The sequence below is a fragment of the Epinephelus fuscoguttatus genome, linkage group LG15 (assembly GCF_011397635.1).
Source record: "Epinephelus fuscoguttatus linkage group LG15, E.fuscoguttatus.final_Chr_v1".
In the NCBI taxonomy this organism is placed as follows: Eukaryota; Metazoa; Chordata; class Actinopteri; order Perciformes; family Serranidae; genus Epinephelus; species Epinephelus fuscoguttatus.
In genome coordinates this window covers 28,859,399-29,003,577 of record NC_064766.1, presented here as the reverse complement: position 1 = coordinate 29,003,577, position 144,179 = coordinate 28,859,399, and the positions used below count along the sequence as shown (strand labels likewise).

Below are 144,179 nucleotides of genomic sequence, written 5' to 3'. Positions count from 1 at the left end.
TCACCATAACATGGGGATGAGTAACTGATAAACAAATGGGCACTGTGGGGGTGAAGTATTCCTTAAGAAGATATTTCAATGACAACAGTTATAATTAGTTTGGCTTAACAGAGACGTTCTTCTCACATTACAAGGTCCCACACCAGTGTATTCTGCCAGAAATGAATGATGATCATTTTCATCAAAACACTGCTGAACTCCATGACAACAGAATAAAATATGATTGCATTTTGTGCCATGGCCTGCTGACCTACTCAAAGCAGGCATTCAGTGGTTAGCACAAATATAAAAGGAGCAAAAAAAAAAAAAAGACAAGCTTTGCACCACCTCAGGAAAATGTTTCTTTGCCGGCACAAAGCTGAGTCCTGCACTGCATGCCTGTACAAAAATAGAGCCCACATATAGAGACAGAGAAAGAAGGAGACAGACCTCGTGTGGTCCAGTGCATCCACTGTGAGCAGAAGGCAAATGAGTGCATCCTCATTGTGATTCAGGGCTGTTGTTGTGTTTTGGTGGTTTTTTTGGGTCCTCTGCCGTGACTGAAGCATATGGACCAGCTTAATCAAGCTAACGACTCCCTCCGCCCTTCTCGTTAAACATAACCAAATGGAGTCTTACTTCGCATAAACATACTAACAGATACAACCATATTAATATTCAGCCGATCATTCCGAGCACAAACCAGTAGGTCGGTGGCATTTACTTAACTAACTTGGCTGGTATTTACTCCTGTCACATAGGGGACCAGTGGAATACGAGGCAGATGGTGCATCTAATTGTCTGAGCTGGATTCCATTTCTTAGCCGTCTCTGACTTAATTTTTATTTAAGAACCGCACGTGTAACCGCCATAAGTGGCTTTTCCAGAGGAATAGGCATGTGACAGAAATGAAAAGCTATTCCAAAGAGGCCCTGCAAACATGTAAATTATAGAAGCTGGAGCTACTGTGTAGCCGCCATCCATGTCTTTGTCTACTGCTTTTTAATGGAAATGATGTGCAAATAGGTTTCTGCGAAGCCAATACAACCAAATGGTTCCCCAACAATCACCCACTCCCTTCCAATCTTTCTCTGGCTTTTTTTTTTTTTTTTTTAACTCTGTTCATCTCTGTGGATGAATAGCGTGTCCAGCAGCTACTGTTAGGCTCTGGATACAGACACATCTCAGTAAAGCATAGCAACCTCTTAGAAGGTAGAAAAAAATGGAGTGGAAAACTGGCTTTTCCTTGAATTGTCAGACACAGAGGAAAAGGAGGAACAAAAAAGTACAAATACCAAAGAAATGCGTTGGTCAGGGTGGTGCTGACAGGAGGGAGAGATTTGAGGGAGGGAGGGGGGACACTTGGAACGAGGGGGAAATTAATTTAGCCGGGAGTGGGCTGTCAGAAGTGGTGATAATAGCAGGAGGTGAGATGATGATAGCCTTGACATGAGAGTGCTTACTGTGAGGCTGCTAAGGCATGCTCCCGTGCACACATGCACGCGCACATGCAAACCTAGACAAGTTGGCCTGGCACATATGAATATTATAAAGCACTCACAAACTCACACACTCGCAGAGCACATGTACACGCACATTTAAATGCTTTTGCTGTATCAGTCCTCACAGATAAGTGAGCCCTTGCTGTGATGTCTTTTTGAAAATGGGATTTTCTACCATTTCCCCTATTTCACAGATGTTGCATCTAGTGGCAGGGAGGGGCAACATTAAAGACAGATCCAACAGATAGCCGGCTAACTCTTTCTATTGCTGTGGAGCTCACAAAGCCTCCATGGGAGGCTACCTGTGTGTGGTGTATTATGATTGAGGAGGATGGAGGAAAAGATAGTGAAATATGTGCTTCGAGCAAACATACAGTGAGATGAAATCACTGAAGACTGAACGCATCTCTGGATTACTTTAATACCAAAGCACGTGTTGGTTTTCTGCTTTTCGTTCTCTCCTCCTATGCTTTTCAAGCACTTGTGCACACACACAAATGCACAAACATCTGTAGAAAACACTTCTGTGTTCTCTTCTTCCACCAGGTTTTCACTTCTTTTTTTCCACAGGATTCAGTGAATGAAGGATGGCAAGTGAAAAGATGGTATCTAGTTTTCCAGAACATTAGCACCCGGCATGGTGTGGCGTAATGTTGCGTCTCTAATGTCCACAGCCAGTCATGTTCACTAATGATGTTGAATCACCACCACAGGGTGCCTGCTAGTCACTCTGGTGAGGTGGTGTCAGTGGTGATGATGTTTGTCATGGCCACATTTAAGGAGAAACACTTAGATAGTAATTATTGCACCGGCACAGCGACACCATTGAGGGGTTACAGCAGCCGAGGAGACCACACTGTCACCCAGCACTCTGTAAACGCCGTGTCTCGTCTGTCAGATCCAACTGTCAGGTTTTAGCAAGTGTTTTTCTGCTGTGGATGTTTTGATCTGAGCCTTTAACCATCTCACCTTATCCTCGTCTATCCTTACTCACTGAAGCTTAACAAGTTCACTATTACCTTGTCTGCTCCTCTCGATGTATCTTTTCGCCTGTCTCCATTTTCTTTTATGCTTTGAGGTTGTCCTCTAGTTTCGCCTTTTTCCTCAAAGACTCTGTGGTGTTCAGCAGTTCAGGTGCCCTCAAGCCCTATTACTTATATCATTAATTTATCCATCTACCCCGTCCCCCTCTATCCCTTTTGCCTTTCTCCTCTTGTCTTCTGGTTTCAGGCCATTATCATCCCTGGTTCCAGTCTCATATCATTCCATTTTTATTCCTCTTTTACGAGGAACCATTTCTAAAGCTGGAGAGCCAAAGAGGAACTCGGGCGGCTTTGAAGCGACAATGGTCTGGGTGCTGAAAGCAATCTATATTCGAAAAAGGCTGCTGTTCAAAGTCGGGACTTTCATGCTAGCTGAATAGAGGGCACATTTTAACTCAGAGCCAGTAAAACTGTCATAAAGTTTTTTACTTAAATCTCCCATTCCCATTTTAGCAGACAGAAAAATTGGATATTAGGCTTTGAAGGAGAAGTCTTTTTAACATGGCAGAAGACATTAGAAGGGTTAACTTTTACAAAACGCAGCAGCCTCTGCTATTGGAACAGTGCACATTACAACATACAGGGGGCCGACTTTATATGATTGAAATATTTAAGAGCAAAAGGTAAGGGAACACAGAGAGGAATAAAAAATCTACAGTTTTCACTTTGATTCCTTTTAAGAGCCATTTCCCAATAACTTGCTCCATGTTTTTTTATGGAGAAACATACCTTTATTGTTTGGGGTTATTGTTTCCAGTAAAATGGGTTTGGCTTCCTTTCAGACTCTCAGAGTCTTTATTAGTTTTTAAAAGTGGCAATTACCCTTTAAAGGTCAAACAGCCAATCAGGCTACTTCCCTACACTGGCACTTTTTAATGACCTTGCTGTGGCACACATTAATGACCTGGGTATCTGTGGAATCCCTGTGAGAGATACTTAATGCTGCATTTACATCCAACCTTTGTACCTCCATTTGTTGTACGCCCTGTACATATCTTTGTGTCCATTTCTTTACTAATAATTCATATCGACACTGATACAGTTGTTTCCCTATAAGGAGTAAAAGATAACTTCAACATGTCTACTCTATGCTGCAATGCATATCTGCCTAAGTGTTAGAGGAATACACCAGCAATTTTTACCCAGCTTTGTATCATGACAGTGTGGGTAGTATGTGTAAATGAACTGTGTTAAACTTCCCTTCGTTTTGCCAGCGCCAAGATCGGATGGCTCATTTGCCAGTGAAGATCTGCTGAATGACGTGTTTCGCACCATTCGACAGACTTTTGCTGGCTCTAGGGCTGTTGCCCAAACTACAGACTGTACTTTCTCATTTTTGTATGCCTGCCACCACAGACACAGAGAGTATAGAGGGGAATCAAGAGAGAGAGTTGCCTCAGCCTTGCTTTTTATCTCTTTTTTCACTCAGACCAAATGATAACACTAGGCAGTGCTGATCAAATACAAATCAAGATTCTGTTACTGCATATCCTATTTGGACCTTTTCCCAATACCATTACCAGTATAAGATATGCATTACATACTGCCTAAAATGCTCAATCGGGTATCAGCGAGTGAGAGTCTATGCACCCATCTGATACCACATCATTTATTAATAAACTTCAAAGTAGTTTCACACCCACAAAAACAGTCCGTTTTCCAACACATCAATTATTCTGCACAACAAGTTGCACAGTGCAGCAACTGGCAACGACTGTTTTCGCGCTGCGAAGAAGAACCGATTTCTGGAATGCTAAGCTGCTGCTGCACTTCTGTTTTATATTGTTACTGTGCTATCTGTGTCTTTTATTTTACCTAACTGTTGCTTCATTTTAGCTTTTTAAAGAAAATTTTAAGATTTTATTTTTATGACTGACAGTCAAGTTTTCTGTACGTATTTGTTCACATTTTATAAATGATTTAACCTGAGCCATGCCATACCACAATAACACAATAACAGCGATTATTTCACATCCATACAGGGTTAGATGTGTACGTTTTTGTTGTTGTTTTTTTAACACTGGTATCAGAATGGCGTTCAGTATTGGCCGATGTGCAAGTTCAGGTAACGGAATCAGTAGCTGAAAGGTAAAAATGGTATCGGAACATCTGCACACAAGTCCGTCCGAAATTGTTGTACGTTAAAGAATAAATACGACTTCATGTTGTGTCAATCATGTTTGCACACACAGTCTGAAACTTTGGTCTATCGTTAAAATTATTGAAACATGTTCGATTTTCTGCATTTTTCGCATCCGTCAGAAGTCTCAAACAGCTTACTTTCAACAGGTCAGACAGTATTCAGGTGGATGACGATGAAGAGGAAGAGGATGTGGACCGCACACAGAATGTGGAGGACAAAGACGGAGGACAGCTCCACCCCTTCATGCAGCTGCGGTGCCAAATCAAAGGTAACAGAAAGATGGGTAACTCCAGTGGAGCAATGCAAAGGAGGAAATTCTCGTATTGTGAATTTAAGGAATAGAACAATAAAACGCATCAGAATCAGTATGCAAGGTTTCTATGCATAACAATTTTTTTCGGATGAAGGATTTTTTTAAAAATCACACCCAATAAAAGAACGGACTCAATGCAAAGGCCTTAAAATGTTTTCAAAAACATATTTTAGCACCCTGTTTAACTGTAGTACGAGATTCTTTATTGCCAGCCTATCACCATTGTTTCTGGATGGCCAACTCGTATTCACTGGTCCAGTGTGGAGCCGTGCATTGTAGTACAGCTGTAGGTTTTCTACCTCTTGAAGAAAGGGCAAACGCTACAATCCTTTTTCTCTGTTTTCTCTGGTCTTAACGCATCAATTTTTAAAGTATTTGCGTCTGTCTACTGCAAAGACAGCCCAGTTTTATGAAAAGACCATCTTCTCAGCAGAAAAATACTTACTTTAAGTAAGACAGTTAATTAGCTGGTGGTAATGTGTCAAAATCAGCATGCTACATGCTGCATGAACACATGTACAGTATTTAAACAGCAAAGCAGTCCATCTATAATTCACGATGTGACACTGATGTGAAAGACTTGTATAAATACGGAAAACTAGACATCAAAGTGCAACTGTTCAAACGCACTGCTATTCCTGGTGGTCGGTCTCCTATGAACAAAAGCCTCACTTTCTATTTCTTTCCTGTCCTCTAGCCAAGCACCAGCACTCACTCCCACTGCAATCATAATCAGAGTAAGGGATAGGTGCACACGCGCACACACACACACACACACACACAGGTGTCCACGCAGATGGGTAAACACACATGCATTAGACTCAAGACAGCAGGCATGAGCAAACACAAGAGCAGCACACACTCACCCATACTCTTGCCAATCAGTGAGCTTGTCAGATGCAAGGGATGACAGCTCTGTAATCAGCAGGTAATGGTGGGACCCCCATAGAGGAGGAGAGGAGAAAGGAGAGGAGGGCAGAGAAGAGGAAAGGAGAGGAGGAGAGAGGAGAGGAAAGAAGAGGAGCTGACACAAGGCCCTTCAAAGCAGCATAGGGGGGCTGAATCTGAATTGGATCGCAGCGTTTCAATGAGAGCCTGTCAGCACCAGGTGCCTGCTGAATGCCGTCCCCACCCCACCTCATGCACACACACACACACACAACACACGCACACATCCTCTCAACTCATCTCACTTTGCACTCACTCACACCACCTGGCCCATGCCATCTAAGCACAGTGGGGTCTCTCCCTCTCCACTTCTCTCTCCCTTAACGATACGGCAGATTTACGGTTCATCAGGCTCTTTTTCACTTACAAGGGATGAAGATCTGTCTACACTGAAATGACTGATGAATGACTGATTAGAGCGAAGACCCATGCTGAGCGCACTCACGGACCAATATAGATATGCAAAGACAGTCTACAATTATGGGCAGGAAACATGAAATGTGGTAATCATAAAATCAGAGGCGAGATGCTGCAGCTGCCTCGCTGCATACACTCGCACTCTCACATGAACAAGCACTAGAATCAAATGCTAGAATTCGTCAATGTATGCTGGATATTAGCTGTGTTTATCTAACCCTATTTCCAGCTCCTCACATTCTGTGACTCGCAATACATGAGCACATTTAAAGTGTCAAAGTGCTAAATTAGTGCAAAGAACAAGATTAAATCTAATGTGTGAGCTCTTGTTAAAATACAATGCTTTAAGCCTTGAACGCACACTAAGCTTTGGAGTGGTCTGAAAAAAATCAAACAAACTTCTTTTGATCATTAGATGAATTTGGACTTTAAGTTTTCAATGATTTATTTAAAAATTCGACAGTAAGAGTATCATATTTTTAAGTTGACCAAATATCCTCCAATACGAGCTACTTAATCACTTGTTCTGGAGATTTTTTTTACCCTATCACAGGGTCTTTAAGTAAGTAAAATGTATTCATATCACACTTTTTGCACACATAGGTCACAAAATGCTTCACAGGGGCAATATACAACAAGAAAGAAATCATGGAGACAAAGTGATTATGTGAGCCACTTAGTGTAAAGTGCACAACTAGCAAAATGATGTGCACACACACAAAAAAAAAGAAAAATTCACACTACATTTGAAAAAATACAGCTCTGGTGCATACAAGGTACCCAAACGCCTGTCTAAACAGGCGTATCTTTAGCTGGCTTTCAAAAGAAGCCACAGAGTCAACAGATTGTAAGGGAGCAGGCAGAGTACTCCAAAATTTAGGTGCTACAGCCACAAAAGCTTGATCACTATGTGTCTTAAGGCAAGTGCAAGGGACAGACAACAAATTTAGGGTACTTGATCGAAAACAGCAAGCTGAAGAATACAGGTGAAGTAGTTCAACCATAATTCAAATAAACACAAGAAGTTTATGCTCTAAAGAAAGGATCAGCACTCAGTGAATAACCTCCTAAGCCCTATGATGAGCTATTATGGCAAGGCTTAACTATACAGACCTGTGAGCAGTGATAACTAACATGTCTTTGGGGTCATCAGGTTGAAACCTCCTTTCACCAGTGTTCGTCTAGTTGGTCCCACGACACCTCCAGGAGGCTAGACAGTGATCTCTGGTGTCCCAGAGACACTCCCCTAATGCCAGGTCTCACTGCTCCCCGCACTGACCCAACAACCTCCTTTACCTTACGTACACATGGTTTTCTTAGCCCAAACAGCACTGCCACCTTCAACAAACCCAGGCTCCGTTCATGCAAGCTTCAGGTAGAAGCAGTGCTGATACTACTTTTCCTAGCACATTCACCATACTCTATTTCACACGCTACATAGCACAACTCCAATATAAGCTAAAGTTAAAGGAGATAGAGAAGACAAACCCACATGCTTTCTCAGCCCAAACAACACTGCCACCTTCAACAAACCCAGGCTCCGTTTATGCGAGCTCCAGGTAGTGACAGTGCCAATGCTACCTTTCCTAGCACATTCACCATACTCTGTTTCACACGCTACATAGCATAACTCCAACATAAGCTAAAGTCAAAGGAGATAGAGAAGATAAACTCACAGGATCAGCAAACACACTCACCTTGCAACAGATAAAGAGTGCGTCAAGTCATGGAACAGTAGATGTCCAAACTTCCACTACTTAAGTTTTAATTTGCGTACTCTACTGATGCTTGCATCTGAATTATTTTACAACAGGGTGATCCTTTATAAAATGACCACACAGACTGACAAGACAAGAGTCCAGTCTTTCTATAAATATATTACACGTTCATATTAGTTTACCTATTCATGGTAATAGTTAGGTAATAGTCTGTGAGAGTTGTGCAATGTTAGCATCCTGCTGGTGCAACAGCAGGTGGTAAAAGATAAACCAGGTGAAGACTGCAATATTAAAGACACAATGCGTGACCCACATGTGTAAGCAATGAAGTAGCCCTACCAACATTTAACACAGGCCTGAACTCTGCTATCACTTAAACTGATGGACAGGGCTTTAGATACACAGAATCACACAAGATGAGGAAGAAATCTGAGGTACTGAGGTTTTCAGATGCTATAAAAACTATAACATTGCTGTTTTTGAGTGGTGCTGATAAACACACAAAATTCATCTATCTCATCTAGGGGCTGCAACGGTATAAGATTTTCATGGTATCAAAAAACATCCCAGTTTCACAGTATCACGGTATTACAGGATTTGCATTGTTATCAGTCAGAGTGACCTTTAAAGGAATGGAATTAATACATTTAAATGTGTGCAAATTGCTACTTGATTTGAAGTGTGTTAGCATGTATCATTAGCGGCTTATAAGTAACAATTTTCCATCTTTGTGGTCACATTGATCAAATAAGTCAGAAACCTCAGGAACATTTAGTCCCTTTTAAACAGCTTTTCTTTCTGTGTGGATAGATTTCATTAAAATGAAATCCATGTGTTTATTTTACAAACAAAACACATCTATTCCATTTTAATGATTTCAGTAAATGTTTTTCAAAACTAGATTCCTGTAAAACAACTGCCTAACTGTGTAGGTGCATCTATACCCATCTGAGTGTGTGTGCGTGTGTTGTGTGTGCAAGTGTGTGTTTGGGACTGTGAAATTGATTGTGGCTGGACAGGAGGCAGGCAGGCAGGCGTGTGGTGGTGCCCATGGGGCAGGACAGTGCTGAGTGAGCAATACTTCACCTGCACTGGAGACACACACCCACACACAAACATCTAAACTTTGTCACACACACCCTGACCATTAAGATTTACTCTCGTCATCCAGCTCATTGATCTGAGGCAGGAACAGAGAGAAAAGGAGAAGAGAGAAGAGAGAGAGAGAGAGAGAGCGTGTGCCAGAGAGAAAAACAGAAAGGCAGAGACAGACAGAGAGGTCTTGACATAAAGATTAACCTTGAAGCAACAGCGTAAATGTGAGATATAGAGGGTGAAGTCTCTGTCTGTATCTCTTGCTCAGACATTCGGACAATATTTAATCTCCAGGCTAGATGATAATTAATCACATACAAATTTATTCGTAGTTCACAAAAATCTAAATCACCAGCAAAACAATCTAAATAGGAATCTGATTAAGGTTAAGACATGGTTTAAATGCAATAAATTATCTTTCAATATAAGCAAGACAAATTTCATTATTTTGCCCCCCAGTGTAAATCAAAATAATGTTGGGGTTAATGAGAAAGCCAAGTCCACCAAACTCCTGGGGGTACATATCGATGAATATCTAAACTTTAAGCATCACATTGATGAACTGAAGAAAGAAATGTTCAGATATGTTGGCTTATATTTCAAGTTGAGGCTATTTCTTCCACTTAAAGCACTTTTAACTTTCAACAAGAGTCTATTTGAGCCACATTTAAATTACTGTGATGTTTTGTGGTGCAATATTTTTCCTAGTTATCTTGTGACAATAAAGCTTTTACAGAACAAAGTTCTACCTGCCATCATGGTCCAAGGTACCTGCTCCTACTGACCCTCTTTTCCACAGCTACAGTCCTCTCAAGCTTACTGAATGTAATGTCTTTCACAGTGCATGCTTGCATAATGTGTAATACAATGATGGACTTTGTGACCTTATTCCAATTTACTTTCTCTTGCAAAAACTAGATAAGCTTAACTGTAAGAGTGGTTTGCAGAGGTCCACTCAGGTCCAGGTACAGAATGACATTGATAACATTATAAAAATGTTATTATCTGTGATTCAAAAAGAGCTTAAGGCAGCAGTTACAACTAAAATATTTTCTTCTTCTTCTGAACCAATTACACTACATTGAAATACACTTAAATTGTACTGGAATTTCTACTTGCCATATGTCTCTATTTATTGTATCTTACATGTTCAACCACTGTTTAGACTGATGGAATAAATGTCTTGGGATCATTTAGTAGTTAAAGTTAGTTAGATCTTAGGGTCCATGGTTAGTCTTAGGTGTTGTGTAGGTGCACTTTTTAAAATCTAGACGTGCTAGTTAACATATTTCAAATACTATATTCCTGGAACAATGACAAGGTGGAATTGTTATTGAAAGTAATAACTGCCGAAATGCAAGGGGCATGGACACAATCCATCACATAGATGACCAGAGCCGGGTTTCATTACCTACACAGATTCTGTCTTTGTAGCATGCAGTTGCTGCCAGCTTCACTGTGTGCGTATTGTACTTTGCCAGGCGATGCTGTTGGTTATGCATGGTTTGGAAGCATACAGGCTTTATTAACTGGCACAAAACAATTAACTCGATCAATTTAACAACAGGAGGCATTTATGTGATTTATTTATTTTACTGTAAAATGTAAGAACATCTACAAGATTGATCTGCTGCTTCACATTGCCTCTGGTAAAATGATGTATTCATTTTAATCATTTTTGAACAGACTTTACCAATTTTTACACAGTTTAATGTTGTTTTTACTTATTGAAGGACTGTGGACCTGGGCATAGAGAAAAAAATAGACCAGTGACTTAAAAAGGCGTTGAGCAGTGCAGCGCCCGCATGGGCAAGCACAGCTGCCGTGGTCAGTTTAGTAGCTTTAGTTGACAATAACAGCTGCACTCTGCTGTGGGCATGCTGCGGCAGATGTGTTGTGCCGATGTATTTCGGCAATCAAGGCATCAGAAAACAGATTGGGGGTCACTGCAAAGCAAATACAACCACGTTATTGCGGTACTTGTAGCATTACACATCGCCGGATGAAGCCTCAGCAATGAGAAAGAAGTACCCACACATGAGGGGTAGCATCACAAAAGGTATGGAGACTTTGCTATAATGTTTTGGCCTGGTACGTCGTGACTAATAAGACTCAATGGGGAAGCAAACGTGGGTGTCATTGTTTTCAAAAGTCTCTGCTTCTGCCAGTCCAGCCAAAACTAAAACGGGTCAACAGTGCTTTCAGAAGTCCCCATTTTAAGGGTTCCAAAATACAGAGGGTGGTTGGATCATCGTTGTAAACGTAGCAACAGTGACGCGTTTTAAAACAAAAACATAATAGTGTGAATGTAGCCAGTGTCTCTGCCCCAATTCTCAATCTTCAGATTGCTTATCAAGATGTCCCATTTGAGATATCTCCAATATATCTTATGATTGTACTTATATTTTAACTGCGAATAAACCGAACTGACTCCATTCTGCTTTTAGAACTCTCAGGCCAAAGTAATGTGTATTTATAGCAATAAAAGAAGAAGTGACAATGACGTATGTCAAAGTGCCCTTAATGTGCTTAACATCACTAAATTCATTGCATGAGGTGACATAAAATAAGTGGACTGATAGAGAAATTAAAAAGGACAATTCGCAGGTACTCCTGCCGATGAGCTCCTTTGAGAACAACAGACAGAATAAAAAAGATATAAATAATGGATAACTCATATCTCATTCAACATGAAGCCTTAAGGCGAGACAAAGACTCCCCTGGAGACCTTTATATTTTAACATCATCTCTACATTAGACATGCAGAAAACGTCTCATATCTTTTACCTGTGCCCCTTTCAGACTCTGAACACCGACTGTGCGTGTGTGTTTGTGTGTGTCTGCAAAGGCTGACTCTTTTAACTAACTCAATTCTTTCATGCTGTCCAGCCGTTACAAATCAATTCAGGTTCTTTTGATTCACCTTTCCAAAAATGTCAATTTTGTAGCTACAGTAACAGCGATTTAGTCTCAGACAAAATAAGAAATGAAGAGCTGCGGCATCACAAAACAAGAGAAATACTGTACAGTCGAAGGGAATTCATTTGAAAAGGGCACACAGGCCCAGCAGCTATTAGTGTAATCTAAGTGAAGCTAGGCTTACTTTGCTCCTGCTTCCAAGTACCATAAGGCATATTGGGCATTTCTAAACTAAGATGAATCTGGACTACTCAGCTAATCTGTTTATATAATCACTGACTGAATGATTGTAGAAACTGCAAAACAACATGAGAAATGAGGTCGGTATTGTGCCCACACATTGAAGTCATCTTTAAATGACTGTGATGATAACAACAAACAAAATAGTTTAAGCTTCAATACATTTGTTGTAAACATAGACTGCATAAAATAATGGACATACCCACTGTGACATCACCCAATGTTTTGTGGACAACCGGTTTAAAGCCTCGAGCTGGGCAACCAGATATGACTATATTTGGACAACAGGGTGGAGTTTTGGAGGAGAAAGCAGTGAATCTGACTGAAAACCCAAGGATACCACAGTGGTAGTAACTTGTCAATAACGAGGCAGGGACACCCTTAAGCATACCCTGCTTTATTGTCTATTTCATTTTAAATGGGACCATCATTTACAAAATAAACATCATCCTGTATTGAAGAACACTTAAAACTTGGCTGAGACCTTTTCCAAACTCGTTTGGAAAATAAAGTTATAGATTAAATAAGAGGGGGGTCTCTTTTGTACTGTATTACAAACAAGGTTTCCCACACATGATTTTATTTGTGGCAGTCCATCTCAATTAAACTATCTACCGCTACATTTTGATTTGCTATTTTTTGAGCTGGACTGTCCATTAGGAGTCCTGCAGGAATTTATATACCACTGGGTTATTCACTGCTCCACTCTTGCACCACAGATTGTACTCTGTGCGTAGATGGAGCAGCAGAACAGGCACAGTAAAAGTAAAACTTAATCTTTGATTGTGTTTGGTCTAAAAGTTTGCCTTTTCAGCAGCTGCTATTCTCATTCATCGATCTGACCTGATCATCAATTTCCTGCTGAAGAAAAAAAGAACTCATGAAGTTGAGTTCTACTAGCGCTGCGTTCACGTACCAGGGAACCAGCCTGCAGACACACTACTTACTTACTTACACAGGTCAAGAAAACTACTTCTGGTTTAGTGCTACGCTGATTTGAATAGGGTTAAAAAGATTAAATCTTGTGGCTCTTCTAGACTTTTCAAATATTATCAGACACCATGGATCAAATCCCTACAAGTGAGTCATTTCACAGGGATGGGACGTTCCCAAAAATGTATCTACTGATTTAAAGATATCGCTTTCACAATGCAAGTCCACAGGAAAAAGTCCTTTTGGGCCACAGGGCATCATGTGACAAAAGTTATTCCACTGGCTACTACTAAAGCTGATTTCAAAGCCCAGCACAATCATTGGGGGTCTGACCTGTATACACTAGGGCTGTCAAAATTGCTCAAAAATGACGTTTGAATATTCCTTCTAAAAATAACTCATAGGTTCGAACCATTCGAAAAAAAATGTTTTGGCATTATGTCCACAAGAGGGCAAACTAATACAAGGAAACATACTTGTATATGTATTAACACAAGGAAACATAACTACTTGTAGGTATTTTTATTTCAACATAAACGTCTTTGAAAACATTGACATACCTACAGATTAAAACACATAAAACAATTATCTATAACATTACGTTATAAAAGACCGCGGACCTCTCGCTCGCCCCCTTCTCTGACCCATCATGCAGTGCGTTCAGTGCAGTGGCCCAGGCCAACGCCCACTCGCAAAGAGGACAGCTGCGGTAGTGGTTTTTTTTTCTCCACAATCGAATATCAATCTCACATTCGAAGGTCCATTTTTTTCCAAATTCTAATTTAAATTCGAATTTAGAATATTTGTTGAAAGCCCTAGTATACACTCAAACTTCTTTTTGCAACCACATGAGTCACCCCCTGCTGGCGATTAAACAGAATGCAGGTTTAAGGTACTTCTGAATTGGTTTCACTTTTCAGATCTTAAGTTAACCCCTTGGTTGTAAATTATGTTCATTAAGCCTATCTTGGGTGTGCAGCTGCAGTCACAGCCAAAGTACCCAGATTAAGAATCAAAAATACAATACGTTACAGCAACAGCTAAAACTTTCATCACCGTAAGGCACCTAAAACTATTTTTCCAAGGTTTGTGTTGCATTTGCATTGTAGTTAAATAAGGACAAAACAAAATTTAACTTCTCCCAGAATAGGAAACGTCTTGGCTCAAGTTTAAAATAAAGGCAAATTTCTTGTGACCATCCACTATTTCAAAACCCCAATCCAAACTTCCCTCAGCATTTTTTCAATGTCAAACTCTAACCTGTTTATAGATATGGCTCCTTCATGAAATACTTTCAATGAGGGCAGAGTGTATTTCTCTCAGTTTTTGTGCATGAAGCACATATTTGCATTTTAGGACATTGTGCTCGTTTCACAAAATCTCTGGAGGCCAGGCTGTAAAGTAGAGTGACAGATTGTCCTTTTCTGCCTCGTGGATTGCTTTGGCAAAGGTAGCGTGCTGACAAGAAACACTCTGCGCAATAATTATTCCAATGAACGGAAGTATTGATAGTTATTTATGAGACAGGTCTCACATTAAACAGTCTCATAGATTAGGTGTAAATGTATCCAGTCTAAATGGTGTAATATAGCGTTTCTGCAATATTGCTTTTTCACAGACTTACTTCAACCCATAAGGGATAATAATTCATAGGGAGGGAGGGAGAAAGAGGGAGAGGGAGTCTGGGTGTAGCTGCTTGTTAAGTAGTTGAGCTCTTTATAAATGTCACATGCATCCTCCTACAATGAATAACGGGTTAAATCCAAAGCACCTGCGCATGCACGCACAAACAAACACCACGTATGCACAGACACAGTCCATCAATATACTCATCACTTAGAGAAGAAATTAAGGCTCTGTAATAGAGGCAATGTGCAGAGAAAGAAAACAGCAGTGTGTAATTTTATGTAATGTCATGTTGGTGCTTTGAGCGAGAAAATACTCAACAAGTGCACTATTGTTGCTTTTGTTTGTTCCCAGGAAGGCTTAACAAGAGAGTCTAATACTCTCTTATTGTTCTCTCCAAATGCCACACAGCATGATGAACTTCAAAGCACTTAGCTCCTGACAGTTATGCACACAGTCACACTACAGCACGCACTCCCACACACGTAGAGCGACAGTGCCCAGCACAGCCACAAAGGAAACTGCCTACACGTTAGAATGCGCTATAAACAAAAGCGGCAGACTTGGTGTGTAAAGATCTGACTAATGAATCAATATGCTAAGTGAACAGTGGCGTCCAAATAAAGCCCGGGAAAGCATTTTAATGTGACACAGCTGACGCATATCCAAAATTCGAAAAAGAAAACAACATGTTCCTCTCACAAACACACATTACAGAAGAGAATTAAGCGCTGAGTTTATTAGGGAGATTAAAGCTCTCGAGGCCTTGGCTGCACATTGCGAATATTGACAGATCTGCAATAACAATCTAACAAAGGAAAGATGAGGAAGAGGGAGGAAGAGTGAGAGGAGTGAAAACATGATGAAATGAGGTAATAAAGAAGAAAAATCCAAGGACACAAGACGCCCGCGAACCTGAGAGAGGAGTCAAAAGAGACAAATGGGACATGAATGGATGCAGATGAGATGCAAAGAGGCATGACATCAGAGAAGGCAATGCAACCCAGAGATGGAGAGACGACGGCATCAAAGGATGAGTAATGTTAAATTTATTCCTGTCCGCCATCGACTCCATCTAACTTCTCTCCATTCTCCCAGAGTGCAAACAGCTCTCCATCAACGTGAGACGAGATTTTTGCCTTTCCTCATGTCACTTAAAACAGATATACTGTTATAGCTTTGTCAATAGCAAACGGTGTTTAGATCAAACACAACCACAGTGGCAGCGCAATTCATATTTCTCCATCTGACACTCGCATACACGCACACACACACTCTGACTGGTTCTTTTGTAGGGTCACACTCTCTCAGTTTCATAATGCCAGAGTCGCTGTCTTTGTTCAGCTCTGGGCTCACTGGCACTGACATGAATACTTTATTTTACAGTATTCCTGCTATGGATGTCAACAGCCAAGAATATTTTTGACCGATTGCGCATATTGGTCTGTAGTTTAATTTAGCTACTCGTCAGTTTATTGCACTGTGCACCACCCAGCTCTGGTGGGAGCTAACACTGGCTAGTGGCGCTGCTTCAGTCAGCAATTACCAGTTGTAGCGCCACCCTATGGACCCTCCACAGGTCGACCTGGTGAGTTAGCTCTTCAATTCTGAGCAGAAAAAAAATCCTTAGCATTATCAACTACTGTTAGTAGCTCTGGCTGTGGTGTTAGAAGTGTCAACACAGTTTGTAGTGCTAACAAAGTTTAACATGCTAAGAGGGTTTTGCAGCTCAAAACAAAGCAACTTGAGCATCGGGGCTACCTGGGGGAAGACCGGAGGGTGGCAGCCATGTTTTTGCAGTAACGTCCCACCGCTAGGAAGAAGTTACCAGCAATAATCGCTAAATAAGCTGCGCTGCTAGCTAGCTCCCACCCAATCCGGATGGTGTGCAGTGAAAGGGGCCAAAGGCTACCATTAGCTAACCAGCAGAATTGGGAGGGTGGGCAGTAGGCACTATGTTTCCACATGCTAACATGGCTAGCCAGCTTTCTTCCCACAGAGCTGACAGAAAATAAAAATAAATATATTTACATCACAAAACATTAAAATTTAGCACTTTGAAATGTGGTGCTAAAGCTCACTATTTCACAGTATTTTGCTTTTTGTTCGTTTGGTTTTTGTTTGTTTTTCATACCCAACTGTTTAGCGACAGCTAAGTGGATGTCGAGCTATCGAAAGCAGAATTAACCAAAACTGACATCCCTAATTCCCGCCCTTCCTTTAGACTTACCAGATGACAGCAATGAAGATGTCCATTTCCCAGCACTCCCAACCAGATGTGAGGACACAATACAGCAGCCTCACACACCTATAGAGAAGAAAGGAAGACATAACTCCCATTGTTTCTTTCTCACCCAGAAATAAAAATGTCTTAACATAGTCGTTCACTTTCAGTCCCATCTGCTGCCCACCTTTCTTCCTGCATCTCCAGACATCATGTGTGACAGAAAGCATTGTAAAGCCTTGTGCATGAATGAGCTTTGCACCACTTTGAGTTCAAGTGTTATTCTCCTCATTAGCGACACAATGACGTGTCAATTGTGTTTTTGTGTCTCAGTGGCATTCGTCAAAGCGGCTCACACTTCAAACTCAACTATTACAATGATAAAAGGGCTTGGTTTGAAATCCTGCCTCTTTCCGCCTCAGCTGTTTCTCCTCTGCTCTTCATAGTGTGCAGCACCATACCCATCAGTCTTCCTGTCGAATAAAGTGTCGATAAAAAAAGAAGACGCTGTCCCCGTCTCCTTCCAAAACTAAGATCTACATATGACTGAGAGGAGAAAAAATAAGACACAGTGAAAGGGGGAAAAGCTGAAAATACCAATATGTGTTTTGAGAAAGAGCGGTAGGAGGAGGGGGAAAAGGATGGTAATAATAATGATAATTTTGTTTGTACGTCACAGGACGAGTACAGATGGAGCCACAGTGCCTGTGTATTACTTGGCATCTGGCAAGAAAGAGTGTTGTTTCAGAGTTAAATCTGACATATCAACATCATCTTCATAACTATATCAGAATCTATAATAAAACACTACTTCCTAGTCTCTCATATAAGACGAAAGCAATAGTAGCAGGTTTGTAAGGCCTTTCTTAGTGTTAGCTAAATGCTAACGTCTGTATGCATTTAACATGACATTGCTGACATGTTGATGTTAAGCACATACAGTGTACCATGTTCACCATTTTAATTAGCGTGTAAGCATGCTAACATTTGCTAATTAGCACTAAACACAAAGCACAGCTGAGGCTGAGGCTGATGGGAATGTTTCACAGGTATTTGGACATAAACCAGTCTAAAGCGCTAAATAAGAAGTCAAGGGATCACTAGAGTTATTACAATTTATCCTGAGGTTAAAATGAATGTTTTTGCCAAATTTCATGGGAATCCATCAAATAGTTGTTGAGATATTTCAATCAAAAACAAAGTGGTGAATCAACCAACACTGCGCTTGAGTCATGCCACTTCTGTGACTACAAGCAATGAACATACTGTCTTTAAAAAGAGCACTGTAATCACGAGCTTGCCTTACAAGCGGTGTGATCTCTTGACTCCCACTTGAGCTGAAAAAAACTGTTACAGAAATATTACCAGCTTCTAAGTAGGCGTACTGTCAGAGTGACTTTTACAGAAAAATGACTCAAGGTCCTTTTCAAACTTGACACCAGCATATTAAATTGACAGAGCATTTATGAATTACATACAGTGTAAGAGGCTTAAGATAGAGAGACAGACTAATGTAAAGTGGAGGGGGGAATCACAGAGAGAAAGAGAGAGCACCGTGCTGCTACAGTAAATCAGGTCTGACGGAGTGACCTTTGATAGCCCCAGACAGAAAAGGTTACATGAACGGTGGAGAAAATGGGTCTATCTGTCACTTACCAGCTAGCTATAAATGATGTTGTGTGTGTGTGTGTGTGTGTGTGTGTGTGTATGTGTATATGTGTACTTGTGAGTGTGTGTGTGTGTGTGTCTGTTTGAGGTCAAAGGAACAAAGAAAACTAGGTGTATCTTTCTTCCATCCACAGAAAATTAACAATAAATTGTTCTCTGTAAAAATCCCTTTATACACTTTCTCCTTCATGCCTACTGAGGGACACCGAGAAGGTTTTCTGTGGTTCTGCACATTAGCACAGATGACATAGTCTGTCATCATATATAAAACCTTTTTTTAACCAGGTATTGTGAAAAAAACCAACAGTGTGTAAGTAGTTTGTATGCAAGTTGAAATGGCAAGATATGCATCACTTTCAAATAAATCAGTACCCACTATGCTTTTGTTTTCTTTTAACAATACGATACAACCTTCATCCAATTAATCAAAGCCTTTGTTGCATTTGTTGTTTTAAACATCCAGTGTCACGCAGGTCTTTCCCTTAGAGGAGTGCTAGGGTGCTAAGGAAGTGAATAATTGTACACATTTGTAACAGCAGCACCAGTGGATTGTTCAGGATAAAAGTACCACCTACAAAAGGTCTGCTCCATTAACAGAAAATGCGAGAGAAAAATGCACCTTGTGTTAGGGATCCTGTTTGATTGCAAAGTGACCTCTGGGAAGTGCATCACAACTGAAATGATCAAAGCCAAGATTCCTTTTTTAAAAAGAACATTAGCAACTGTAAAGGGATAGCTTAGATCTTTTGAAGTGGGGTTGTATGAGGTACTTATACTTAGTCAGAGTATAGCTGGTCAGAAAGCAGGCAGTAGTGCCACCATAGAGGCTAAGCAATGCACTGCTGTGGAAAATTTATTTTAGCCACCTAAAAAAATGCCCACCTAAAACCATCAATATGTGTTTAAGTATACGCGACATTCGGAATATTTACAGTGTTTACTTTGCTGTCAGACAGCCATTTCCAACAAGGAATTGGAGCCATTATATCCGTCTATGCGCTCTTCAAAGCGACCAGACTCCACTGTCAAAAAACAGTAATTGTATCCTGCAGAACATGAGAGCTGCTGGTCAACCTCTGCCTCAAAGGGTTAGTTTGTTTGTGTTATTGTGTGACTTTGGTGAATCCAAACCAACCCTTTACAACACCAAAGTCACATAATAACACAGATATACTAAATGATGGATGTAGTGGTAGTTCAGCTGTTGCCATGTTCAGCGAGGAATAACTACTCTTTTTGTTAATGGAGTCTGGTGGCTTTGAAGAGAGTGAGGGTAATGGCTTCTTAAAAATATTCTAAATGTACTCTACTCTCCCGTCTGCAATCCCTCCTCAACATCACTGACAATGTCCTCACCTGGCTACATTCTTATCTCACTGACAGAAAACAATTAATCTTCATCAACAACTGCTCCTCCTCAACTGCCCCCCTGTCCCAAGGCGTCCCACAGGGTTCGGTGCTTGGTCCTCTCCTCTTCATCCTCTAACTCCTCCCCCTTGGTCAAATCATCCATCGTCATGGTCTCTGTTTTCACTGGTACGCTGACGATGTCCAGCTATACATCTCCACTAAATCCAGCACCCATTTAGCCCACTCCACCCTGTCAAACTGTCTCTCTGAAATTAAATCCTGGATGCAAGCAAACCTTCTTAACCTCAACTGTGACAAATCGGACATGATCCTAATTGGTCCAAATTCCCTCACCCAAACAGCCAAAGACTTCCACCTCACCATCAACAGCTCCACTCTGTCCACCTCTCCCCACTGCCGCAACCTTGGTATCATCTTCGACAGCAACCTCTCCTTCAACCAACACATCAAACAAGTCACTAAAACAGCCTTCTTTCACCTTAAAAACATTTCTCGCCTCCACCCCTCACTTTCTTGCACTGCCACCGAAGCCCTGATCCACGCCTTCATTACATCCCGCCTTGACTATTGCAATAGCATCCTTTATGGCACAACCTCCAAACTCCTCAATAAACTCCAATACATCCAAAACTCTGCCGCCCGCCTCCTCACTCACACCCGCTCCCGCGACCACATCCCCCCTGTCCTTCAGAACCTCCACTGGCTCCCTGTCCCACAACGCATCCACTTCAAACTTCTCCTACTCACCCATAAAGCTCTCCACAACCAGGCCGCCTCTTACCTCACAGACCTGCTCCACCCTTACCTTCCTGCAGCCTCCGCTCTTCCAATGCCAATCTTCTCACCGTCCCCAAGACCAAGCACAGAACCTGGGGGGACAGAGCCTTGTCCGTTTGCTGCCCCCACCCTCTGGAACTCCCTCTCAAAACACATCCGTGACTGCACTGACCTCCCATCATTCAAATCACTACTCAAAACTCACTTGTTCCGTTCTGCTTTTAATGTTTAGCTACTTTTTATTCATTGATTTGTTTTACACTCCCATTGCTATTCCTCTTTGTCTTTCATGTATTTTGCTGTAAATTTTGCTGTTGTTGTTTGATGTGTTTTTAACCTATTTCTGTAAAGTAACTTTGAGAACTTTGGAAGCACTTTATAAATAAAATGTATTATTATTATTATTAAATATAACGTACACTTCAACTGATATTGAACTTTATCGGGGATACTCTTTTTAGGTGGCTATATAATACGTTTTGCTGCTGCCTCCATCCACATTGAGTCAGTACTCCTACATGGTTCTCCACACTGGCAACCTGCCTACCGCCATCTACTGTAGGTCATATTTTAACTATGGATATGTACCTCAAACAACCCCACTTAAAAAATTCCAAACTATCCCCTTGAAGCAGCTGCATAAAATTAAGCAGCATTTGTCAGGTGGTTCAAATCCCGGTTACACATAATTGTATCCAGTCATCAGCACCTCTAGGGCAGTTTAATAAGTAAAAGCATTGTTGGAGGGCATCATGGCTGTGCTGAACAGCTCACCTATTATTGCTGGCAATACTAATTTACATCCCAAGCTACGCCAGTTGTCCATGCCCTTGATACTCCCTTAAGTCCCCTATGCCCCTGTAGTGCCAAATGTGCTAAATTAAGCTTACTGTATTTTACAAACCTCAGCGACCCATGCTATCTAATAAACTACTAATGGAGGGAAACACAGGCATCTCATTAGGAGGCTGCCAAAAGACACACACACACAACTTGAAGTAACTTTCCTCTGGCTCAGAGCCGGACATTAATGATGTTCCAGCTGGTTTTAACAACTATTTATTTATTGAGGGAGTAATTTTGCAGTGTAGGGAACCCGATGAAGGTGTTTGGGGAATTCTTATGTATTAATCAACCTGCAGTGTTTGTCTTTTTCTGGAGAGGAGAGCCGCAAGGGCAGGGCTTTTACATTATTCACTCATGTACACACACACACACACACGCACATATTTCTTGAGTAAACGGAGGGAAAACGGGGCTATTTAAATGGCGACTTGGTGACAATGTGCCGTGATTGACAGCAGAAGGAGGGGGTTGATGGGAGGATTCTGTCAGCGACTGATAACAGCTGTCTGCTTCACTCACGAGAGAGACACAGACAGTAAGTGAGAGACAGAGAGAGACGCGCGCACACCTAAACAGATGCACAGTGTAATGCACCCTTGCATATATTTCCAATTAAAGTTGTTGCTTGCGTCATTCGTGAGTTACGTAATGCATATGGAAAAAGGTAGATTACAGAGTCCATCATGTAAATTTCCATCAGCACAAACTATCCATCGTAGCCTGACACTGCTCTGTATCCCAGATGATAAACAGAGATGCAAAGTCACACACACATACACACACACACACACACACACAGACTTATTAAACATTCATCGGAGTGAGTTTGGGGTAATGAACGGGAGTCAACAATGAATTATGGATCATATTCTAATGGTTGACTTACCCCTCTCATTACTGGCATGCTAATGTGATTGGGAAACAAATGATTATCAGCTTTATTAGAAAGGGGAAAAGAGCAGGAGAGCGCGGGGGCTCATGATCCCCAAGACACCCCCTGATGGTTTCACCTGGAGGAATGAATGAGGTGGAAGACAGAGGAAAATTGAGATACATGTGGGAAAGAAGAGATCATTTGCAGACTTTGGATACCATCCAAGGTCTTAAAACTATTCTCTTATTTATTAATTGTGTTATCAAAATTCCCATGCATAGCTCAGGATATAAGGTACAACATCTCATCAATTACAGTACACAGCTCATTACTAATTAACATGTTTAACTGTTTTGTATTCAGTTTGGGCTTCTTCTAAAGGAAGAGATTTCTTCCTGCAAATGTGTTGAATATGGTAACTATCACATAATGAATTCCTCTCTGCAACACAAAATGCATTTAATAACAGTAGTTCTGCACCAATCTGCACAGACCTACAGCTCCCAACTGATGTAATACATTGGAGTGCATGCATACACACCCCTCGGCATTTATCACAGCACTGGTCAAGGTGGAGACATCTCTGGCAATCCATCTCTCAGCTTATTGGCACCAAAAGACTTGCTTTTATGTTTTGCCCAGAGATTTATGAGCGACTAAAGGCGCGTGTGTGTATATGTGTGTGTGCATGAATGAATACATTAGCAGCATATGCACATCTCGCAGTCTGAAAGGGATCAGGTTGATGTGCTTATTGACACCTCACCTCCCTCTCGCTTCTTCCCCTCACCATGTCCCTTCTCCCCTCCCACCATCCATCTATCCCTCAATCCATCACCTTCCTTTAAAAGCCTGTTAGGAAACCCAATACCTTTCATTAGCACAAAAAGATTAGCTTTTTAGCAGGATGGGTGTGTGTATGTGTGTATGTATGTGTGTGTCTGTGTGAGCGGAGACACAGTGGGTGGGAGGGATAAATAACGATAATCAAAGATGTCTGTGCCAGACAGCCACTTAGCTTAACCTACAGTGAGCGGAGTGCGTTCAAACACAAGCGCACGGTTACACACACGGTTGCAAGACATTACACACCTCACCACACAGATATCGAAGGATTTGGAACAGTTTGAAGAGTTTCATTCCAAAATAAGATATCCACCATTAGTGAGAACTGACATTGACTGTTACAAAATCATTGCTGGCATGAAAGTAAAGCCGGTTATGGATTATAATTAAAGTTATGAGTCATCTTAATCCCTTTGCTTGCAAAATACTCACGGTTTTGATGATACGATCATTTCAGTGATTGAAATGTTAACTGATGAAATTTAGATAGCATTAAATTGGGATGAAATAGCATGAAAGACATCCTAAAGTCATTGATTGAGAAGGAAATCAAACTGTACTTTACATACTCACAGCAATATTTCTGTGAATTACATACACTATGGGAAAAGCTAGCTGACCTTCAATATTTCAACATGAGGATAAGCGCTTATGATTGAGGTGCATTATTGACCCTCAGCTCAGTTGTTTGTCTGTATGTCAGTAAACATGAACAAAGAGCTTTGCCATGTTTTTCAATAAAGGCAGCAGTATATTACTGCACTCACATGTTCGATTGAGGTCTGTATTTATTGCATTGTGTGTGACTGCTTGACCCTGAGGAAGACTGGCCTGTGATGTAATTGATCTTGTTGGCCACATGGGGGCAGCACAAACAGCTGTAAACAGAAAATTGACATGTAGAATAAGTAATAATAACAGAATAAATGTTAAATGAGTACATTTCTGCAAACTATGGATATGATATATTTGTACATTATTATGTAGCAGATACGCTGAATGTTGGTGTTTCTTTATGTTTCAACAACACTGTGGTTAACGTGTGGTAATATTTGGCACAAAACCACTAGATTATGGCTGGGAAAAGATCATGTTTTGGCTTAAAACTGATGGTTTTGGGGGCCTGATTTTCACTGGAAACACGGTGATGTCTGGGTAAAAATAAAAAACCCTGTTTGTGACACTATCCCCGATGGACATGCAGTTATGTCTCGGTAAAAAAAAAAAACACTTTTCATGGCATGATCTCAGCAGGAAATGGACAACATCTCTGCTTTGGTGGCACTGTCCCACAGCGATGGGTCGCTAAAAATCATCCACGTTTTATGGCGATAAAGCTGCCAGAAACACAGCAACAGGTGGCAGGAGTGCGTGAGATGTTTCGTCACCCACCATCTCCTCCACCCCTCTATGGCAAAGTCAGCTCATATATACACCACTTTAGAAGCCTTGATATGATACATACAATGTACACATACAAAGCCAACATTTTCTTCCAGCAACTGATCTCAGTATCATCAACCATGAAATTAAACATTGTAAAAGTGTTAGCAAGTAGCTGCCTAATTAATGTACAGCAGTAGCATTCATTTGAAGTCATGTTTGTGTCCATCTGGCCTATGTACAACACTGTAAGTCAAATATTCAATCTCTTTTTAGCACTGTTTTTGGTGTCTAACAATTCCTCAGAAAAATATCTGTCTCCTTAGCTCCTAAATGCTCCACTATGTTCTTTAGCTAGTTGCTAGTTCTGTCTGTCTGCCATTTGGAGCTAAGCAGGAAGTGTGCAGTGGGTTTATCAAACCCATTCACCAGAATAAATGAAGAATAAATAAAGCAAGATCATGTTTTGGCTTAAAATATCTAGTTCCGGTGCCACAATCACGGCTGGAAATGATGTGATGTTTCACCAAAAGTTTTGTTGTTTGTAAGTCTCGAACAGTGGTCTGCAGCTTGGCAGAGGTCTCGTCTAGGTGTCACGCGATCCACCATCCTCTCCACTTTCCAATGACAAAGTCAGCTCATACATGTAAATAGAACTACATCACTTTAAAAATGTTGATCTGATGCATATGCAATGTGCAAAAGTAACACATCCGTGGTTTGCAGACAGTTACTATGCCATTATTTTCTTCTGGCAATTGGGTCAGTTTATCAGAGCTTTTGTGTCGTTAATAGCAGCCTGCTGCAGCTGGAGATGTGACAAACAACAGTGGTGACACAGTATCAAAACAGCGGAGTTGTGATCCATAAAACAAAACCAAACAATGAGCTGAGAGACACTTCAACCATCTGCAAAGCTGAGTGGAATTCGGGTGATAATGCTCTTTGGGTTCATCACTATGATCGACCATTTTTGTATTACACAGTGTCATTTAACTCACTGTAAATATCAAAATACTGATTAGTGCAGCTTTAACTTTTAACAATTTAACAAAGCAGCATGCCTTGAATTTTGGAGCTTTATAAGGCAATATGTCGTGTAGTTGCGGAACCCTTCCTGCTTTTGACTATCAACACTAAAACATCATTATTTTATGTATTTCTGTTAAAACATGCACTTAATTTGTTTGACATGTAATCAAATCTGAATTTTTAAGTTATAACTATATGTCAGTTTTCAATGTCTGTCATCTGTTCAGTTCTTTAAGGGATTTCTAGAGGCCCACTGTGCAAAGCAAATTCTCCTGGGAGCAATAAAGGTTTTCATTTATTCGAGTGATAGGCAGAAGCACACCCACCCATGCACCCATACAATCACACAAACACACACACTCATTAGGCACATTTTGAGTAATCTTGAAGGACCTGCCATCAGTAAAAACAATACCAATGCATTTCCCCTAGGACAGGACAGCAGTCCTATTAATCTATCAGACAAACACACCCTACAGCGCACGTGCCCCCCCCCCCCCCCCACACACACACACACACATACATAAGCAGAAAACATAGTTATTTAACCCACTATTTCCCTGGAGAGAGGGTCTTTAACAGTAACAAAGCAGCATCCAGTCACTTACATGCTTTTTCCCTGGTGCCTCCTCCTTTCATAAAAAAACAATCTGGTGAACAGGATTACACACACACGCACACACACACACACACACACACACACACACAAATACACATGCACACACTCACTCACTCACTCACTCATACACACACACATGCCTTTACCTAATACCCATCCGCTTTTGGGACAGAGGAAAATCTATATTTCATCTGAGAAGCTGAGGTGTTTGTGCACACGCTGAGTTTGTTTGTCATTAGGCCTAACCCCTGTGGCTCACCTAATCAGGTTGCTGTGTATGTGTGTGTGTTTAATTTTGTTGGTGAAGGTTTGAGAAAAGGGAGGATATGACTGTGTGTGTGTGCATGTATGGTTGACAAGTGTTGAGGAGTGAGACGTGTGCGAGACGGAATCGTGCAAACACACACTTGAGGCCGAATTAAACTTATCGATCGGCCGTGGCATGCTCTCACACAGAGATCAAAGCTTAACCCTGATCAATGACTAATCTATTTGTTTGTTTGTTTGTGCGTGTGTGTATGTATGTGTGTGTGTGTGTGTGTGTGTGTGTGTGTGTGTGTGTGTGTTCATGCTCAATATCTCAATTTCCATCTTTCTAGACAGCTGCATTAATATTCTTAGTCTTCACATGTTTTCTAAGCAGACTTGATCTTAGCCATTAAGCTTTAATGTAACAAGACTGCAGCCATGCTAGGGGCTCTACAAATGAGTGTTTATGCACAGTCGTGCTTTAGGCTAGATGCTAACATCAGCTAAAGTGCTGATAATGACAATGTTAACATGCTGATGTTTAGCAGGTTTAATGTTTATCATATTCACCATCTTAAGTAGGCGTGATGGCATGCTAACATTGGCACAAAACACAAAGTAAAGCAGGGGTTTTGCAGGTTATTTGGTCATAACCCAGAAGAGCTGAAGATGGTAGATTAAAGGTTCAAGGATCATCAACGGTATTATAATTTATCATGAGTGGACAGGGATGTCTGTACCAAAATTCAAGACAATATAGAAGCAAAGTCTTTCGACTCCAGCCTGTGGCCCCTTGCTGCATGTCACCCCCTCTCTCTCTCTCTCTCCCCCTCTCACGCTTGTCTGTACTATCGATTAAAGGCTTAAAAAAGCCCAAAAAAAATATCTTTAAAAATAAAAAATAAAATAAATATCTGCAGTAGTCAACGGCAAGAGACAAACAAGATTTTTGATCCTGTTTGAGCTGCCATGACATACACATGATGTTTGTCAATTTAAAAGATCATCACGAATGTCAGGAAAGTCACAGTTTGGTGTGGCTTAGTCGTAGTACCATTTAAATTTGTGTAAAACAGTTCAATGAACTACGTCTCTTGTCTGGCATGATATAAATCACTGACACCATAACAAATGTGACGTTACCTTACTAGTTGTGTTTTATCCAGCGACCCCTGGGCATCTTATCAGCCAGGACGCAAAAGAATGAGCAAAACCTGTTACTTGTGTAAGTACATGCATGAACATTTATCGGCATTGTAGCTTCTGTAGGAGAGAAAGCTATGACTTCACCTACATGACGTGTAATTTTTCTAATCTTTTCACAGTCTTAAGGCACGGTCAGATGGACAAATAAACATTGGCTAATATTCGCCTCCCAGGGACTTCCATTCAATGCAAGCAAAGGGGGAAAATACAACATTCGCTTCTGGAGGTAAAGCAAATTTGCAACCTTGACCGCCAAAGTCTCACCCTCAACCAATAGAAGAAGAAGACATTTATTGTTGCTGTGTCTAACCAGCCAATATTGTATTGGCCATGGAAAATACAAACTGCCCCACATGAGAGATTCGGTCTGGCTGGCATTGAGTCAGGACACAGGCATAGAGCGTAATGGCAAATGTACCAATAACATCATATTTTGTGGTATTTATTAGCAAGCTAGCAGACACAGCCTGTATTCAGCACGAACATCACCTCAGCAGGCATTGGTCATTCACTCATTACACTTAAAACAGTTTTACGATAAACTGCAACTTTCTTAACTTGCAAAATTATTTTCATGTTTCATGTTGGACCATCAGGAGGGGAGGGACTTCGCCTGTCTATGGTCAGGGGATCACCAAAGTAATCAGGAATCATCCTCTGGGCACCATTTATATCTGTACCAAATTCCATGGCAATCCATCCAATAGTTGTCAAGGAATTTCTTTCAAAAACAAAAACGTAAACCTCACAGTGGCACTAGGGGAAAAGTCAGGGGGTCGCCAAAGTCAGTAGGATACATCCTCTAGACACCATAAATGTCTGTACAAAATGTCATGGCAATCCATCCAACATTGATTAGCAGGTTGGTGCTGCAAGCAGGGAGAGTATCCTTCAGCCAGAGGAATTCAAGCCTGTGTTGGAATAAGCATCCATTCTTGTGGAAGTGTCCTTGAGCAAGACATTGAATCCTTACCAAAGATGTTGCTCTGTGGCAGATAAATTTCCTCTTTGGCAGTCAAGCATTGCAAAAATCTAACAACATCCAAAAGGACCCTGCAGGGGATGACACACACCACATGATAACTGTGTGGAGGGCAGCTTGAAACCTTCTTCTCCTGACCAGCCAACCCTACATGTCGCCTAAACTCTGCACTCCACTAACAATTACTCAGAGTTTCCCAAACAATTTTCTGAGCAAAGCTGTCCACTTTCCATACGATAACAACGCAAGAACAAGTGTCTTTTTGCTAGTAAGGGCATCGGACGGTGCTGCAGTTAACCTATATGCAACATTAAACTAATTGCTGGACGCTGCAATAATTGCAAATGAATGGCAGCAAAATGACACACAATCAGACTCTGTGCCCTACGATTTTATTCATCAGAGTGAAACCTCAGTTTATCATTTCCCCTCGGTCTACCTTCATTAGCACATCTTCACATGTAATGGCCGAGCACTGTGGAAGCCAATCAGACAAAATAATGTAGTCGTTTCAAAGGAGGGTGGTGGCACAGTTAGTGTGTCTAATTCCCCGCTTTGTTCTTGGACAGTTTTTTAATGGAACCATGGAAACGTCTGGCTCCTTTCACCTCATTTGGCAAAATCACTAAGCGTGAAAAAGATATAGGGTACAGGATGGTATTACTCTTTATCTAATCACATCATGGGGGAAGGTAAATGTCTTTGATTTCAGACAGCTCTGCTCATGAGCTTTACTTATCTCACTTCTCTTTAAAGTTAAAGAAACAAAGTGAGATATGGAGATTTTCATTCCCTTTTTTCCCCCACCACCTCTCAGTGCTCTTAAAATGCGTTCCACTACTAGAGACAACCACGTATGTGTAATTTGTATTTGTTGAAAGGGTTACCTAGGTGTATTTCACTTCACCTTTATTGTTTTATGGTCTTAATATCTCTGAGGTGAGCAGATGATGATAAATCAATAGAGACAATACTTTCTTTCCATGTCAAAGACCAAGGGAACACTTTGAATCTGCACAAACATGCTTCTGCTGGTTTGTGTGTTCTAGTATCTGTGTGAATACCTAGGATAGCAATATGTTTGCTTTATGCCCACAGTAGTGGAGTTATGCCAAATCCAATTCGGCTATTGATAAGGAGCACACACAATACATGTCTCCCCAGAGCTTATATGGGTATTCATAAGCAACAAGAGGATGAGGCATGGGAGAAATTTTGAATTAAATCATCGAAGGGACATTCTCTGGGGCTGGGTGGAGAAACAGCCCCATCTACAGGATTTAGGTGTGACTGGAAACCAACACAAAACCTGCCCCCTCACACAGGGAAGGATTTGTACCTAACTTTAAATTCCAGCACATCTCTTTGTCTCAGCAAAGCTTAATGAGCCTCCTGAGAGCACGCCCAGGTGAACTTGCTGTAAGAGGAAACTACCTGTGTCTACCACAGCACAGAACAATGCTGTCCTTTTTTTTTTTTTTTTACAGAAAATACTGTATCTGCAGATTTTGGAGGGGACGCTGCAGTACTTTGCCAGTGAAATAAGGGTGTTCTCTTACACAGAGTGTTGACTTAGTGAACAATATCCTGGAAGTGGTCAGCATGGACTCAGCGTTTCCGAACACAAGTTGCTGGGGTACCCTCGACTAGAAAGCACAAATGGGCACACACTTGATATACTCCGAGGAGAGCAAGCTCAGGACTTAAATTCACAAACACACACATCCTGGGAGATTGGCCATGCTCTCTAACCCCTTCCTGTGTACACGGACCTGCCTCTCAAATATCACTGAGTCCAGACAGAGGGGTAAGACCTTTGCAGAACAAAGGAGAGGTTTGATAAGGAAGAGCTTGCTGGTGGCCTTTTTCTCCCAACTACAAAGAGACTGCCTGCCCCTGGTGGCTCATCCGAATTGTCCCCATCTCTCGACTTATTTCTGGTTCAAGAAAAACACCACTAACATGGAAACAGAGAACAAAATGGATAGACAGGAGAGGGGGCAATTTTGAAGTGGGTCAGATTAGAGTGATGAGAGGGAGAAGAGGGAAGTTGCACAGTGGAGTGGGGATGAAGAGACAGAGAGAGGAATAGTAACAGAGCAAGAAACTGAGAGGGATTAAAGGTCCCGTGTGTAGGATTTAGGGGGATATATTGGCAGAAATGGAACACAATAAAAATGTTTTCTCTAGTGTATAATCACCTGCCAATAAAAATAATATTTTCTTTACCTTAGAATAAGCCATTTCTTTCCACACAAGGAGCGGGTCTTCATCTCTCTACAGTAGCTCAGACCCGACAAACCAAACACTGACTCTAAAAGGGCTATTCGCTTAGTTAGCTATTAGTTAGCAGCCCCTCTGCAACAAGAATATCAGAAAAACACTGACTTATTTGAACATGAAACTGCTGTGTTCAGTGTTTTTACCACTTAATCACCTGGTCCATTTGTTTCAGAGAGGCAAATAATTCCGCTCCCGGTAAAAATCTCCTGAGCAATGAACACTGAAGGAAATCTAAGCCACAAAAGTTTCAGCCAGTTCCAATCTGCAACCATCACCACTAGATACTACTATCCCCTTAAATTTTAGACACTGTTCCTTTAAGCAAAGTCACCTTGACAAGAGGGGTCACATTTCATCCAAACAATCTCTCTGTAAGCTGCCTGAGGTGTCAACTAGCTGCTTACATTTTCTCATTGTTACTCCCCACAGTAAAATAGCAAACTGCAAAATTGTAAAATACATTAGCATCAGATAAAATGCGCATTGTAATGGGGTTTGCTTGCTCTAACCAACTCCACGGATCTCAGCCAATAGCACTTTTGTTTGTGTGTGAGTGTGTGTGTGTGTGTGTGTACGTGTGTCCAAAAGAGCTGGCAGCCATGCAGAGGTATGAGACAGATGTGTGTGTCGGTCATTACTGTAATCGCTCCATTTAGTTCATCTACCCTGGGAGGGACGGCTGGTCAGCACCATCTGGACACACACGCACACAAGCACATACATGGCAATCTCCAGCAATGGTAGGGTTTCATGGGTAGTCAGCCAGCAACAGGAGGCAAGCTTTGAAATGATCATTACATGTCTGTGTGTGTGTGTGTGTGTGTGTGTGTGTGTGTGTGTGTCTGTGTCTGTGGCAGCATGCATGCATGCATTTGCCATCTTTGTCACTGTCTCAATTTTTTCTCCTTTCCTGGTGACATTTTTCTCTCTGCTTTTCTCTCTGCTTTTCCCCCCTTGTCTCTATCCTCCTTTTTCATCCATTTCTCTGCCTCCCTTGAGTCCAGCTGCTTCAGTAATACATGAATCTGTCGTGTTCCCCGGAGACTACAAGGCAAAATGAAAAAGGCCGTGGTGAGTAGTACCAAAGTGCAGACTTGTTCGAGACTCCCTGTGCCGGAGGAGACGACGGTCACCGTGGTGCATGTGTGTGAGTGTGTAGGTGCAGCTGTAAGATACAGAGACCTCGAGCTCATCTACATGTAATTTCCTCCCCTGACTGAGAACAGGGAAAGGGTGATGAGGAGATGAGGAGAGGAGCAGAGGAGCTGTTGAGGGGGAGAGACGGAGAGTGAGCCAGGCTGAAGCTCCGGACTCAAGAGCGGCAGCCTGATCGTCAAGCAACATGTAGTCATGGCAACGGCAAATGGAGGGAGCGAAGAGGAGAGATGGAGGAACAAGAGGAAGGAAAAAGAAATGAGGGAGACGCTTCAGGTTAGAACTACACTACTGAGAGATTAAAAAGGAGTTTAGCTGGTGCTTTGCTATGCTACATTGGAGCAGAATATTACATCCACTTACAGGTGATATTTCAGTTCCAGTCAAGAGCTGGGAGTTTAAATATCGCCTGAGGATACATTTTATCCATTTGCCCTCTTACTCCTCCTGTTTACATTACTCAGCAATGACTCTGCTCACAACTACTCTTGAATATTTATCACCAATAGCTGGCCAAGTGCATATCTCTATTCTGCTGTTGCTCCTCTGCTCCTTCATCACTCTATTCTCTGTCTCATTTGTATTCTGTAAGCTTGCAGCCCCTCCTCATTCTCCAACCCAGCGTATACCCTCTCTTTTTTTCCCCTTTTGTCTCTCCATTGGCTCCCTCTCCTGCTCCTCTTGTCCCCCCGTTGTCCTAAGATCTCTTTTTCTGGCCTCCATCCTTCCATCCCTACAGAGCAGAGCTGACATTGGGCATGAGGTCAGAGAGATGGGCAGTCATGCTCCTGCTGTCAGCAGGCTCAAATGGGATTAGATACAGTGTATGTGTGGAGACACCCAAGGGACACCCTCGCTAGCCTTAGGCTCTGGACAGGCATGCACACACAAGCCCCACACATTCAATCACACACATCTGTGGGCATGTAATTGTAGAAACACATACATGCATTAATACCATATAAAAACTGCAACCTGACATACCTTGTAGACGACATTCATTCATGCTGCATGACACACACACAAAATGAAGTGTGTACAGAGCATACACACATGCATTCATTTATGCAAACAGAGTGAGGCATGGAATTACAGATTTCAGAAAGGACAAATTCCCTTGGAGGACTGCCATGGATTACTGGCTGGTATGGCCAGTGTTGTGAACAATGGAAATATTCACTGCTGATGAATGTTGAACACTTATGTTAAGAATAAAGACATGAACCTCCAAAGGTCATACACATCCATTAAGCACATATGCGTCTCGTGAGTTGAAAAATGGCTTCCATGAATTTTATCTAATGTTTAAAGCAGACATTAAAGCCAAAGGGGGGTGATTACAGAAAATGAAGTGGCTGTATGAACAAGGAAATCTTGTATAATCTAACGGCGAATAGTTAAACTGCATTTAGACACCATGTAGAAGGAATACATGAGATATGGACATTTAACAGCTGTTATATCATTAGGTTTTGACAAGCTTTCCATTCTGAGGATGCTTTTACCATCCATTTGTAGGCATTGCATAACCGTAGATATGGATCAAACATATGACCATGAGGGTAGCGATACACTCAAATGTCAGACATCCCAGAAAAGCTCTGCCTTCTACATTCAGCTCATTTTAAATTGGGATGTGATTACATCCTTGTATTAAGGTTAAACTCAGAAAGTGAGGGATCTTTAAAAGGGTAATCATTGCTGTGGTATTTTAAGTAACACAGTTAGAGAAATGTCCCATTTTTCCATGTTTTTATATAAATGGCATAACATGTGTAATAGGATGTCATGGCTAGGGTCACTTTGGATTACAGCTGAAAAATGCAGTCAGAAACACTGTACCACATTGCCCCCGAGTGGTGATGATACAAACTGCATTGTAAGGAGAAACAGGAGTAGGGACACAGTGAACCTTTTCTACCATGTTTTGGATGATTTTGACAAGGATTTTTTTTTCTCTCTTTTCAGTAGAAGTCGGCACATGTTGTTTCACATGTTGAAATAAAAAAAAACTCAAACACTGCATACATTCGCACATAAATAGAAAAAACAAAAAATTCACAAATTGTAGTATTACCATTTGTCAGAACTTAGAGGGTGTCTGCAGGTACCAAACACTTAAATTCAATGTTTTTTTAAGTCCTTTTCAATTTAATTTTTACCCAATTTAAGATTGATTTTTCACTTAAGTATCACTGTAGGAATATGGTTATTAGAGTGAGTTAGGTTAATCTACATTTTGCCAACAGGTAAGAGCAAGTGTAAAGTAAAAAAGACAGTATTAGGTTCAGTGATAAGTTTAAAGTTTTGTAACATCAGAAATGTGGACTTTCGCACAGAAAAGCTTGACTCATTTTCGCAAAAAGAAATTAAAAGACGGATAAATGGAATTAGATAGAATGCGTGGCAATTAAGACCTCACAAATTCATATTTAAAACTATTTAATGATTTTTAAAATTATAATTTAAATTGAATTTAAGGCATTTTCAGACTTTTTAAGGACCTACAGACACCCTGATTTATACACTGCTATGTCACTGAAAGCTGAAGTGCATAAATAGTGTCATATCATTACCTGTCCTGGAGGTGTCACTGTAGTCAGGTCTCCTCTGAAGGCTCAGGTTACAGGATAGAGTTGCAGGCCACACAGGCTACAAAAACAGCCTCCACCATGCAGGATAATGAAGCCAGCCCATACTGTGTTGTCACAGTGACAAGTTGACCTGTCCATCAAGGTGAGTATCACTTTTCCAGCTGATAGAGCTCAGAGCTAGAGAAGAGAGAGGAAACATGAAGTTAGGGCAGTAGAAAAGAGTGTATTATTGTTATGATTGGGGGAAGCATCCATTTCTGATCTTGACAAGAAGGACTGAGGTGAGTTTGTACCTTTTATCTTACTCTCCGTGATTCTCCTCTATGGTTTCTCACCCCTTACACACCAAATCAAGTATTGGTGGCCTTGGGCTTACTTCTTCTTCTCGCCAGCTGAGTCTCCATGGCTGAGGCCACAGGCACGAGCAGTAACAGCGGAGGTTTAGGCAGTGGAGGGGCTGGAGGAGTGCGTGTCCCCCAGGAGCCCTCTCTCAAAGCTGGGGTGGTGTTGTCAGATGAGAGGGTGGACTTCCTACGGGAGCAGGCCTTCTGTGTACTGCGAGTGAAGACGGATAAATGGAACCGCTTCATCGGAGCCGAGGAGAACCAGAAGATTATACTAGATTTCCTGGACCACATCTGGACCAACAGACTGCTGCTCTTCACTGGACCTGGAGGAACATTGCATGCAGGGGATGCCCAGGTAAGAAACACCCACGAGCCAAGTGTCAAGAAACACAGGCATAAACTCAGTTGGTAAAAAGTTCAGGCACCTGCTTTCATAACGTGTCATTTTCTTTTTCATCTCCCCATCTTGGCTAAAGTCAATTGTGTGTAGGCAAATTCAATTACTGTTGTAGCCTTGAGTAAATATTTAATGGTGTAGCTCATCTATTGTCTTCTGTATGTATGTTAGAAATTCTGTACACTAACATCCCTGAGGTAAAGCTACTGTGTATACATAGAGTTGCTGATGATGAGGCACATTTCAATATCTGTATGACGACGGCACAATTCATCAAAAAAGACAGCAGGAAAAACGCTGGTCCTACTTGTAGTATACCAAAGCACACAAAATAAAAAACATACCCTGAGAATTTTTATATAAACACTACCATACACACTGAATTACATACTGAAAAGTGCATTTAGCTCTTAAACAAGACAATAAGCTGACATACAAGTAATCTCCTGGACTTGACATCAACACACCATCTAACGTACACATTCTTTGAAATAAGTCACTACTTATTTCTAGTGCTTTCAATGCTGTTGAAAGCATTCCTACTGTTTTTGCATCTGTGAAGACATCCCCACCATGGAAGACCAAGTTACTGTGTGTCCTGAAGAGGGGCGTAAAGAGAATCGCCCGCCAAGGATTCAGACACCAACTCCGGCTGGGGGAAGTGCCTGGATACCCCATGGAACACCTACCTGTTGTCATCTCTGAGGTGGGATAGGGTGTGTGTGTGTGTGTGTGTGTGTGTGTGTGTGTGTGTGTCTGACTGTAAAGTGTCCAACACATCATACACAAATGAAGGTGTGTGAAGATGTGGGTTTTCCAACAGAGAATAATGCTGTCAGGACAAGAGAGGAAAAAATGCTTTTTGTATGTGTCCACTTACAGCTTGTGTGCACTGCATAGGTGCTGGTGTGTGTGCTCTCCAACGGACTGAACCATGAGGACTGGCCGCGGGTGGTGTCTGATGACATCCACAGGCACCTGGAAACGCTGAGGAGCAGGGTGGTGACTCTGAGAGGCCGCGCTGAGGGACGGACACTGCTGCCCCTGCCACTGTGTGTGGAGAGAGCACGGCCTCAGGACATTGTACTCAGGTCAGTGTGTGTGCGCGTGGCTAATAGCCTAGCTAGCTTAACTGCGTATTTCTGATGCTAGAGTAGAATATTCATTTTTTTTTTCAAGGTGATGAAACGTTACTATATCGCAAAGACTAAAAATGAAAGACCATATCCTCTTATTTTATTCCTAGTGAAAAAGTTTTGAATGTCAAAGACCATTTGACAACACTCACCGCTAAATTCTCCGTTGCTTTACTCGCGTCAACTCTCCTGTCCAATAACAGCCGGAAGTGACATACTCCCTGCTTGTCTTGCATGACACAGCAACAAAAAATATACAAAATATAAATAATAAATAAAAACAAAATTAAGCGTTTTGCCGAGTTTCACTGATGATTATTAAGTTAATTGTATTTTTATGATACTTTATAGGATTTTAAAAGTTGTATTATAAAAAAGAACTAGCAAGAAATTTGTAAAAGAGCTAGCTACTTCCGGTTGCCATCTTTGTTTACTTTACTTTAACTAATTGACAGCATCACAACTTGCCTGTTTTATGAATTTATCTTGAAAGAATGAAAGAATGTAAGTCTTGAGGAACGATCTTGAAGAAAAAATACCTTCAAAACAGGAGTCAGTGTGGTCACTTGACCCACAGAGTTTCAAGTAACATGGCTAAGTAGGTGCATTAGCAATAGCTCAGGTAATTGGGCCTACATCAGTGCAGAAGTCTCAACATAACTTTTATAAAAGTAATGTACCTTGTGGATAGGTACACACTTGGCTATTGCCACTGGCTATTGCATAACATGGGCTAAGATGTAAAGTATGCTACGATTTTCAGATCATGATGGTTGTGACGCTAACATGAAAACAAGGCATCTTATTTTAGTATTGGTTGTGTCAGACTAATTGAAAAAAGTTCACTGTGATCACACTTGCAGTAGAGTAATATTTTACTCCTATTTGTAGTTTGCCAACTTTACTTTCATCTTTCAAAGCCCATATTGCCATTTTTACCCTCCCTCTTTGTCTCCATCAGCCCCACTGGTTGGCCACTAGACCGTGGCTTGTTATACTCTATAGAAACTTTGATAGTTCAGTGGTCTGGACAGATATGGAACGTCCTGAAGAAAGACTCTGGCATGGTGCTGCTCCAGGGAGACCACCCAGGCCCCATCGTGGAGCTCCAGTTTTGGACCACTCAGAGGGAAAACCTGCTGGGCATCCAGTCACAAGTATGACACTGGCTCTGAGGAAGTTGGCAGGGGTGCAGTCAATTCAAAGTGTAAAGTGAAACTACAGTTTTCAAAGTTTCACTATTAGATGTGTGTTTAATCCGTATAGACTGGATATGAGACTCCTGTTATTCCCAAAGATCAGATTTAGAGTCCACAGCTTGAAAGGCCCAAATTATTAAATGTCAACAGACCAGAAATGCATTGGCATGACATAACGTTCACTCCACTAATGACCTCAGAGATAAACATATAATTTAATTTATACCATTCAAGAATGTCAACAAAATTGATTAGAAACCTCGTAAAGGTAGAATTTATGACCTAGATGTTGTTTTGAATTGCAAGAGATTGTAAAGGTGTACCTAAAGTGGCCAATGAGTGTCCGATTCCCTTGTTTTCAGATCCACAGCCCCAAAGTGGAGCACATCATGGAGATCCTGAGAAGAGTCAAGAGCAGTTACTACTCCTCCTTCAAGGACATCTGCCTCCAAGTTGATGAGGGTAGATTAGCATTATAATTTATCAGTGCTAATGAACTGATTGATTCACTCATTCCTTCATCTAGTCTCTCACAGCCCAACCTCTCATTTAATTTTACTTATTTAAAAAACTAATTAAGCAGTCATTGTCTTAATATGTACTGCTCTGATGACCACGAGTGTACACCTATTATCATCTCTTCCTTCTTCACACAACACACAAATAACTCCTGTTTTTTTTCCTATGGCACAAAGCACAAAAAATATTTCTATTAAGCCTGATTATTTCTTGTGCATTTCTTATGTCTACTTGGATGTAGCCTTGACTTGCCTTTTTAGTATATCGTCATTCTCATTTAGCAGTGGTGATAACCTGATAATCACTTTGTCACTAGAAAACTGTCTAAAAACTGGCAGTCTAAGGACACAGTTGTATGATTTTAATTGTTAAATTAAACCCCTGCTGGAATCATGTTATCCATTATTACTTCTGTATGTGATTATCATAGCGGTGCTGGAAGCAGAGGACATAGATCTGTATCTACGACCTCTGAGGAGACTGATCAGCAGCTTAGAAGAGAGGAGTTTCCCACAGGTAGATGCCCTGCTGCCTCCTCTTTTCCACACACTCTGTCTCATCTGGAGCCGTTCCAAATACTACTGCACTCCAAAACGAATGGTGGTCCTCCTGCAGGAGTTCTGCAACCTGATCATTGAAAAGGTACAGTGATGCAACTATGTATGTTTGAAAGAGAGGGAGACAGAGTATCTATCTGTGATCTCCCTAATGTGTTTGTGTGTCTGTATTCAGGCCTCTGCCTACCTCATCCCTGAAGAGCTGTTTAAGATGGAGCTCGAGGAGGGGGTGGAGAGAGTCCAGATAACCATCTCAGTTCTGCGCACCCTCAAGCAATTGTTTCACTCTCATCGCCAGCGGATCCCCAAGTACTACAGACACAGCCAGGATGTTAAGCTGTGGGACTTTCCGGCTACGCTTGTGTTCCAGCGTTCAGACCGCATCATGGAGAGGCTGCTTATGATCGAGGTGCATGAGATGACAAGCATAGCTCCATTTTTGTTAGTTTATAGGAAGATTAGAAATGTGCTCATTTGGCGGTTATACTTAAAAGAAGATGCCAGATCAATTTGCCTAAAGAGGATATCATTCCCATTACATTTACATCAAGGGTACTGCTGAAAATTCATTTTTAATGTAGATCTCTGTGTTATTGTTGTGAATATTTAAACTGCCACTCCGGAAAAAGTGTTTTGTTGATTATGATTACCTCCATCCCATCACCCTGACCAATCAGTGGCTTTTCTCCTCTCATCTGTAGGAACTTTTTGCAACAGCGCTGGACTTTCTGAAACTGGAGAAGGTTGAACTGGGTGGATCCAGAGGGAAAGTCCTCAGTGAGATGGTCTTCGGCATGAGCGAGGAGTTTCACGACCGCTGGCGGGCCCTCAGAGAGAGCAAATATGACCCCCTGGACTATACTAACAACGTGAGACCTGGTGTGATTGTTTGTTACAGTCGTCTTTGATATCACACTGCTGTGTAATTAATCAGCTCCAACGGGCTGTGATTCACAGCAGTTTATAAATGACATTGACAGGCACAGCCAAATAATAAAAAATAACAATTAGATGTTATTTTTCTGCCCAGCGGTACAGTAATTGAAAAGTAGCAAAGCAAAGTAGTTGCTAAGCAACACGCAAGAATCAGTAACAGCAGCCATTATTAGTCAGTGCGTCAAATTTTATTTAATTTACTAAATATTTTACAGCTATTTTACAATAGCTTCCAGTGTGACTCAGCCAATTAAAACTGGAACTGAATCATAAATTGATCTGTGTTATAATATTTTTTCACCAGTTTTTGTTATTCCAGCCAATACTGATGAACTCAGCTGAGGAGAACTTGAAGTGCTGCACTGAAAATGTAGTGGAATAAAACATGCCTAATAATATAAGTGGACTCAGAGCTTTCTAATCAGGAAAGGGATTGAAAGTGTCCATCATTTTCTGTCTAATGCCATCTCGTTTGCAGGACTTTGTGCTTCACTACAGGTGTTTTATGGAGCAGAACAGAGACTTTGACCAGAGGCTGGGAACTGTCCTCAATCTGGCCTTCCAGCACTCCAAAAACTTAAAGTCTACTTTTAAGGTATGGCTGCTATCTTGACCATTTAAAGAATCTCATTACCGTATTCGGGGACAAGGTGTTGCACTTTGTTAGTATCTGTGTAAAAAGAGCAAGCGGAGAATGTTTAACATGTTATAATGATATTTGTCTTAGTATAGTAAACAGTACATGTCATTGTTGAGAATTTCAACCTGTTGGTGGCTTCAATTAAAAGCCAGGAAATCTCCAAAGTGAATTAGGAATGTGTTTTTTGACATCATACTACATCAATGCCTAAAATGTGCTCTGCCCTGAAACTGTGTTGTCTTTATGTCCCCTGTAGTTGTTGAAGATTTTCAGCACTCTGCTTGAGAGACCCAGGATCCACCAGTTGTTCTCACCTAACTACAACGTGCTGTTGGACATGTTCAACCAGGAAGTAGACCACTGTCAGTTTACACTTGATCAGCACAGAGATGGGGTAAGAGAGGTTGAGCAGAAATAAATATTCTTAATGGCTGTTGAAAATTGACATACTTACTCTAGAATATCAACGTACAGCCAGAGTTACCACGCTAAATTATGCCATAAAGATGTTTCAGTTTAATCTGACACATACGGTATTGTAATTTACAAATGTAGCTTAACATGTTCTAGAGCATCTTTGGGAAAGTATTAACTCAAAATAATGAATATGTCTCAGCCATCAGCCAATTGAATTCAGCCTTTGTGTTTCAGCTGCGGTCAGGCTCTACTGTCCTGGGGAAGAATATGCCGTCAGTGGCCGGCAACCTCAAATGGTCTCAGGAGCTTCGGAATCGTATTCTCGCCAACAGGAGTAACCTCTGCCAGCTGGCCCATATGTACGGACCTACTTATCACATGCAGATACAACTGTTATCCAGCAGATATTTGGCTGAATTTACTGTGATACACTCTGATAGAAGGACAATTAAGACTGATCAAGATAGCAGCAGAACCAGAGATATATACTGTGCCTCAATTTGAATACTTATGTTAGTACACTTCCATGTAGTACACTATATGTACTTACTGAAGTAGTGTGTTAATTTTCTACAGTGATGTGTTGTCTCAAATCAAATAAGGCAGTTGTGCATTTACTGGAAATGATGATCACAATCTTCTCCTTCTTTTAATTGGCAAATTGCAACAGAGCATTACCACCAACATTTGACTGTGATTGTCACCCACGAAAATATCTGCAGGCTTGTTTCCTTGTTCGCCCGAGCAACCACAGCCACTTCCACAGCTGCTGCCAATTTCAGTTTGGCGGTACCTCCCCTTCAACTTTTTGATCGTTATGAGTGCATCATCCAGATACTTAAAGCACCCTGCATTTTGCCATACTTGTCAGTGTGAACACACTCATGCATTCAAAATAGTGAGTGTAACTACGGAAGAATGGGAGCTGAGACACTGCAAGTCTTTGTAATTTCCTGCATTCTTCTTCCTTATCAACACCTGGTGTCTGCCTTGCCCACAATGCAACACGAACGCCAACAGTTCAGGTAGAGATTTTGGTGTTTTTGCTACTAACACCTAAAGTAGCCTCAAGCCCCCAGCCTCAAGCAGAGATGAGGAGCGAGCTAGAGATGTCTGGTTAACTCACTTCTTTTTGACTCCACACCTCCAGATTTGTTTTTCCATTTTCAAACTTACAGTCTTCAGCACGAACTGACACTGACTCAAGTGACATCATTTGAGGCAGTATATGAGGTGTCACACAGCTACCTCTAGAGCCACAAAAGCCTGTTTTCACACATGCAGCTATAGTCCCGAAGACCCTTAAACACACTTTGACATGAGTTGGAAATGCTGTACATCTGATTTTGGAATGAAACTCTACCATAAACTCTGCAAGATACAGATGACATTTGTTTTACTCCTTGATTTTTACTTTGACTTTTCCCTCCCTCCCTTCCAGGCCTCTGGGGTGCGCTGAAGCAGACGATGTTCTCGCAAAGTGCGAGCGTGTCCTGGAGGTTCTGGACCAGCATGATGAGGAGCTGTTCTCAGAGTGGACTGAGGGCCTGGAGGAAATCTGTCAAACCCATCTGAAGGAACCACTGCTCACACTGGACACTGACACAGGCCTGTTCCAGGTCAACTTCAGTCCTGCAGTAAGCACAACGAAGAAGCTATTACCAAGAGACATATTAAACAAACTAAGTTCAATTAAGTATTTTGAATAATCTAACTGTGTTTAGTGTACAGGGTTTTATCTGGGATGGAACTGATGCAAAAGCAGTTGTAGCTGCTAACACATAATATGGATGTTACATAGTAAACTATAGTGGAATATTTCGGATAAACATTTGACTATACACAATTGAGCATGTTAAGGTTGTGTTTGCACCTCAAATGAGAGTTTAAATCATTTAAATATATGCAGTAAACATAATCTGGCCACTACAATTTGCTATTGATTTAGCTCGTACTAAACACATACATTTTCATTTCTCAGCATCCAGTAGCTGGTGTGTCCCAAATAACCAGAAGTGGCAACAGTGTTTTGTTTACAATAAACAGAGGAACTGTTTTGCATTAGCAGCAATAACCACAGTGTGTGACCAGATAAAGAAAATCCCAAAATGCACTCAGCATCAAATCAAAGAAACAAGATGAAGTGAAAAGTACAGCAGCAATGAATATGTATAACCAGCAACAACAAAAACAGGCACTTTAATCCAGGGATAAACAACTTATCTGATGCACATTTCTTCTAATGTACTGTGTATGTGTGTGTGCACTTTGTCCCAATGTTAATGAGATCTACACTTTAGGATGCTGATCCTATCTGTTCAGATTTTCGCTGTCACGGTAAAAGGAAACAAAACAATGAACCAAAACTTTCGATTCATCAGATTGTTTGCATTTACATTTAAATTTCTTCCCCTCTCTCTCTGTCGCTGTCCTCAGTTGACATCAGTGCTAAGGGAGGTGAAGTATCTGGGCATGCTGAAGAACCAAAACATTCCGAAAGCAGCTCTCCATCTCTACTCCAAACGAGAGACACTCTACATGGTGCGTGACTAAGCCTCTGGAGTTGCATTGGATTTAGTGTCAGGCAACTTATTTGTGAGCTATGTGGCTGTAAATGTTTTTTTGACCTGTGAAATATGTTGAAAATGATCAGAGTTTAAGTGTTAACCATAGACTGTATAAATTTAATGGACACAGACATCGTGACAGTTTAATCTGACACATACGGTATGAGTTTGGGACATGTATGACTGCAGCCACATTCTGTTTGAAGCCTACCACTACCACCCTACAAACTGCAACCACCAGCAGTTGCCCTTACCTTTACCCCAACCTTAACCGCCTCACTTTTAACATAGCTAAATGCTAAGTCAGCATTTTCTTCAGGGTTTCATCTTGCAGAGTTATGTAGCTGGTGGACAGCTATAACTGCTTGAAGCGTTTGGCATTTTGGCTGTCACCATCTCAGATTTTTGGAGCCAGAAGTGACCCAAGGTGACTGTATTTGGATGAGAGAGTGGATCGGACTTTAATCAGCTATAGGCACCAAAACTGTTTTTTGTACCAGGCTGTAAACATGTTTATTTTTCCCGTTAAGTTTGGCATTTGGAGGAGCTGCAGTTTTTGGCATTTCCACGTTCCAGTTTTTCAGCTGCAAAGGTTGCCGCTTTGTGCTAACGTCTTATTGTATCTTGCAGTACACACAGACACTGACTTTGGTGACCCAATGGTACAACCAGCTCCACAGTACCATTCTGGCTGTCGAGCTGGGATTGGTGAAAAATGAGATGGATGGGACGAGACGCCAGCTGGATCCGGCCCTACGGGAGCTGACCTGGGCTCAGGACGACCTATGGGACTACATCCAGAGCACACGAGACCTGGTCAAGGTACCGAACAGTTCTTGTGTATCTTTTGACTCCACTGTCAACAAACAACAGGTGCACGTTATAATGCTGGTGGGTGAATTTTTCGGATGCACATGCTGTGAAACTATTTTGCAGCATATTCAATCTGCTCTGCTATAAAGAAACAAAACTGTATCAGCTGCAGTTTGTGCCGAAATATAAAAAGTTATGGCTTATTTTAGAGTTTGCTGAATATCAGTATCAAAAGCTACTGTGAAACTTTTGCCTGCCAATGCAGCATGAATCCTGGCATCCTTGTTATGTAGTCCAAGCCAGCTTTCCTCAATTACAACAAGCATTCCTAAAACAAAAAGCAACATGCAGCTGTCAACCAAAGAGAATATAATTACTGGTTGTAACTGTGTCTCTCTTTTGCTGTCGCCAGAGCATTTCTGGCCGTGTCCAAAAGAGTAAAGCTAATGTTGAGGCCATCCAGGCCCTTATGGGGAAATTCAGCCATCGTGCCTTCATCACCAGAAAGAGCCGTGGTTCTACGCTCCTCATCTTCTCTGACATTGATGAGAGTGTTTACAAACAGCACGCTCTCATCACCAGTACAGGGGAGGAAATACACAAACTGCTGCAGGTATATTCTTATCTTAATCTTGGTGCATCTCTCTCTCTCATATTCACATCTATAATTATCATATATATGTTTTTGCCTCTAACACGTCACTCTTCCACTGTGCACCAGGAGAACCAGTCTCTGCTCGGTGTTACAGACCTGGACAGCAGCGAGTGGCAGGCCTACACAGACTATGTGGACCGCATGATCCTGACAGGCTTCTCCAGTGCAGTACGCTGCTCCCTGCAGTACTTCATGGACAACACCGATGCCGCCCAGCGCATAACACCACTGTTTGAGGTCCAGCTGGTGCTCAATAGCAATGAGATGACCTTTGACCCCTCACTGGATTTTACTAACAGCGGTAACTTCTATGATATTGTGGATAAGATGGTGGCCAACATCACCAACATGGCGTCCTTCATTCCCAGAGTGGCAAAGCATAAACAGCTGGAGGACTATCAGGTGCTGTGCAGATTAGACTAAAGGTTTATACACACTGTGCAAACATACTGTACACCTGTACAGAAATATATCTGTATGCACACTCACCCTTGTCACATGCTATCTTGTGTCTTCTTCTTCCTGTAGGACGACATAAATCAAATGGGGGATTTGTCAGAGATGTGCCATGTCATCCGCTCACGGGCACGTGCAGCCATTGCTAAGGTAAATGTTTGTTTTCTTGCCACATGTAAAAGCTTATTTATGATGATTGCAGGGTCACAGTAAAGATTGTGTTGATTTTCAGGCCAGAGAATATCAGGGATCATTTGCAAGCTATCGCTACCTTTGGACGGATGACAGGTCAGAAGCGTATGGCTTTCTGTCATTTTTTTTACTTAAGCCAGTGTCTTTATTACTGAATCACACAAATGCAGATTATTGTACATAATTTCCTTCTTGTCACTTGAAAAATTATAGATATTCTTAAAAGGGAGATTTGCCTTTTTTCCCTCAACTTTCCCAGGTCTGAATTTATGAGGCAGTTCCTGCTTTACGGCCATGTGTTGAGTACAGAGGAAGCTGAGCTGTATGCAGACTACGAGCTGAAAAAGAACCCACCCACCCTGGACAACTTCAAAGAACAGGTGTGCTTCATGTTTGTGGTTTAGAAAACCTTTAACCTAAATTGACTTCATGGAGCTGATCAGTGCAAACATAGTATCTGGTATTTTCCTCTTCGATAGATGTCTTTGAGTCGCTGTGTCATTCTTCATTCCAGATCAACCTGTTTGAGTCTCTTTATGTACGAGTGAGCAAGCTGGAGGACAGGAGGGTGTTTTGTGGCTGGCTACAGCTCGACATCAGACCCTTCAAGCACACACTGATGAATGTCATCAAGAGGTGGAGCTGGATGTTCAAGGAGCACCTGCTCAACCACGTGAACCAGAGGTTAGACACACATGCACAAGCACAGACACACTCATATGTTGAAAACTCCTATGCACTCTCCACTCTGAACCGTTACACCGTCCTCCTTCCTCTCTACCCCGCAGCGTGAGGGAATTATCCTCTTTTGTCCAGGACACGGCCCGTGGCCTTTCTAACAAGGTGTCAGATGGCGACTATGCAGGCCTTGTGGACATCATGGGACACCTCATGGCCATACGAGACAGGCAGATCAGCAATGAACAACACTTCAAGCCTCTCAAGTCCACTGCTGAGCTCCTGAAGACCTACGGACAGCAGCTGCCAGAAAGCGTCTACACACAGCTAGAAGTGTGTGCCAATGCACAAATACACACATTTCCATGAGTGGATGTTTATCACATTACATTCTTCACTTTATCACCCCGAAACACAGGAGCTGCCGGAGAAGTGGAAGAGTCTGAGGAAAATTGCATTCACAGTTAAACATGAAGTGGCACCGCTGCAATCAAATGAGGTTTCTGTTATACGCAGGAAGTGTGTCCGTTTTGAGGTGAGGCTGTGTGTGTGCGGGGTAGGATGTCAGTGTGGCAACCCCTTACAAAGAGCTCAATATCTGACATATAAACCTTCTCACTTTTCTTTCCTGCATTATGTATGACTGACACCACAACCCCAGGAGTGCACAGTGATAGACAGAGAGATGGAGACAGATATGCCAAGGAACTGCAGCTTCACAGAATTCTGATTTGCCGTTTTTTCAAATTTCAGGTCAAACAGCATGAGTTCAGAGAACAGTTTCGCACTGAGACAATCTTTAAGATCATTGTGGAGGAGCCATATAAACTGATTGATAAGGTGAGCACTGGGACATGTTTTACTGCCTATTCAACAAGAGAAGTTTTCTAGTTTCTTGCAGTGTGTAATTAAATGGAATTTAACAAACCATACAATTTTAAGCCACAGCATATCAGAATGTGTCTGTCCCCAGTCTAATCGAGGAGTCGCAGTGATGGAGGCAGAAATGAAGAAGCTGCAGGACACGGCCGATCTGTTTGAAGTCAGTTTCCCAGACTACAAGCAACTGCGCCAGTGTCGCTCTGACATCATACTGGTCAAAGCCGTCTGGGACATGGTCATCTTTGTGAAGGTAAATCGACACAACACAGATAGGTTGGCATTTTGATTTCTTTGTTGTTTTTGAGCTCTATAGATAAACCTTTAAAACACAGCCTGCATAGTACAGCTCAGCTTTTCACTTCAAGCTTCCACATTATGCGTATGAATTTCATACTATATCTATAGAGGACTTTTAAGACTACAGAGGTGAATAGATTTTCCTCATTAGAGAATCACAGATTAATGTTTCTTCTCTCCTCTCTGCGCCAGACCAGCATAGAAGACTGGACCAAGACTCCATGGAAAGAGATCAATGTTGAGCAGATGGACATGGAGCTCAGACGATTCGCCAAAGTATGAACAGCTTCCATGGACAAATATTAAAGGGGATCTATTCTACTTTTTCTTATTTTCTGTCATATATATAATGTTACAATGTCGGATGTTCATATAAATGTGACTAGAGTTTCAAGTAGTGAGGTAAATGTATGTAAAAGTAATTCCTGTGAGCAAAAATCTCAGGTTCAAGACCCTTCTGAATTCTCATGACAGATTTCTTTACATGGTCATCTGCTCTAGGCATTCTACTGCAAGTGTTTCCGTAGCCTACACTGCTACATGTAGCTACATGCTAACATAATCTTGGTTGCTGATTTCTCCCTGATTTCGGATCATATTCCCACTTGGACATGTCCAATTGTGAAGATTTTGGTTAGCAAGCTTTATTGTTGATTTTTTTACGGTAGAAAGTGACGCTGTACTCTCTAACAATCATTCCCTAGTTGCACTGATGGTTCAGGGACACTGAAGGGGCAGATGCATAAGACACGGAAACGCTGACCAATCAGATTTTGAGAGGGGAGGGTTTAAAGAGACAGGCGCGAAAATGTGTTTCAGTCAGAGCATGAATACAGGTGTTTTATGAGAGAAATAAAGTGTTTCTTGAGCATTAAAGCATGTTAACATGTTTTAGGAGAAACCCAAAATACCCTAAAGAATAGGTCCCTTTTAAAATCTTTCATTTTTTGCTTGGGTTGAAAAAAATATCTAATTTCTCTTGTAATTTTTGACCATCACTGCTGCATGTTAAAGGAGATGAAGATGCTGGATAAGGAGGTGCGGGTGTGGGACGTCTACATGGGTCTGGAGTCGACTGTGAAGAACCTGTTGACCTCTCTGAGAGCCGTCAACGAGCTCCAAAACTCAGCTGTCAGAGAAAGACACTGGCAGCAGCTCATGAACACCACCGGGGTACGAGACTATCTCAGCTGCTGCTTCACTGTGTCTCATACCATCTGATTAAATAATATTTCATCAATGATCATGTTCTGCACTGTATATGATCCTGCTCCCTCTGCTGGGTTGAGTTCTGTTTTTAATCTAGTCTTCACAAACTCTGCCTTCATTCAGCTATCTTGCCAACACATGTCCAGGCCTGTAATGACCAGCACAGTTCAGTGAACCCAATTATCCCGAAGTGAAATCTGATCACACTCATGGTTGCTGTGTGTTCCTCTTGGTCCTCAGGTCAGGTTTGTGATGGGGGAAGGCACCACCCTGGGGGACCTTTTGGAATTACAGCTTCACCGTGTGGAGGATGAGGTCAAAAACATAGTGGACAAGGCTGTGAAAGAAATGGCTATTGAAAAAGTAAGTGTCCTCGAGACCAACCAGTTACAGAATATTGTCCTGTATATCAATGTTGTGGTTATAAGACAGCGCTTTTTTGAGTCTGTTACGATACCTGCATTTGCAGAGACAGTTCATAGATCAGTTCACTTGGATGCATGTTTGAAAAATGAATTTCTTTATCTCAAACAATATAGATAAATGAAGTGTAACTTTTACCATATTCTTAAAAAGATTAACACAAATAATCATGTAGTAGCAGACTCAATGGACAGGAAAGACGAACTCACAGATCATTATGCAGAAATAAGATGCTTATTATTTACTATTATTATTACTATACTGATGCCTTACCAGTTTTATTCTCATCCTACTGCACAATTTGTACATTATTCCCCGTCTTCAAATGGCAGATGTCACACCTTGTAAAGAACATTTCCTACATCTACCTAGGTTTTGGCAGAGATAACCCAGACATGGAGTGTAATGTCATTGTCATATGAGACTCACACCAGCACAGGAACCCCTCTGCTCAAAGCCGATGAGAATCTGATAGAAACTCTGGAGGACAACCAGGTGAGCATGATAACTGTGCTGATTCTCTGTAGCATGTGATAACCAGTTTATTTCAGTAGTTTGATGCTGTTTAATGCTGAACCCTATTTGGTGTAGGACATCAGGCTCAGGATTAATACTTTAGCTAATAGTGTTGCTTTATGCTTCTCTATCTGTGTTCCCATGGATGTATTATTATGCACATTTTGAAGTATGGCATTGGAAAAGCTGTATAGAAACAGCAATGGTCAATAAGCTGCCTCGATTGCGCAAAGAAGTTTCAGTGCTCACTTGAGGTCTTTTTTGCCTTTGTCAAAAAAAGACTTCATGTGGTACATGGGATATGTGGAAAGGGTTTTGCTGAATAAGTTCTGATGTAGCAATGGGGCTAGGCAATATATCACTATTATATCAATATTAAATTGATATCGAGCTATGAGACTATATATCTTCTTAGATTTTGGCTATGTTAATATCATACCTGATTTCTCTTCTTGGTTTGAAAAGCTTAATTTCAGTTAAGTGACATAATTTTCTGAACTTACCAGACTGTTCTAGCTGTTGTGTTATTTCATTTAGAACTAAGTCAATGTATCCACATTAGTGATGATTATTTATCAGCAATCATCATTGTGTAAATAATCTGTGAAAGCACCAAGAGTCAACCCTACAATATTGTTCCAGTATTGATACTGAGGTATTTGGTCAAATATATTGTGATATTTTCTTCATATCACCCAGCCCTGTGTCGCGAATATTTAACTCACATGACTGATCAGCTGTTTCCGCTGTCAGTGCCTCCCTTTGCGTTAGATTCATGTCATTAATTTGTCTTTGTCAGCAGACAGCATGAAATATGGCCAGTAACAGCTGACATGAAAGAACTAAAGTTAAAGTTAAAGCTTGCCCAAAGAAACAAATTCCTGATGACCTCTCCGTTTTTCTGTCGTAGATGGGTTCGATGGCCAGTGTGACTTGTTTTGTTTCCGGTTCACAACCTCGACTTCTTGTACTTTGTTCACTGGCTGATTACAGCCATGCGTAAAGCTTACAGTAGCCTATGCCGCCATCCTCTGAAGAAACTACCCTTTGCATAGCCTAGTTTATTCATTCCAAACCATTTGATGGAAACGTGCCCAATTTGTATTTCTTTTGTGCGGCATTTCAGAAATTTGCTTAAAATTCTCTTGACAGTTGAACGGAAACATGACTTGACTACCTGTGTAGGGCTTTCTGTCTGACTCCCCAATAACATGGTCATTGATAGCGTTATCAAAAAATAAATTAAAGTTATGACTCTTACAGATCGCCAGGTGAAGCTCCTCCTGTCATTTCTATTCAGGTGCAGCTGCAGAACATCCTGATGAGCAAGTACGTAGAGTATTTCCAGGCAGAGGTGAGTGGATGGCAGAGGAAGCTGATGGTGGCCGACCTGGTCATCTCCTCCTGGATGTCTGTCCAGAGGACCTGGGCCCACCTCAACAGCATCTTCACCAACAGCCACGACATCCGCTGCCAGCTGGCCAATGATGCCGAGCGCTTTCAGGGAATTCACATTGACTTCCAGGTAACACGCAATACATGAGAGCACTAGCCCACATGCATCCATCTCACCCTTTTACTGATTTTACTCCCTCTGTCACCCAGAGCTTGATGACTGAGGTGGTGCAGAACAGTAATGTGGTAGAGGTGACCAACAAGACTGGCTTCCTGGAGAACCTGGAGACCTTGCAGCAGAGGCTGTCTGTGTGTGAGAAGGCCCTGGCCGAGTACCTGGAGACCAAGAGACTCACATTCCCCAGATTTTACTTTGTGTCTGCCTCAGACCTGCTGGAGATTGTCTCCAAGGGAACACAGCCCAAACAGGTGACAGATTACAATTTGATTATTTTTTCCAGGAGAGAACATACAGAGAGATAGTCAGCACATTGTAGTTATCAGTTCAATATGTTCCTCACATCGTGTCTTAGTGTTGTGGAGCGGAGAATGTTTATAAAAGATAAGAATGAAAGACAATTTTCTTTTTTCATTTTCTTAAATTCCAGTCAAGAGATTACGGTCTGTAAACAGCATAACCTTTAAAACAGAACTGGAACTAATAGTTCATTTGTGTGTGTTTATTTCCAGGTGACCAGACACATGCTGAAGCTGTTTGATAACATTGCAGATCTTCGCTTCAAGGACTCAGACAGAGGTGGAGGAGGAGAGGAGGATGGGGAGGCAGTTGCTATAGGGATGTACAGCCGAGAGGGTGAATATGTTCCATTCTCTGAGCCGTGTGTCTGTATAGGACAGGTAATGACAAACAAAATCTGATTCATATGTGTGCAAATACAAGTCAGGTTACGCTCAGTTACTGCTGTATTCATTACTCACATTATGAATAACTTTGTCTATGTCTTGATAATTGTATGCACCTTATATTTATAATTGTATGTATATATTTGTTCTGTGTAACAATTTTCATACTTTTCCAAATATTATCGAGCATGTAATTCTATTTTTATTTTTAATTGTGTTTTTACACCGTGTGTGTTTCTTCAGGCAGAGTGTTGGTTGGGGGCCTTAGAGAGCACTATGCGCTGCACGGTCCGAAAGGAGATTCAAGAGGCCGTAGCAGCCTATGAGGACAAACCACGGGACCAGTGGCTGTTTGACTATCCTGCACAGGTCTGATAATGTACAGTCTGTAGATTTATCACCGGTCCATTTAAAGGTCTAGCAGTTTAACGGTTAGCAGTGATTGAAACCAGTTGAAACTTCTTTCTATGTGTCAAGTTAAAATCAAATCAAGTTTATTTATATAGCAGATTTAAAAACAACCACAGCTGACCAAAGCGCCGTACAAATTTATAAAATGACACACAAATAAATAGCAATATAACATGTACACAAAGGTAAAACAGATGAACTCTGGTCAAAACAACGATTAGAAAATGATAAAATATTAAAAACCAGTAAGAGGCCATTGAAACGTGTAACTTAAAGGAGCTGTATGTAAGAATGTGGCCAAAATGGTTACTGCACTCAAATTCAAAATACTGCCTCGAGTCATGTCCGCCCCCCCTCCCCTACAGATTCGAGGTTGCTGGACAGCGGCACACTGGAGACTGATTTGTTTGCCCACAGGCGGCTGCCGTGGCAGGGCTGCGTCGCTGCATCCTTGATCTTCGGTTTTCCAGCGGACTATTCGAGCAAGTCCGGCTTCTCTGCTGCTAATGCTGCTGCCGGGATACAGCTGAGGAGAAGCCGGCTGCTCATGCTCTTATACAGTCTATGCTCATGCTATGTACCGGGACACTGCTAATGCTAATGCTGCTTGCCGTGCTGCTCTAGCTCAGTCGTAACTGTAACTGATGCTGAGACTCTGCTGACATAAACATGATTTGCGGACTGTAAAAATGTTAAATACGAATATTCTGGACTATTGTACTGTACTGTACTATTCCGTCCGTGAGATCAGTATGTTATATGAACATTATTCCTTAGTCTCTGTGACATATTAGGAGGATTTTACGACTATTTGCTTTCGATTTCTTACGTATAGCTCCTTTAAGGTTTGTCTTAAAAGCATCAGGAGCAGCTACCACAGAGGCACAATCTCCCTCACCCACAAGCTTCAGTCATGGGATAGTTAAAAGACAATGTTCTGAAGATCTAAAAGGTCGGGAGATGGAGTAGGGGCAGAGAAGTTCAGCAATGTATGGCTTTAAAAACAAATAAAAGTACCTTAAAATCAATCCTGTATTGTAGCAGAACTATGGTGGCTGACAGAAATGGCCCCGTCTAGTGCCAGTGTTAAATTGTCCATTCTGGGTTACTGTAGAACAACATGGCAAATTATGTGGAAGAGACCTACATGGTTCATTCTAAGGTAGTGATAAACACAGCAATTCTTATTTTCAGGTGATTATACACTCATGGAAACATAGTTGTGAATATTATACCATTACCAAATAGATGCCCCTAATCCTACACACTGGACCTCTAAATAAACAGTAATTTTATCATCGTAAAACACACTTCATTTGGCACAGTCACTACCTAGAGCTCGCATCAACAGAGCCTGGTTGTTAAAGGTGGCAGTGCTGTTTGGGCTGCGAAAGCCATGTGTAAGTAAGGTAAAGGAGGTTGTTGGGTCAGTGCGGGGAGCAGTGAGACCTGGCATTAGGGGAGTGTCTCTGGGACGCCAGAGATCACTGTCTAGCCTCCTGGAGGTGTCGTGGGACCAACTAGACGAACACTGGTGAAAGGAGGTTCCCACCTGATGACCCCAAAGACATGTTAGTTATCACTGCTCACTGGTCTGTATAGTTAAGCCTTGCCATAATAGCTTATCATAGGGCTTAGGAGGTTATTCACTGAGCGCTGGTCCTTTCTCTAGAGCACAGACATCTTGTGTTTATTTGAACAAAGTTGACAGAAACAAAATAAAACTCAGGAAAACCATCTTGGTTTGTCTCTCCACTGTTCCAACAATTGCCAACTCTGGCTTAGTTGAAATAAACCCTTAATTCATCCAGTTAAATGTGAAAATATGCTGGCTCTGTACACGCTAAAATTACTGTTAAATGAAGTCTGGTGAGTTTGCAGATAGCAGTTTCAGGGCTGTTTCTGGGAAACAAAACGGATCTTACTCTATAACAAGAAGGTCTGTCTCTGTAGGGATCCTTTCCATACTGTTGTCAGATGTTAAAATAACAATCTGAGCCTGTCAGTGGTAAAAACAAACACTTTTAGTGACGTACATTAACAGTGCGAACATGCTTTGAGTGGTTACGCTGCAGCCTGTTTTGCGACTGCCAGCAGCCCTCACTCTCAATACTGGACCAGTTTCAAAAATTATTGTTCCCATTAGTCGTGGGCAAAATAGGGCCCAGGTTAAAAAAAAACAAAAAAACAACTTGCCTTTTAACTTTCCTAACAAACAAATTATCTGTTGTCTGCTGGCTGTTTTCCTTCCATTCACAGGTTGGGTTGACTGGTAGTCAGGTGTGGTGGGCCACAGATGTGGGCATTGCCTTTGAGAGGGTGGAGGAGGGATTTGAGACAGCTCTCAAAGACTACAACAGGAAACAGGTAAGCTGTAAATCCAGGGTAAGATATTGTTCGGGTGGTGGGTGAAAACACTTTTCGTTGGTTTCAGTGATTTATTCTGTTGTTGTTTACTTTTTAGATCACACAGCTCAACTCACTGATCCACATGCTGCTTGGAGATTTAACTCCTGGAGACAGACAGAAAATCATGACTGTCTGCACCATTGATGTCCATGCTCGCGATGTGGTCGCCAGTCTCATAACTCAGAAGGTAACTCTGAAGTAAGACATGCATGTGTTGAATGAGGCATCATGCAAGCAAGAAGACCTCCCAGCTGGTGTTACTATACGTGTCTCCTAGGTGACGACAGGCCAGGCCTTTGCGTGGCTGTCCCAGTTACGCCACCGCTGGGATGACGAAACCAGACACTGTTACGTCAACATCTGTGACGCCCAGTTCCAGTTCAGCTACGAATACCTGGGGAACACTAACAGACTGGTCATCACTCCTCTCACTGACAGGTACACGGACATGTAGTGCTGTATATGACACCACATGCACACAGATTTGTACTCTAAAGAGAGAGGTGACCTTTTGTGATTCATATTTCAACCCTGTTAGGTGCTACATAACCCTGACACAGTCCCTCCATCTGACTATGAGTGGTGCCCCCTCAGGCCCAGCTGGCACTGGTAAGACAGAGACAACCAAAGACCTTGGACGCTCTCTGGGCATCATGGTTTATGTGTTCAACTGCTCAGAACAGATGGACTACAAGGTAACACAGACTGTAGATGTTCATTTGTGCCCTATTTACTTAATTCATATTGTCCTTTGTGCTCATTCGACCCTTCCACTCACTTCCTCTGTCTCCATCACATGTCCTCAGTCCATAGGTAACATTTATAAGGGTCTGGCTCAGACAGGGGTGTGGGGATGCTTTGATGAGTTCAACAGGATCTCAGTGGAGGTGCTGTCTGTGGTAGCTGTGCAGGTCAAGACAATACAGGATGCTGTACGCAACAAGAAGCAAAGGTAGATACGGAAATAATGATGTGTATAATAAACAAACCCTATATTTATTAATGTATTTGTCTGCTGTGTGCGTAGATTCCATTTTCTGGGAGAGGAGATTGAGCTGAAGCCAACAGTGGGGATCTTCATCACTCTGAACCCAGGTTATGCTGGCAGGGCTGAGCTCCCAGAGAACCTCAAAGCTCTGTTCAGGTCTGATAGAAACAAAAATATTAAGAGGAGATTATAAGTGAAAGAGTTAAGAAATGTCAAAGATGACTAATTAAGAGCGGGTTTGCTAACTGTGCAGACCCTGTGCCATGGTGATCCCAGACTTTGAGCTGATCTGTGAGATCATGTTGGTGGCAGAAGGCTTCATAGATGCTCGCCTGCTGGCACGCAAGTTCATCAGCCTCTACACTCTTTGTAAGGAACTGCTGTCAAAACAGGTACATTAGACTGCTTTCTACTTAAAGGTGGAGTCAGAGTGAGCAATTCGGGGGGAAGATTTGTGCAACGCAGCACACCAGCACCAGTTCCAAAACCTGAAGCAAGTCTTGGATCTATTTTAAGACAAAAACACTTTCATCGCTTGATTGGTTTATTCTTTTTAACTCCTAGGATCATTATGATTGGGGATTGAGGGCTATCAAATCAGTCCTGGTTGTGGCTGGATCTCTGAAGAGAGAGGAGCGGAGCAGACCTGAGGAACAGGTACGAATCAATCTGTCATTAATGCTGCCTTTCACACTGGAGAATCTCACATGAAGTGGTTAATGGGGAACAGTTGCATGCAATCTGAGTTTATAAGTGCATTTGACTCATGATATCCAAACTGTCATTTCCTGCCCAGGTGCTGATGCGAGCACTGAGGGACTTCAACCTGCCTAAGATAGTGACCAGTGACGTGCCGATATTCCTCGGGCTCATCAGTGACCTGTTTCCTCAGCTGGACGTGCCCAGGAAGAGAGACCCTGCCCTGGAGAACGCGGTTCGCCAGTCAGTCAGTGAACTGCGCCTGCAGCCTGAGGAGAACTTCATACTTAAGGTGTCTCATAAGTGCTCTTCTGTTGGAAAAATTAAAATGCCTCTGTTTCAGTCGCAGTACCAAGAGGCTTTGGTGTGTTTGTATTGCTAAATTAGAAAAAGAACTCTCTTAGGGTTGCAGGTCAGTGTTCATATGTAAATATATCAGTCTAATGAATAAAACACATATTTATAGTATAATTATAATTTTGAATTACAAGTTTTGACTCAAGAGGACGCACAGTACTGAATTCCTTTGGGAGCATGAATGAAGACATACATGCAGTAGATCTGTTCTTTGTGAGAAAATAAATCAAATTTGTAATTAATTCAGTTCATTTTAATGTTTGTGTGTCTCCAGGTGACCCAGCTGGAGGAGCTGCTGGCTGTCAGACACTCTGTGTTTGTAGTAGGCGGACCAGGAACTGGAAAGAGCCAGGTGAACTTCTGTTAAAACCACTATATCCGTTAGTATTTATTTTCAGTGCCGTTTTGTAGGAGGTGGCTTATAACCATTGTCTTCATACCCGCATACATTTTAGGGTCACAAGTATACTGTGAAGTCTGGGGACTTTTCTAGATCTTTAATTTATTAAAACATGGAGGAGCATAGTGCAGAATACAACCAGCAGCTTCAATACAAATGAATCTGTATTAGACTTCTATCTTAAAACAACATGACAGGGGGTGACTTCCCCTGCTGCTTTAGTAGCTTCCATTTTAGTGGATGAAAAAATAAACATGTAAGGAGGGTGAGTAGTAGACTGACAGAATGTGGAAAAACAGAGACATACTGTTGAATTTGCACATATTTTTCGTAGGATGTCGCAGGCTGTTCATCATCTGTTTTATAAATGGATGAATGTTTTCAGATTGAACGTCTTTATACTAAAGAAAGGGAAAAATCTGAAGGGGTTATTATCTATAGGTTATTATATAATGGTTTTACTACTACAGCCCTAGCCCAGAGATCATTTTTTTAACTTTAGTCAAATCATGACATTTTGCTTTGCAGTAACCAGTCTGGGTCCAGCTGGCTACATAAGGTTTGTGCACTTAAATCATGACAGGAAAAACACAGTAATTTTTTTTCAGTGAAAACTGTAGTCTCCTTGAAGCTTACTACAAACGGCCAAAAACGAGCCACAAGATGCAGCAGCGAAACTTTGTGTTTCAAGTCTACTTTGTGTAGTCTACAAACAGCGATAAACAGTCATGGCTGCCAGTGATGGAGACAGAAAATAAATATGCATGGGGAAAACACCTGTGGATAATGAGTCCTAGAGCTGGCAGGGAAAAGGTAGAATAATTGGCAGCTGTACTGTATTTTAAAACAGTTAATGAATTTTAGTAAATAGCAAAGCCGTCTGTTTAATTACTTTATATTCACGTCTATACAAATGTCAACAGACAGACATGATCACTGTAATAGGTTTCTACTGTATAATGTTTATTCATCAGATCTTGAAGACTCTCCATAGGACCTATGCAAACATGAAGATGAAGCCTGTGTGGAATGATATCAACCCTAAAGCTGTGACTACAGACGAGCTGTTTGGATACCTGCACCCTGCTACCAGAGAGTGGAAAGATGGTGAAGGGCTCCAGGATTTTACATGGAATTTAATAAGCTGTAAATGATGATCAGGGGAACCAGTGTTTTCTCCAGATTTTGGGTCGCTGTCAAGTTATTTTGGTTCCAAGACCATAATTTATTCCCAAGCCTCTTCACAGAATTAATTAGAATTTGTTAAAGCATGTTTTCTGGTTCAGAGTTAGTGATTGTTTCAGGAGTTTGACACGGAATAATTTGACTGTGATTCCATTACATGAGTTTTCTTTAGGTCAGCAAGAAAGAGCAGTATGTGAGCATTTTTGTACCAGTGATGGTCAGGCGCTGGTGTTGATATACTGTATTTTTCGCTCTTTATATTAGGTCTGTTCTCCTCCACCATGAGAGAGCTGACCTCAGTGGGCCATGATGGACCCAAGTGGATAGTTCTGGATGGAGATATTGACCCGATGTGGATTGAATCACTCAACACAGTTATGGATGACAATAAGGTTCGAATACATTTGTGTTTTTTCATTCTTCTAATGCTGTTTTTCGTCCTTTTTCCTTTTTTTTTAATATAGTATGGCTTCATTTCAACCAAAAAGACCCAAACATAATTTTCCCTCTCCTCTCTCCAGGTTCTGACTCTTGCCAGTAACGAGAGGATCAGTTTGTCCACCTCCATGCGTCTACTCTTTGAGATCTCTCATCTAAAGGCTGCCACTCCAGCTACAGTGTCCAGGGCAGGAATCCTCTACGTCAACCCACAGGACCTCGGCTGGAGCTCGTAAGACACACACGATAGCACAGACACATATATAAAATCACGGACATCTGTTTCCTCACTTTACTGAAATTGAAGTTTGGTTAGCAGTGCCGTCTTTTCTGTTTTCCCAGGTACGTGACAAGCTGGATTGATACCAGACAGGCACAATCAGAGCGAGCCAACCTCACCATTCTGTTTGATAAGTATGTGCCATACTGCCTGGAACAAGTCCGCTGCAACCTGAAAACCATCACTCCCATACCAGAAAACAGCATGGTGCAGGTGTGAGCACACAACATGCTAATTATGTTTCTTATCTACAGGCTAAAGAGTCTTAATCATAGACCGTAGTAGAATAATGAACATAGCTAAAGTGATGTCACCCACTGGTTTGTGAACTCAAAATTAGCATTTTGACCTTCTCCATCTTGCATATTTGGATGAGAGGGTGGAGCTAACCCTAACACTAGCTGCTTTTTGGTGAGCACGGTGCATTTACAGTTTATGGTTAACTGTTGCTGCATTCAAGTGCTCCTCGGATGGTCCCATTTCCCGAGTTTGGAAGACGTTCTTCCCACTTAAGCGTGCTTATAAGCTTGTGAGTCGTAATGTGGAAACAACATGGATGCTACAAAGAAGATATGTTGTATTTTATTGCTCAAAGCATTTAAAGTCCCCGTGAAGATCCACGTTGCATTCTAAGTATGGTGAAACAGTTTAAAGCTTTATATTACAAGTGATTTATAATGTACTTACTGGAAAAACTGAACATCCAACTCCTTAGTGGGTCTTTTAGTTCAATCAAACACTGAACAAGACTTTTGAAGGTGATCAAAATGTTACAATTAACTTCCATGAACTGAATTCACGCAGAAATAGCGATAGCTGCGGCTATGTCTTTACTCTAGGAATCTGTGGGCACGCCATGGTTACGTTACTTTACCACCATTGTTGTGGTAGCGACTTGTAAACGGAGGGCACCCATTTGCCATTCAAAGCGACCACAGCCTTAATTTTTTGTAATTCTAAGCCTTAATAAAATTTAAACAGGAAAGTTATATAAAAATTCACCCCGCACAGTTGTCATAAACAGGGAAATAAGCTATAGAAATTAAAAATATTTTTTGTACCAGGCTGTAAACATGTTTATTTATGCTGTAAAGTTGATTCACCTTTTGAAGCCAGCCTCAAGTGGCCATTAGAGGAACTGCAGTTTTTTGCAAATCGACATTGGCTTCATTTTTCTTGCAACTTGGTCATAATCGTTGTGTCACATAATATGCTTTTACATCCTGTCCTTGCAACGTTATTCAGCCAGATGTTTTGTTCTTATCTACTGACAAAAGAACAATTTATTACTTTGTATTGTTCATTGTGTTTTGGCCAATCAGACGCTGTGTTCCTTGTTGGACTGCCTGCTGACAGAGGACAACACTCCTGCTGATTCTCCTCGAGAACTTTATGAAATCTACTTTGTCTTTGCCTGTGTCTGGGCCTTTGGAGGGGCGCTCTTCCAGGATCATGTGTGTGGTGACCAAATATTTGCTTAAAGAGCTAACTCCTTTTTATTGCAGTATTTTACACTGTATGTCACATTATAATGGTGCCATTTCCCAACACCCAGCTGAATGACTACCGTGCCGAATTCAGCCGCTGGTGGTCTAAAGAGATGAGAGCGGTGAAGTTCCCCTCTCAGGGCACAGTCTTTGACTATTTCATTGACTCTGAGACGAAAAAGTTTACTCCCTGGAGTGAGAAGATGGTGCCATTTGAGCTGGAGCCTGATGTGCCGCTACAGGTAATGATGTGTGTGGTGGTGTACAGAGAACAGAATTACTTTATATTATGTTTGCACTCATCATTGACCACATTTTGTTCCATCCCTTTAAGTCAGGTCATGCCATGTTTGTTTCAGACCGTGTTGGTTCACACTCCAGAAACCATCTGTCTCACCTTCTTCATGGACCTGCTGCTCCAGAGAGGGAAGCCTATCATGCTGGTGGGCAACGCCGGAGTGGGCAAGACCATCCTGGTGTCTGATAAAGTTGTCAAGCTGAAGGAGGACTACATGGTGGCGAAAGTTCCCTTCAACTACTACACCACGTCAGCCATGCTGCAGCGTAAGAATCACAGGAATGGGAACAAATATTTTGGGGAGGGGTGATGCTTACTGAAGAGAAGAAGAACTTTCCTTTATGAATGGTTAGTATTTTGCTTGGTAAATAAGAGACAGGTTTTGTAGAGAAGTGCTGTTAACGGTCACAAAAAAGTACTTTTGGGGATTTTGGGGTGAACTATCCCTTTAATATTGCTTGAATTGCTTGATATTCATTACAATAGAAGCTGTCAGTCTGACTTGTTGAATTTTAAAATTGATTTATTCTTATTTTTTCATTTTCTTTTCCAAGTGTGGACTTCATTTTTAAATCCATAACTCACAAGTCATTTGTTGCGAGTGCTGCTCACAGTTTTTTCTTGTCATTTTCATCTATTGATTCATGTCGTTATATGGGCCTCAGGTGTCCTGGAGAAACCCCTGGAGAAGAAAGCTGGTCGTAAATTTGCTCCTCCCACCGCTAAGAGACTCATCTACTTCATAGATGACCTCAATATGCCCGAGGTGGACGTGTACGGCACCGTCCAGCCGCACACACTCATACGCCAGCACCTTGACTACAACCACTGGTAAGACAGACGGTACTGTTGCAAAACCACATCTTTGCAGTGGTACAGGCTCTACTTAATGTAATCTAAATAGACAAAATCTTTGTAGGTATGACAGACAGCGACTGGTGCTGAAGGAAATACACAACTGCCAGTATATCACCTGCATGAACCCAACAGCTGGAAGCTTCTCTATCAACCCCAGACTACAGGTAGAGACGTTTATGCATACACACTTGCATATGTACAAAAACACTATTGGCTTCCTTGCTCTTTCTACTGCAATTATTTTAGTTAATTAGCTTTTTTTTACATTTTTACAGAGTAATTTATCAAGATGCAAATGAACACAGAATGGATTTAATCAACTACAAAAGCAAGAAGCAATTAAGTTACAAAGAAATGATAAACAAGCCCAAAGAAGAGTGATATTGAAGTTAGAATGTCCTAGACAGCTAATGACTGAAGATAACGTGATATTATCGAATTAATAGTTACATTCAGAAAGCAGTCTGACAGGTACTTTCTGTTTTTTGAGTCGCTTTGCAGAGCCTTAAAGGCAAGTCATTTTCACACCTCTCATCACTCCTTTCAGAGGCATTTCTCAGTGTTTGCAGTACATTTCCCCGGTGCCGACGCATTAGCCACCATCTTCTCCAGCATCCTGTCAGCTCACTTCCTTCAGGGGGGATTCAGCTATGGCGTCTCCCGCTCAGTGGGGACTCTCATACAGGTACACCTGCAGTGTCAATGCAGCATTTGTCTACAATAAAATCTTTTGTGTTTCAATCCATGCAAATAATAACCTGTCAGTTTATCACTTGTCCATAATGCCCATCTGCTCTGTCTGTTCCAATATCTGTACAACCATCTCTACATCTTTTGGTTCTGCTCATCCAGGCAGCTATCTGTCTGCACCAAAAAATCAGTCAGAACTTCCTCCCTACAGCGATACGTTTCCACTACATCTTCAACCTGCGAGACCTCTCTAACATTTTCCAGGTAACACACACACATAGTCACTTAAATAGAAATGTCAAATGTGAATTATTGATTCTATGTATGTTGGTGTGTAGGGTATCCTTTTTGCCCTGCCAGAGAGTGTCCGTTACCCAATGGACCTGGTTCATCTGTGGCTGCATGAGAGCTCCAGGGTTTACTCTGACAAACTGATGGAAGAAAAAGATGTGGAACTCTTCAACAAAATCCTGCTGGACACTGGCAAGAGATATTTCGAGGTAAAAAAAAAAAAAAAGGCACATACAGTAACGTCTTTTTCTTTAAAAACTACAGTAGTATAACTAAAGCCAACACAGCAGCACCACTTGTGGCAGATCCAAGAATGTAAAAACACAGATTATACCTGTAGAGCAGTATGTGACACAGTACAGTGTTTCCACAGGTCTAAAATATACTTATGGCAGCCAGTGGAAATGGCTAGCATTACCTGCAGGAAAAAAAACTAGTCTACAACATGTGACAAATAAAAAATAAACACAATACTTTTATTGATTTAATAGTTCTGTTACTATTTCTGAGAGCTTCCCAGACCTGTAACACACTTCCAGGTTATATAAGATGCAGTAGCGCATACCGTCCCTTTCCACTAAATCTTAAAATCTGGCTCATAAGCAGCCAGATGCATCACCATGTGTAGCATCTGCATGCCTTTACTGTCTGTCCTCATCTGTCTGGCTGTCTAACTCTTGGTGTGTGTCAGGTTTACGTAGTCTTTCCTCTAATACTTGTCTGTAAAATTGCACTGCATTTATTCACACTGTTTTATTGCTGACTGTGTGTTGTCTGCTAATGCCTCTGTCCTGTCTGATAATGCTTCTGTCCCGTCTATTACTGCCTTGTTTGCTAATGCTTATGTCATGTGCATAACTGTTTCTTGTCTGCTTATTGTTACGTCTTGTTGTATATGACTGAGTCTGTCTCTGTGTTCTGTTGTGTAGAATTTTCTGCTTAATGTGCCCTTTAACATGCTAACTATCTGGCTTATCTGACATTCATGTTTTCATCCATGCTTTTAAGTGTTTGCATGCTTTTATGTCTTTCTGTTTTAGTGGCTACTTAACTTCCTAATCTTTATGATGTTTCTGTCTGTCAATCTGCTTGTCTGCTTATGTGTGTGTGTGTGTACCTGCTCATCTCTCTTGCTCTGTAGACACAACGGACAAATATGTGGAGTAGGTTTGCAATTTAAAAATGACTCACAAACAGCAGTGATACTGGACGATTTAAAATGAATATAGTGGATGGGCATATTTTGATTTTCAACATTCAGAAGGTAAAAATCATTAGTATCAAAACTCCAGGAGAGCAGCAGAAGAGTGGCAGGGAAAGTGGAAGAGTTTGCGAGGATGAGATGCATAGTTTATCATTTATCATATATAATATATCTGCTCTGTGATAGTCTGGTGACCTGTCCAGGGTGTACCCTGCCTCTTGCCCAATGTCAGCTGGGAGCTCCAGCCCCCCTGCAACCCCCAACAGGATAAGCGGTTACGGAAAATGAATGAATATAATATGTCCTTTATGTCATTTAGTGCAGTGGTCCAAAAGTGGGTCACAGGTCCATCCTGAATGGAAAAGCACAGAGCTTTTATTTGTGCCATGTCCTGCTGTAGAATGAATGGATAACAGACAGCTTCTTAACAGAGACAGCAAACTAGCTCGACAACATGTATGACACTGAATAAAGTAAACTGTGTGGACCTTGAACTAATGACTAAGGAGAAATCTGGACACCGTGGCTGGACCAGTTGGGAACCACTGATTTAGTTCATCAGTGTGTTTTATTGCCGGATTTGCTTGCCTTTCACGGAGGAAATAGATTAGATGCCAAAACTATCACAAGCCAAGAAGCACTTTCGCCTCAGCTGCAGTAGCAAAACATACAGCTACAGGAGGGGAAGAGTGAGGGGAGATTGTCCAGTAGTTAATTGATTATGGATCGCGTTCTCTTGGGCAGGTCAAAATATGAATAAAAATAATAAATTAGCTTGCCAAATATACTTTTTCTTTTTTTAATAATTTTTACTTGTGGAGGCAGGACAGGTACAGCATTTGCATATCAGTATGTATCACCATAATTTTCTTTAACTCTAACTATAACATCACAAGTCAAGAAGTTGTGAAAGAGAAAGAAAAACACAAAGGTAAAAAACAAACAAACTAAACAACAACATAAAGGACAGAGAAGAAGAATACGTAGACAAAATAAATACATAGATACAGAGACAGAGGAGTTGGGGTGGAGGGACTCATCAGGCAGTTAATCACTGTTATTTGATGGAGAAAATGGGATAAACTGACTGGTTACAGAGGCGCCAGCATACTTAATATATCAAGTTAGCAAGGACAGATTATACATGTATTAAACAGGACAGAGATTTAATTCTCAGTTCGTCATTCTCAGCCAAATATACTGAGGCAGCCGTTAATATACCTGGACGGCCCGCCCAAGTAAAGTCTGTCTTGAAACACTGATGTAAAACTGAAATAATTGGTTGGTTTCTCGCTGTCAAACTGTGGCATATTCAGCATTCTCTTTTCATATCTCTGTTTCTGCCAATTTTCTCCAGGGAATAGATGAGTCCATTTTTATCCACCAGCCTTTGGTGTATTGTCACTTTGCCCAGGGAGTGGGAGAGCCTCGCTATCACCAGGTTCAACACATTCACACACACACACACACACACACACACACACACACACACACACACACACACACAAGCTAGCTCCGATTTGGACGCCATGTTGCTGCTTTCAAGCATCCATTTATTCTTTATTAACTGTGGTAATAAAATAGGTGAGTTTAATTGTTTTTGACTCTAAACAATTTAGCATGCGGATTATCTGTAGCTCACATATTCAGAAAACCTTATGGCACAAATTCTGCTGTCATGTCTAATCTGTCAGAAAATAAATGAGGATGAATGCACTGTCATTAGCAAACTAATTACCTCTCTTTTCGGTATGGGGTTTGAACTGAAAGTTAATCGACTTAAGTCTCGATAAGAACTTCATTTAATTATGTCTGCGGAAGTTACCAGTTACTTGGACGCTGCCGCCTGTACTCAAGAGAGCCAGTTTGTTTGTTTGCTCGTCTTGTCAGGCTTCAGACTGGGAGAAACTCCAGAAGACGCTGGCTGATGCTTTGGAGCATTATAATGAGCTGCACGCTGTCATGGACCTGGTGCTGTTTGAAGAAGCTATCCAGCATGTGTAAGACACACAGGCTGAGACACATGCATGCAAACTGCAGTCACACACATACCGTCTGCTCCCATGCACAAGGGAGGACTTACACAGATTAGCACATATGTAAACGTCAGAACATACACACACTTTAAATTCTGATGTTTGTGCTCAGGTGTCGTATCAGTCGCATCTTGGAGGCTCCCTATGGTAACGCCCTGCTGGTGGGGGTTGGAGGCAGCGGGAAGCAGAGTCTGTGTCGGCTGGCTGCCTTCCTCAGCCTGCTGGAAGTTTTCCAGATCACTCTGCGTAAAGGCTACGGCATCAATGACCTTAAGGTAAACATGCATCTATACCCATACACACAGTAGATACAGATGTCACCCGTAGCACACCCTGTTTATGAATCATCTGACCCTTTTTTTTCTCCAGAGTGATATAGCAGCGCTGTATATAAAGGTGGGGGTGAAGAACATTGGGACAGTGTTCCTTCACACAGACGCACAGATACCAGATGAACGCTTCCTGGTGCTCATCAACGATATGCTAGCTTCAGGTTTGGCTACACTGACCTTGGGGTGTCTTTTCTTTCAATGGGCAGAGAATTCCAGCTTTAGTGTGTTTAACTTTAAAAAAAAAATGAGCATACTTTCTTCTTGGGAATATCAAAGATGTTCATAAATACAACAATATATATATTTGACCACCCTAATTTAATTTTTCAGCAGTGTTTTTTTTTAATCAAGAGCAGAAAAACACACTGTACACAGGTTGGATACACGACAAGATTGGGTTCCTGCTGGTCCTTAAAATCCTTGAAAGGTTGTGAATTTGAGAGAGAAAATCAAGGCTATGAAAGTTTTTGAAAATAGACTTAATGTTCAGTGTGTAAGATTTAGGTGGATTTAGTGGCATCTTCTGGTGGGGATCGAAGATTGCAACCAGCTGAAACTTCTCTCACTTAGGATTCCTGTAGGGTTTATCTCACAAGAAATTTTTACCGGGACCTGAATCATCTGCAGAGGTCTCTTCCTCTCCAAAATAAACAAACATGGTGATTTAAACTGGTGAAAACATTGAAGAAAGCAGTTTCACGTTTAAAAAAAAATCAGTGTTTCCCCTGTTTGGCGCTTTGTAGACAGGTCACTAGCCCAGCACCTGCTAATATGCATTCACCTTTATTCTTTGATAACTTGATCCAGACGTACAGGAGGTTTTTACCAAGACCCAGATTAACGGCAGAGGTCTCCTACTCTTCAAACGAACAGTCTGGTAAAAAAAAAAATAAAATTAAAAAAAAAAAAAAAAAAAGAATAAAGATGTTTCACGTTTAAAGAAAATCAGTGTTTCTCCGATGCCATGTAAGGTAACGAAAACACAATTGTTACTTTCAAGTGATTACACACTAAAGAAAACATACTTATTTTTGTCTATTCCATTTCTGCTGATATATCCCACCAAAGCTACACACTAGACCTTTAAAAAGACTTAGGTCATCAAAAGTCTATGAATTTATTTATTTTGTGTAATAATAGAAATTGGCAAAAGATCTTTTTTGAAGATTTTCTTTTTCTTAGTGTTACTTATTTTTCTATTGCTGTTTTTGAGCTTCTTTAGAACCTACCAGTTCTCATGCTCAAAAAAATCAGTGTTACACCAGTGGTCCTTGAATATTTTTTTTTATTTTGTTTAATAAGCAAAGCCTCTTGAGATTAAAAATCTCTTTTTCAAGAGTGTCCTGGTCAAGACAGGCAGCAACAATAAGTTACAGACAAACAATATAAAACAAAAATACAGAATAAAAATGTACAGCTCTAAAACAAGCAATATGAAATATAAAAATATGAAATACAAAGTAAGATTACTACAAGGAAAAGCCAAAAAGTATGATAATATATACTAGAAGTGAACCATAAAAGCACAAAAAAGGCAACTACACATGATGACAAAGACCAGCTAAGATACACTGTGACATTGGTATGTAATACAATATGAGGAAATTGGGCCTGGAAAGTCCTTAAAAAGATCTTGAATTTAATGCTTAACAAGGCTTGGTAACCCTGAGAGTAAGTGGTGGAACCAGAGACCTCATCAAAATATATCTGTAAATTATATTTTTCATTAACGAGGTAGTGGATGAATGATGAATAATTAAACCTGGGAAACACTGGCTGGTAGAAGTGCTCAAATCCTGCACTAAAACACTTTAAATGATTATGTTTTGTACGAAAAACAAAAAACAAAAGTGTGTTTTGTGTGACGTAGATGCAGCAATAGATGGATAGATATAAACAGACAAATACACATTTTGAGCTTGTATTGTTTGTGTTATTCAGGGGATATTCCAGACCTGTTCAGTGATGAAGAAGTGGACATGATTGTGACATCGATCCGGATGGAGCTGAGAGGATTAGGGCTCATAGACAGCAGAGACAACTGCTGGAGCTTCTTTATTGAGAGGATACGAAGACAGCTCAAGGTCTGAAACATTATCATGTGTGATACGGTGTCAACATGCAACATGATACCTGCTTTTTTTAAACCCATTTTCCCACAGCATTGATCATAAAATATGTCTGCCGCCATCGTCTTTTTCCTCCAGGTCGTCTTGTGTTTCTCTCCAGTCGGATTCACATTACGGACACGTGCACGCAAGTTTCCAGCGCTGGTGAACTGTACAGCCATAGACTGGTTCCACCCCTGGCCTCAGCTGGCCCTGCAGTCTGTCAGCTCGACTTTCATAGAGAAGATACCTGGACTAGAGGTGACAGCACATTCACCCTATCATTCAGATTCACTTTCTTTTAAATATTAACTATGTCTTCTGCTCTTCGGGAGTTTGAGAATAGAAATGCATGTCTTTAATAGTGGAAACATGATGTGGAAATATAGGTATTGTGTCAGTCATATCCATGAATATGAAACTTGACAATAATTTTATCTCACAATTAAACTATTACTATATGTGCTAATGTTATTACAGCTAAAACTACTTACCTTAACTACCACATTACATCAGTAGAATACATGAACTGGGAAATTGTTAAGACAAATAAAATCCAGACAATCCAGACAACTAATACGCTCTGAATTTCACATAGAGCCCCTTAAGATCTACGACGAAAAGTCTGGTTATTCCATCCAGTGCCCTTAATCCCTGTGCTTGTTTATCCTATGAAGCCAAATGTGCGAGCTTCTATCAGTGAGTTCATCTCCTTCGCCCACACCAGTGTCAATGAGGTGAGTTGTTGCAAAGAATCATGGGTGATAACTACCCACAGGCACACAGGAGGTCTGCATGCTGTTAACCCTTGCAAAAAACACAAAGAAAAACTCTGTATTTGGAGTCTAACAGTGTGCAGACCTCCTTTGTGCCCTGTAGTGCTGTATTTTTTTGTTCTGCACCTGAGTATTTTTCTTTCTCTCTTCTGATAACCAGCTCTGACATTTTCTCTGACATTATCTCTCGCTTTCTTGTTGAACCACACTGTAAAGGTGAGTGTCAAGTACCAGCAGAATGAGAAACACTTCAACTACACCACCCCAAAGAGTTTCCTGGAGTTCATGAAACTCTACGGCAACCTGTTGGGGAAAAAACGCACAGAGCTGACCCAGAAGATGGAGCGGTTGGAGAATGGCCTGCAGAAACTGCAGACGACTGCCTCACAGGTCAGAAGATATATTTCTGTATTCCCCCAATATGTCTTTACCTTTTTTATCTTTTGACATCCTGGTCTTTTTTCTTTCTGTCTTGCTCAGGTAGAAGATCTGAAAGCCAAGCTAGCAGTGCAGGAGGTGGAGCTGTGGCAGAGGAACACAGATATAGAGGCTCTGATAGCTAAAATAGGACAACAGACAGACAGGCTCAACCAAGAGAGAGCTGTGGCAGATGCAGAGGAGCAAAGGGTAAGACCCTGTGTGTTTGTGGGCTTCTTGTGCAACAGTAAAATAGATGTGACGTCCTGAATCAACAACATGACAGCACATTTACATGCCATCTCTTCACTTTACAGTATATACAGGCTAGAAGACAGAATTCAGCCAAGTACATAGCAGACATGTTTCTGTGTCTTTGTTTTGTGTCTTCAGGTGGCAGCAATCCAAGCTAAGGTGACCAAACAGCAGCAGGAGACTGAGGACGACCTTGCCAAGGCTGAACCTGCCCTGCAGGCAGCCAATGCAGCTCTCAATACACTAAACAGGGTAAATCACTTGTGTACACATAAATACAGAGACCTGAATCCTCTCACCACAATTGGTTTATGTTATTGGCTTGATTTCATTTCATTCCATTTATTTTATATGAACACATCCCTAGAGGTGCAAATATACAAAGAAAAAAAAACACGTTGCAAGGTTGGCTCCATCCCAGCTCTCCAAATAAAAAAATTTAATTGTGTGTGTTGTTTGTGTGTGTGTGTGTGTGTGTGCCTGTTCAGTTGAACCTGACAGAGCTGAGAACGTTCCCCAACCCTCCAGCTATTGTCACCAATGTCTCAGCAGCTGTTCTGGTGCTACTGTCTCCCCAAGGCAAAATCCCCAAAGATCGCAGCTGGAAGGCTTCCAAGATGGTCATGAGCAAGGTGATATTTTACAGTGACGCCTGGTAGTGTTTCCTGGATTAATGGCTGGCTAACACAAAGCCAAAAAGTCCATCACAAATAAATTCCCCGAAATGATGTTGCGTCACACTTAAAATGACTTACTGCTGTTTTATACCTCGTCCTTTATGTGTATCTGTTGACTGCTGTGTTGATCTTCGATTATTCTTTTCCTCTTAAACTATAAGTGTGTGTTACAGTGAATGTGCGATAACCTCTATATTTTATGTTCTGTGTGCTGCTGCTGTCTTCGCCTCTGTTAAAGGAGATTTTTAATCTTTGTGTGACACTTTGCTGGCTAAAGTGATTTACATATGAGCAAAAACAGTTGCCAATATGACGTGAAGCTTTGTTTGTTTTTATGTTATTTCACTTCTAAATTCCTGTTCATGATTTAGAATCTAAAAGCCTGAAAAAAATATATATATTGAGACCGTGAGGTGACATTGTTTTATCTAACCCACACACACACCTCTGCACATGAATGCACATGCAGGTGGATGACTTCCTGCAGGCTCTGGTGAACTTTGACAAAGAGCACATCCCGGAGGCCACAGTGAAGTGTGTCAGAGACGAGCACCTCAGTGACCCAGAGTTCAACCCGGAGTTTGTGCGACAGAAATCCTCGGCTGCCGCGGGGCTCTGTGCCTGGGTGATCAACATCATACGCTTCCATGAGGTACACGCGTGTACAGCAGCTGTCACACATATTTAGTGTCATCAGAGCTGAGACAGTGTGTGACATTTTGCAGTGTACGGTACTGTGTTCTTGTTGTTTGATGGGGTTTTTTTCTGCTTCCCAAACCACTGTGCTGCCCTGGGTAGATTTTTGTAAGTATAATTTTGCTTTGTTATGTTTTATTGCAAATACACAGTGTGTGCATGATATTTTAATGAAATCATATAGACAGACTGTTTTTATGCTGGCGAAGCCCGTAGACAGAGCATTACGTTTTCAGATTGTCCATCCATTCTTGCAAATGTGATATCTGAAGAACACCTTGAGGGAATTTCTTTAAATTTGGCACAAATGTCCCACTGGACTCAACAATAAACTGATTGGATTTTGGTGGTCAAATGTTAAGGTCAATGTGACCTCCATCCATCTCATTTTTGTGAATGCAGTATCTGAAGAGCGCCTGAAGGGAACGTCTTCAAATTTGGCACAAACATTCACTTGGACTCAGCAATGAACTAATTAGATTTTGGTGGTGAAAGGTCAAAAGTCAAGGACAATGTCTCATTCTCATGAGCGCGATATCTCCAAAACACCTCGTGGGAATTTTTTTCAAATTTGGCACAAAAGTCCATTTAGACTGAAGAATAAACTGATTACAAATTGGTAATTGAAGGTCAACGGTTAAGGTCGGAATGACCTGACAAAACACGTCTAAACTTCACACAAATGTCTAATAGGATAAAATGATAAAGTGATGATAATTTATATACAGAAGGTCAAAGGTCAACTTCACTGTGACATCATAATATTTTGTATGAAACACTTTTCTGGCAATTACTACATCCCAGGAACAGAGGGGGAGACATTCGTTCATATACTGACTTGGTGACACTAATCTTGGGTACCTGAGTTGAAACTGTGCTGATTGTTTAGATATACATGCTGCTAGGATGGAAGATGTGTGTGAAGCATCCATTATTTTACAGATATGGATGTAAACTGTAAGAGAAACTTGAGTGGTGCGCGGAGGCATACAACCACGGGGCAGTAATTCTAGTTATGATTTTGGTCTTGTGTGCATATCTGAAAGAATTACATGGTATTTTACTAATGAAACTATACATACACTTAGCTAATTGTACTGTGTTCCCTGTCAGAATAATGGGTCAAACTGCTGTGTGTGTTTGCATGTATGTGTGTGTTTGTTTCGTCCACAGGTATCATGTGAGGTAGAGATGAAGAGGATGTGTCTGGCTCAGGCCAATGCTGATCTGGCTGAAGCTGCTGAGAAACTAGAGGCCATCAGGAAGAAACTCGCTGTATGTCTGTTGAGATCATTGATCCCTTCTTTTTTGTCGTCTCTGTCTTTTTTTTAAATATATTTATATTGCACATGTTGTCACATTTACTGTTGAACGAGAAAATTCATTGTTAGTTTACTCCTTGCAAAAATGGTATCCCCCACATTTTACTGATGTGCCTGTCACTAAGGGACAGCAGTTTTTTCACACTGGCTCTACATAATTTTACTGCTGGTGGCAGTGACTTTTATAGGCCATCTGATAATCCACTGCCACAGCACTACCACTTCTCCTGCAGCAGTTTCTCTAAAAATGTGATTGCTACTGGATGTGTTTTATTAGCTTGTTGAACTAGCAGACCTTCCTGAGCACATTTTAAACAGAGGTTAATATGTGGTTTTATAACATTAATTGTCAGGTCACTTACAGCTCGCACGTAGTATTAAATTAATTTAAAAGGAAAATTAAAGAGATTTTATTCAGGAACATCTACAGCCACAAGTCATCTTATTATCTCTCTCAGGAGCTGGACAGCAGCCTGGAAACTCTGACAACAGCATTTGAGAAAGCCACGTCAGAGAAACTGCGCTTTCAGGAAGAGGTCAACCGCACCAACAAGACGATAGAGTTAGCCAATCGGCTGGTCAAAGGACTGGAGGTGGGCACAGCAGCAATCAATATGGAGATATTTTATTTTAGTGTTCCATACTAAATATTTAGGGAATAAGGGGTGCTTTATGTGTATTACCCATGTATGTTTCAGAGTGAGAATGTGCGCTGGGCCCACTCAGTGGCTCAGTACCATGAGCAGGAGGAAACTCTGAGTGGGGACGTCCTTCTAACCGCAGCCTTCATCTCCTATGCCGGCTCCTTCTCCAAGAAGTACAGGAGAGAGCTGCTAGACAACCTGTGGATGCCCTTCCTGCGCAGCCAGAAGGTCACAATCTTACGATGAAGAAATAATTTCCTATGTATGATTTGGGAATCTGTCACTCCGTCCTTCCCACAGCTGCCTGTCCTTACAACGGGAGGTCGTGTTGAGATTTCCATGATAACATCTTTTCTTGTATCTCTCCCTCAGGTGCCCGTTCCCATGACAGGAGGCTTAGATCCAGTGTTGATGCTGACTGATGATGCCATGGTGGCCCAGTGGAACAATGAAGGCTTACCAGGAGACAAAATGTCAACTCAGAATGCAACCATCCTCACAAACTGTGAGTAATGGCAGTAAATAGACATCTAACTGAATTGGAAGGAGTCCACAGCTCTTTTTGCACACAAATTCTGTTGTTGGGCTGCAGTGAAGACCCTCCATTATGCCATGCTTTTTTTATATAGAACCAAACCAGCATGATGCCACCCCGGTGTGTGATTTTAGATACCATGCCGACGTTCCAGAGGCAAAAGAGGTGACGAGCATGACATTTAAGTACAGCGTCAGTGTCTAATGTGACATATAACATATGTGACAGCACTTTCTAACAATACCAATAACATAACATGGCAATGGCAATCATTTATCGTACGTGTTATATGGCAGCTGATTTGCCCTCTGCTTGGAAGGTAGGGAGGTATTTTCAGCTGCTTTCCTTCTTCTTTGAGTTAGCTGCTAACTGCTGTTAGCTGCTTTTTAAATACCCCCGTGGTGGGTCACACACATAACCTGTCGTCAAAAAGTTACACTATTCTCACCCTTCTCACTGTCCCTTTTACACAGATATCAATTCGGCGTTATTTCTACATCCACTTTCAGCTTCAAGGTGAGACAACTCTGTCCCTTCATCTCACGATCATACCCTTTATACAAAAAGGTGAGGCGGAATAATGGCACCACATTTTCCGCGTTGAACAGGCAGTGTAAAGGGGGCGTCTGTCTGAATTTATTTGATGATAAAAAACACATATAGCACTGCACTGCAGTCATTACGTGCTACAAATCACCGAGGACATAAACACAATAAAGCCCAAAGACTTATTTCTGTGGCATTCCTTTTGTAAACCCTCGTCTGTTCTCAATTTTCTTGACCACTGCTCATCAGAGCTTCACACTTATCAGGTGTGTTGCTGAGGATCCAAGGAAGTGCAGTGTCGAATGCCAGCTCTTCAGATCTACGAGGCATTTTTATTCATAGTGCACAACTACCGCCAGAAGTGCACACTGTGTAGTGTACTGATAGAGGACCCCTATTAACTGCTGCACCACCGACGGCATGCTGGGCGCAACTCACTCTCTGTTGCTCGCAACAGCACATTCAACAGTAAAACAGAATGAACTTTATTGCCCAGCTGAGGCAGGAAAATTGTCTTTGGTCTGCCTCAGGAAAACATAAACGTGAAACACGTCCACAAGATAAAACCATCACATTAACAGGACAAAGATCTCTAACAACAGGCGTACTGTGTTATACAGCCTGCACTCTTAAGTTTACTGTAGATGAAGAGAGAGAGACAGGAGATATAACAGTGTAGAAACTAAAATATTTCAAGCAGCAGTGATGTAACATTTGTAATGAATGCTTTTGTTCCTTCTTCATTGAGACCACAAAATGTTCGAGTAAGCTTGCTGGACCCAGGAGGTGCAGTGTTGAGTGTTGTTTGTATGAGCAGTTCTTGAGAAAGCTGCAAGCAGCAGTACAGGAGGCCAAATAATAGGCACATTCTGAATAGGCGTGTTTTGATCGGGCGCTGTACTGGTATACCATAATACTAAAATTATAGTAGTGCCTTTCCGACAGGCAGTACAAACTGTGCAGTGCTACTCAATAATATGGTCAAATCTCCATGTGTGTATTCCCGCAGGTGAGCGCTGGCCTCTCCTCATTGACCCTCAGCTGCAAGGCATCAAGTGGATCAAGAGTCGCCATGGCAGCAGCCTCAAGGTTGTGAGTCTAGGGCAGAGAGGGTGAGTGTTTCCACTTTCATCCTCAAGTGGAGATAAAGGCCTTCAGTACGGCCACGCTCTGGACCGTAAATGCTGCTTTATATCTGATGCTGTAGTTTTCAGCAGCACTATTATTGTCTCGACCAGGACTGACAATATTTGTGTTAATATTCTTTTTTCATGTATTAATGTTCCAGGTATGTAGATGTAATAGAACAGGCTGTCGTAGCAGGGGATACCGTCCTCATAGAGAACCTGGAGGAGACCATTGACCCTGTTATTGACCCTCTGCTGGGACGGCACACCATCAAGAAGGGAAGGTGGGAAAAACATTCATTTGTTCTTCAGTGTTCTGCCCTCTCCACTCAGGCTTCAAGCTCCCTTCCTCTGTTCCGCTCTCTCACAGTTGTATAAAGGTTGGGGACAAGGAGTGTTTCTTCCACCCAGGCTTCAGACTGATCCTCCACACCAAGTTGGCCAATCCTCACTACAAGCCAGAGATTCAAGCCCAGACTACACTCATCAATTTTACCGTGACCAGGGATGGTTTAGAGGACCAGCTCCTGGCCCAGGTGGTGAATCAGGAAAGACCAGACCTCGAGCACCTCAAGGTGGAGTCACTTAGTTATTAGCATCCTCTTTTTCTTCCATGTTAAAATGTAATGTAATATCCAACACTGTTGTAAACAAGAGGAAATATTGCTATACAAAGTGAGCAATTTTCAAAATGATCCAAGCAGTGTGGGTAAATCTTCCTGCAGAGTGAGCTGACCAAACAGCAGAACATGTTCAAGATTGAGCTGAAGCTCCTGGAGGACGAGCTGCTGACCAGGCTGTCTGCTGCGGAGAGTAACTTCCTGGGCGACAACGTGCTGGTGGAGAAGCTTGAGACCACCAAGCACACTGCTGCTGAGATTGAGATGAAGGTAACAGGGTGAATATGTGTGCTTGGTTTTTATACCCTGAAATGAACACAAAAATAACTTGTTTTGCATATTTCATAGTACATCATTTACTTGCTTCACCTCTTCTTCTTTCTTCTCCCTCCATTCCTACATTCTCAGGTCCTGGAGGCTAAAGTTAACGAGGTGAAGATCAACGAAGCCAGAGAACACTACCGTCCTGTTGCTGTCAGAGCCTCTCTGCTCTACTTTATCATGAACGATCTCAACAAGATCAACCCCATGTACCAGTTTAGCCTCAAGGTAACCTGGAGGGAAAGTTAAACACTCAGAATCACTCAGAAATCTATTTTTCTTATGATCATGTCCCCTAAAATGTCTGAATTTGACTATACTGACTTATATCTGTGCAAAGTTTGTCACTAGAGGGGTGTTTTACATTCCTCTACTGAAGGGGGTGATGACTGCACTTCCCTGAAATTTAAGGTTCAAACGTACCCCGGGCAACGTGGATCAGGAACGTTACTAATTCAAAAGCGAATTCTGTCTAATGTGGGAAACACATATCGACAGGGGGGACAGAATTCGACACAACACCGGCAATGAAACCTGAAGCCTCCAGTGCAGAACGGACATGTCAGTACAGAGAGCAGAGTTAGCATAGTTTGACTGCAAACATGGTAGAGTGAGTCATAGACATATATACGTAGACGCCGCATCAAGTGGGATTGCCCACTGCTGCGATGCATCAGTGTCACCGCCATATTGGATGTGGCAAGGCTGCGCTGTAAACTAATACAAGTGAATGGAATTAATTTCATAAAGTGCCTTTCTACAAAGAAATTTACGTTAATGCCTCTCGTTTATTCATTCACACACACACTAATATACTTGGGAAACAGTTAGGCACCAAAAACAATGTATTTGCTCTTCTCAGATGGCTAAGATAAGAACTTTATTGATCCCACACAGGAGTAATTCACCTTACATCAGCCTTAGAGAACAAGGTAGTGCCGAAAAACAATACACAGTATACATGCAGAAGAGTAGGGACGTTAGCATTAGCACTAGTCGGCTGCCACGCTAACGTTCCTACTCTTCTCAGGCTCACAGGCTCACAGCTCTGGCTCATGGAGAAAAGTAGGGACGTTAGCGTTAGCTCCTGGAGTTAGCACTAGAGCTACTACGGCTACTTGAGTAAGTTACAGCTATGGAGCGCTTCTACCAGCTCTTCTAGTCACTGAGCCTTGCCTCCATCTCAGCAAATATATTACATTTATTACAGGGACCATCATCATAGAAGTAGGCAGGGGAATAGCTAAACACAGTCGCCAGGCTGCCCGCCGGGCTACATTTTACAATGCTAATTGTAAATGTTAGCTGGGCTGCTGGGCGACTCACCTAACACAACCGTAACGCCTGACCCATTGCTGGGACTGAGCCGCTAATAACTCAAGCTCTGGACATTAACCCATGCTACGATTGTAACATTAAATTTAATTGAATCGACATAGCGACATGTGCCTAACGTTACTGTAACACTAAATAAAACAGACATTTGACTTTATGTTGTACCTGAGGCTGACAGCCCAGGAACTGTCAAACTAAATTGGAAAGAAGCAGACACTCATATTGACTCGTTTTCTAACTTGTGTGAAACCTGTGATGAATTTCTGCAGAGGTCACACTAAACTTTCTCCCCTCTTGTTCTCAGGCCTTTAATGTGGTTTTCCACAAGGCGGTGGAGATGGCAGAGGCCTGTGAGGACGTGAAGAGCAGAGTAAACACGCTCATAGACTGTGTAACCTACTCCACCTTCAACTACATCAGCAGGGGACTATTTGAGGGAGACAAGCTCACCTTTACTGCACAGCTAGCCTTCCAGGTGTGTATGTGTGTGTGTCAGCTTTAGAGAGACAGAGAGTGCATGTGTTTCGTCCCTGACTGTGTTCTTTCTCTTTTAGTTGCTCCTGATGAGTAAGGAGATAGATGTGCGTGAGCTAGACTTCCTACTGCGATTTAACATTGACCACAACTACGTCAGTCCCCTCGACTTTCTTTCCAACTCAGCATGGAGCGCCATCAAGGTGCCCGCACACACACACACACACACACACACACACACACACACACACACACACACACACACACACACACATCCACACAGGCCCTTCTCCACTGGCTCACATCTGTAACTGATATTGTCAAACACCCCCTGCTGTCCCCTGTCTTTGCCCAGGTGATGAGTTTTACTGATGAGTTTCGTGGTCTGGATCGGGACATCGAAGGCTCTCCTAAGCGCTGGAAGAAATTGGTGGAGTCAGAGTGTCCAGAGAAAGAAAAGTTTCCTCAGGAGTGGAAGGGGAAAAGCTCCTTGCAGAAACTCATCATGATGAGAGCCCTGCGACCTGACCGCATGACCTATGCTCTCAGGTGAGCAGGGTTTCTTACCTCTTATGTTGTGTTTTTTCCTTTCTCATTATCTTATTATACTTTTCTATCCCCACTGTCACATTGTAGGAACTTTGTGGAGGAGAAGCTCGGGGTGAAGTATACTGAAGGCCGCAAGACTGACTTTGCAAAGTCCTTCAGAGAAAGTGGACCAGCCTCACCTGTGTTCTTCATCCTCTCCCCCGGAGTGGACCCACTTAAAGACGTGGAATCACTGGGTACTGTGAACAGAGTTTTCCACTTTCCTCACTGTTTATTGCCAATATCATTGTGATCTTTCCTAAGGGGAGATTTTAATCTACATCAGCACCCAGAAAGACTTCAAATCCGGTGTGTGTGTTCCCAGGAAGGAAGCTGGGTTTCACTATCGACCTTGGGAAGCTCCACAACGTATCCTTGGGCCAGGGCCAGGAGGCTGTGGCTGAGGTTGCCATGGAGGAGGCTGCTAAGGAGGGACACTGGGTTATTTTGCAGGTCTGACTGGAAGTTCTGAATATTTGGACAGATAGAACGAATGTGTTATCTGAGGATAGAAACATGTGACGTAGAGTAATTCTGCAAAAACATAATTGGTAATTATTTAAATGTAGTTAATGTAATTAGTTTTTTAATTATAGTTAGTCACTGAAACTCTAAATACTCTATTTGTCATGCCTCGAGGTTCACACTGTCTCTGTGCGATACAAGATATTGATGGCGTGTTTTCTTTCATGTCCCTGTAGAACATCCACCTGGTTGCTCGCTGGCTGGGTTCACTTGAGAAGCTCCTGGAGCTCTGCTGTGAAGGCAGCCATCCAGACTACAGAGTGTTTATGAGCGCCGAGCCGGCACCAGTACCTCAGGAACACATTATCCCACAGGTAGAGATGCAGTGTGCGTGCTGTAAGGTCATTTCAATGCATCAAGCATATATACATGAAATGAATGAAGGCTCCCAGGTGTCTTTGATGTACACTAGTTCCTCACGCTATTAAAGAGACAGTTCATCCCAGAATCAAAACAACATATTCTTCCTCTTACCTGTAGTGCTATTTATCAATGTAGACTGTTTTGGTGTGAGTTGCTTGTGGTGCTCAAAGTGCCAAAAACCACATTTGAAAAACTGTACAGCCTAGCAGAGCAGGGTTCAAATTCACCGGCTGGCTTGAGCCCTTCTTCGTGGAGCCTGAATGTTCTCTCTGTGTCAGGGTTTTCTCCAGGTACTCCGGCTTCCTCCCACAGTCCAAAGACATGAAGGTTAAGTTGATTGGTGACTCTAAATTGTCCGTAGGTGTGAATGTGAGCGTGAATAGTTGTCTGTCTCTGTGTGTCAGCCCTGTGATAGCCTGCCAGCCTGTCCAGGGAGTACGCTTCCTCTCGCCCTCAAAGTAGTGGCATTAAATACACATGTGAATCATTGTCCTCAGGGCATTCTGGAAAACGCTATCAAGATCACCAATGAACCTCCAACAGGTATGCATGCCAATGTGCATGCTGCTCTGGATAACTTTGACCAGGTGAGCATCTGTTGTCTGATTTGTGCTAGCAGAGCTTATTTGTTTATGTATTTATTTATTAACTCATTGATCTCTTTCCAGGACATCCTGGACCAGTGCAGCCGTGAGCAGGAGTTTAAGACCATCCTCTTCTCTCTGTGTTACTTCCACGCCTGTGTGGCAGAGAGGAGGAAGTTTGGACCCCAGGGTTGGAACAGAAAGTATCCGTTCAACACTGGAGACCTGACGATATCAGTTAATGTCCTCTACAACTACCTGGAGGCTAATGCACAGGTGGGGTGTGTTGTTGGTGCATGTGAGCGCAGGATGTGTGCCACGGCATGATGATAATAATAAAGATGATGATTGTGTTAGCAGTGCATTTCAAAAATAATTCTGATGATGAAGGTGCCATGGGAGGACCTGAGGTATCTGTTTGGAGAGATAATGTACGGAGGACACATCACTGATGACTGGGACAGACGGCTCTGCAGGACATACTTGGAAGAATACATGCAGCCCAACCAGGTTTGTATATCTGCTCATGAAGAGAAAGACAAAGTGGATGTAATCCTCCCCAGTCTTGTTGATTTGAGGTTGAGTGTTGGCACACTCAGCTGTGTTCTCACACAAGAGGACCAAAGTGAACTGGCTTTGGCACAGACAGAGAATGACTGCCAGATTTAGCTGTGTTTTAGAGTGCAGACTTGGACAATTTCGAGCTGAGAATCAGCTCCAATTAGCAGCAATTTGGCTAGCTGTGGGCCAGAGACTGCACATACAAGCTAAGGAGTGTCTGGCAACCAGACGTGCCAGATTTAGGCCACTGTTGGACCAAGAAATTCTGCCTTTCTGGGTTGGGACAAATAAATACTTTGTACTGTGTTAAAGATCTGAAGCTGAGTCTGCTGGAAAAACCTAACTCGCTATTTTATAACACCAAAAATAAAATCTAGGCAACTCGCTATACAACAAAACTGCTGGAGACTATGTGGGAGTGTGGAGGCAGACCATGCACACATCTTCTGGAACTGTACAAAAATGAGGATATACTGGGAAAATGTTAATTTAGTTGTAAAAAAATGTCTTGGGATATGAAATCCCAAATACTTGTCCAGTGATGTATCTTGGGAATATCGAGAAGGTTGTAATGAAAGAAGATCTGTACTTGACTAAACTATTACTCGCAGCAAGTAAGAAAGCAGTCACAAGAAACTGGCTCAATGTAAATATCCCAAGACAGGAACAGTGGTTGGAAATTGTCCAGGAAATCTTTGTTATGGAAAAATTGACATGCCTTTTGAGAGTCAAAGAGAATGTATTTGAAAGAACTGGGAAAAATGGAACATCTATATGAGACGTGACACCAACTGAACAAATGCCAAATGGAACAATGGACTCAATAGTGGCTCATCTCCAGACAGTTTGTTAGTGTTATTACTATTGTTATTTTAATTTGTATCTTGTTTACTGTATTGTTTTGTCTATATGCATGTGAAAACTTAATAAAAATTTAAGTTATAAAAAAGATCTGAAGCTGAAATTAATCTTTCTGTTTTCTTTCCCAGTTTGACCGGAAGCTTGCTTTGGCTCCTGGGTTTGTCGTCCCCTCCAACCTGGACTACCAGGTAACTAGAGATGAGGAAGCATTTCCTTGAAACAGTTTAACTTTTATTGTCAGAGCTCCCTGATGTTGAATATTTAACCAGCCTCAACAGAAGTGCAGCTGCATCCTGCTGCCTCTCTGTGGATGTACAATAAGCAATCACTGAAAAAGTTCAGTCTGCTGTCCCTGGATACATAAAGATTAAAAGTTCAATTCCCACAAGGCAGTTCATACACTAAATATATCTGACTGTAAAACACGTTAAAGGAATACTTCACCCCCCCTAATGACCATCAGTTACTCACCCCATGTTACACTGAATTTGTGAGGACTCTCTCTACATTTCCAGGGCTACCACGATTTCATAGATGAGATGCTGCCCCACGAGAGCCCGGTGCATTATGGGTTGCACCCCAACGCAGAAATTGAGTTCTTGACAGTGACGTCAGATAACCTTTTCCACACTCTGCTGGAGCTGCAGTCTCCTGATGCTGTGATGGGGGAGGGGGCCTCACAGACCGTGGAGGAGAAGGTAGCTGCACCTGTTCAATTATTATGGGATTAGATTTCTGTGACAGGAATTAAACAACATTATTTTTATTAACTGACTGAGCCTTTTATAAGACTAGTAAACACACAACGATACTGATACACAAATTTATTAATGCTAGTTTTTCTACCACTCTTCCTCAGGTGAAAACAATTTTAGATGAGGTGCTGGAAAAGCTACCGGAGGAGTACAACATGTCCGACATCACCTCTAAAACAGCTGAGCGGTCCCCATACATCCTGGTCTGCTTCCAGGAGTGTGAGCGCATGAACATGCTCATCTCTGAGATACGGCGCTCACTCAAGGAGCTCGACCTGGGGCTCAAGGTGTGCTTTAACCTTTGTGTGTGTTTGTATGTTTGTGTACAGTGCAGCTCTCAACATCTCGACATTATCAAATAAATTATTACATCTTGGTCTGCAACACAAATCCAAGCTGCACATTTTCATCATCTGATCAGGGGCAGTGTACTGCAGTGTAAAAAGTAGGCAAATTTGACATGGTAATGATTCAGTGATCATAGCACCTTTGATGTGTGTATTCATGTTAAATGTGTCTGTCAAAGGGTGAACTGGCCATCTCCTCTGAGATGGAGAAGCTGCAGTCAGCCTTGTTCTTTGACAATGTCCCTGATACCTGGACCAAGCTGGCCTACCCCTCCATCTACAGCCTGGCAATATGGTGTGTGTATTTGTATTTGTGTCTGTGTCAGTCATGTCTGAATGTGAGCAAGTAATGTGCTTTTAAAAATGTGGAGGAAACATTTTAGAATTGAGAATAATGATGTGATTAGCTGTGTGAGATACGGTCCTGTCATACATTATGTATCGATTAATCTATCTACAGTAGCTGTAAGGAGTACACATGCTGTTTTACAATGTCCAGAACACTGACATTATCCTAAGATCTTTTTCTGTGTGTGCGTGTGTGTGTGTGTCAGGTATAATGATGTGTTGCAGCGTTGTAAGGAGCTGGATAGCTGGACTCAGGACCTGTCTCTGCCTAGTGTTGTCTGGCTGTCTGGACTTTTCAACCCTCAGTCCTTCCTCACTGGTAACACATGTTAATGCACACAGATTAAATTACTGCCATGGCTTGACTGAAATATTTTCACAACTCTCCCCTCATCTTTTTTTCTGTACTGTCTGTGTTTTGTTTTTTCTTTGTCCAGCGGTGATGCAGTCTCTGGCGCGTAAGAACGAGTGGCCCCTGGATAAAGTGAACCTGACCGTGGATGTGACCAAGAAGTTTAAGGAAGAGTTCAACCAACCTGCCAGGGAGGGTGCATATGTATATGGACTTTACTTAGAAGGTAAACAAGCCTTTCATCTCCCAAGGGCCTTTTTTCTCCGACTGATCCTTAAGCAAGATAATTATCTTTGGACACTTTGAATAAAAGCTAAGTTTGCTCCCGTACTGAGCGAGAGCACTGCAGCTAGTAGCAGAGAAACAGGCTGCAGTGTAACCACCCTCAAATTACGTCAACTGTAAGTGCTTGTTTTTGCCTCTGCCAGGCTCAGATTGTTATTATGAGTGTCTGATAACATTATGTAAAGTATCACAGAGATGAACCTTTTTGGTAAAGAGTAAGATCATTTTTTGTTTACCCAGAAACTGCAAAATTGGCACCCACTAGATTTCACATCTAACTGAGTGAATTAAGAGTTTATTTTAGTCAAACCAGAGTTATTGATCGTTGTAACAGTGGAAAGATGACCAAGACGTCTTTTGTGAATTTCATTTTGTTTCTGTTGACTCTGAACAACATGTGTTGTACAACTCTAAAATTACTGTTTATTTAAATGGAGTCTGGTGGGTTTGGTGATAGCGATTTCAGGGCTGTTTCTGGTTAAACCAAAAGGACCTTACTCATTAAGAAAAAGGTCTGTCTCTGTAAGGATCCTTTTCACAGTGTTGTCAGAGACTTAGAATAATAATCCGAACTGGTTAGTGGCAAAACCAAACACTTGAAGTGGACGTAAATTGACAATGCAAACATGCTCAAGTGGTTACACTGCAGCCTGTTTCACTGCTGCCGGCTGTAGCGCTCTCGCTCAGTACTGGATAAATTTCAAACATTTTTGTTCCCACTTAGAAACTAAAACATGGAACAATAGGGTCCAGGCTGGAAGTAACCCTTTACGCTCCACACCCTATTTGTAATGTTAAAATGCCCTCATTCTTAAACATGTTAATCCCATTTTCCTTCCCCACAGGAGCAAGGTGGGACACTCAGGCCGGGGTGATCACTGAAGCCCGTCTAAAGGAACTGACCCCGGCCATGCCCGTCATCTCAGTCCGAGCTGTGCCTAATGACCGCCAGGAGACAAGGAATATCTACGAGTGTCCGCTCTACAAGACCAAGATCAGAGGACCAACATATGTTTGGACTTTCAGTCTCAAAACCAGGGAGAGACCTGCCAAGTGGGTGCTGGCAGGAGTGGCTCTGCTGCTCAGTGTTTAGGGGTCAGGGGTCACGAATCAGAATGTGAGAGGGATTTTATTTTATAGGGCAAAGTAGGTGTGTAGCATGTGAGATCCTCAACTTGTCTACTTTATATATACTGCAATATACACGTGTACTGGATACTCTAGTGGAGTGAAATCACAGGAATGAAATCAGAGTTTCTTTTCTTTTTATTGAAAAATGATAAAATATACAGAAAGAAATGCCAAAAATTCACACACTAGAATCACAGTTAGAACTGATAAAGTCAAAGCTTGTTTTGAACAAATCAAATCTATGAACTACATAAGCAGGAGAAAAAAAAAATCAGACAGTGCTGCCTCATTAGAGCGGCATTCAAGTGTGTTATTTTGTAACACTTGTACCTCTTACAGTATGTTATGCAGCAGTTTTAATAGCACATTAAATTACACAGGTGAAGTCATTCTGACAACATGACAAGACAACCTCTAATTGTCTTTTTGCTCCTTCCTACTTCACAGTACACATGGGTATAGTTTTCATCCATTCAATAAAAAAAATTAACAAAAGAAATGTGTGTATACCAGCTCTGTTTCAACTGGAGATTCTACTGCACATACTGTAGCTCAGATACTGTACGTGCTGACAAGTCGAAATCTTTCTAGTTTGGCCTCTGTGTATATTTCTATGTGTTTTCTGTGCGTGTGTGTGTGCTGGTGTGTTTCCTAGTCACTGTCGGACCAGTCGAGCTCCATCATGTCCATGGCGGCAGTAGCCATGTTGATCTTGGTTCCGTGTCGCACGCTGCAGCTCTTCACAGAGTTCTGATTGGACGAGGCCCGCATGCTCACTTGCACCCCCGAGTGACCGATGACTTCGCCTCTAATCTTTTGGCTGATGGCCTCACTGCGGTCACCTCTGACTCCCTGGACCACTACTCCCATGTCACTCCTGCGACCCCTGACCCCCATCTCGCTCCTGACCTTCATCACTCCCAGGTCGCCCATGTTCATGTTCATGTCCATGTCGCCTAGTCTCTCCATCTCCCCCATCTCATCCATGTCTAATGACAGCATGTCCCCCAACCCCCCCAGACTCCCATGGAGACCCTTGAACATGGTCTGCATCCTCCCTCCCTCTATCCCTCCCTCTATTCCTCTCTCATCTAGCCTGTCCCCCAGCTTCTCTATCTCCCATCCTCCCTCCTTCTCCCTCTCCCCTTCTGCCTCTCCAAACCCACCCGAAAACCCTCGGACTATGGTGGTCACCCTGCTCCTCTGCATCCCTCCTCTCTCCCGATCCCCCTCCTCCCACGTCCTCTCCTCCCTCTCCACCACCCCACCTGGGAAGCTCCTGAGTGTCACCTGCACCCTTCCTCCCTCCATGCTCCCACTGTCATCTCTCTCCCTCTGCCCCCACCCTTTCTCCTCCAGGGTTCCTTCCTCCTCCCCGTCTTCCTCTCCGAACCTCCCCTGCAACCCTCGGAACACAGCATGCAGCCTGCCGCCGTCGAGGGAACCGATCCCCCTCTCCAGCACCGCACTGCCCCCCCTCTCTGTGTCTCCGTTGCTGAGGGTGCGGAGGAGACAGCTGACGCCAGCACTGCTGACCCCTGCACTGTTGGAGTCCTGAGAGTGCGAGCGGAAAAAGGAGCCGGAAGAACCGATGGACATCGATGGGAAGAACTGACAAGGTCAGAGAGGAGGAAAGGAGAGGAGGGCCAAGATTATAAAAAAGGTCTTTTCAGCTGTCTTAACACATTTACATATTTCACTTCCACTTACTGGTGAGATGTTTGAGCGCTCCATGAGTAGGGAGGTCGGACTGGGAGTCATACTGGACCTCTCCATCAGCCTCTCCTCCCACAGTCTGAGCCTCCTCTCCCTCTCCTCCAGCTCCTTCTCTTTGGAGTAAAGCTCCCTCTCCAGCTTCCGAAGGCGCTCCAAGGTCGACTCGATTTCACACCTGTAGTACAGGCACACGCAAACAGAATACACGTCACCTACTGTGACTTTTTACATGCAGATGTGGTCTAATTTTAACAGCAACTTAACTGCAGTGAGAGAGAAACTGACACTGATAAATTTCAGTAGCACAGGCATGTCCTCTAGGAAAAAATATTCTGTCCAAACACCCTACTGTTTTAAAAGTTAAAGCTCCCAAGATCACTCATGACTAATGTGCTTTACTTTGGTCTAGTGTGTATTACTACTACTGCAACTGCAACACAGTTACCACAGTATCTAATTCCATACAGCACCACATGCAAGTAGTATATGGTATTAACTGTATACCAGTTTTCACAGTTTACTATCTTATTTGCTAAAACTGTCACTACGTCCACACAGTAGTACATGAGACAGATGTGGAAAATGTTAATCTTCCTCTGCATCTTCACACTGCTACTAAAGGAATTTGCTCGAATCAACTGTGGCTGTTGGAAAACAACCAATCAGAGCCGTCAATCCTAACCCGAACTGTCAAACTAGGCAGCACTGATTGAATAATAATCAAGATTCTGCTACTGCACTGAGTATTTCTCACCTCAGATGTTTTCAGAAACATAATTTAGTGTACTGTTTAGCTGTAAAATCAGAAAGTTTGCTCCGGCTGGTGGGTGCGTCTTGATTCATATTTGATCAGTGCTGCCTAGTTTGACAGGTAAAAGCAGTTCATGAGCAGTGATTGACATGATTGACAGCTGCATTAGACACTCCTCGGCTCTGATTGGTTGTTTGCAAGCGAGGAGGAGAAGGAACATGATTTTTTTTCAGAGATTATCTGTCTCATGTTCTCCTGTGTGGATGTAGTGACACTGAGCAAATATAACAAACGGGTACTTTATAAAAAGTTAACGACAGCAGCTTTAACATACAAAATCATTGTCCTGTTACATTTTGTAATGACAGGAAATAATGCACCACATGCAGTAATGCAGGTCAGTCAAACTGTCATCTTTCAATGCCACTGCAAAAAGTTGTTCTCAAATTTTAACCCTAGTTTTTAAACTCATCCTGAAGCTGCCTCACCATCACTCATACTCATATAGCATACAGTTTCCTATAGCAGACCACGTGACATATCATATGTAGTTTACTTGACGATTTCTGCAGAAGACAATACTGCTACTGAGTAAATCTTTTAGCTGCAGTACCATCTATCACCACGAGAGGTCACTGTGAGAGTTAGTGAGTGACAGTTCATAAATCTGTATTCACAAACACAATCAACTCTCACAGCAACTAAATATAGACAGATCTGACGCACAGACATAGTTACCTCCTCCTGTGTTCCTTCCATACCTCCCTATTCATTCATCCCGCCCCTTCACCTCCCTCACTCTTCCTCCTCCTCCTCCTCCTGTCCGCCTCCCCCTTCCTTGTCCAACTTTTTCCACCCGTACCCAAAACTTCACTCAGAATTGATTGCCTCGCTGTACTCATGTTAAATATGCACAGAATCTCGCACCTTCTCTGCTCTGCTCCATCCCCCACCTCTCCGTCTCTCTGTCTCTCCCTCGTCTCACCCCTGTCCTCAGCCCGCTCTTGCTTCCCACTATCCTTGCCATTTCTCTGGCGTTCAGTCTTTTAGATTTCACATGCACCCAATAAATTTCGGTTCTTCTGTGAACTTCTCCTCTTCTTCAGCTTACACTTGATTTCTCCTCCACCCCCCCCCACCCACCCCCACCCTCCCCTCAGAGCGAGGGCAGAGTGGAGGAGTGGAGGAATCTCTTCCATGGACACTTTCCAGAGAGCTTATTATAGACTGAAGTAGAGCACAGGGTCACACATTCAGCTTCTCTCCTGAGCTTTAGAGTCCACAGAGTTCTGTATGTATGCACGTGTGTGACTGTGTTTTTAATCTGTGTGCATGCATATTGAGTTTTATTTGGAGAACAGTAAATCACAGACTGCATTTGTCATTCCGACCAAGACTTTAACGTATACACTCAAAAGTATCTGCATCATGCTCAGACGCAGTGCAGACACACTCAGTGTCTTCTTTTGGATGTCTACAAGTCTGTATGTGTGTGTTTATGTGTGTACCTCCACTGGTCCTTGTTATGTAGAAAGGAGTTACACTGGTCCGGTAGCCTGCTGTCATTGGCCATAGTCTCCAGGGTTACCAGCACCTGTTTGAACTGTGGACGCTCCTGTAGGTACATGCATGCACACAAGATAAAGTGACCAGCTGACACACCTATTTTTAATGTCTTTAAACACTTAGGGAGGCATGAGAGACATTTTTAGGAGATGAAACACTGTGGCCCTCGTCCACTGAGCTTACCTTTGGGTCTGCTTGCCAACATTTCCTCATCAGCTCTGCAAAACTTGCCGGACAGCTGGTGGGGATGGTCAGCCTCTAGATACCCAGGCACACAAACACATGCAAACACAGGAAGCAAAAGCTTTTTACTTTTAACAGAGAAATCATACGGGACCACCTTGTTTTTAAAAATAATTAAACCTACAAACAATCAGGGCTCCCACTAATCCATAAAAAGTCTTCAAAAGCATTGACTTTATTAATCTGAAAATAAGGCCTTAATCAGTATTAAATTGTCTTAAATTTAACTTTCAAAGGCTGTTTCTTTTTTTTTTTTTTTTTTGTTAGCCTTTCACATCACTACCTCACCACCTCAGGATAACATAACCAACACTCATATTTTCTGTGTTTCCCGCTGCAATGCTCAGAGCAGAGGAGAGGATCCACTGTCCGCTAGCTAGCTGTCACTGTATCCTGGACAACATGGGGAAGTGTAAATTCAACATGAAGTAACCAAGAGTTTGTTGCATGGCTGAAACCAGTACAAAGCAATGCATAGAAGGCTCAGTGTATTTTATGACAAAAAGTTTTCAAACTCTGCATAATGACAGTCGAGGCAGTGGAATCCCACACGCATAGTGAGAAAGTCACAAAGAAAACTTGCCAACAGATGCCACATATTTTCCAATTTTATTCTACCCTCCTTTCAGACACACGACCAATAAATCATGTTTTATGTTACAAACATTTGGGAAAAACTGTCCCCAGTCCAAGGTAACTGATGTCAGTTCATGGTTGTTGTTTTTTTGGTCTTAAATATCATTCTAAGTGGCATTAATAAAAGTCATAAATTTAACTTGCCTTAAGCTGTAGGAATCCTAATTAACCATTTAAATCCCCTGAAAACTTGGCTTTAAATCTTAAGTATTTGTCCAAAATTTCATGACTAAATAATACATTTTGAAAAGCATTGTATTTTATGTCTGCATCTGCCAGTAGGCCATCACTATAAAAGTAGGCATAATAACATGGTAATTCCACTGCAGGAGAGAGACTTGATGTTCTCTGCAGTTAGGCAGAAAAATGAAAAATGTGCATATATCACCATCAGCAATCAGCCAGAATGAACTGGAAATCATCTGTAAAAATCATCATGTATCCCTTTTTTTATAAGAAAAAATCAAATTTAAGAGTGAGCAGCCACACTGTCGGCTCTGTGAGGCTGCACTGAAGCACAGTGGAGCTTTGAGCTAACTGCTAATGCCAGCATGCTAATATGCTCAAAGTGGCAATGCTAGCATGCTGATGTTTATCAGGTTTAATGTTTACCATATTAGTTTAGGGTGTTAGCATGCTTACATTTGCTAATTAGTAGTAAACAGGAAGTACAGTTGAGGCTGATGGGAGTGCCATTAGTTTTGCAGGTAATTTGTCATAAGCCACATTATTTGACTCAATAATTTCGACCTGTTGGCAGTGCTACAGCAAAGTCTGAGGATCATGGATGTCTGTACAAGAACTCATTGTAATCCCTGTGATAGCTGACATAAAAATTCCCTGACAGCCAAAAATATCAAAGTAATGCTGGTGCGAAAGGCCTCACTGTGAGTTTGAAAAACTTTTTTGCATACAGTACACTTGTTGAATTTAAAATACCACTGTTTGATGGTACAGTGGTTAGCATTGTAACCTCACAACAAGAGGGGTTCTGGTTTGTACTCCAGCTTCCTCCCACAGTCCAAAGACATGCAGGTTAATTGGTGACTCTAAACTGTCCGTAGGTGTGAATGTGAGTGTGAATGGTTGTCTGTCTCTATGTGTCAGCCCTGTGATAGTCTGGTGACCTGTCCAGGGTGTACCCCGCCTCTCGCCCAATGTGGGCCGATATCAGCTCCAGCCCCCCCATGACCCCCAACAGGGGGTTACAGAAAATGACTGAATGAATGGCTCCACTGTCCTGATCTGCATGACGTTACTGTGAGAGGCATTCGGTAAATTATTTCAGAAAAACAGATGTTACCAAATATTTTGAGATTTTACAATGCAATGACAGAAAATAAACGACTCATACAATCCTACACCCCGTGTGTTAGCATTTTTAAGACTTTTGAAAGACAGGTTTAAGACATTTTAATACCTAGATTCTTGAATGAATGCCTTTTAAGACGTTTTAGGATCTGAGGGAACCCTGGGTATCATTTATTAAGAGTTTAAACACTCATGAACTCATCTAATGTGCTTCATCAGGACTGTATGGGCGTGGTGTGATCAGATTTGTGGCCTGACAGTGGCCTGAAAACACAAGCAACCAGCCTCCCCACTGTCTCTCTTCGTTGTGAATCAAATATTGCTAAATCCTGATTGGTTCCTAGAAGTACAGTGTACATTACATCACTTTTTTTCCAGTCCCACCCACCTCAAAACAGTGAGCTCAGGGAAAAATAGAAATACAGAAAACTTAAATGCTCTTTGGTAATAAATAATGGGGCTTTAAATCTAGGAACACTCCAGCAAAAAATACAGGCACACTGTGAGACACGGAGGCTGTTTTAAGGGTTATGTTTTGTGTATCGCACATTTCAGACTAATAAGTTCTTAATATAGTCATTTGTTTAATGTACACTCAATCTGTTAATGAGGGAAAATGGATATATCCGAGAGTGTCTGGGTCCTTGTTTATCTTCTGTAACGTATAAACTGCATTAACACCATTAAACCACATCGCGCCACTGGGATAATGCCCCTGCATAAAAGATCCTCTGGCATCACCAAAGCTCTGAATGAGCCCAGACAGCTCCATAGTACAGTGCAGTAAATGGAAACAGTTTTCTCTGGGGATTAATCCTAAAATATCACAGACTCTGAGTGGAGAGAGGGCAAGTAAGAGGGTCAGGAGGAGAGGTATAGCAACGGAGGGGAAAATCAGAGGGAGACTGGGAAAGGGAAAGACACAGAGAGGGAGGGAGTTATTTAGGGAGAGTATTTGGAGATTAGCCAACAGCTACGCAGGAATCATGTTCTCAGAGTTGTTTGTTGGCCCCCGGTGTGTGTGCGTGTGTCTGTTGTGGAGGATTCAGACACGTCAATAACTGAAACACATTCACTGTATAACCATCACCCCCCCACCTCTCATAAACCTCTTGAATCAAACCTCCTATCGCTGCTATCTTTCCTCTTTTCCCCCACTTTCTCTCGCTGTCTCTCCCTCTCTCTCGTAAAGGCTTTAGCCGGGGGTGGGGTGGGGGGGGTGGGGGGGTCTGGCCGAGCTCCACTGCTGTGTATCCAGGCCTTACAAGACCAGAGAACTGACATCAGGCCTAAAAATACCCAGCCTCAGCCTCACCAGCTCGCAGTGGAAACCATGAGAGCATCGCATTGTTCCTCCAGCCTTCTCAAACTCTGATGGGTCTACATGCTGACAGTGTGTTCAGGAAGGTGTGCTCACGTGTGTTTGTGTGGTGGGTGGGGGTTTACCTCTTGTTTCTCCACCACCAGCCACGCAACCTGCAGCCCTTCAAAACCTTTGAAAGGAACCTCCCGAGTCAGCATCTCCCACAGCACCTGGCCACAGGACAGACTGTGTTGGTTCATTCAGACAGACATCATTTCTTTCATGTGTGGGTCTGCTGTATTTCATGTAACTCTCCTGAATAGTTGTGAGGATGTGTAAATAAAAAGGCACGATGAAATCAAACCAAAATACCCAACACAGTAGGGCAGGGAATAATATGACATTAATTCACACTTGTGCTGATAGTAAACAATGCTCAAATTCAAAAAGTAGAGTGCTAAAAATCTAATTTGTGATGTCATCAAGTATAAAGTCTGTATATGGGTACATTTTCTGTATCAGAACTGAGAGCACTACAAAGGATAAACGACATTTGGGTCTAAAAAAAGTAAAACAAACATTCTTTGGGTCCACAAAATCAGACTCCAATCATTGCCTGGGTCCAAAATCACATACTATGCATTACATACCAAATATGTGCGCTAACGTTCAGCATATTTTTGTGTGAATAGACATTAATATGTATCTTTTCGGATGCACTGAACTGTAATTACCATGCCACCTTCTGGGAGCCTCCTTGGTTGGAGACACATAACCATGTGTTACCTCTCTCAGTGACAGCTAAGTGGCTCCAAACCGTAGTTGGGAACACGCTGCCTTATTAGCATCATATTAGCTTGGCTTGTTATTAGCTGGTGACTAGCTTCTAGTGGTGCGTACCACTCTGCTATAGGAAAGATAGCGAGGTGTTCAGATGCCGTTCACAATGGCTTTATTGCAGCCTTCACCACAAAACAGTAAGCATGGCTTTCTTATGAGGTCTAACAGTAGCCCTGAACTTATATAGACACTTAATTCTACTAATTATCATCACTCTTTGCTGCCTGAAGTCTTCACTATAACACCGAGAGAACTGTTTCCCTCCATACACACACTGAAGTACACGTCACACCCTCACAGGTTACTCACAAGGCCACCGCCATTAAAAGGGTAAAAGGGTGAGCCGGTAACACATGGTAACATGCCAACCTCAGCTTTACCAGCAAATTAGAATTTTAAAAGTATATTACGCCTAGCCAAATGAAATCTAAATACTTAGACTTGAATTGAAGCATTACTGAAGTTACAGAGCTGTTGGTCACAGTCCATTACTTTGTTGTTTGCTTGTATTTGTATTCATTATAATCCCCGCAGGTTGATGCAGATACATCACCTACTCCTCCTGGGGTCTACCAAGGAAAATATAAAAGAGGGAATGGTCATGACGACAATGACAGTGTTCGAGGGGCCAGACTTTGGTGTCAGTTCTACTGGAGTCAATCAGGCAGGCATGGTAAATCACACTGGTGGAAGGGTTTTTCAGTCAAAGATAAAACAACAAAGATTTAATGGGTTAAAGTGTGGCTGACTCCAATAGAACTGACACCAAGTATGGCTCCTAGAATGCTGTCATTGTTGTGGGGTCCACACATGTATCTACAGCATTGCACTGTGGGATACTTAAGCCGGCAGAGTGTCCAGTGTTTGCATATTGTGACATGTCATCGGTAATATTATGCAATTGACATAGTATGTGTTTCATACATAAGGTTTCAGACATACCAAAAATATCTTACATAATGTTTTAGCATACTAAATTGCCTGTTAGTATGGAATTTTGGACGCTGCTGTTGTCTGTGGAGCAGCTCCAGACTTTATACTTGATGACATCACACGTCTGACACTTCTGGCTTTAAGAGAGAGTCGGTCATGCTCGTAGATATTGAATGAACATTCCTAGGCCATGAAAATAACATATTGGGATTTCTATTTTAGGTGGTGCTCACCTTTAAATGATGTCTGAATACAAGCAGCCATACAAGAATTATGCCTGAATTACAGTCTTTAAAATGAGCAAAAATGATTTTGTAAAATGAGCAAGCATTTAATTCCAGCTGTCATGGCTCGACATGTTTGTCTGGTCGCAAAAAAAAGTATTGAGGTTTGATTTCTGGCCTGATTTTGCTGATATTTGTGCAGTACTGCCAACTCACCACGCCATAGGAGTAAGTGTCACATGTCTCCGAGACAGGCAGGCTCTGAATGACCTCAGGAGCCATCCAAGGAAAAGTGCCCACCACCGTCATGTGGGTGGTGTGGGACAGGAACTTCGATGCTCCAAAGTCACAAATCTGAAATCCCAACAAAGAGAAGAGCAGTGAAGAAACAGATTTACCTGTGTGCCTGATGTGACTGAAAACTGCTCATGCTAATGTGGTTGTCTGTACATCACAAGACACACACACCTTCAGCACTCTGTCTGCTGTCATCACCACTGTAAAAAGAGAGCAAAGAAACCAGTCAAAGCTGTGTGACATGAAACGGTAATATGCTACAGCTGACAGACAAATGGCAAAGAGAACTTGTGTTTACATGTGCATAAGAAAAGGGGTTTGAGGCATAAATAAAAATGTGGTAATGTGTTACCGTTCCGTGACTTGAGGTCTCTGTGAATGACTTTGACTGGAGCTTCTGCATGGAGGTAATGCATCCCTGGAAGGAAATCAAGCAGTAAGAACCAGGGGAAAAATGCAGTGTCACTGTTGAATATTTTGGTTTGGGCTTCAGGTTAACCCAGAAATCCACTGGATGAACTGAGGTTAAAACATGTAGGCCAAAGACAACATTTACACAAAGGAGCAATTATAATAAGAGGAAAAGACAACCAACCTCAACTAACTGAATCAGTGTGTAATATGATCAGTGTCGTCAGAGTTTGGGTGCAAAGATGACAGTCTTAACTACTGAATATCATTTATAATTAGTGTGCAGTGTGTCTCTTTTTACTGTTAAATTAACTTATAGGGATAGTTTGTATTTTTTTTTAAGTGAGGTTGATGTGGTTTATGTACCATAGGTGTATTACACATAGTAGATGGCAGTTGGCATGCAACCAATTTAGAGAAGCAGGCAGGAGTACAGACACAATGTACAGCTGTGGATGGGGGTAGCTAAACTTATTTCAGCCACCTAATAAATTTTTTTTTATCAGTTTAATTGTATGCTATATTTAGAATATTTTCACCACTTTACCTTGCCATAGGCAGCCCTTTCTGACAGGGAACCCAAGCTGTTTTATCCATCTATGCTCTCTTTATAATCACCAGACTCCATTGCAAAAACAGTAATTATACCTCGCTACGTACAGGAGCTGCTGGTCTACAGCTGCCACAATTATTTAGTTTGTTTGTGTTATTGTGTGACTTTGGTAAACCTGATCTAACCCGTTAAAACACCCAACATCACACAATGACACAAATAAATTAACCGGTCAAGGTGGTGGTAAATCAGAAGCTCCTGTGTTCAGCAAGGTAAAATTACTGTTTTTGTCAATGGAGTCTGGCTGTGAAATGAGCAAAAATAAGCCTTACTTCAGTTACCCGTGAAAAAGTAAAGTGAAAATATTCAAAATAAAGCATTCAATTGAACTGATTTGACCGTTTTTTTAGGTGGGTAAAATACACTTTGTTGCAAACCCCGTCCACAGCAGTACATCGCTCAGCTTCCGTGGTAATATTCCTGCCTGCTTCTCCAAACTGGAGGCATGACAACTGACATGTACTGAAGGCAATGCACTGACTAGGGATAAGCACCTCATATAACCCCACTTCAGAAAATCCAAACTATCCCTTTAAAATCTACCACAGAACATTTAAGAATCTAAATGTTCCCCTTTTATCTACTGTACCACCGTCATTCACTGCCCCAGTAACTAGCAAGGAGCTGTTTGCCAATTTTTTTGTTGAAAAATTATTATTTGTAACACATGTAATATCTGTCCAAAGTAATATGTTTTACTGCTCTGTATATTTATAGTTTTATTTGATTCTCTTATTTTGCCTTTTGTAGTTGGTACCAACTGCCACAGGCAAATGGAAAAAGCTTGTTGGTGTTAAATACACACAGGTTAAAGATGGTGATTAAGAGGCAAATAAAAAAGCTGTGTAAACCTATTATTAACTCTGCTGCATGACGACTAAAGTATCACAGTATTGCAGGATGCTGGTGATCGTATCAGTGCTCCTACCTCTGCTTTATATCAGAAGCTAAGTTATTCAACCCTGACACAGAGATATTTTAATTGTCCTCTAGATGTACCTTTGGCCATCTGAATGGCCCATGTCATGATCTGCTCCATGTCCATCTCCTCACTCTGCTCGCTGGAGAGGTACTCATACAGAGACCCTCCACTGGCATATTCTGCAACAACAGAGAGGCAGCTGTCATTATAGGAGAACAGGTAAGAAGAGAAATTATGTGCATGCATGGCATCCATACAGACATCTGTGACCTACATCAATTTGAGTTTGATCCTTAAAGTGTCCTATTGTGTTCATTTTCAGGTTCATGTTTACAGGCTTTAATGTTCAAAAAACACTGTATTCCTCATGCTGTCTGTGCTGGAACACCTGTATTCACCCTCTGTCTGAGTTGCTCTGTTTCTGCGTCTGTGTCTTTAGGCACTCTTCCCAAAAAAGCCCAGTCTGCTTTGATTGGTGAGCGTTTCCAGGTCGGTGGGGTTTCTCTGTACTGTCTTTGCAGCCGCGGGAATGATTGTAAAGGAGTAATGCTGACCAGTAAAAGCTTCTAAACCAAAATCTTGCTGCAAGGTAAACATTTTTTTACAGGGTGACCTTTGAATTAGCATCGCACTGGTTCCCTCGACAAAAAGCCAATGGGGTTTTTCCAGTGGATTTTGGATTCTTACAGAGAATAAGCTCTGAGGCAAACAAAAGTTTACGGTATTTACACGTTTAGTTCAGAAGTAATTTTCTATGATTTTTGAGGCGTAAATACAATCAGCAGAAGTAAAAAGCTAATATTAGGCTATAAATGAACTACACCACGGTCCCATGACTTTAACATTCCCAAAACAACGAGGCTGCAAAGCCGTGTGGTGACATTCTATAGTCTCATTTAGCCACTTGTTAGCAACAGTCTTTTTTAAAGATACCTAAAGCCTTCAAAATTCACTAGTAGGGTATGAACTGTCTTGTTTTATGTCATAGAACAAAACGTGAAAGTCTGTCCAGCTTGTTAACTACAGACCTTATTTCAGGCATCTCACCAAAAACTCATTCAAAAAACCTTTTTACTTCGAGACAGGAGAAACCAGAAGTGTAAAATGCTAATTAATATTTGCTTTTCAAGACTCAATCCTGCAGCACATCAGCAACAAAGATTACATGTTTCCCTGATGTAAGCATCTAGCTACATGTAAAAATGTCCTTGGAGCCAGGGAATGGCTGTCAAGGCATATAGTGGCCCCTCCTACTGTGACAAATCACCTATAAAAGCTTCTAAACCAAAGTCTTTACAACTGAACATGTTCCAGCAGGAATAGGATCTGAAATCGGGGAGAAATTTACAACTTTGGCAACCAAGATTACAGGTTTCCCTGATGTTAGCATGTCGCTACATGTAGCAGTGTAGGTTAAACACTTGATGTCACTGATGTCAACTTGTCTTGAAAGAAGAAAAAACGGTTTAAGCTCACAGGGATTACTTTTACATACATTTACCTTATTATCTGAAACTTTGGCCACATAATATGACAGAAAACATGGAAAAGCGTGATACATTCACTTTAATCTCACTCTGGCGATTGTAAGAATAAATATCCAGAGCAGATTTCACTCCACATGTTTAAAAGCTAATCAACTTTAATAGAGTTTTATTGACATTCAGAACAAGTGAAATAACCTCAGTGCTTTTGTACTTGTTTGGACGTTTTTGTTGCAGTTGTCTACATCAATATGTTATAATATTTGAGAAAGGTCACACACAGTTGAGTGCTGCACGCACCACACAGAGCAGCTATCTCTGATCAGAGGAACAGCTCACACCCTTCACACCCTGACTGTCTAATCCAGATTATCTCTGACCTCTGAACCTTTACCATTTTCCTGTTCAGTGTGACAATTCAAAGAGACACGTAGAAGACAGACAGAGGATAATGGCCCATCAAGGAAGTAGAACATGCCATTTCAAAATGGATTTTACTGGCACCAACCTCCATCCCCTGAACCGGTTCTTATTTTTGCCTACTGTACTCTTTTATTTTTAGTAAGCACTGGACTTTATTAGACTCAGCTGCAGTGAGAATTGTCGCTGGACAAGTCTGTGGTGGTGTGTCGGTGCTTTATCTTAACCATATGACCCCATCAAGGATTACTACCACATCCAGACATGCTGGTCTCAGTTACAAATGTCCTGCCAGGAAACGCGGCAAGAACCAGCACGCAGAGTATACACCAATACTTCAAAACACACACATAAACACCGGTCGGCCATCAGAGCATGTGATAACGTGTACATAAGTGGCACGTTGAAGATCACATTCACACTAATAAAGCTAATATACACACGCAGTTTTATATGAGAGGACAGTCTGCTCTGACCCTCACCCTTCCATGCCCCAACCTGACCTCAAAGAATATGTTTAGCATTAACCTGGATCCTATTTTACTTTTATTGTGTGTAAGTGACTAATGGGAAATACTTTTGAAAATGGTCCAGTATTGAGCGAGGGAGCTGCAGCCAGCAGCGGCGAAAACATGCTGCAGTGTCACAACTTGAGGTATGTTCGCATCGTCAATTTAGATTTACTAAATGTGTTTGTTTTTACCATCGACAGGCTCAAATTGTTGATTATACAGTGTTATATATTATAAGTGTCATTTTATTAAAGGATCCCTACAGACATATACCTTCTCCTCAAAGAGAGAGATCCTTTTTTTCAGCAGGAAACACCCCAAAAATTGCTATCATCACACCCACCAGAGTAATTTTATCATCGTAAAAAACACTTCGTTAAAAGCCTGCAGAAACAGAATAAACTCAAAAGCCGTCTTGGTTGGTCTTTCCACTGTTCCAACAATTATCAGCTCTGGTTTGGTGGAAATAAATCCTTAATTCACCTATTTAAATGTGAAAATATGATGTGTCTATACACACTAGAATTACTGTTTATTTAAATAGTCTGGTGGATTTGGCAGTTGTGATTTCAGGGCTGTTTCTTGTTAAACAAAAAGGATCTTAACTCTTTGACAACTTATGGAAAGCATCCCTTAGACACTTAAAATGATAATCTCAGTCTATTAGTGGCAAAAACAAGCACCTGGACATAAATTGACAGTGTAAATATGCCCCAAGCGGTTATACTGCAGACTTTATCCTCATTAGTCATTTCAACAAAAACATAGGAAAATAGGGTCCAGGTTGAAAAATACCAAACTTATCCTTAACTAACCCTTACCTTAGCACCTAATGTTACTTATATTCATTGGGCTGTAACTCTTGAGACAACAACAATGCAAATCAACCTTTACAGAGCATTTTTCCAGATGCTAACTTTTATCTGAATGAAGTTGGGCATTAAAACACTCCCACAGTCATATTTTCAGGTTTTATGTTCTGAAAGTATGCATGAATTACATAAACATATAGAAGCACTCACACACTCACACACACATGCGGGGTCTGACCTGTGACAATGCCATAGTTGGGAGATTCCAGCACGGCTCCATAAAACTGAATGATGTTCTTATGACTCAGGACACTAAGAATCTCAGCCTGCAAGATGAGACAAGAAAAAGAAAAACAAGAGGGATAAGAACAACGTCATTAGCATCCTCCTTCAGTTTTCCAATATCTGACACTGGCAAGGAAACTTTATCTTTAATCCTTTTCTGATGGACCGTAAACCCAAACGTTAGAGCTTTTGACTTGTTATCCAATTTCAAAGTTATTTCTAACAGTGTCTTGGGGATGCCTGAACTGAGCTCTGAACCTCTTTCATACCTCAGGTTTGAGTCTGCAAAGACCTTCCACACCACAGTGACAAACATGCCATTAATCTGAACTGACATACGGGTCATACCCTCTGCATTTGTGGAATATGTAACTGTTGCCAAGCAACATAATAACGAACCATAAATTACGTGAAATCACACAAAAAACTGCACCAAAATATTGTTGAGGCTTCCCTCCAAAGAGCCCTTTATCTTATCAATTTTATTCCCTCGTGTGAGGCTATCAGTGTGCACAAACATCAGTTTGAGCGCACGCATTTGCACATGTAGTTTTTCATGTGTGATTGCAGTGATGGAAAGTAACTAAGTACATTTTGGAGGGAAATATTGTACTGTAATTGCACTACTTTTATCTGACAGCTGCATATATATAATAACACTAACATAGGCCATTCTGCATGAATACTTTTTAATTTTGTTGCTTATATGTCTGTACTTTTACTTAAGTATATTTTTAAATACACTTGTAATAGATTATTAATTTATGGTGCGGTGTTGGTATTTTGACTTAAGTTAATAATCAGAGTACTTCTTCCACCATTGCGTGAACAAAGTGTTTGTGCAAAGATGACTTGAAATGTGATTTTAACACCACATTGTTCACAAGCAGCTCCGTTTCACATGGCGTGCTGCAAAAAAAGAATCCTCCGGGCCTGCAGTTCTCCCATGATCCATCAATTTGTATTTACATATGAACTGTACACACACACTTTTATGGATATCTGCCCACCCTGTGTGTGTTTGTGTGCGGGCGTGAGGAAGTGAGTGTGAGAGAAATAAGTCAGACAACAAATCAAATTCTGTTCCATCTGTTTTATGCAGTTAGCTCATGTGTGAAAGTGTGTTTTATATCCTTAACTTCACTGCCTTATATTTGTCTTTAATGTCAGCGCATGCTTTAGATTGTATTTTTTAAATCAACAATGCCACCATGCCCAATTCACCCACAGGTCACTCTAACTTCTATCGGTTTCCTGACACTCAGGGCTGTGAGCCTCCGCCAGCCTGGTATTAATAACATGGAAGGAAATGATGTTTGAATCACCATCGGGGTCATTCTCATGGAGAACCACCCGGCCTGAACTGCAATGCGTAAAGCCCCAGATGACCACACACCTCGCCCAAAAATACAATGGGAGGAACAGGGGAGTGCTGGCATAAATAATACAGCTCCATCCACATAGAGTGGGCGGAGGAGGGGGGACGAGGAGAGGTATGTTTAAGATAAACACATGTTCAACGGCAGACAACAGGGGAGGGGAGGGAGGGAAAGAGGGGGCTTTGGGTGTCTGAGGACATTCTAGGAAATCAGTGGAAAGTAGAGCAGCAATGTGCCATCGATGAATCCGTAACTTCTTAATACTCTGATTTCTAAATTAATGTGTCTCTGCTGCAGAAATGTATGATGGCTGTGTGTGTATTTATGTGTGTGTCCCCTCCTTACCTCTTTGTCAATCTTCAGAAGCTTCTTCACAGCCACTTCCTTGTCCTGGGATATCCAGAGGGCTCTGTAGACGCTCCCAAAGCTCCCTCCTCCACAGTTCTCATAGAAGAGCAGGTCCTCATGCTTTATCTGCACAAACGACGAGCCAGGGGACGACATGGCATACTGACTCACGCGCGCACAAACACACACATATACACACACACACAGAGCTCAAAAGCGTGCACGCTCAAGCACCAGCGCTGCCCCAAAAGTATATACAAGTATCGGATCAGCAAGGAGAGGAGAGAGCGAAGACTAAGAAATAAAGAGAGAAGGCAGGGGTAGTTTCCTCCACAGGGTCCGAGTGGATGTTGTCAGTCAGCAGAACAGATTGTCAGAGAGAAGAAACCAGAAAGGGCTGGAAAGAGAGAGAGAAGTTTGCTCCCTGTGAGTCAGGAAAAGTCGAAGCTCCTCAGTCACTACTAGACAAGGCATTACATTGCCTGATAGTGGTGATCCAGTGTAACTACAACACAAAGCTTACACACACACACACACACACACACACACACACACACACACACAGCATGAAGATGAAGGGGAGGTGAGTGTTTGAGTGTGTGTAAGTTACGGTTTGTAGTCAGTGTGTGCAGTCTGCCTGTAGCAGACACACTGTTCAAATATGGTCACCGGCATCCAGGGCATTCCTTCTTCCTGGATGACTGTGGCTATATAAAGCTGTCCATACACTACACATACACACATACACATATACACACACACACACACACACACACACACACACACACACACACACACACACGAACAACTCTGGCCTATAGTGTGTCAGACATTGTAAATCAGTTAGCAACGAGGGTGACTGCCTCAGATACCTAAATCCATCCCTCACACACACTGCGTCTAAAAACACACTCACCAGAGAAGCCAGCGTGTTACTCAGCTTGACAGGAATGACCTAGTGACATCATCAAGCAAGATAGCCCTGCTGACATCACTGTGTAGGGGACAGGTGAGATCAGCACAGGGAAGTTGGGACACTTCTCAGTTAGTGACAGTAATTGAGCACAAGAGAGGAGACATAACAGTGATTCATTTCATAAGTAAAACATGACTCCTGGAAGCTGCAATGAATCATCACACCCCAGAGAACCAAAGTGTTCGATAAAATAAACAAGAACCCAAGAATTTACATGTGTGACTTGAGGAAAGCACCAAAGAACAGATGGTGGAGTTGTCAAATTCAAAGGGGTTTGTTCTGGGGGGAGCAGACGTGAGCCCAGCAATCAGCCAGTTAGAAAATAAAATGTCTCGTCTGAAAGGAAAGTTTGGTTTTAACAGTGAAGGTAGAGGAAAGGTCAGGCAGTTCATGCCCAACATTCAAATGCAAAAAGGGTTCTTCCTCTGGGAACCATCGGTATGTGTGTCAAATTTTGATATCATCTGTGAGCTAGGTTTTGACCTAAAATGGACAGAGATCATCAGGGGAACATGAAAGTTAGTGTTGCAGCTTAATTCACTCAAATCTAGTTTATTTTTTTATGATATACTTATACTAAGCCTACGTAACACTCATATTACAGTCCAGTTTTACACTTTTTAACACTAATGGAGTAAAGAGACAATGTTTGACAGTGATTGTACTTACAGCAGTTTAGCCATTTATTAAGTGTATTTGTAATATGATTACATTTATGAACAGTTATTTCAGACATCAGTGCATGGTTGCCTGTCGTAGTAGAGAATTTTTTATGTTATATTATTAAATTAGAATTACTGCCTAGAGTCAAGACCACCTGAACTGGGATCAAGTCATGACCGAGACCAAGAAAAGGCTAAGACTGAGGGGTTAAGACCGAGTCAAGACAAAGATCAGTCCAAGTCCCACTCTGCATGTAACACATACGACAAAATGTGGAACATGCAAACCATAGGCGCTCCTAAAATTGTTTTGAAAGATCCACATTTCCATAAAAACACCCACTGAAAGCAAATAAAGATTTCTCTTCATTCACCTCTTTTATTGGCGTACACATATGTGCGTATGTATAACTGAGAAATGTAAAAGCTGTTAGAAATCAGTCAAGCTCTTTGTTGCATTTGAAGCAGGAAGGTTTGAAATGCATAGGCAATTTAGTGACATCCCCGCAGTTGTGGTCTTGACTGGTCCTGAAATAAAACCCGAAGTCCCCTTTGTCCGAGATCAAGATAAGACCAAGTAAAATTACGGTCGATTACGAGATAAGACAGAGACTTTCAAAAAGTGGTCTCGAGACCAAGATCAATCTCAAGTGCTACAACACTAGATGTAGTAGACCACTGCACCAACACTTGTGCATGATATTGCCTATTTCTAATTCTTATATTGCAAGCAAGGTTCTAACTTTTAATCAGAGCAATGTCTCATATTTTATATTTACGTAGTCATGATTAGATGGCTGAAGGAAAGATGACATCAGAAAACATCCAGATATGTTAAAGTTAACATTAAATTAAATGGAGCTTGATAAATTTTAAGGATGTGACAGTGACAGATGAAAAAAAAAAAATAAAAATGAGCAGAGCAGATATCTGGACTTTTTGTCCCTGTAGGTGAAGCCCCAAACTGCTGGAAGCCCCTACATGTCACATAATGTAGCTCAATCATGTTGTTCATTAGACCCTCTCTGCCAGGTAAATGTTCACATCTTTCAAGCTTCACAGCTGCCATTTCTAAACCAGACTTTTTGCAAAAAAAAAAAAAACTTGCATCCTCCTAGTGATGTCACTTGAGTACTTGCCTCAGGCTTGACACAGCCAACTCCAGAGCCACAGAAGACATTTTACAGCTGTTCTCGCAGGCTGAGCAGTACTCCTCAGAGCTAGTAAAGTGACTCTGAAATTAGCAGAATGCTCCTTTAAACTGAAGCCAGTCTGTGTTGGAGAGGTTGTAAATGTTGATATGCATCTCCATCCTCAGCCTCTCTACCACCTGCGGGGCAAAAACACATTTTGAAGAACATCATCAAAGCATCAGCACTGTTAAATTAGCTATTTTTATTTACAAGGCAGACCACACATACGGTACAGTTACAGGCTGCTCTGGGGAAAGACAGCCTCACGGCAGTTCTTGACACACACACAGTCACATCAGAAGCTCCTGAGATCAAAGGAAAATTAATGACACTTGTCAAGAACACACTCGAAATCTACATCCACATATATAAAAATAAAATTACACAGACTCAGATGACAAGATTTCCCCTCAAAGTTTGAGTTGCCTTTAAGACTCTGCATCTAGGATCAGTGCTTCCAAATCAAAGAGTACAGATTGGTTTTACAACTGACCTCAGAACAGATCATACCAAGCAAATTCATCATCTAGAATAATCCATATCCTACAGGAATTGTATTCTGATGCAAAAATAAAACGCAATACTGTAGTGACAAATTTGAACACTGTTTGCAACACAATAAGGACTTTAATCCAACTAATACTTTGTTTAGTAGTTTTGACGTGTCTGACTAATTCAAGGAATAATTAACCCCCAAATGGACATTTGGATATCAGTTACTCACCCTGTGTTATGTTGAATTTCTGAAGAAAATTTGTTTTTCTCACATGCCTCCACAGTGAATGAGTGCTGTTTATGCCTAAGTGTTTTACCAACAATTCATGTTTCAGTGCTGAGCATACAACTGGATAAATGGACTATACTGCACAAGTTGCTTGAGAGATTGTAAACAGATGTTCTGATATAGTTTTGCTGTTGTTAAACATGGTCACCGATGACTACAAATGACCCTTCACTAAGTCCCGCCCCTAGACACAGACTGGCCAATTATAACGTAGCATCAGGCCTGCTCAGACACAGCTGTGCTCCATTGACTCTAGTACAGTCGTTTCAGATTTCCTTCATTTTCAGGCTGGTTTTGTGGATTTGAAGCTAAATGTTGTGCCTGGGGCACGTCGTGTATTAATGATACTTGTGCCTGGAGAGATTGGAAAAAGATATACGTTTCTTCCTTGTTCCAAAACCAAAATCAAACCCTGAAAAGTGTTGGGTTAGCTAGCTAGCTACTGAAGATATAGCCTACTGAATGTATACACATGCTGCTTTTGCTTTTTAATGATTATAACAGTGAAACAAAGACCGACCCTGCTGTACAGGAACCAGTGAAGGGAAGCAGGGAAACTTTGCTGATATTCAACCAGCTGTGTGACATCACATTGTGTGCAGATGAACATTGTTTGTTTGTATCAGCGAAGTTTCCCTTTATATTCATTGTCTTGTGTGGCGATCAGCAGTGATGTGGTGGTTCACTTTTACACTGTGATCTGTAGCCTATAGTTCGGCTTTAGCTTCTAACTATCTTTGTCTTTTTAACCTGTTGTTGCTGCTGAGTCAGTTTGACATCCCGGATATATCCTTCAAACACAGACTGTAGACCCCTCTGTCTGCTGCTCTCTGGAATCACACTTTCATTTTCTCAAAAATATGAGTTTGAAGTTAGTTACAGTGTGGGCTTCATGCTTACTCTGACAACTTGTCGGACCATCACAAAGGGGCAGGGCTTAGCGAAGGTTCAATTCATCAAGAATTCTCTGCTTTTGGATCCTTTGTTCACCATGAAAGCATGCAAGAAACCCTTTTTCACAAATAAACGTAACGTGGGGTGAGTAGTTGATATTCAAAAGATCATTTTGGGGGTGAAGTATTCCTTTAAGGGACACTAATATTAAACTATAGGACATAAAATCCTAAAGATTTTCAAAGACTTGGATATAATCATGTAGATTACTTAAGAGTAGAGAACTTTCAGATTTCATATTTATCTGTATATTCCACAGAGAAAATGAAGAGTCTAGGTTACAGTTTATGGGGTTTTCTGTGTTTTCTGTCTATGAGTAGGACCATCAGGAGAGTAAGGTTTGCTTTACAGGCAGGTACAGTAATATATTGTAAACTAGGGCTCATTTGGGGTAGCACAACATTACAGGACACCCCTGATAGAAATCCACTGTATAGAACACAAAGCCTATGAAATTCAGTCATGCAGGATATTGATTCAAGTTCTATACATTACAGTTCTATCTAACAGGTCCCAAACAGTAACAGCTAGTACAGTTAAAACCCTCAGTCAGGGGGCTGAGACACAGCGACGACAGAGCAGCTGAACAGTTTCTGTCTGTCCAGGGAGAAGAGGCTTTTAATGGCACAGTAAGAAGTCCTTCATCCATAATAGCCCATGATAGTGCTAAAGTCTTTGTGATTTGCTACTGAACGGCCAGTTTTGTTATTTTCTCCAGGTAATGTGTGTGGGTTTTTTTTATGCTAACATCATAGAGAAGGCGATGGCGGTGGAAGATTTCGAGCTCATGTCCGCCGAGGCTCCAGCCTGTAGGAGAGCTGCGTCAGTGCCCTCTGGTTGTCAACCACGCAGAGCTTCCTGACATAACCCCGTACGTCTGCTTGATTTTTGTTGGGTTGGCATATGTCGGGATCTAACGCAGTAAGAGAGAGAAATAATGTGATTGTAAAGATGTGGGTAAAGTCAGCATGTACGTAAATGTGCTGAAAGTAAAGTAATACACAGACTTACTGAATGGTTGGCTTCTACAGTGCCTCACTTGCCGAATTGTGTTGGCTATAATACGCTGGAGAGATAAGAGGCTCTTTAGATGTCACATCAAACTTGAGTAAAGAACAGTAAGACGCATAACCATAATCTTAAAATGAATCATATGCCCTTTTGGCGTGCTGAGAAACTCACCATTTTCTCAAAATTGACCATACTGTCAATGAAGGTCTTGTTGCCCTCATGTGTAAATGTCATATCTGTAAAGAAATGAATAAAGTTTAATGGCAGCCATTTTTCTCGCAGAGTTCATCTCTATGTGATACATTGAGCTCCTCTATTTTTTCCCTCCTTGTCTCCTCTATCCTCCGTCCTGCTGCTTGTGAGCCAGAAATCGATCTTAGTGCGTCATCTTGAAGGATGTCTCAATGCCTTCAATACATTTTGAGGAGAAATGAGACTTACTGAAGGAGCTATATGCGATGATGCTCAGGTCTATCCTTTACAGAAGTCTTTTCAGCACCCAATTAGGCGTGACACATGAACAGATGATTCAGTTGTGCTACATGTCCTGCCTCAACTCCCTCTCTCCTTGTGTCTCTTCCTTGCCTCTTACACTCACATCTCAGGTGGGAGGGAGTAATACTGTGTTCACATTTTCAGCAACAACACAACAGCTAAATTACTGCCTAGTCACCATTGAAGCGTTGCTCACACGCTCATAAGTAGTTACATCATCACAGGCTTGTGTAAACTGAATGTCATCTAAAGTTTGTGTTTGGTCAAAAAATATATTTGGCTTTTGATCAATGTCTGAGGCCTATTTTAACATCACATTTCACCGCCTTGTCACATCCTTGTGTGCACCACAATACACAATAAGCTAGTACTGTATAGTGCCAGATAACTACGTTAAATAACACAGCACCACAGCTAGAAACAAATACATATGATCGGTTAATGCTTCGTGTCATTGGAGCACTGAAAAAAGCTGAGGCCAGCTCAACTTTAATTTGTAACGTCAACGTGTCACGCCCGTCTGTAGTGACAAGTGTCAGGTGAGTTTGTAGCTTCATGTCAACAGCTTCCACTGACAACGACTTTTAACCTGTTGCTAAGGCATGAACACAGCATAAGATGCAAAGAGAGGAGACGAGGAAAGGAAATGAGACTGTGCAACCAGAGAAATGAGAAGAAGAGGGTGACTAGAGTACCACTGTTCTCTACACTGAGTCATACCTTTGAGAAGGAGGGGCATGAAGGGGATGATTGGCGGTTCCAGTTTGGTGACAGTGAGTCGGTAGGACCGGTGGTTTCTTGATGGGTCCTGTCACCAGACATATAAACAGTGTTCATGTCTAAAACGTGGAACTCAGTTCAACCAAATTATAAAAAACATTTTCTTTACTATCCCTCGTGGATAGCATTTTTGGTTTTAATCACCAAGGTTTTTAGATATTTAACTACATACATTTTTCATCTATCTATCTGTAGATTTCTGTGTCAACCCAAAACTATTGTGGTGAATGGAATTCCATGCCACTCACCATCATACTCTCAAACTCAGCATAGAACTTCTTAAACTTGGTGGGGAGTTTCTGCCAGGAAAAAAACAGATGATCTCAGTGACGTGAATGTACACTGAACAAAATATGAATACAATTTTGTTTGTGCTTCCTTTTTTTTGTGAGTTTAAATAAACGATCTAAGACACAAAGTTTTGCATGCATAGGAAATTTTCTCAAATTTTGAGCACAGCCCAAGGCACACCTGTGTAGTGATCATACAATTTACTAAGACATAATACAGGATTGATTATCTTGGCACAAAAGAGCGCTCATAAACATGGATTTGAAGAAATTTGTGCACAACATTTAAGAGTACTAAGTCATTTGTGTGCGTAAATTTTAACTTGTGAGACATGGAAGCAGAAATAAAAGTGTTTTTGTTCAGTGTAATACTTCAGCTGGAGTGTAACAGCCATGGTTCACTGAAGAGCTAGACACACATTAGACAAAGTTTTTACCTCCCACGTCTGGCTCAGTCTGCTGACAGCAGGGTTGCTCATCCCCATAATGATGGCAAAGAAAGAGTTCAGGTTCTTAAACTCCCGACAGCTATGGACAAACACAAGTACACACAAGCAAGACAAAGGGAAACTCGTTAGCTAAGCGCATGACTGCAAACCAGCATTTAAGAGTGTGTGTGAGACACCAGCAGGTCTGACTCACTGTGCTGCGATCTTAATGAACTTTTTGAGGAGCTGGACTCTCTTGCTGAGCTGTCCACAGAGGCACACCTCAGTGACCACCCACAGCTGAACCTGGTTGAACCTCCGCAGAAACAGGTCCAGATTAGCCGTGGTTCTTCTAAAGCTCTGCCGGCCGAATGTGTGGTAGAGCAGCTCATGCTGAGGAGAGGAGAGAGGAGACATTAAGGGGAGCAGGTTGATAGTCAACCCAGTGGACAGGTCCTGCCACCTTGCATCTATCAAGTATTACTCCTGTGGGGTTTTTCTTGGGGACAATGATGCAGCACCAGTGAAGAAAGCAACCTGTAAAAAGCAATTTCACTACTGGCCTGAAGTTGTTTTTTGTGTGTGTTTGTGCATGTGTGATACCTCATGCACACAGCTGAAGAGCTCCCAGTCAAACATGGTCATTTGGTAAGCCAGGTCCTTAGAGCTCATCAGCTCAAAAGTTGACATGGAGCCTGCAGACGGACCCTCCTGGTCTGGAAGAGGAGTCTGATACACACAAGACAAAAACACACACAAGGGTACAGGTTCACACATTAAGGAATGAATGTATTACAACCAAGACATTTTTACACGTGTAGCTTCTTTCAAACAATGTAATGTGACTTAGGCCCAGTTCACACCTGGTATTTACATGCGTCTTAGTGATGGGATTCCAAGTGGACAGCTGTAAGTACAGGTGTGATTGGACCAAATGTGTCCTCAGTGTGTCTTGAAATCCGATCACTCAGACCACATTTAGAGGTGGTCTGAACCCCATATGGTCACATTCTGTCAGCAGTGTGTATGCTAATATGTACTGGGCCCTACTCAGATGACGTCCTTGCTTATCAACTCCCTGCCTTTAGCGACAGTGCTGAGGGAGCTGCTCTCTTCCTGAAGAATGGTTAGTTCAATGTCTGCCATCACGATCATAGTACAGTCACAACAAAGTATGTATGTGCAATGTTGGATTTTTGCTAATATCTGATTAACTGACATTTTACAACTCATTTTGACTGACTGCCGATGCCAATACATACACACATTTTTTCCACATAATTGCAGGGAACGTCAAGTCTCTCCTGTAGTGGCACTACCACATTATTATGCTTACTGTTATCAGGATGGCCCACTGGCATATGCAGACATAAAATACAGTGCTTTTCAAAAAATGTATGCATTCATTGGGTAAAATAGGAAAACTACTTTGACTTAAGTTACATGTAAAACATTTACTTATTTTTATGTAATATTTTAATACAAAACTGTAAAATTCATCCTACTTAAACAGGCTTGGATGATGCTCCCTCTGAGACAGTCCTGACAACAGCCACAACCAGGGTACAACTGACCTATTTCAACTAAATAAAGTCAAATAATTAAAGTGTCATCAGCCTGTCATACCAGCAGAAACGTTCATTGAGGGCCAATGCCAATATTTCATTTCAAATACTTTTATCTGCCAGAGGCAAGTATTAAAAAAAAAAAAATAATGGTCACAGATAAAACAAACCCATAAGAAGCAATAAAAGAAGGTAAAAACATTTAATCAGTCAGCCAAAGGCCTGTCTGAATAAAAATGTTTTAAGTTGCTTCATAAAAATAGTACAGGAATCCATGGATCTCAGAGAGAAGGGGAGAGTGTTCCAGAGTTTGGGAGCAACAGCTTGAAAAGCACGGTCACCTCGGGTTTTAAAATGGGTCCTAGGGATGGTGAGTAAAATCTGGTCAGAGGACCTAAGAGTCAGACTGGGTGAGTATGGGAGAAGGAGGTCGGCAATGTACTGTGGCATCTGACCATGTAAAGCTCTAAAAGTTAGAACCAAAATTTTAAAATTAATGCCAAATTTGATCGGTGGCCAGTGCAGAGAGGATAAAATTGGCGTGATATGTGATCTCTTGTTACTACTGGTTAAAAGCCGAGCAGCTGCATTTTGGACAATTTGGAGCCGGTTCAAAGTGGTTTGGTTTAAACAGGTAAAAAGAACATTACGACAATCTAAACGAGAGGAAATAAAAGCATGAATAATCATCTCCATCTCAACTCTGGTCACCACACATCTTAACTTAGCAATATTCCTCAAATGGAAAAAACAAGAGCTAATAAGCTGACTGACATGACTGTCTAGGGACAAGGACTGGTCAAGAATGACACGTAGATTTCTGACGGTACGCTCAGCATGAGCACTTAAAGGCCCCAAAGACTGCTTAATGACAGGAATAGAGTGTTCCGTGGGAATTATAAGTGATTCTGTCTTTTTAAAATTTAGCTGGAGGTAGTCGTCAGACATCCAGCTTTTAATAGCAACCAAACAATCATTTAAAATAGACAACTGGCTGGACTAATCAGTTTTAAAAAAGAGCAGTATAGCTGAATATCATCAGCATAAAAATGGTAAAAGATTCTGCTGTACTGACTAATAATCTGTCCAAGAGGCAGCATATACAGGGAAAATAACATGGGACCCAGAACAGAACCCTGCGGGACACCGCATGAAAACGGCGCTGCGTCTGACATAAATTGGCCAGCAGCGACTGAAAAACTCAGATCAGTGAGATATGACAAAAACCAATCTAGAGCAGACCCAGAAATACCCACTAACTGGTTTAACCTGTTTAAAAGAATGCCATGGTCAACCGTATCAAAAGCAGAGCTAAGATCCAGAAGCACCAGTATAGAGCATTTCCCACCATCAGCTGCCATCATGTCATTAGTAACTTTAAGCAGGGCTGTTTCTGTAGAATGCAATTTACGGAAACCTGATTGACAGGAATCATACAAGCTGTGAGTTTCTAATACAGCTGTGAGCTGCTCTGCAACAACTTTTTCAAGCAGTCTGAACACAAAAGGCAGCTTGGAAATAGGCCTGTACATTACTGTCAACCCATGTCACAAAAACTGCAGTCTAAGTTCTAAGTAAACAGGAAACATTAATCTCTTACCAGACCGCTGAGCTGGTCTCGAGGACAGGCAAACAATCGCCCGTTGATGCCCAGAGTAGAAAACACTGAAACGTCATTGGGCTTCAGGATTTGTTTTTCTGGAACAAAAATGGGGACATAAGAGATTATATCCCCAACCAGTGATGTCCCAACACTAACACCATTTTCATTAGGCAACTTTTAATCCTGCTTCTTACATACAACTAACAGCACTCATATGACGATCTGTCTGTAGGTAATATTGTTACGAACTGCTCTCATATATCTAAATCCATCTGTATTCTTACCGCTTGCAGAACTGAGGTGGACCAACACAAGTTCATCAGTTGTGCTAATTTTGTCGGTCACAGCGCTGATCACTTCTCTTCCTGTCGCTGCCACGGCAACCCGGATAGTGGTGTATGTGTGATCACTGCAGTACACCTTTAAAAGGACTTGGACACAAAAATAGCACTGAAATACCATACTATGGTATGTGACCGCTTATGATTTGTAACGAAAAAAAGGCCCAAGATGAAGATGCATTAATGGAAGGAGAATAATCTCTTCATGGGGCTTCTGACTATGTACTTTAACTCAGCAGATTTCATGGCAATCTGCACTTTACTTTTTGTTATGTCTTGTGTACAAATGTAAATGTTTGTGAAAGGTCAGGGATTACCAAAACATTAAATTCATCTCCCGAGGACATAAATATCCTCATTAAAACTTCATTGCAATCTGTGAAACAGTTGTCAAGATATCTTGCTCCTCAGGGCTCACAGGGCACACACACCCCAACTTACTGTCATCGTGATTCCTAATAGGCTGTTTCTTCTGCAGCCTCTCCTCTCCATTGCTGAACTGTCGTATTAGAGTTTTCTGTTGAATTTAAATGGGACAGTTTACATGTTATCATGGTGATGTGGACATTAAATACACAATGTGTTTTGGTTGCATATAGTAGTCTGGACGTACCTTTTTTGTGGATTTGGCTTCTTCTGAACTACAAAATGCAAAAAAAATGATACAATGAATGTGGCTGGTACATAAAATGTCACAGTAAAAAGTTAATGTGCAGGGGTTCAGAAACCTACTGTAATTTGACGATTTTCTCCAGGTCAGGAACTAAGTCTTTCAAAGCTCTCAACATCCGGGAATCATTTGATAAACTCCCATACAACTCCTACAGGGAGAGTGAGCAAGAACCACACTCAGAGTTAACATATGATCTGTGTAAGTTATGTGATTTTCTACATTTGAAAGCTTTTGATCACCTCAAGGAAAGAGATTGCAGCAGGCTCCTCCTGTAGCAGGTACGTGTGTGTGTTGGCCCAACGCAGGGCCAGAATGAGGGCCCTCCTCTTACTGTTGAGAGCATACTCCATCCTCTCCTGTTCAGACCCGGGTGGAGAGGCCGCATGGTAGGTGCACACAAGGTTAAGGATAAATATAAAGATGTAGATCTTACATTACGGATTCAGTAAGCACATAAACAGACAGTGATATCCAATTTATCAACTGCTGATTTGGTGCTCAGAAGCTGTATGACCACAGCATGGATATAAACGAATCATTAAACAGTTAAATCCACATCATTAAGCAGTATATGATGTGATCTACTTCACTAAAAATAGAAACATTTCAGCCAACGCAAGGCCACAGTTAACCCTCATCACTGTAACCTAGCTACCAAATAATGGAGCTGTTAATTATATATAATCATAAGTGCAGCAGCAAGTAGCTGCACACTTGCACTACGATGACTAAGACAATAAGGAAAGACCTCTACGGCTGTCATTACAACTTGTTGCTATAGTGTGAAGGGAGGTGAGTGGTTCATTAGTGCTGGATGGTCAACTGCTGCCTCAGCACTTCCATAAGTAGAACCGGTAAAGTTGCACAGTCCAAGATGCTGTCAGTAGCACTGTTATAATATGTAGCAAACAATAAACATGTCTGTCCATTTCAGAGTGGGCTTGTCAACAGTTCTAAATTTGTGAGTGCACCTACTGTACCTGATGAGTTGGTAACACAGTCAGCATAAACAGAGGCACAGTGGAGGGATGGCTTCTGGAGCTCCAGCCCCAAATGTTTTGTCAAAAGCACTGAACATTTGAGTTTTCTTTAAAAGAAATTCAACTCTCTGTCATTCAGATAATAACATATGTCTAATATAATTGAGTAAATGTCCATCTGTTGTCCATCTAATATTTCATTCAGTGTAGTGAAAATCACATTTATTTGGCATTGTTAGGGATCATTGATTTGCAGTTAGAGCAGCTCAGATTATTATGTCATGGATTCAAATGGAGCAGATTTGTCTGCTAAACATTCATTCTGTGAACTTTAATCCAGCATTGAGCATGGTATAACAAAAATAAGTTCAAGATTAGTGATGCTGCTTACACCAAATTCCTACACCACCTGTTTTATGTGATTCAAAAATAGTAACATCAGACAGTTTGTTTTTAGGTGGCAGGAGTGAAAATTAGTCATCCTCAACATTTGCTGTGTAATGGTTTCAGAATGATCAAGACAGTTGGAGAACATTTGCATACAAAACAATGGAGGCTTCATGTCTATCATGTCTTTCCAAAGTAATGTACAGATTTGTAGGAATTCTATTATTTCAAATGGATTAAAAAACAGTGCATTTGCTGCTGTAAATGAGGAAAAACATTACCCCAAGAAGCAAGCCCCTGGATCCCCCCAAATGTTTACAACATCTGGCTCCGGCCCCAAGTATGAATTATAAAAAGGAAAATTCTATATATACAACACAGAGAGAGTAAAGGTAGAAAGGATATTGTGCCATGAGGAGAGGGCACAGCTGGCTGTTGGGCATGAAGACACTGTGCATGAGGACAAAATCATCCACTGCTGGGTCTAACGGACGAGAAGAAACACAGACCACAAGAGGGAAGAGAGTCAGAGGGGAAAGGAAGGAAACAAAGTACAAAATTATAAAAAGATTCAAAAGGTAATGAAAATGCCATTCATCAATCAAATAATCCATTCAGCTTGCTTATCCACCTCTCCATTCTTCCCTCTTTTATTACAATGCATTTGATACAGTATCTGGACTATTTCTGATAACCATCTTTTCAAAATTCATTTAGGCCTACTAGCCTATTCATTTTGTATTTTTTATATATGTTTGAATTTGGCTACCTGGTTCACTGTGATGTATGTCCATCCTCATGGTCTCCAGGAAGTGCTCGAGAATCTTCTCTGGTGTTCCTGATATCACAGTGTATCTGCAAAACGTGAGGTGAGAAAGATCAAAGGAGAGATTCATTCAGATTCATTCTTCATTCTGTGCGTATGTATTGAAGACCCCTCACAATAACACACATACTTACTTGATGCTTCCCAGGGTGGAAGCACGAGGACTCTTTTCTAACACCAGCACAGCTTGTTCATGCTCTTTCAAACGCACTGTGTTGGCTTCCACATCCTGCAAACACAAGATGCATATACAAATTCAGCAATATCACTGTGGGTCTTTAAAATGTAATACAGCTTCTCTACCAGTGGAGGGAGACAAACATTACAGTCAGGCAGCATCACTGGGCTGACAGTGCAGTATGATGCTTCAGACAGCCCAACTGAGTGAATTCACATGGTGTTTAATGAAATCCATCAAACTTTTAACTCACATTTTTAAAGGTTCTGTATGAATTTACATTTAGAGCATGAATATAGTAGCAAAACACTATTTGCTATGTATAGATGATGACGATGGCGTCATCATTAAAAAGTAAAGCATGATTTATGCTTGACGCAACCCCAAGTGTCCGGAGTGTCCACACAGCCCATATGGCAGGTTTCTGTCTGTCTGTACACATCTGACATTTTCTAGTCTCACTCATCAGACCTTTCTCAAGAAAAGAAAGGTCTGGCTGGGCCAACTCTCACTTTGAGATTGGAGAAAAAAACGCCCCGGCTGCTTGTATTTCTTTCAACCAATCACAATCGTTCTGGGCGGCGCCACAGCAACGGTGCGCTTACAAAAATATTGCCAGGGGGAAACAGGTTTTGGTGTAACACGCCCACAAAAATATCACCTACAAGACGCGAACCATGGCAGAAAAATGGCTGCATCCCCGCAAGATCAAACACCACAATAGTTAGTAAAGGACGTGTTGAAAACAGTTGAAAACTGCTGCACAACCGGAGGTGGTAGGGCGGGACTTCAGCGGGTGGCTCGTTCCGCCCAATGAGAGGCTGATCTATGCAGCAAACTTCTGCCCACTCAGACTAGACATTTTCAAACTACGTGGATGCAGGTGAGAGGAGAAAATAGAGATCTATGCTGTAGTTTTCGATACACTGCCCCCGACAGGTTGGGAGAAAATCAGTTTGCCGTGAAGAGACACTCAAACTGAGTATAAAATATCCAAATTTTTCCTTGTCACAATTCCGCTCCAGCTCATGTCCATGCAAACATGTGTGCCAAAAGCATTCTGTAACTGAGGCCTATCTCCACCTTTTGGTTTGCCCCCAAATGAACACCATTAGCTCCGTCAGCACTGTTGCTGTTGCTAGCACTGTTAGCACTGTTAGCTGCTACCCGCCGGCTCAGCCAGCACCATGTTGAGATCCCTGTGCAGACAGTCTCGGCCAAGACTTTGATTGTTGTACACAGCTCCTTTAACTTAGATGAAAGAATGTTTGCTTCACAGTGTCCTTATGAATATACATTGCTAATAACAGTATATGTAACAGTTTTGACTGACCGTAGTAATTTAGTGCTTGTGTGGTTGCACTTGTATCCCATTAGAGGATAAATATCCATCTCATTTGCCTACCCTGAGTATCCTGTTGAAGTCTTCCTTGTCCACACGTAGGAAGTGACAGTTGTCCTCTCTCAGGACGATGGAGGCAGCACGAGGTGAATCTGTAACCAGGGCCAACTTCCCAAAGTCATCCCCCTCGTGGAGTGTACACACCACACCCTAAGACAAACACACTCACGCATGAATGCACACATAAAACACACGCTCCAACACATAAACAAGCTCAGACACAAACACAGTTTACTCGTCATCTTGAGCCCTGAAGAAAAATCAGAGAGGAGCGGGAGCACACAGGACTGAGATGAATCATCTGTGCTTGTCTGTGTGTATTTGCAGGGTGCATGTGTGTGCATGTGTGATCGATGTGTATGCACACACACGAGCAGTACATCTGCCTGTGCAGTGGTTGTAAATCAGTGTGTGGTGTGAAATTGCGTATGTGTACAATCCCTTAAGCCATTTTAATCATTGTGATGAGTCATGGTGAGCTGTGCAGAGTTTGCCAAACTCCACTGTTGGTGTTTCCCAGCCCCTCAGGGCCTGGTGCTGCTGGTCCGCTCCATACAGACATGATCAGCTACACATTTTAATCCATTACATACGGATGAAATATCATCAAATGAAGCAGAAAACTCTAGAAATGCTTGGGTATCAAATAGAGCAACTTAAGCATGTAGGTGGATGAATGCATCGGCACACATACCTTGCCGTAGATAACCACATTGACAGAACCCTTCTGGATGATGTACCATGATGTGCCCTCTTCTCCTTGGTTGAACACTGGGAGATGAAGAGGACAAACATATATCACCACCAGATACATGATTAAATCATATACCCTGTACACCAGAGGTCTATAAACTGCGAGACACACCTTCCCAGAGGGGCAGAGGAGACACATGAGCTGCAATATGTGTCATAATGTACACTGAGTTGTAAGAGTCAAATTTGAACACATACACACATTATACACATGCTCATGAGCCCTGTTCACACCTGGTATTAACATATGCCTTGAGTAACTGGATCACAAGTGGATATCTCTATGTAGACGTGTGAATGCACCAAATGCGTCCTTAATGCATCTCGAGATCTGATCACTCACCACATTAGTGTCAGACTTTGAAAACCTCTGATGTACACTGTGTATACAAACAAAAAATGGACTCACACACAGTTCCAGCTTTTGCATGCGACTCGAAGATCACGACGCTCGCCAGTTCCCTCTTCACCTACAAACCAGAGTACACTGTTCAAGTCAGGATTTAGCTGAAATATGTGAGAACAGTAAAATGCACAGAAGAGGGCCCTTACAGTCCATTATGACACAACATGGAGAGTTCTGCTTTATGTCATTTCTATAAACAGATATCTGCATATGCATGTAAAATCAAAGGTAACCCTACAGTTTTTGGGTATCGTAAGGGTTCTGGTTTCCGTTTGTAGACCAAATAGTACTGACCAGTCACATTAGAGCAGGCTTTGGTTGCAGTCCGTGTGAAGAGCATGGACCGTATAGACGACATGACAGCGCCTCAAAAGTGAAATCAAAACATCTTCATTACCCCTTGGTAGTTGGCTGCAGTATAGGTTATGAACCCCACCCCCTCCGTGCTGGACAGTGGATGGGACATGGCTTAAAGTACATGTCAAATAATTTATTTGCAAAGATGGTTTCTTCAATTTAGGTAGCTCTGATCACTCTGATGTTTGTTTAAGTGCTCATTTTTCTGATAACATTGATTGGGACTAGTTATTTGATGCTATAAAAAGGGAATCTGACATCATGATTGACAGCTGTGTTGCCAATTGGTGTGTCGCTGTCGATGACACTGCTGTCAATTGGTTGGACAGATGTATGGGCAGGAACTCGTCACAACAGAGAACAATATTGTGCAGACTCTGGCTCCAAATGACGTCAACTGTGCAAGATGGCAACACCCATATCCTGGATATTTCAGCTTAATTTTTATACAGTATAGGAAAGAGGATTGGACATTGGAGGAGAGCGAAAGAGGTAAACGTATTGGCCAAAATTAAATCTGGAACTCATTGGTCATCATCTGACAAAGATTTAGCTTTCATTAGCTTTTCTCAAATTTATCTGCATTCATATGCAAATATCTGTTTATAGAAATCCACGGAAATGTTTGTTGAACTGTAAACAATAAGCGCCACACAGAAGAGAAAGTCTTGGCCTGGATATCCACTGGCTACACCATATCTCCGAAAATATTGGCCATCGTCCCCGGAGGCTTATTCTCGTCAGATGATAGTTGATGGGTTTAGAGATTGTGTTTAATGAGATTTTTGGTTTGGTGAAATTTACTTCATCAAATTGCATAAGCACTGAAAGAGAATTTAAAAAAAAAAAAAAGTTAAACAAAAAAGCCCGTTGTTTGTGAGCCACTTTCATCTCCTAGAATTTGCTTCATGTGACTTTACATTACGATAAAAATGTGATTGCATCTAACAAACATAATTCTGACTCTAGGAAGAAATGGAGCATGGACAAAAAGCAACAACAAAAACCCAGACTTAAGGACTCCTCCACATGATGAATGTTTGCCAGCAAAGGGCAGACTGGTGAAGAACTGTGTCCCATTGCACTGTAAGGGAAATGCTAATGCTAGTGACTACAACAAAACTAAAGCAAGTAGTTCTGATTAATTAATTCCCTCTTGAAAACATGTACTGTCTCTTTAAAAGAAAAAGTGGACCGACTGACTCACAGTGTTGGAGAGGTGAGCTAAGGCCTTGATGTGAAGCAGCTCATCGTAGATGATCTCTAGGTCATCCCCTGTCCTCTGACCAGGCCTGCAGACACGCACAGAAGTTTGTCAGGATGAACTCACCACAGAGATTTAATGCATGCTTCACTTCTTATTAACTCTGCTGTAAAATCAGTAATGACACATCCCGATGCTAAAATAATGGGAAAATGAGCTTTCTTAATAAACTTAGAAATAATATATATAGTGATTTGTATTATGTTGCCACTGTAATGTAAGTTCATGCAATATTAATCATTTTTACTGACGATTTCCTGAGGATCATGCGCAGCAGTGCGTCAGGGCCAATCTGAGCGAGGAAGAGGATGGTCTCTGGCAGCTCCTCCTCACTCTCCCTCTTCTCCTCCTCACTAGGCAACGGCGTGTCCTCCTCCTCATCGTCAAGAAAACGGTAAAACAGGTACTTGTCCTGGAAACCCAGCTCCTGGTCCACTGGAGAGCAAACAAACACACACACTGTGAGTGCCTGGAGATTTTCAGCAATCACAGTTGTTTTCTTATTCAGAGGAGAATTTCAGACATCTTCTCTGAAGTGTTTGAATTTGAGACAGAGATCTATATTTTATGTTCCCGCTCCAAAACTCCTAATTAATTTCCAGCCAAGTAGTCATACTGTTACTTCCACTGCGATTGATGTTCAGATTTAGTAAAATCTCTGCTCTAACTCACAGTCAAACAGACATTTTTTGGCAGCATTGAAAAGAGGTTTGGGAACTGACTATGACAACTGTGCAGTGCATGGAGTGAAACTAAACAGCATACAGTGATGAGAAAGCAACAGAGAAGGTTTTATCTACCATGATTGAGCACCCCTTCTTCTAGTAGAGCCTGCCACATCCCAACAGCATGGGACCGTGTGAGAACACAGGCACTCTGCAGCACCAACCAGTCCACCAGCTCTGTGCCTACACAGCATTGTCTGCAATACACACAAGCCAATGAAATCTTATCTTAAGCTCCTGCGTGCATAATTCTGTGTAAACACACAGTTGGAATTACAGACATACTCAACATACCTGTATGTCTTGAGGTGGTACTTCCTGTCTCGAATCATGTGTGGGGCTCTGGACAGGATGGCGTTGCGGAGAACCTTCCCTGCTCTCTGGAGCTTCTCTGAAGGGATCTACAGAACACACAGGCACATAGGTGTGGAAAAAATATCAACACACTTGACTTTCGCAGTATTATGTTTGTAATACTTTATCAATTCCCAAGACCACTGTATCAATTCTTAAAGCGATACTTTGCCAATTTTCAACCTGCTCTGTATCATAAAAATGTGGGTAGTATGTGTACATGAACTATGGTAAACTTCCCTCCATCTCACCAGCGCCAAGATCTCATTGCTCATCTCTCAGCTCAGCATTTTCATCTTCAAATTTTTATATTCAAACTTCAAACTGTACTTCCACATTTTTGTATACCCGTCATCACGGACAGAGAATATAGAAGCAGATCAAGAGAGATCCGCCGCTCTCTCTATCACACACAGACCAAACTCAGATCAAACTGTAAAACTAGGCAGTGCTGATCAAATATAAACCAAGAATCTCTACCCCTATTTCTCGCTTAAAGTGTCTTTAGAAACATATTTTAGTGCACTGCTTGGGTGTAAAATGAGAATTAGAGAACAGGAAGTGGGTGCCATACTGTTTCCTGTATTGTGTCCCCCAACAGTGGGAACGTTTTTTGGTCTGGTGCAGCACAGTGCATTCTGTAAGTTGTATGTTTTCTACCTCTTAAGCAAAAGCAAAAGCCCTTTTCTTCTGTTTTCTCTGATCATGTAGCACCAGTTTCTAAAGTATTTGTGTCTTTCTACTGCATAGAGAGCCCAGTTTTATCCCACAGTGAAATACTTCTTTAATAAAAGTTTACATGCGAAAAATCTGTGGTTAATTTGTGATGTGTTTAAACCCCAGATCACTAGATCCTTTAGTATTGTAATCTATCTGCAGCCAATTTACTTTCCCACTTCCATGTAACAACATATCGCTAGCGTGAACACAAAGAACACAGGCATAAGAAACAGGCAACTGACAGTTTTCCTAAAATTAGATTTTAAAGAAATCGCAATATATCACCTTGCATACAGTACTGCAATATATTGAATTATATCCCCTGTGTTGTGATACATATATTGCCAGATTCTTGCCAATACACAACCCTCCTGCATTGAAAAAAACATACATGGAAACACATCCTATACAGATCACACCTGCACCTTGGAAAAAGAGGGAAAGTGCAGATGTGTATACACACACACAGCTGCGGTTGAAAACAACAAAGGAGGGCTTGCTAATTGGGCAGATGGGATCTTTCGTATATGTGCATGCATTAGCTTGCATTAGCATAACTACAGAGGATCACAGCTGTGAGTCATCACTTGTCTCTTCTGCCTAGCGCACACACCTCCAAAATCCATTCTGGCATTCTGATTCATTCACAAACATGAAAGTATGCAGCAGGGCACAATTTTATGACACTGCGGTCTGGGTTTACTATCTTCCCTCTGCGCTGTTTATAACACACAGAGTAGTGTCTTTGTTCTTAGTAAAAAAATTTAGTGTTTTCAAATGATAACTGCAGCATTTTTTTCAGACATTAAAAATCCCTCATCTACTGGCCAACACTTTCACACATACTGGACTAGAATATACATTTTGCTCAACCCTCAGTGCGCTGTCCTCGCAGATATTCTGACACAAGTAATAGGGCGTAGAGGAACCCAAGGCAAACTGAGACTGCCTGGCCCACAGTATATTGGCTGGGAGTTTGGTTCATTCATGCTTTGTGTGCCGCAAGGAAGGACACAGCTCTCAGAAACGTGCTGGCAGAGTTTATTTAAAAGACCAAGTTGCCACGCTGGACTTTTTTTTCCTTACTTCCTACACAAATCTGAAACAAACGTTTGGGTTCTAAGCAGTGAGCTGGAAAGAGTATTTACCTTGTTGTGAGCTTTGTTTGCAGAGTCTGAGTTCATGTTGTCTTTGTCTGCGAGTCCTGAGGAGGCAAAAATACTGTTGTCAAGCTGGTCAAATTGAAGATTTTTTACAGGATGAAGATACTTTTTTCATTGCCAGCAAATCAAAAAACAACCTTTTCATAGTGTTTTTTAGATGCTAAATGCTAAAACATACAGGGAAGCATGCTCTGCTGCATGAGATATTCTGATAAACTGCACTGTGTTTATAACAGTGTGCCTTGGATTGTTTTTGAAGGACACTTGTATTTTATATGTTTTGATTGAGAGTGTACTTCAATCATGCAACAAGCCTTTCACAAGATGGAATATTTTAATAAATATTAGGTAGAAAAACAATTATATTTAAAAGAAAGCAGGAGTACTTTGGAAGGACAGTTCATAACCCTCTGGCACCACTGCAGTATTTGGAGTAGCTCCACAAGATATACAGCTTAGTCGCCAAGCAAAAAATATGTGATAGCCTTTGCAACTTTATCTACTAGACAACCTATGCTGCTTAAAAGCAAGGTAAAGTTCCCTTCAACCTTTAAGGTATGGTTTAGCTATGGACCTTATTGTCAGAGCCACTTAAGCACATATTTATACCTGGTAAAAATGTCTGTGTTGATATGACATATTGTATAAGCTCTGATATAATTTAAGTTTTATATTTTTAATAGTGTACAGTGGTGGACTATGCTATGGTTACATTTATATTTACTTTATTTCTGTGTTATAATACAGGCAAAAATTATTTATGACAGGTATGGTGCCCTAAGGCAGTTTAGCACACATGACAAAAAAAGGTTGTTGTCAATCCTGTGTGTAAAGACAAAGCAAAGTATGCACAGGTTTGGATCATAATACGTTTTTGACTGTGTTATGCAGTGTTAAAGTTGGTAATAACGGGTAACATGGTGAGGATATATAAAAATAGGACATCAAGTCAGTAGCGGGCTATACGAGATGTCATTTTGGAAGGACTTGGCCTGCTGTTTTGCTTTCTTTTTTGTATTTCAATAACTTCATTCAACTTTTTCCCTGCCTCGTGTGAGTCCTGTGGATCAACAGAAACACAAGTCAAAACTGAGACACTTTGCAGACTAAGTGGCCTATGAACTTGGGTATGTTGAGACAACCACTATACTTACACATCATTTGACTTTGGAGAAAATTTGCTATTCTACGAGAGGGGGTGCTCATAAATTTTATGCTACAAGGCAACCATTTTTAACCAATGCACACCTCTGATATTGCAGATTGGTACTAATGGGCCAATGTTATATACAGTTTCTTCATTTGTTTGTCACATTTATTTATTTATTTATTTATTTATTTTTGGTAGATTTTTCCTTACTACTCACTTATTATTTCTACTTCGGTATTGTCTATTGCATGTTTAAATTATTTATTTTAATCTATTTTATTTTTGTGTACAATTTTTGTCACATTGAATTTATTCATATGTACTTGTAATTGTTTGACTTTAAATACCTATAAAATTATCTAGTAATTAAGCGTACTAGCAACATTTAAGTGTTTCATTCATTCATTTCATTCTAGTGTGTGTGTATCTACTCACTGTCATTGTTGGATCCACTCTCCATAGCTCCATAAGGAGGGGCCAGTAGTCCAGCCAAGCTCTGACGATACTTCTACAAGATAAAACACACACTCCTGTCAGAACTGATGTCAGTCTTAAAAAACATTTACACTTCTGTTGTCGCCATGTATCATTTATAAGACATCATCATCTATTAAACATTAAAACCCATCGCACTTCATTCTGGTTCACTCAAGCCCATACACACACACAGACAGTGTTACTTTCAAACACACAAGTGCAAGTGCCCCTCAAAACAAAGCCCTTTGTACAACCAAGATCATTTACATGCAGAACAACTAACATTATATAACACACACACACTCACAGCAGCAGCAGCATTCAAACTAGGGTTAATGAGAGCATGAAAGCTGCTAAATGTGCACAGATGCTGCTCTTACAGCTGTTACGAACAATAAACTGTCTTTGCATCTCTACAGCAGAGACACTGAAATACACACAGAGGGTAATTTTGAGCCCTGAATGTGCCACTGCTCTTCTGCAAGGTCATTACCAAGCAACCCATGCCTTCTGAGAACTGCCTGGAACACACACACACACACGCACTAACAGAGAGGGTGACACAGACAGAGAGAGCATCTGTGTGACCTAAAGACACAAACACCCCCCTGTCAATCTTTTTCTTGCACACACACACACATACACACACACACACACACACACACACACACACCAGGTCAAACATTGCTAAAGAGCATATTATTGTGACAAGACAAAACAAAATGAAATTCAAGGAAACATGACAGTGAGACACGGCCTATCCCACATGCACACCACAGTCAAGGTACAGTCAAGGAGTCAAACTCACCTGAGGTAACACACTCAGCCGCCTAATGCTGGAGGGACTGAAACCCCAGAGAGCTGCCCTCTGCTCCTTTACAACTCACACACAAGCCACCAGATAGCATCCTGCTCATAACAAGCTGCTCTCTTCCTCTCTATCTCTCTCTCACACACACACACACACACACACACACACACAGTCGCCCCAGTGTCTTTCTCAGTCTCTCACTCTCCCTCCCTCGCTGCGTTTGAGCCAAGAACCAAACCACTTTTCTCTCACAGGTTACCACGGTGATCCGAGCCTCTGTATGGCCGAGCTACTCTAGTGGAGGAGGAGAAAGAGGGAGGCAGAGACAGAGAAAGGACACAGAAGAGGGAAAGAAAGGAGTAGTGAGGGTGAGGATGGAGAGGGAGGAGAGGAAGGAGGCTGGCAAAAGACACAACGTGGCCAACAGAGGAGACAGGAAGTGGGCAGGAGAAACTTAGAGCAGGTGAAAGGGAAAAGAAAGATTTACAATTCCAGTCCGCCACATTACGGGCCAACCGATCCCCTGTTTGATGCAGTGATTGTTTACATGTTTGCACATATGTGTCACAAACAACACGCTGATTTACATTTACGCCATGTTTATTCATCCCACTTTCATTCAGTGTTAGAATTGTGGAGCGGCGCCTTTTTTTTCTTCCATCCTTTCATCAAACACATGACTGCATTCATCATTTAGCTTTCTAGTCCTCGTCACACACAAGCACATGCACTCAAATTAGTCCATGCACACACACACACACACACACACACACACACCACGCACACACATAAAACACAAAGATCCTTTTACTATGAGCTGAATGAGATTCAAAACAGAACAACCTCAGGCTGTGTTTTCTGCTCTATGTCTACTGTCCTGAAATAGATGGCAGATAAGGAGACTGAGTGCACTTAGTTGACAAACAAACACACTACAAGCCTGAAAATAAGATGGCGCACATGCTTTAATAACCAATTATTGTCTTATCGTGCTTTTATATCCTCCCTGTGTCGTAAAGTGCAGATATCACATTTCAGCAAACCCAATTTCTAGTCATCTAGTGATATCAATACTGAGGAGGTCATTATTTTATTCATAAATCGCAACATTGAATAGATAAATCTCTTTTATGCTGACACTGAGAGCAGAAAAGTCATCATAACAGCATTTATCTTAAAAGAGATATTTTACACAGAGGGTTTGTCAACAGGGCAAACAATGCCCATGGTCATATTAATTTTTGATTCATGACAAAACTGTTTTTTAATGCCTGTAATGTATTTCACAGCTTTTGGCACCATCATTTTACAATGAGGTTTGAAAAATGTTTACCCATGTACAACACATGGGTAAGGTCAACTACGAGAAACCCACATTTTTAGAACCAAAACGTGCTGAAAGATTTCATCAGTATTTAATGCACTGAAAATCTGGTTCGATATCTGTCTGCTGTCACTTATCAGAACAGTAACTAAAGTCTCATATAAAATAAAAGTGTACGGGTGCACCGCTGATTTGACAGTCCTCTCCTAAAACACTGTCATGATGGACAGTTAAAATAAAAAGAAGGAGGAGAGAGTTAAAATCGATGCAGCACAACCAGGCTTATCATCTTTTTTCAATCCATGCATTCTTCTCCTTGTCAAAACCTGGCACCTACATTACCTACATTATCACTGACAGTGATCAGTAGCAGCTGATGTAGTCTTGAGCCACTATCCTTAGGCAGAGATGAGGAGCTATGTAAAATAATGGATGTAGCCCCCATGGCACCATGTATTGGTGTGTGGAATCCTGTTTTAAAGCCTAATGTCTGGCATTTTGGCCGTCACCATCTTGGATTTTTGGAGCCAAAAGTGACCCGAGGTGACAATATTTGGACAAATTTAAAAAGCAGAACAAAAAGAAGATATAACTTATTAATCCCCAAGGGAAAAAACAGTTTTTTAACTTTGTTGTCATATGGATTACTGTAAATTTATCATGTTGATCTGTTCTGTACACACAACATCTACTGCATGTCTGTCCATCCTAGAAGAGGGATCCCTCCTCAGTAGCTCTTCCTGAGGTTTCTGCCATTTTTTCCCCATTAAAGTTTTTTTGGGGGGAGTTTGTGATTTGTGATATTAGGCTTTATAAATGAAATTGAATTGAAAATTGAATACACAGAAAGGCCTGAAATATACACACATGTACAAACAGGACTTATACATGCATTAAATGGAGAGTTGTCAGAGCGAGGGGGCTGCTTTGCACAGGAGCCCCGAGCAGTTGGGGCTTCAGTGCCTTGCTCAAGGGTGCCTCTGCGGCACCCAGGAAGTGAACTAACACCTCAACAGCTGCCAGTCCACACTCCATATTTGGTCTGTACAGGGACATTTTAACATGGGGGTCTATGAGGATTGACTCGCCTCTGGAGCCAGCCTCAAGTGACCATTCCATGAACTGCAGCTTTTAAAGTACTTCTATGCTGGCTTCATTTTTCCGCAATGGAGACTGCCCTTTGGTGAACTGGCTTTTTTCTGACTCTACCCCCCCAGATTGCTTTCTTTCTCAAACTTGCAGCCCAAACTAACGTAGACACAACTGACATCACTTGAGAGTATTTGTTAGATTCCACACAGCTCCCTCCGGAGCCACAAAAGGCTTTTTGCGACTTTTTTCATACGTGTAGTCGGCTGATGAGGTGCGTAGGTGTCAAGGTCAGATTTTCAAATTTTAGGATGATGAAGAGACCTTGAGCAAGACACTCAAAACATTTCTTTAATGTGAGCCTGACCCCTTTCCTCAATATGATCCTAAAATTAGAAATAAAATGCCCTATGACATCTTTAAATATGACTCTAATAATGTGTGTAAGAAAAACAAAAATAATTTAGAATCCCTCTGGGATTTGACAGCACAAAATAAAAGACTGCATGAGCAAACAATGGGGCAGGAACTTGTAGTCTCTGAGTGCCGGCTGAGAAGCTACAGTAAAACCAATCCACTGCTCTGCCAGCACTTCCTCTCTGAGAGGGACCCAGTGAATTGAGAGGCTAACCTCTACAAGGAGGCCCACAGAGAGGAAACCACTACAATGCCAACTCTCAAAGAAGATGCCAGCGTCAGGGCCAGAGCCATGTCACTGAGTACTGAAACTTTAAATTTATACAGACCCTGTTTGCAATATCTGCTGACTGGATTTTAAATATTGTGGATATGAGTCATCATCAAGTCTGTCTGCATTGTTTTTGCATTTTCATAAGTCATATGTACTCCAAGTAAATACCACTGATATCACCACTCTCTATATGTCATTAATTCATGATTAGAACTCAATGTAATTAATTTCTTCAAATAAATATCAACAGATATTTATGTTTTATTCTCATTCTTTATCTGAATAGGCCACTTTAACTTGTTGCAGCAGGGAAAGCACAGGTGTGAGTAATGATGTTAATTACTGAAATGAAGCCGTTAATGTTATTATTTACACTTGTGCTTTTCCTGCAGTGACCTGTCAATATGCTGTGAAATAAAGGCTTTAACTGTATTTTTCTACATTGTCACAAGCTTAATGACAATTAGTCAGACCGCCTAAGGATACTTTCTAACATCATCTTTTCCAGTGTAACATAATCAACATGTGTTGATATGGAACCATAAGTACCTGAGCGCAGGAGGAGACCTACGCACACAGCTGTTTATTCACGGAAGTGCAAGTGCTAATATTTTTGATGCAATGTGCATCTGAGTCAGACAATAAAAAAGTAACCAAGGGATCCCTGCACTTATCAATTTTAGATCCCCACCACACTGCCCACGCCAAACATATAACACAGACGGTATATTGCTCTTGGTGCATCAACCATCATACTGTAAATACTGCACAAAGCCACAGCAAGCTCTGAAAAGAATAAACATCCAGTACTACACACAAGCACACACGGGCATGTATTGTACATGCACTCTCCTCTCTCTTTCTCTCTCTATGCCTTTATCAGCTTATTGTTGTGTGTCACCTGAGGCATGGATCAAATAGGTGGAACAGGAGGCACCGTTATGGTGGACAGCCCTCTTGTGGTTAAAGGCACCATTACAGTGGAAGGCTGTCCAGAAATTGTACTCTCAATAGGAAAGGTGGAAAGCTTTAGGTACGCTACCAGGACAGAGTTCATGCTCAATCATACACTTCCAGCTCATACTCACAGCTGCATACAGTGCAGCAGCTCATACAGTTTGTCTCTCACCTCCCAGAGGCTCTTGAATTCCCTCTGTTCTATGCGGAGTAGCTCGCTGGTCTCTCTGCTGACAATGGTAGCATGGCGTGGTGTGTTGTCCAGGATGGACTCCCCGAACGCTGTCCCGATCCCCAGTGTACAGATAGTGACGGCATCCTGCACACCAACACAACATATTTGTTAAAACTATGGCTTGTAAGAGAATGAATGTGTGGGAGTCAATAACATGCTTCAGTTTAAAGGGTCCAGCCTGGACCCTACTTTCCTATGTGTCGGTGTCTAAGTAAGTAATGGAAACAACAATGTTTGAAACTGGCAAAGTATTCAGTGAGACTGCTGCAGCCGGCAGCAGTGACACAGACTGCACTGTAACCACTTGGGCAATTATGCACCGTCATTGTATATCTACTAAAAGTGCTTGTTTTTGCCACTGACAGGCTCATATTGTTATTCTAAGTATCTGAAAACATTATGCAAAGGATCCCTGCAGTGGCTGACCTTTTTGTTAAAATGTAAGATTATTTTTGTTTAACCAGAAACAGCCCCCAAATCACTGCTGGCAATTCCACCAGACTCCGTTTAAATATAAAGTAATTTTAGCATGTATAGACCCAGCATATTTTCACATCTAACTGCGTAAAATTAAGGATTTATTTCAGCCAAGTCAGGTGGCAGTTGTTGGAACAATGTAAAGATGAATCAAGACAGCCTTTTTGAGTTTTATTTTGTCTCTGACAACTTCAATTTAAGTGTGTTTTAAAATGACAAAAAAATACTGTTTACTTAAATGGAGTCTGGTTATTTTGGAGGGTCCTTTCCATAATGTTGTCAGACAATATGAGCCTGTCAGTGGCTTTTAGTGGATGTAAACTGTCAAACATAATTGCCCCGCGTGACTACATTGCAGCCTGTTTTGTAGCTGCAGCAGTCACACTCAATATTGGACCACTTTCAAAAATCATTGTCTCCATTAGTCACTTACATCCTTAAACATGGGAAAATAGGGTCCAGGCAAAAAAAAAAGCTGAATTTCCCATTAAGGCTTATGTACGCTAAAATGAGTCCTTACATTGGAGTGATGGTCAGTTATACTAGTTCTGATTGTCGCTAAATTTTCCAACTGTGCCGCTGCTGGGGTTGCAACTAACAGTAAAAATACACATTACAATTTTCTACAGTCCAAGGTGATGTCATCAAATGTCTTGTTTTGTCTAACCAGCAATCCAAAACACACATATATTAAATTTACTGTCATGTTGAGACAAGTGAAAGCAGCAAATCTTCACATTTTAGAAGCGACTGTCAAATAGTTTCTGATTCATTTTCTGTCGATCGGCTTATCATTGCAGGCTTAAACACTACACAACAGTAGCATAAATATATATCAAAAGGTTTGCTTCATAGAAATGAACTGACACGAAGAGCAGACAGATTAATATATGGTAAATAATGCAAATAAATTCAAAAATGAGAGACTGGTAAACTGAGTCTCCCGTAAGGAAAATATCTCTTGGTGCTGTAACTAATAGGACAGGCTAGAGGCAAGCAAACACGTGAAAACACACACACACACACACACACACACACACTCCCACACTGATTTAGACAAATATTCAGCATGCTATGAAACCTTTTCAGCTGTCCAAAGTGACATTTCAAATATAGCCACAGAAACTAGGCCACCAATGGCACTTTAGGGCTACATACATGAAAAGGACGTTTCACAATGGAAGGGCTTCTTATCTCCATCTTTAACAGGGAACAAATCCTCTCTCCCTCTCTCCAACAAAACATCACTCTCCTCCTCTATATGTACACTATAACCCTATTTCCACACTCTAGCATGAAGGGTATAACATGCAGCTGAAGGCACAATTCTCAGTGGACTTGTTTTCTGTGCTGTGGCAGCTTTGCTCTGGCATATTTAAGCAGGGAGACATGAGCTAATGTACTGGAACAATGTCAGCATTGAAGAGTCGTACAGCACCAGCTCTCTAATGAGGAGCACTTGTAGAGCAAAGTGGAGCTTGACAGAGAAGGTTAGGATTAAAAAAAAAAAAAACAAGAGTAAAATGGCAGTCATGAGAAATGTTGTATCTTTAAAAAATTAGAAAGAAAATTACTAAATTCACCCCCGTAATGCCCATGATTCAAGACTCAGTTCAGTCATTTCTAATTTAAATGATTTACAGGAAACACAGAACAGACGCACAGCAGCATAGGCAAAGCCAAGCAGGATTTTATGTGTGAAGCACCACTCTGACTAGAACTCTCTTGAATCTGATCTTACCTGGTGGTTGGCTGTTTCTGACACTTTGACGTCAAGAGAGCCGGACAACACAGCATACCAGCTGGTGCCTATGTCTCCCTGTCGAAACACTGCAGGCAATAAAATACATTAAACCTTATAGAACACTGACATGAAAAAACAACAAACAAACAAACAAACAAAAAAAACAGTTTACTCTAGACATGGCACGATACCAGAAATTTAGTAGTTGACACCAATACCAGTAAAATTCCACAATACTCCAGTAAAAACATAAAATAAATAAATCTAATGTACAAAAACTTACACTCCTCACCAGGCAGACCACCTCAAAAGCAGAATGCTAATCTATGTGGGTTTGTGATTCTGATGTATTAATATAGCCAACACTAAAACTTTTACGGTGGTTTGCTCCAGGTGACAGGGATGGCACAATATCAGATTTTCACTTCACAATCAGCATGGCGAAAAGAATTCATGATAACGACATTAGTGCGACATCTGTGGACATTTTGAAAATAAAAGTAATAATGCTATCAGTCAAATTAATCTTTAACTATTTATTGTGTGTTTTGTATCTTTTTTGCTAAATGAATTACACTTAAAATATGAACGTTAGGACGTGGAACGGGAGATAAAGCTAGAATAGAAAGACACAGAAATGATTTAAGAGCTGCTAGATTATTTATACAATATTATCATATGTGTATTACAGTATTAAGATTATATCAATATTTTATTTTTAGATATCACAGTCATCATCAATACCAGCATATCGCAACACCCCTACTCCATGAGACAACACATTTAAAATATTTGGTGGGGTTTCGTATTTGGTTGTATTTTTGGTTATATTTCTAAACACACAAACCTTCTTCTCAAAAATGGAGAAAAACTCTTCTATAAAACTTCCTCATGTTACTGTGATACAAATCCAAAAAGGTCTGAAAAATCAGTAAGATGAATAATCCAGTCTGTTAAGAACAACTTCAATTGTGCTTTATATGGATAATTATTTATCAGAAAATAATCACTGTTTCCCAAAAAGAAGAGAGATGTCCTTTCATTATTTATGCTCAATTAAAAGGAGGGAAATGCCGACAAACAGTAGATGCAAAGGTTTAGTGCTAAGACAGCTGGTTTATTTATCGATAACTTCACTGCAGAGAAAAAAAAATCTTGCAAGTCATTTTATTCGGGGGAAAAACAGACATTCCCTGGTTCCAGCTTCTCAAATGTGAGGATTTGCAGCATTTCTCTCTGTTATATGAGCATGAATATCTATGGAAGCGTATTGCATTCACTTGACAAATAAAAAAGCCCTGTTTTTCTGAGTAATTTTTTCCATTTTTCGGAGTAATTTATTTATTTTTCTGTTTTTTGGTGTAATTTTTTCTGTTTTTCTGAGTAATATTTTCTGAGTAATTTTTTCCCTGTTTTTCGGGGTAATTTTTTTTCCTGAACGAGGAGACAAGATACTTCAAAATCTCGCGAGACACTCCCACCTGGCACCTGCAAGTGACCCCTGCATCCATCGTGACTCCTGCTCATGGATGTATTTTGCATCCGTGCTCCTGCTCCTAGACAATTTCAACTACGGGATCAATAAGGGTAAGGCACGTAATTAGTTACACACTGGGTATGATAATCTAGCTATGTTTTCAACTGCACCCTTCTAGTGTAGGCCTATCTCTCAATGTAACAGGTTAGGTTAGTAACAGGTTGTAACAACGCTAGCTGACAAACGTGTATGGGGATGATTTCAGTTGTCAGGTAACGTTGTTACAACCTGTTACTGATCAACCTGATCCTGTAGTTGAAATTGTCTAGGAGCAGGAGCACGGATGCAAAATACATCCATGAGCAGGAGTCACCATGGATGCAGGGGTCACTTGCAGGTGCCAGGTGGGAGCTTCTCGCGAGATTTTGAAGTATCTCGTCTCCTCGTTCAGGAAAAAAAAATACCATGAAAAACAGAAAAAAAAATACCCCGAAAAAAAAAGGGAAAAAAATTACTCAGAAAAACAGGGAAAAAAATACTCAAAAAAACAGAAAAAAATTACACCAAAACATAGAAAAATAAATAAATTACTCAGAAAAACAGAAAAAATTACTAAGAAAAACAGGGCTTTTTTAAATTGTCAAGTGAATGCAACACGTTTCCGTAAATATCTACTGAATCTAAAAAAACTAAAAACTATTTGAAGACAATTTTCTGACATGTAACAGATACGACAATGATTTGAAAAGTAATTTACAGATAAATCGACTAATGCCAAAATGAGTTGCAGGCATAGAGATTTCTCCAGGACAGTGATTAAATGTGTCGACAACCATATTGTGCAAATGTGTTTAAAAAAAGGGTCTTGCATAATTCGTGTGCGAGGAGGTGTGTATACATAATTTAACATGATCACAGTACTTTGCATTCCAATGCCTCAAACTTAAGTCGTAAAGGGGACAGTTCACCCCAAAATCAAAAATGCATATTTTTCATCTTACCTGTAGAACTGTTTATCAATCTAGATTGATTTGGTGTGAGTTGCCAGAGTGTTTGAGCTATCGGCCATAGAGATGTCTGCCTTCTATCAAATACAAAGGAGTTCCTTTACATTCTTATATTATACTCGGCTTGTGGTGCTCAGTGCATCAAAACAATACATCTGAAAAACCTGCAGCAATGTCTTTTTCTAGTATATACATATAAATATGTATTTTTGATTTCTGGGTGAACTGTTCCTTCAAGAAAAAGAAAAGGGATCTTCTGCAGTACGACTGTCATATGATGATATACTGTTGCCTATATGCTGCATAATAATGCTTTATTATGGAGAGCTATTCTGAGCCTGAAGCATCTACTGTCGTACACAAAACCACAGCCGTGCAATTTTATAATCCTACTGTACTGATATGTTTGTAGGTTTCTGTATGTGTGTGTACATGTACATACATGTGATGCCTTTCTCCAGGCACTCATAGAAGGCACAGGCACAGATCTGCAGTAAGAGCGGAGGTGGGAACCTATGGAAGGCTTTGACCTCTCTCAATCTGGTCAGAATGATGTCCACATCCTCTCCCGAGCGCTCCGAGGGCCTGTGCAGAGAAGAACCATCATTAGGTCCAACATTAGGTGTTAAAGAACCATATCAGTGGTTTTTCATATTTTGGTCCATTAACTGCAAAACTATTTTAAACAAAATGATTAACTGAATGATGGAACTTGTTCACTGTGATGGATTATCTATCTTAAGCATGTGCACTGCTGCGTGGAGGCAAGAAATAAATCAAAAATCTACTGTATGCTTTGAAGAGCAGTTAACAGTGATGTTAAATGTTTGCAATTAGCAGTTAATGGACTAAAACATGAAAAAAATCGCTTGGTATTGTTCTTTAAGATAAAAGCTTTATTGTTTTAGTGTTATCTGTGTATTTGTGTGTGCACGCGTGTGTGAGTACGTCGCCTCATTGTTCGGCCTGGTGTCTTAGCGATAACAGCGTAAACCCGCAGGCGTTACTTCTCTCAGCTCAGACCCCCCACAGGGTGTTGATGTAAGATCTCATTTGTACTGCTGCTATTTCTAATACGCTTAAATCTGAACACACACACAGGAGCACGTCATTATTGGACGTCTACGTGGGCGCGCAGACACAAGAAGACACAGAAGTTGGATCTGAGAGCTTAAACATTCTGCTCTGCAATGTGGTGGAGAAAAACCACACAGCCAAGACGTCTCAGAGTAACACACACTGCATTTAGCCCCATTCATTCACTTATTTTCCTTTGCTAGTGACTCATCCTTGCACGTGTGTGTTCATACAGAATAGCTAATGCACTGTGGGCTTCTTCCTTCACAGATGAGAGGCAGTCTATCCCCTCTCCTCCTTCAGCTCCCACCTCTTTCCTCGCTCCCAGCTCTCTTCTTTGTCTGCTTCCACTAAACATTTTTCTAATCTCATCCATTTTTCTCCTTTCCTCTCTCCAGACCTGTTTCTCTCAGGAACACAGGATGGAAAAGAACAAATGAACCTCTTTCTTCTTTAAGCTACCCATTTTCTCCTCTCCATTACTGGCACTTCCTTCTATCCATTAAGTCCCACCACTAATACACCTGCCCTCACCATCCTTCCATTATTATCCCTTTATTTCTGCTTTGCAAGCTCACAGGCAGCGATGACTCCCCCTGTACCCACACGCACATGTACATACAGAGATAAACACACATATATTTGTAGCCCCGAGCTGCAGTAGATTGTCTTCGGTAGCCAGGACGATACTCCCAGATAAACACAGACTTAGCCCAAAGGGCTGCACTGCACATCACATCTTCCAGTCCCACAACATCTGCCACGAGCTCAGGGCCATTACAGATGGGTCTCTCGCTCTGTCTTTTCATCCCTTTTTTTGTCTCTGACTCATCCTCCCATCATCCTCCCACTGCCTGCGTATTGGCCCTCGGTGCTCCGACACGGCGTCATATACCAGTGTAGGCTCAGTTAATGGTTTAGACAGGTGGACTCCCACACACTGCAATTGGGAGAGACAAGGAGGTTAACTCTGCAGGGTTGAATGGGCAATACCAGCATCACCCTTCACCCATCCGTCTACAGTGAAACTGTTAACATCCGTCAGTTATAACCCCCCTGGTTGAATCCTTGTCCTTTCTCTCTGTCGTTGTCCCGTGCTTGCTCGCTCCCTGCCTGTCCAGAGGAATCTGCCTCCCTCATTGGTGTGAGACGGATGTGACCTGAGAGCTGTTCACCTTGTCTTACTCTCCCTCCATCCCTTTTGTCTCTCCTCCTTGACTTCTCACTTCCTCAGCTTCCTCCCCGCTGCTATTCATGTCAGCAGAGATCTCAGCTTTCAACCACAAATTATAGACACACACACACCTGCGCACGCATGCAGGATTTACAAATTGACCAACATTCTGAAGAGAAAATCGAGAGACACCAGAAGGTTCTGCAGATTGTTTTAGGAAATATCCATCTGTAAAAAATCACTGTTTCCAGACGAATACATCATAGGTTGATTTGTGGCAGCCAAGCAAAATGTCAAACAGCCTCAACACAAACAAGATTTCCCGAGCTGGCAGATTATCATGTTACTGTGTCAGAGATACCCTCTCATTGTATGTACATATGTAGCTCTTGGGACACCCATCTACATCACTGCTTACAACCTGAGATCCTGTTAAAAACGCTGAATATTAAATGAGCATAAGCACAGCTCAGTTAACAATTTATAATTTAAAAGTGACTCATCAAATTACTCATCTAGTCTCGTCATATCTGCAAATTAACCTACATAATGTACGTATGAGATAATGGATTAAACTTAGGAGAATTTTTTCTTAAGGAAACTGCTTTTGTCTTCGACTTATTGTTTCTAATGTCATCTGAAAGTGTGTGAAATGGTCACGATGTTTTGTGCTTCTATTCTCCTGCAGCAGAGGGACATTAAACCTCAGCTGGCATCTGGACCAGTGCTGTGTGTGTGTGTGTGTGTGTGTGTGTGTGTGTGTGTGTGTGTGTGTGTGTGTTGACTGGTCCGTCTATTACCTGCCTGGGGCAAAACAAATCTGATCTTATCTCACATGCTTCACACTCACTGGCAATAAATGTCTTTGGCCAGATATATTAAGGACAGTTGTATCTTGACCTCTGTCTTTCTTTTCGCTTCCCCCCTTTCCCCGCCTCGCACTCCTCACTTGCTCACATCAACAGTTACTGTAGATGAAAGCTCCCGAACACACACACTGATGGATATTGATTGAATGAGGGGGTGCATAGCTGAGGAGCACTGAGTGCTCCACAATAAGATCCTGTCGGGTCTAATCTTACGACCCTGGCTGCCCTTACTGACACCCACCTACTGCTGCATATCTCCTGCATTTAGTCTAAGACATACAGTCCTGTGGTGTGCTGTTTTTTTAATTCTAAACAGATTGGACAACAATTGTAAAAACACTTTAGTACAGTAATGATTTTATGTCATGTGTTACCCAATTCTCCACATTCAACAAGAAATTACACCCAATCAACCAGGTAACAATGAGACAACTAATCAATGAGTCAATGAACAGAAAAATGAATAGGCAATTAATTTGATTTTCATTAATTTTTAAAGCAAAACATCTGAGATTTGGTGATTCCAGCTTCTCAAATGGGAATATTTGGTGGTTTTATGATAGAAAATTGAAGATCTTTGGGTTCTGGATTGTTGGTCGGACAAAAAAATCCATGTGATGCCAGGCTATGATAGGCATTTTTCACTATTTTAAAAACCAAACAATTAATCTATCAAGAAAATAATCAGTAAATTAATATTAAAATATGATACTAATGAGAAGTTGCAGCCCTACTCTTAATTACCTAAATCAAAGACAAAATATAGCAGCGCATCTATTTAGATCATCCATCCAGTATAATTACAGGTGAGGATGAGAAGACAAGATGGTAGCTTCGGGTTGCCAATAGTAACATGAGGATGTGTCATAGTGAGGTGTGTGGCTACAGCATGTGTGGGTGTGAGCTGTGGGGTGCTTGTTATATGTATCATTGTTTGTTTTAGGTGTGAGGAGCATCATCTACAGTAATTACTGTATAGATGCCCTTTCGTCGTCTTTATTTATTCAAGCCCTCTCCCTTGGATGCTAAGCGTTTTTGGCACAGTATGCATGCAGCATGGGACCTTTAATGTTAGCTGGACGAATACAGTATGGATTAAAACAGATTCTGGGTTGTTATTAAATAATCTGTAAAGTGGCTGTTCAGTTATTTAAACGTGGTCATTGAAATCAGACAAATTCAGCCTCACATGCAGCACTGTGGCAAAAATGGAAGAATTTAGAATAACAATGCACTGCCCTGACTCTAATCCCTGTTTGGAGGAAATCACCAGCACACATGCCTTGGTAGTATTTTAAAAATGTATGGCTATTTGATTTAAGCACACAGACATAAACCATCAGCCATCTATCACAGCCCATGCAGTGTGAACCTCGAAGCCACCAACGCCTTTTTGACCGTACAGATACACAAACAGGATCTTTTTCTTTTTAATAAATAGGGTGTTTATTGTCATGCACCGCAGCCTTTACCATCACTGGATTAGCGCTGTATATTCACTGTAAATGACGGTAACCTACAGTGTGCTAAAAACAAGGCGTATCATATTATTGCACACACTGCACACGCAACGATCGCCGGTTGCGACTGATCACGTTGACGCGGATGAATGAAAGAGAGGCTGAGAAAACACAGTTTGTGGATGCGTGGCGTGGAAGTGTCTCGTGGAGTGAAATTCGCCCACCTTTTATCCAGACAGCAGATCCACTCCGCAGACGGAGACGAGTTGGGGGACATCTGCACCGCGACCATCTTCCCCGGTCGTGTGTCGGTGAGCGCTGTGATCCTACCGGAGGAGGCTTCCCGGTTGTCGGTGGTCGTTAATGAATGTGAGCTCCGGCTGCGCCCCCTCCCCGCCCCTCTGCTTCGAGCTGCCTCACACAACTATGGACTGCTGCTGCTGCTGCTGCTGCCTTCATCATGGCATGCAGATGACTTGTCAGTCCGCCTATATGGGCTTCTTGAGGGCAGCTGAAGGGCTCACACATAAATACTGCAGTGCAATGATTGGAGACATAACTACCTATTATGGCAAATAAAAATAAGGACAGAATATATATCAACATGTCAGTAGTAGTAGGCTGGTGCAAGGTATTTATTAAGCCTACAATAAGCCATATTTAGGCCTACTGTTGGATACAGTCAGTAGTGAAATGTGAGGTAGACACATCAACAAACTGTATATTTGGTCAAATACTTCAATACTCAGGGTTGAAACTACAGGTGCTTTCAAAGGATACATATACCAGTGGTGAGCACATGGGTGGGGGGTGCAGGGCAGGGCAACACAGGTGGCCCCCCTGTTGTTCTGGCCAGCCCAAACACCTCTCCAGTTAGCCAAGGTGCTGCTCTAGTGTTACTATATGATGCTGTAGAGAACAAACAGAATGTAAATGATAACATATATTTTCCAACAACAGGCTGTTTTTGTCACAAAAGTAATTTGCAGGCAGTGCAACCAGTGCTTACATGCTGACTGCAAAGAAAACAAAAAGGTTAAAAACAAAAAAAACTGCAGGTAAATCTGGAGTCAAGACCCCCGGGGAGTGTGTTGAACTTTGAAGCCAATTTGACATAGTGGACAAACAGTGTAACTACAACTTCCCCAGGAGTCCATCACAAGATGCCACTGGGCCCCAACAGACTTCTTCCCCACAGTGGAAACTTTAAAAAAAAAAAATCATAACCCCAAAATGACTTGTTTCACGATCAGACTTTGATCCATTTGGTCCAATAACATTTCTAAAGTCTAGAAGGGCCACACAATTAAATCATTTTTAAGTCTTCAGAGGGCTAATGTGGAAGCAGCCAGGAGAAGTTAGCCACTCAACCAACAAAGTCTCGAGTGCGTTCATTCTATGCTGCATTAAAGCATTCTACATCTGCAGGAAGATGGTTGCTGAGGGTAAATAGCAACCATAACTAATAGGCTATTTGAACATTTGTTTAAAATGTGAACAGCATATAATAAGGTGAATTTCAGAACAACAAATGAAAAAGTTTAAAATGAACAGTTTTAATTACTGTAATTCCTCCAATCTGACTTGACAATGTCATCACATCGGGTTAAAATGTAAGGGTCAGGGACAGCTAAACCTGGGGAGAGATTTGTGGTAGTCGGAGTTCATTGACAGTGCAGACAGGCTGAACAGGCTGAGAAAGACCAGAAAATTGCCAGGACAGTTTTGGAGCTGCTTTTTTGATCCATAAAATTCCTTGGACTCAAGGGACTTCTTCTACAGCGGGCTTAAGAATCAGGATGGAGTGTTAGGGTAGTTAATGATGGAGCAGACGATGAGCGGACATATGAGTTGCCCAGGGCACCTGAGTGGCTTCAGCATAGAGACAACTGGATGTCGGACACCATTCAGAATGAAATATCAGAAATTTTGGCACATGCATACCGGAGAGAAATTGTGTCTGAGGCGAGGGAGCGCACATTCTTTGGTTCAGCATTCAATGGTTGATGTAACCACCAATGTAAGTATACATCCGAGCAGTTTTCCTGTAGCTCCTGTGTAAGTGTATGCACACACACAGTCATGTATAATATGCAGCACCCCTCAGCAAAAATATGTTCGCCTGCATATGGCATTTGATTAGATTAGTCAAATGTGTCAAAATTAACAGGTGAGAAAATTATCTCGTGTTGCAAATTGCAGCTTGCATGTTGGCTGAAATGGGCTCTTGGTACCCCCATCCTCTTTGAAGTCCTGGTAGGGCCAAAGAGTCGTGTCAACTCTGGGGATTCTTGAAAATGCTGAGTATTTGGGGTCAAAGATCAACTAAGTTGCCATAACACACCAGTGAAACCCACCCAGTGCAACACAGGTCAACAAGATTTCTGTTCCTGTTCATTTTGAATGGGATGTGAGTCACCAAGGCAATGTGGGATAGCAGGCAACATGAAATTGGTATGCAACATGAGGAAAGGGGAGGGGTATAAATACAGACATTTTTAACTTCATGCAGATAAGGGAGAACTGGGTCAGGAAGTAGCAAAGGGATCTTCCAAAAACTGACGACAGCCTGTCTTGACTGTCTGGGAAATTGATGGGCTGCTTACTTTGTAACAACTGTTTATGGGCTTAATACGCTGACAGGACCACTGCACCAATTGGGAAGCTGTGGAGACGAGATGTTGCTCCATTTTTGCTTGAAGCAGGCCTTTTCACTTAGACAGTGAGTGGACACTTCTGATTGGTGACCAACAGGACAGGGACAACCTAACCAGTCAGTGCTAGTCCAGGCTTAAGACTAAGAAAAGACATAACTATTTAAGATATGTGGTGTTCTATCAAAATACATACTGATAACAGGCTTTGTTAAGACTGAAATCTTGTTATCAGGAAGTAGCCAAATCAGAACACTGTCAGTATTAAGTCATCCCTTTCAGGCAAAAATAAACAAACTGAATACGAACACTGTTCCCGTACACAGAGTTGTTTATGTGCCTAAATAAAGATCAGTGCAAGACGCGACTGCTGTGGCCTTGAAGGATGCCTCATGTGAAACGGTGTATAAACAGCAACAAAGCAGCGTTAGTTTCACTTGTTTTGTTTCAACCTGAGTGAAGAGAGCGAGGCGTTGGCAGCAGCAGAGGTGCAGCTTGTCACCAGGATGACCGCAGCCACCGCAGCAAAGGGAGGAAGGGAATGGAACAGAGAGGGAAAGGGAGGGAGGGAGGGCAGATGAGCAGCAGCAGGGAGGTTCTGAGCACCCAGCATTGCCTAAACCATAACTTATGTCCCATGCACACTCAATGAGAGAATAAGGAGAGGGCGAGCAGGAGATGCAAGAGGTATTTAGAGATCTGCTCTGTGTGCGGTGTCTGCTCTGGAAAAGCACGGCAGGTCGGAGAGAAGGAGGACAACAAGGATTGTTTGTAACATGACAAATGAGACATGAGAAAGGCAGGAGAATTACTGTTACATGTCAGACTACTTAGACTTAGACCTTCTTTTTCTCCCTACATCCAGCACGCTGACATCGTAAACTGCACTGCGTCAGGTGAATTACAATGTGTGAATGTGCGCACTTGTTGCTACTGTGTGTGTGTGTGTGTGTGTGCTTATGCTTGCCTTAACACATCTGTTCAAAATGGCACTACAGCATGCATGACTGTAATCCTGGAGGGTGACTGAGCAAGTTTTCACCATACTGTTAAAATGGAGTGCATGTGCATGTGTGTGTGTCAGCGCCGGCTGTCTCAGATATCTAACATTTTATTTTTAAGATGCTCTTTCTGAAAAATTTGGAGAAAGTCATGTATACATATATTTTATGTACTGTATCCTCATGGCTATTTCTGAGGATATCATCACGGATGATGGATGAATTGGCATATGTATTTAAAGCCTGGTTTATGTCTGTAATGGTCACTGAATTCCTGGCTGTCAAACAGGTGGGGTTTAAGTGAATGAAACAGAGAGAAGGGAAGTGTTGCTATTATTATTACATTTTATTTATTATTAATATTGTTTTTATTTTATTTTATTTTCCTCTTTTTCTGCATGTTTTTGCTTTGTGCTTGCTCTAGCTCCATGTACACTGTCTTGTAGGGCCGCAACTAATAGTAAATATGGTGATAATAATAATCATAAAGTCTTATCTATCAATATTCAGAATATGTCTGGCAAAATATATACGTCCACTGATCTAATCTATTCAAATTTCATCAGTTAAGGTTCCCTTTTTTATTTTTTTCTTCAAGTATTTTATTTATTTATTCATTTTTAAGTATGTTCTATGTCTTTTACATGGAAAAAAGCATGGCAATAGTGTTTTGTCATCTTTGCAATCAATGCCGCATCATAAAAATATTTGAGTCAATCCATCAAGGGTTTGACTTGGTTCCAAAAACACAACATATTTTCTATAACTGTTGTCTACTGCATTAAATACAAAAAAAAATCTGGGGATTCTGCAGGACAAAAAAATCAGTGCTGACGCTGGGGACGAAGATCAGTTTTTATTGGTTTTGACCCTGGTGAGAAATGAGTCGATAAGTCTGTCAGTGTCAGCGCAAAGCTCTACATATTCATCCACACAGGATTGCATCATTATTAGTAATGTTGCTAAAATAATACACAATGTGCAGTACACACATCGAGACACAAAGTGGCAGTATCATTGTTTATGGATTCATAGATGCAGCAACACTCGAGCTATAAAAAGTGCCGTTCAAGGGACACGGCAGACTGATTCACAGCGCCGTATAAACTAAGTGTGCAGAGCTGCAGAACTGCTACATTGTGCTTTGCTCATTTAAACTGCTGACTTGTGTGTTCATCCCAGCCATCGGTCGAGTATACAGAGTGTGTGTGTGTGTGTGTGTGTGCGTGTGAA

At 41.5% G+C, this 144,179-nt stretch overlaps 3 protein-coding genes across 4 annotated transcripts; 1 reads left to right on the top strand and 2 right to left on the bottom strand.

The window, feature by feature from the left end:
* The first annotated feature begins 37,312 nt into the window (after nucleotides 1-37,312).
* On the top strand, nucleotides 37,313-84,996 carry dnah9l (dynein, axonemal, heavy polypeptide 9 like). Its single transcript, XM_049598221.1, has 89 exons — nucleotides 37,313-37,369; nucleotides 37,827-38,022; nucleotides 38,427-38,526; nucleotides 39,014-39,225; nucleotides 39,316-39,549; nucleotides 39,842-40,009; nucleotides 40,555-40,671; nucleotides 40,973-41,110; nucleotides 41,368-41,492; nucleotides 42,575-42,770; nucleotides 43,570-43,674; nucleotides 44,331-44,522; nucleotides 44,926-45,126; nucleotides 45,235-45,570; nucleotides 45,697-45,774; nucleotides 45,857-45,912; nucleotides 46,076-46,196; nucleotides 46,331-46,500; nucleotides 46,605-46,827; nucleotides 46,913-47,029; nucleotides 47,248-47,334; nucleotides 47,468-47,626; nucleotides 47,866-47,949; nucleotides 48,688-48,846; nucleotides 49,123-49,245; nucleotides 49,678-49,800; nucleotides 51,122-51,346; nucleotides 51,427-51,645; nucleotides 51,907-52,074; nucleotides 52,324-52,449; nucleotides 54,751-54,858; nucleotides 54,956-55,087; nucleotides 55,178-55,338; nucleotides 55,439-55,595; nucleotides 55,707-55,852; nucleotides 55,928-56,044; nucleotides 56,142-56,280; nucleotides 56,453-56,545; nucleotides 56,685-56,879; nucleotides 57,219-57,296; nucleotides 58,319-58,451; nucleotides 58,794-58,921; nucleotides 59,051-59,199; nucleotides 59,310-59,460; nucleotides 60,570-60,701; nucleotides 60,803-60,976; nucleotides 61,094-61,298; nucleotides 61,698-61,863; nucleotides 61,952-62,054; nucleotides 62,438-62,575; nucleotides 62,743-62,844; nucleotides 62,919-63,080; nucleotides 65,433-65,516; nucleotides 65,966-66,075; nucleotides 66,224-66,386; nucleotides 66,481-66,604; nucleotides 68,385-68,527; nucleotides 68,651-68,812; nucleotides 69,229-69,288; nucleotides 69,544-69,717; nucleotides 69,808-69,954; nucleotides 70,138-70,251; nucleotides 70,488-70,631; nucleotides 71,146-71,328; nucleotides 72,546-72,647; nucleotides 73,153-73,287; nucleotides 73,393-73,566; nucleotides 73,711-73,843; nucleotides 75,429-75,531; nucleotides 75,708-75,830; nucleotides 75,917-76,121; nucleotides 76,272-76,436; nucleotides 76,575-76,715; nucleotides 78,127-78,297; nucleotides 78,377-78,499; nucleotides 78,652-78,845; nucleotides 78,933-79,081; nucleotides 79,210-79,337; nucleotides 79,586-79,723; nucleotides 80,270-80,359; nucleotides 80,441-80,632; nucleotides 80,747-80,866; nucleotides 81,907-81,966; nucleotides 82,294-82,476; nucleotides 82,638-82,820; nucleotides 83,060-83,175; nucleotides 83,435-83,547; nucleotides 83,666-83,806; nucleotides 84,711-84,996. The coding sequence occupies exons 2-89, from the start codon at nucleotides 37,930-37,932 to the stop codon at nucleotides 84,956-84,958; spliced, it is 12,762 nt and encodes a 4,253-aa protein (XP_049454178.1). The 5' UTR covers nucleotides 37,313-37,369; nucleotides 37,827-37,929; the 3' UTR covers nucleotides 84,959-84,996.
* A 117-nt stretch (nucleotides 84,997-85,113) lies between these two features.
* Nucleotides 85,114-102,520, bottom strand: LOC125902093 (mitogen-activated protein kinase kinase kinase 20-like). The gene is made up of 11 exons (XM_049598220.1): nucleotides 102,000-102,520; nucleotides 100,229-100,316; nucleotides 96,840-96,941; nucleotides 95,169-95,234; nucleotides 94,988-95,016; nucleotides 94,736-94,873; nucleotides 92,666-92,752; nucleotides 89,213-89,287; nucleotides 88,972-89,078; nucleotides 86,707-86,887; nucleotides 85,114-86,607 (listed from the first exon to the last, which is right to left on the bottom strand). The coding sequence occupies exons 1-11, from the start codon at nucleotides 102,156-102,158 to the stop codon at nucleotides 85,648-85,650; spliced, it is 1,992 nt and encodes a 663-aa protein (XP_049454177.1). The 5' UTR covers nucleotides 102,159-102,520; the 3' UTR covers nucleotides 85,114-85,647.
* Nucleotides 102,521-105,051: 2,531 nt separating this feature from the next.
* LOC125902486 (rap guanine nucleotide exchange factor 4-like) lies at nucleotides 105,052-139,789 on the bottom strand. 2 transcript variants are annotated; one of them, XM_049598864.1, is made up of 30 exons: nucleotides 139,516-139,789; nucleotides 135,154-135,296; nucleotides 132,225-132,313; nucleotides 129,944-130,090; nucleotides 124,858-124,930; nucleotides 123,258-123,313; nucleotides 121,330-121,436; nucleotides 121,111-121,232; nucleotides 120,562-120,745; nucleotides 120,254-120,338; nucleotides 118,693-118,753; nucleotides 118,225-118,301; nucleotides 117,534-117,680; nucleotides 116,085-116,179; nucleotides 115,894-115,979; nucleotides 115,530-115,608; nucleotides 113,997-114,147; nucleotides 113,817-113,905; nucleotides 113,698-113,725; nucleotides 113,526-113,601; nucleotides 113,028-113,174; nucleotides 112,741-112,838; nucleotides 110,179-110,304; nucleotides 109,790-109,968; nucleotides 109,585-109,675; nucleotides 109,106-109,156; nucleotides 108,798-108,885; nucleotides 107,754-107,818; nucleotides 107,583-107,637; nucleotides 105,052-107,484 (listed from the first exon to the last, which is right to left on the bottom strand). In XM_049598864.1, exons 1-30 carry the CDS (start codon nucleotides 139,581-139,583, stop codon nucleotides 107,357-107,359), a joined length of 2,991 nt encoding a protein of 996 aa, XP_049454821.1. In that variant the 5' UTR covers nucleotides 139,584-139,789; the 3' UTR covers nucleotides 105,052-107,356. The 2 variants fall into 2 exon arrangements, with proteins under 2 accessions (XP_049454821.1, XP_049454822.1); XM_049598865.1 differs by lacking the exons at nucleotides 129,944-130,090; nucleotides 132,225-132,313; nucleotides 135,154-135,296; nucleotides 139,516-139,789 and adding an exon at nucleotides 125,708-125,835.
* Between the last annotated feature and the right edge of the window lie 4,390 nt (nucleotides 139,790-144,179).

Bases quoted from the DNA above. Each gene is read 5' to 3' on its own strand.
- LOC125902486 (XM_049598864.1), bottom strand. From the start codon at position 139,583: ATGGTCGCGGTGCAGATGTCCCCCAACTCGTCTCCGTCTGCGGAGTGG. The intron at 118,754-120,253 runs GTGAGTCAGTCG...TCTGGTTTGTAG, and splicing joins TAGCTCACCTCTCCAACACT to GTGAAGAGGGAACTGGCGAG. The intron at 113,175-113,525 runs GTAAGTTGGGGT...TTTGTGTCCAAG, and splicing joins TATTAGGAATCACGATGACA to TCCTTTTAAAGGTGTACTGC.
- LOC125902093 (XM_049598220.1), bottom strand. From the start codon at position 102,158: ATGTCGTCCCCTGGCTCGTCGTTTGTGCAGATAAAGCATGAGGACCTG. The intron at 96,942-100,228 runs GTCAGACCCCGC...CTGTTGTTGCAG, and splicing joins CAACTATGGCATTGTCACAG to AATATGCCAGTGGAGGGTCT. The intron at 92,753-94,735 runs GTGAGTTGGCAG...TCCTGTGGCCAG, and splicing joins ACACTTACTCCTATGGCGTG to GTGCTGTGGGAGATGCTGAC.
- dnah9l (XM_049598221.1), top strand. From the start codon at position 37,930: ATGGTGCTGCTCCAGGGAGACCACCCAGGCCCCATCGTGGAGCTCCAG. The intron at 55,596-55,706 runs GTAACACAGACT...ACATGTCCTCAG, and splicing joins CAGAACAGATGGACTACAAG to TCCATAGGTAACATTTATAA. The intron at 61,864-61,951 runs GTAAGACAGACG...AAATCTTTGTAG, and splicing joins CACCTTGACTACAACCACTG to GTATGACAGACAGCGACTGG.